The sequence below is a fragment of the Phyllobates terribilis genome, unplaced genomic scaffold (assembly GCF_046119375.1).
Source record: "Phyllobates terribilis strain yellow unplaced genomic scaffold, ASM4611937v1 Scaffold_2__4_contigs__length_985480577, whole genome shotgun sequence".
Taxonomy (NCBI): Eukaryota; Metazoa; Chordata; class Amphibia; order Anura; family Dendrobatidae; genus Phyllobates; species Phyllobates terribilis.
In genome coordinates, this window is record NW_027362762.1 from 928,678,899 (window position 1) to 928,823,077 (window position 144,179).

Sequence of the window (144,179 nt, forward strand, 5' to 3'; positions counted from 1 at the left end):
CAAGAGCCATGTGTGGCACCCCAGGGGTCTGGTCACCACAGTAATAGAGATATTACGTCGGAGAGCAAGTGGGAGGTTTCCTGGTCAGGATCCCTTAAACATGCAACATCCTCCTGCCCCAGTCCTGGGAGGGGAGAATTCTGCCCTTATAAACTGGATCTGGGGTGGGGTTGAGTGAGTCAGAGAACAGAGAACAGTCAGAGTGAGAGCAAGGGAAAGTAACAGCAAGGAGCTCTGTAGGAGCTAGGAGCTAAAGACCAGGGGCTGGAAGCTGAGCAGAGCTCGCCCTGGCAGAAGACAATAGGAACCGGACACAGGAGTCCAAAGCTGTGAGGACTTATATATCCAGCAGCAGAAACCAGCCGGCAGGGGATTTCAGGGCCTCTGGCCATAGAAGCCCGGAGGCTCAGTCACAAGCAAGGGACCAGCACCGCCATCGTGGAGCGGAGGCTAACAGAAGGCCCCAAGTCACCAGCCATACGGGTGAGCACTACACGGTACACTCAGGGACGTGGGCTACTTCTACCCGCTTACAGCAAGGTAGCCAGGAAGAGTGCAGACAGACGGGGAGGCCAACAACTCCACCTGGCCAGGGGAACTCCTGCTTGCTCACAGACTGACCAGGCCTCTTATGCTAGTCAGTACTCCCGGGAGGGTCTACCTTATAATCATCAGTCAAGACCCTGAACTGCACTGCAAAGACTCTGAGTCGTTCCTGCTGCGCTCGTGCACCATCACCCCCATCATCCACACTCACTGCCCTGAGGCTATACTCCTCCCGTGGGGAGTTATCCCATTCTCTGTTGCGCACACAACACCAGCCTCAGCGGTCTGCTTCGCAGCGGTGGTACTCCCTGACCGCAATCCACGGGTGGCGCAGTCGGACAATTAACCTCAAAACCTAAGAAAGACTGCCACTGGTTTGACCAGCCTGAGCCACGGGACCGGGTCACCGCCACGGAGACTACAGACCCCAGAGACCCGGCACCGGGTATCCCACACACGTGTACACACGGCCCAGGGGGCGCGTCACATGCAGTACAGCATATTACAAACATAAGTCCCATTATTGGGGAGTGGGTCTCCCATAGTATTTGCTTATGCTTTCCCAGCAAAAGCTGCCAAAAATTAGGACGGAGGAACTTGCAATGCTGGCACCCTGGTGGTATAGTGGTGGTGGAGGCTGAGGATAAGGAGAAGAAGATAAAACAGCCGAAACGAGGAAGCGTATACCCATGTGTGGGTGTGAAGCGGTGCATGTGAATACACCTCCCGAAATAACACAGTGGATTTGACTTTATGTTGCTCTGCTGTCATTTGGTGGTGATGAGAAGTCTGGCCCAATCCAGCCCTTGTTCATTTTGATAAGGGTCAGCTTGTCAGCATTGTCAGTTGACAGGCGAGTGTGCTTATCAGTTAAAATTCCCCCAGCGGCACTAAAAACACGCTCCAATAACACGCTAGCGGCAGGGCAGGCCAGGACCTCCAAGGCGTACAGAGCGAGTTCATTCAAAGTGTCCAGCTTGGATACCCAATAATTAAAAGGCACAGAGGATTAACGGAGGACGCTGGTACGATCGGCAAGGTACTCCCTCACCATCTTTTGAAACTTTCCACTCCTTGTGAGAGTACCCCGCGCCTCAGGGCCTGTAAGCTGGGCGGGTGTCAGAAAACTGTCCCAGAATGTTGACAGTGTTCCCCTGCCTCTGCTGGATTGGAGTTGCATCTCTCTCGCCTGTACGCCTTGGTTGGGCAACGAACTGTGACCTCGGCCGCTAGTGTGTTCAGATGGGAATTTTTTTTAAGAGTTCTGCAGCAAGGGCCTTCTGGTATTGCCCCATTTTTGTAGACCTCTCCACCTCAGGAATAAGAGAGTGAAAGTTCTCCTTGTAGCGGGGGTCTACAAGTGTCACCAACCAGTAATGACTGTCACCCAACATTTTGACAACGCGAGGGTCACGGTTAAGGCAGCGTAACAAAGTCAGCCATGCGTGCCAGACTGGTAAAGGGCAAGATTTCCGTGTCCTCACCAACATGACGACTGACCATGCTCTCCTCCTCCTCCTCCCCTCCCTCATTGTCCCCCAATGCACGTTGGGATGAGATGAGGCTGGGCTGTGCGTAATCGCCCGCTACGGCTTCTTGATCCATCTCATCATACTCTGGCTCCAATGCCTCCTCTTTAATTCTCTGCAGAGAGCGTTGTAAAAGACAGACAAGTGGGATGCTGACACTAATGATGGCGTCATCGCCACTCACCATCTTGGTGGCCTCCTCAAAGTTTGTCAGGATGGTACATGTCAGACATCCAGGTCCACTCCTGAGGTCTTATGTGTGGAGTCTGACCTGAATATCGAAGGCCTTGTTGCAGCTGGTACTCCACATCTGCTCTCTTCTGCTCACAAATCCTTTGCAACATGTGGAGGGTAGAGTTCCAACGTGTGGGGACATCACACACCAGTCGGTGTGCCGGAAGCTGCAAACGCTGCTGCAACACAGCAAGGGCGGCGGAAGCTGTAGCCGACTTGCGAAAATGAGCTGACAGGCGGCGTACTTTCACGAGCAGATCTGGCAACTCGGGGTACGATTTAAGAAACCGCTGAACCACGAGGTTAAGCACATGAGCCAGGCATGGTACGTGTGTGATCTCACCTCGCCTCAGAGCCGCCACCAGGTTACGGCCATTGTCACACACGACCATGCCGGGATGTAGGTTCAGCGGTCTCAGCCACAGATCTGCCTGCTCTTTCACAGCTGTCCACAACTCACAAGCAGTGTGAGGTTTATCACCTAAGCTTATGAGTTTCAGCACAGCCTGTTGCCGCTTGGCGGAGGCAGTACTGCAATCCTTCCAGCTTGTAACTGATGTGGTGATATCTGAGATGGAGGCTGAACATGAGGAGGAGGAGGAGGATGCGCAGGAGCTGTACACTGTGGGGGCAACTCTGACTGACATAGGGCCCGCAATCCTCGGTGTGGGGAGGATGTGTTCCGTCCCAAGGTCCGACTGGGTCCCGGCTTCCACTATGTTTACCCAGTGTGCCGTCAGGGAGATGTACCGCCCCTGGCCACAAGCACTTGTCCACGTGTCCGTTGTCAGGTGGACTCTCCCAGTAACTGCGTTGTTGAGGGCACGGCAGATGCTTTGGGACACGTGCTTGTGTAGTGCGGGGATGGCACACCGGGCAAAATAGTGTTGGCTGGGGACCGAGTACCGAGGGACGGCCACCGCCATAAGATTGCGGAAGGATTCCGTCTCCACCAGCCTAAAAGGCAGCATTTCCAATGCAAGCAGTCGTGAAATGTGCGAATTTAGGACTGTGGCCTGTGGGGCGTTAGCTGTGAATTTCCGCTTTCGTTCAAAGGTCTGGGATATGGACAATTGAACGCTGCGGTGGGACGTGGACGTTGATGCTGTTTCTTGAGAAACTGCCATAACAAGTGAAGACTGAGAGGAGGGGGCATCTTTACATGCAGTATGGACAGGGGATTGCCTTGCACACACAACAGGGGGTTCTACTGCACGCACAACAGTGGAAGAAGCAGTGGTGACACCCGCTGACACTGGTCGTGGACCCTGGGTTTCGCCCCACAAAGTTGGGTGCTTTGCTGCCATGTGCCTGATCATGCTGGTGGTGGTCAGGCTGGTAGTTTTGTCACCCCTGCTGATGCTGGCATGGCAGGTGGAACATATGGCCTTTTTGGGATTATCAGCAGAGTCTTTAAAAAAATTCCAGACTCTGGAAGACCTACCGCTTGTACTGGCAATGTCCCTCATGTTGGTGTTACGGGGAACGGTTGCCTGCCTTCTGTCTGCGGCCACCACACTGCTTCTTCCTGCCTGTTGGGGTACTCTGCCTCCCTCCCCCTGTGTGCTGCTGGCCTCACTCTGCATGTCCTCCTTCCACGTTGGGTCAGTTACTAGATCATCCACCACCTCCTCCTCTTCCACTTGCGCACCACGATCCTCCTCCTCACTTCCTGGCAATTGTGTCTCGTCATCGTCCACCTCTTGTGACAGATTGCCAACGTCGACTTCCTGTGGCCGTGGCTGTTCAAATATTTGGGCATCGCAACATGGGATCTCCTCTTCCACCACTTCAAGCGTATCAGGCGAGGGGCCCAAATATGGAAATGGACCAGTGAACAGCTCTTCAGAGTGTCCAAGTGTGGGATCACTTGCTGTCTGACAACACTCGGCATGGTGGGAGGAAGGAGCATCAGGGTGAGGAGGAGTATGCGGTCGAGACTCATGGCTACTAAGAGTTGACCGTGTGGAAGACAGACCGGAGGTGGTGGTGCCCAGGTAACTGGAAGTATTGTCTGCTATCCAATTAATAACCTGTTCACACTGATCAGTTCTCAATACTGGTGGTGTTCTGTGCTTCCCTAGTAATTCGGTCAAGAAGTGGGAGCGAGAAGATGTGGCTGTTGGTTGTGGCACATTTTCACCTTGGCCACGGCCCCGTCCTCTGCACGAACCATCACCAGAACGTCCACTTCCACGTCCCTTGCCACTCGCCTTGCCCATTGTAAATGAAGTAAAATAGCTTACACTATCAATGGAAAAAGGGTAATAAAGAGTAGATTAGAACCGTGGAAGAGGAAAACCACAGTTAATGTTTACTGGGATATACCACACTTTTTTAAATAGAGATATTTGCGGCTGAACAGTGAGCGACACACTCAAACTGCTTTTTTTTTTTAGATACCAAAGGCCCAAAACTGGATAGTACAGCGATTTGACCCATGGAACTGCGAAACCACACTGGGATGTCGGGCCTACACAAGACCATTTTCAACAGATATATTTTTGTGTCACAACAGTCAGGAGACACTACTGTTTTTCTTTACGGAAAAAACTACCAGAACCTGAATAATAGAGATTTTTTACCGTGGAACAGCAAAACCACAGTAATAATTTACTGGTGTATACCAGGCTTTTTAAAATATATAAAATATATATATATTTGCGGCTGAACAGTGAGCGACACACTCAAACTGTTTTTTTTAGATACAAATGGCCCATAGAACTGCAAAACCACACTTCTATTTCTCTGGCCTACACCAGACTATTTTCAACAGATATACTTGTGTCTGAAAAATCAGAGGCACACTTTTTTTTTTTTTTTGGGGGGGGGGGGGGGCACCAAAAGGTTAATAAGATGGGTATTTGTACATTGTGAAGGAGGAAAAAAAAAAAAAGAGGATTTAGATAAAAAAAAGGATTTTTCCTGGCCCCCGGGACCTGGAGCTAAGTCCAGCAATTTCAGCAACAGGAGCAGCACACAGGACTGTAATGCAGCGTTTGCTGGTATAACCACTGCGTCTCCTATACAGCCTGCCTGCCTGATATACCTGGGATGGATATTAGTCCTGAGAAGGACTGTTTGTTTGATCTGGCAGCCTTTACAGACCCTACACTAACTATTTTGCAGGATATATCTCTCCCTAAATCAGCAGTGCTGTCCCTACACTGTCTGATCCGGAGCGACTGTGTCCAAGATGGCGGCGCCCTGTTTTAAATACTCGAGGTGACGCTGTGCGGCCAGCCAATCACTGTAATGCCCACAAACAACATGGCTGCGGCATTACAGTGACTGGCTGGCAATCCCAGCATGTTCATTGGCTCTGTAAAGAGCGCCAAACATGCAGGGCGGAGACCCGAGCTCCCGCCCGAGTAACCCGGAAATGCTCGGTGCTCGCCGAACATCCCGAGTAGCGTGATGCTCGGGCGAGTACCGAGCAGTGTCGAGCATGTTCGCTCAACACTAGATTCTTTTAAAGTGATGAAGGAATTTCTATGTAATAACAAAGATTCAAACTTTAAAAGGGGTATTCACATCTCCAAGATCCTATCCCAATATGCAGTAGGTTTAATAATAATATTAACAAATACTTTCAATTAGAAATGTAGCATAGTTTTTCTGATTCGCTATGTCTCTTCCCTCATGTGCAGGCATTGCAGGACCCTAGGTGTCCATGGTTATGACGACCGATATAGTGACAGTTAGTTAGCTAGTTACTAGTGGTCGTAACCATGTATACCTAAGGTCCTGCAATGCCTGCACGAGGAAAGAGACATAGAAAATCAGAAAAACTATACATTTATAATTGAAAGTATTTGTTAATATTATTATTACACCTACTATACATTGAGATAGGATCTTGGAGGTGAGAATACCCCTTTAAGTCCATTGTGGAGAACATGCTGAAACATTTCAAAGCCTTGGGTTGTCTGATGAATATGAAGTTATATTTTTTATATTCCCATTTGGACTACTTTCCTTAGTGCTGTTAGAGAAGTGCAAGGAGAAAAATTTCAAGGTGACGGAAAGACGATACCAAGATAGATGGAAAATGAACATGATGGGGGACTACTGCTGGATGCTTCACAGAGAAGATCTGCAGGCCTTCTATAACAGAAAAGGTATCACGAGAAGCTTTGAAGAGAAAAGGAAAAGGCACAAGAATTAATTTCCAATAAAGTTGCAGAATGAATGTTCAATAATTTTTTATACATAATATTGTGTACATTGCTGGCTACAATAAAGATTTTTTTTGTTCATCTCACTTGTATGTAATTTCACACGCGGTTTGTGCAAAATCCATATGTGATGGTTAAAAATATAAGCGTGTTTTGAAATCAAGGCATAAGAAAACATAATAATTAGTCATTAGATTTGAAAAAAAAAATAAAAAATTCATAAACCCAAAGTTTGCATACCTATGTTATTAGTGTACAGGCTGCTTGTTAGGTTTGGTTTACAAGTAGTAAAATTTCTAAAATCAATTGGAGAATCATTGCTTCCAGCTATCTTCATTAGTCCTGTACCCTCTGGATGGAGGGCTTTTAACCTCTTGTGCTTCCTGTCCCTACAGAGGATATGGGATTACTCCTCCTATGGTGCTGTCATGGGGACGTACTGGAAACTTGCTTTTACAATAAAAAAAAGCGTCTTTTAGTGTGTGACAGCTGCCAAACATAAAAACCCGATATAAATCTGGTATCGCTGTAATCACACCGACCCGAAGAATAAAGTCGTCTAACCACTTATACCACAAGAATAACGGTGTAAAAAATAAAAACCAATTCTTCACATGCTGTTGATTTGTTCTTTGTGCCTCCCAAAGATCGCAGTAAGGCTCGGCTCACATCTATAAGGCACTCTGCGCTGAGCGCTTACACCGGGGTTTCTGTGTAAATCTCTGAATTATGTGATCCAGGCGGAAGATTCCCTGTAATGAGGCAGATGGAGGCACTGTGGACGCCGTCTAGCCTATGATCCGGCGGTATCCGTCTTTTTACTAGGCGCGCATAAAAGTGCCGTTGGCCACAGTTTTGTGCACTTCTGAAAAGAAGGACAACGCTGAACAGAGGCCAGACGGAGTCCAGAGTAACTCTGCTGCCTCATTATAGTGAATGGATCCCTTTGGGATTTCATCTAAATCATATCACTCGGAGATTTAGATGGAAACCCCGATATAAGTGCTCAGCGTAGAGCGCAGGAAAAACTTGATCCAAAATGTTGTTTAAAATGTTCCCAAAAAAAGCAAGTCCCCACTCAGGTCCGTCATCTGTTAATAATATAGGGGGTTCCATATTACTGGTAGCACAAAGGCTCTGGAAAAACGAATTCTGCGCTCCCAAATCCAAATGTCCCCGTCCCTTCTGAGCTCTAGTGTGTGTCTAAACCGCAGTTATAGGGGTTGTCCACTACTTTATATGATCCCCCCAATGTATTCCTCCAGGGCCCATAAGTATTTCTCTAAATACCTTTTCTGCCTGTGAGCGGCGCTATCACTGGCTGCTCACAGGCATCACGTGACCCCCGGCCGACTGACATCCGCTGACGTCACGACAAGTCCAGGCTGCAGCCGAGGGTCCCTCTTCCGCGTTCCACCGGTGGCTGCTGGGTTGTGGTCAGGGTTACCCCGCGCGCCTCACAGGGCATCCACCGTGCGCTCGGTGGATGCTGAGTGTGACGCATGGGGTAACCCCACCCACAGCTCAGCATCCACAGAAGGGAGCGCGTCACTGATGTCATGCCTCACTTGACGTGACATCAGTGACGGGTCACGTTACGCCCCTGAGCGGCCAGCGATAGCGCCGCTCAGAGGCAGAAAAGGTACCGCAAGGTATTTACAAAAACACTTCTGGGCCCCGGGGGAATACATTGGGGGGTTGATATAAAGTAGCGGACAACTTCTTTAACGTCCACATGTTTGGCATTCCTGTAGAAATGATAGCCTGCCTAATTTATGGGTGCATGTCTCCAGAAGAACGAGCTGGGCATAATGTAATGTACTTGTCACTACAAAGGCAGTTTGCAATCTTCACTTAGCAACATCCGCTGCTGCTTTTTTCTGGAAAACACATATGGGGTCAAAATAGTCACTGCACCTGTAGATAAATTCACAAAGGGGTATAATTTCCAAAATGGGGTCACTTGAGGGGGATTCTGCTATTCTAGCACATAGGGGCTCTGTATATTGAGTCCGCAAACAATTGTAGGAAAATCTGCGCTCCATGAGGCAAAAAGCGCTCCATCTCTCCAGAGTCTTGCTGCGTGGCTAAGCAGTACTGTAGAGCCACATATGGGGTATTTCTACATTCAGCAGAAATTGTGGGACAAATTTTGGTGCCATTTTTAATCAATTTCCCAGTGTGAAAATGTAAAATCTGGGGCTAAAACAAAATTTTCATGGTAAAAATGTAATTATTTTTTCTTCACTGCCCAATGGTATAACATTATGTGACACACCTGTGGTGTCAATATGATCACTGCACCCCTAGATGAATTCATTGAGAGGTGTAGCTTGTAAAATGGGGTCACTTATGGGGGGGGTTTTAGCTGATCTGGCGCATCAGGGGCTGTACCAATGTGACATGGCACCCTCAAACCAGTCCAACAAAATCTGAACTCCAATATGGTGCTTCTTCCCTTCTGAGCTTTGCACTATGCCTCAAAAGTAGTTTTTGACCTCATACAGGGTATCTGCATACTCAAGAGAAATTGCACAACAAATTTTGGGGTCGATTTTCTCCTGTTACCCTTGTGAAAAATGCAAAATTTTGTGCTAAAAAAAAAAATTCTTGCAGGAATTTTTTTTATTTTTACAGCTCAATTTTATAAACTTCTGTGAAGCACCTGGGGGTTCAAGGTGCTCACCACACATCTAGATAAGTTCCCTGAGGGGGTCTAGTTTCCAAAATGGTGTCACTTGCGGGGGGGGGGGGGGGGGGTTCCACTGTTTAGGCACATCAGCAGCCCTCCAAATGCGACACGGCATCCGTTAATTATGCCAGCAAATTTTACATTCAAAAAGTCAAATGGCGCTCCTTCCATTTCAAGCCCTGCCGTATGCCCAAACAATGGTTTTCACCCACATATTGGGTATCTGTGTGCTCAGGAATAGTTGCACTACACATTTTGGGGTCCATTGTCTCCTGTTACTCTTGTGAAAGTAACCATGGATAACTAAGGTCCTGCAATGCCTGCATATGAGGAAACAGACATTGCGAATAAAAAACAAACTATACTTCATATCTAATTCGAGGTATTTGCTAATATTATTACTACACCTACTACATATTGGGACAGGATCTTGGAGATGGGAATACCCATTAAGTAAAATAAATCGTTTAGATATTTTCCGACATTTCATGGCTGGACTAATATATATATATATATATATACACACACAATGCCTCTTCGGTAAGGAAGACGACTTGAACTCTAGCGCCACCTATTGGAGATAGAAATCCTACAAGTCATTAGCGACCCTTTCACGAGCCTTGAAATATGACTTAGGATAAAAGACAAATCACAATCTCAATTTGTAGACACGGTGTTTCGAGGTATTGCCCCTCATCAGCACAAAGTATGAGATCTAATTTGGCTAGGTGAGAGGCTAAGACTGGGATATAAGGTTTCTCCTTGTGGAGAGGGACATGCCAGGTCTGGCATGCCAGTATGAGGAGACTTAAATCAAGCATACAAGGCATTTAAGTCTCCTCATACTGGCGTGCCAGACCTGGCATGTCACTCTCCACAAGGAGAGACCTTACAATTTTGATCCCATGGCTAAACTATAAAACCCCATTTCTGACATCCTCGTTCCTGTATGGTGAAGGGAGGAGAATTAATGTTTTTTAACGCATCAAAATGGATGTCTCAAAAAAATTGGCATTAGAGCACGAAAAAAAAAACAAACGTATGATTTGCTTCCATCTTCCTCTCACACAACTACTTGTATGGCGACAAAATGTCGTGCGACTGAAAAACAAATATTTGTCAGGATGGTATTTTGCTACTAATCAGAAGTAAATTACCTGGTTGGCAATCAGCAGATGCCACCTCACTAAGCTTCACCAGCCATGCCCTGGGCACAACCGCCCTCACCTCACACCTGACTGATTCTCTCTGCCGCCTCAGCAGCACTGACACATCTCCTCAAAAGAGGCGGGAACCCTCAGCTCACAGGTCACGTGTTATCTTCCTCGCGGACACTGGAAGGCGGGAAGCCAGTCAGTGACGTCACGGGGCGTGCGGTCTGACTGTGTGGAGTTGTTTTTTTTTTTTTTTTCTCTTCTTCCCATGTTGCTTTGCGCGGCTGGTGGTCGGCCATCTTGTTCCGGTGGCGAGGCTGCGAATCCGTCTCCTTCCATCTCCCCTATCGCTGCCTTGTTTTTGTTTTTTTTGGCCTCCGCCATATCGCCACCTTCGTCGTCCGTCTCCCTCTATCCGCGGGACATGTCGGCGGTGACGCAGCAGCAGCGGCCATAGCGGTTTCTCTGACGGAACAGGATACTGAGTCGAAGAAGAAAGCGTCTGCGAGACGTCGCCTGACCCCTCCTTTCCAGCGGCCTCTCCCCTCACACGGGCAGCATGGACGCCGTGAACGCATTCAACCAGGAGGTGAGGGTGTGCGACAATGGAGGGGACGTGTCCGCGAGGATCGGGCCTATCGTGTGCTGGGGAGGGGGGCATAGTTCACTGCCGTAAAGTAATGCTGTCATTTACCTGCAAACCGCCCTTTTCTTCCTGTGGTAATGGCATGCTCCGTGGCTGCCCTGATCAGGCCCCTTATGTGGGCATTCTAGTTAGATCCTGTTATTGTAGCCTCACTTTAAGGCTGGGTGCCCACGTAGCGTTTTTCAAGTGTTTATGCTGCGGAATTTCTGCAGCATAAACGCTTGTTAAACGCTAGGTAATCCGCACCCCATGGTCCCCAAGGGGATTCCGCATGTTCTATGCACATGCTGTGGATTTTTCCGCAGCGTTTATGCTGCGTACAAAAATCCGCAGCATGTCATTTAATTTTGCGGAAGCGCAGCGGAACTCCCGCCATTGACTTGCATTGAGACACACAGAAACCGCGACTGTACATTTGTACAAGCGGCTTCTATGTGCGGATGGTACCCAGTTCTGGAGGAGAGGAGACTCTCATCTAGACACCTGGGTACCATTTTACCTGTAAAAAAAGAATAAAATAACAAATAAAGTTTATATTCACCTGTCCGGCGGCTTCTCTCTGAATGCCGGCATCGCTTGAGGACCTGCGGTGACGCTGCAGCCACGCCGGGGCCTCGGGGGTGAGTATAGCTTTATTTGTTTTAATTTTTACGGTTCACACTGTATAAATCCATGCTGTTTGCATGGATTTATACAGTGTGACCTAGTTGTCAAGCACTTTCCAAGTGATGCTATCGCCTGGAAAGCGCTTGTCAATCTGCATGCGGAAACGCATGTGGATCCGCATGTATTCTGCAGGAAAAACGCATGCACAATCTGCATGCGTTTTTTCTGCCAGGGAGATGCAGAAATGCTGCAGAAATTTTCTGCTTCATTTCTGCATCGTGGGCACATAGCCTTAGGCTATGCGCCCACGATGCAGAAATGCTCCAGATTTTTCCTGAGCGTTTCTGCATCTCCCTGGCAGAAAAAAAACGCATGCGGATTGTACATGTGTTTTTTTTTTTTTCAGACAGGGACAAGCATTTTTCACGCATTTTGCACATGCGATTTCGCATGCGGGTTGACAAGCGCTTTCCAAGCGATTTTAGCATCACTTGGAAAGTGCTTGACGACTTGGTCACACTATATAAATCCATGCAACCGGCATGGATTTATATAGTGTGACCGAGAGAATGTCAAAAAATACATACTTACCCTCCGATGGCCCGCACTGTCTTGCTTCACCGTCCCGGTAGCGGTGGATTGAAGGACCTGCCGACGTCAGCGTCGCGTGATCAGTCACATGACTCTTGACGTCACCGCAGGTCCTTCATTCCATCGCGAAGTGCCGGGAAGCAAGGAGGAGCGGGCCGCCAGAAGGTAAGTATACATTTTATTTTTTATTTTATTCTCTTTTTACAGCTTTTTTTAATGGTACCTGGGTGTGGATGAGACTCTCCTCTCCTCCACACCCGGGTACCATCCGCACATTAGAACGCGCCAATTACGCAAGTACAGATGCAGTCTTGCAGAATTGGCGCATTCTAATGCAAGTCAATGGCGGCGAAAACGCAGCACTTCTGCAAAATAATTGGTAGTGCTGCGTTTTTTTCCGCAATGATAATCCGCAGCGGAAATTTCCGCAGCATGTGCACAGCACATGCTGATTATCATTGGGGAACATGGCTGCCCTTCTACCATGCTTTTTTTAAGCGTTTCTGCAGCGTTTTTGCCGCTGCGGAAACGCTTAAAAACCGCATCATGGGCACACAGCCTTAAAGGTAAAAAAAAAAACACATATACTCACCTTCCGATGGCCCCGGTCTCCTTCTGCAATGCGTCCGGTCTTCCCGGTGTCTCGCAGTGGTCTAAAAGGACCTTCCATGATGCAATTTAGTCATGTGACAGGTCACGCGACCGCCGACATGATGTCATGGAAGGTCCTTTTACGGCTTCGGGGTGCCAAGATGTATCGGAAAGAAGACCATGGGCCATCAGAAGGTGAGTATAATGTGTTTTTTTTTTTTTTTTTTTTTATACAGGTACTATGCATAGTACCTGGGTCTGGAGGAGAGTATCCTCTTCTCCAGACCCGGGTACCCGTCCACACATTGAATCACATAATATCCGCTTGTGCAGATGTAGTCATGCGGATATTAAGCGATTCAATGCAAGTCAATGGTGGTGAAAACACTACGATTACGCAAAATAATTGGCAGTGCTGTGGATTTTTCCGCAATGATAATCCGCAGCGGAAATTTCCGCCGCATGTACACAGCACATGCGGATTATCATTGGGTAACATAGCAGACCTTCTACCAAGCGGTTTTAACCATTTCTACTGCGGAATTGCCGCTGCGGAAGCGCTTAAAAAACGCATCGTGGGCACACAGCCTTATTGACATTATTGGCCCAGGACCCCAGAGGTAGGCCACTTAAAGGGAACCTGTCACCAGGTTATCACTGTACAAACCACATCCACCACACTTATGCTGTCATTAAAGGGAACCTGTCACCACCTTTCAGCCCTGATATACGGCATTCTAATAAGCTGTATAAAAGCCCCCAATCTGACCTGCAAGACAAGAAAAACACCTTTTATAATACTCGCCTATGCCGCTGTCCGATCCAATGGGCGTCGCTGGCCTTGGTCTGGCGCTTCTCCTCTTGCGATGCCGTCCTCCTCTTCTTCGTGTGAATGACGCGTCCTACGTAATCCAGTGTCCAGCATCACGCTCCTGCACAGGCGCACTTCTCTGCCCTGACGTGGCACAGTAAAGAATTGCAGTGTTCATGCACACTACAGTACTTTGCTGTGCCTCGTCAGGGCACAGAAGTGCGCCTGTGCAGGAGCGTGATGCTGGACACTGGATTACGTAGGACTCTTCATCCACATGTAGCAGAGGACGGTGGCATGCGGCCAAGAAACCGACGCCCATCGGACCGCCCCTTAGGTTATATTATAAAAGGTTTATTTCTTGTCTTGCAGGCCTGATTGGAGGCATATACACAGTATATTAGAATGCTGTATATGAGGGCTTACAGGTACTGGCCTTACCTCATGAGACAAACCTGGTGACAGGTTCACTTTTCTCGAGTACCTGCAAACCTTCTATAACTTCACAGCTGTCCCTTACACTATATACTTATCCGGAACCCAATCTGACAGATCCGGATAAGCATATAGCGCCGGACAACTATCGTGCTCAACGCTCTCTCTCCTGCCATGATTGACATGGCTGATGTCTTCTACGTCACTCATCGTATGTTTACCTGCACAGTAGGGAACGAGAGCTGCGTAGGCGCAACAGGCTGTGCGGATGACTGTAGCCACGTCCATAAAATCCAGGCTACTTCAGGTACAAGAGGCCACGAGCACAGTCTGATGCCCATCAGACCACCATTTGGACAATTTTATGAAGGGCATGCAGCTAGGATCTTATGAAGGGGTTGCATGAATGCTTCAAAAGGAACCTATTGCCTTGGAAAATGCTATTTACCAGGATATATAGGGTTCGGCTGCGTGCCAACTATGCGTTTTTCAAGCGTTTTTGCCGCGGAACTTCCGCAGCGAAAACGCTTGGTAATACGTGCCCCATGGTCCCCAATGATAATCCGCATGTGCTGTGCACATGCTGCGGAAATTTCCGCTGCAGATTATCATTGCGGAAAAATACTTAGCATGTCCATTAATTTTGCGGACACGCTGCGTAATTGCCACCATTGACTTGCATTGAATTGCTTAATGTCCGCATGACTACATGTGCACATGCGGATATTAAGCAATTCAATGTGCGGATGGTACCCGGGTCTGGAGAAGAGGACTCTCCTCCAGACTCGGGTACCATAGAACCTGTTAAAAAAATAATTGAAAATATAAAATAAACATATACTCGCCTTCCAATGTCCCCCGGTCTCCTGTATGATGCGTCCTGGCTCCCCGACGGCTCTTTGTGGTGTGAAAGGACCTTTCATGACGTCATTTAGTAATGTGACAGGTCATGCGACCGCCGACGTCAGCAGTCGCGTGACCTGTCACATGACTAAATGACGTCATGAAAGGTCCTTTCACATGTGACAGGTCACGCGACTGCTGACGTCGGCGGTCGCATGACCTGTCACATTACTAAATGACGTCATGAAAGGTCCTTTCACACCACCGCGAGCCGTACAAGAGACCGGACGCAGCGGAGAAAAGACCGGGGGCCATCGCAAGGTAAGTATAATGTTAAATAATAATAAAAAAACATTTTTTAAATTTTTTTTTTCAACTATTAACTTGGTCACACTATATAAATCCATGCCGGTTGCATGGATTTATATATTGTGACCAAGTTGTCATGCATTTTTCCAAGTGATGCTAAAATCACTTGGAAAAGCGCTTGATAACCTGCATGCAAAAACGCTTGACAAACACTTCTACCAGGCAGGAAAAACGCATGTAAAATCCCCATGCGTTTTTCCTGCCAGGGAGATGCGGAACAAATATGCTGCATTTCTGCATCGTGGGCACTTAGACTTAATGTTCAGGTAAATAGCATTACAATGTTGTCCAGTCAAAAGTGATAAGTATGCTATAGGCTATAGTACTGAATTTCAAATGTAAATTTTCAGTTTTGAAAATATGTATCCCACAATATGGCCGCTGCAGCCTGCGCAGTAGCATCTTTTGGCGGCCGAGACATGCTACTGGGCACCATTTTGCTTCAGGAAAAAGAATTTTGGTGCAGCAATATCGCGCATGTGCAGTATCATCTCTCGGCGATTGAGAAATGCTACTGCGCACTCGGGGGCCATATTGCTGCAGACAAATTTCTTTTTCCTCCAGTAAAGTGGCGTCTACGCGTGCGCAGTATCATCTTTCGGCAACAAAAAGATGTTACTGCGCATGTGTGGGCCGCGGCGGACATATTGTGGGATGTAAATTTTCAGTTTTGAACAGAAATTACACAGCCAATATTTAAAACAGTAGGCAGGTCATTGAAAGCACAGTGACCTGTCACAAGGCACAGATAGGAATACATAATGAGAGCACATGCATATCATTATGGCAGAACTGAAAATAAAGATTACAGAAGAACCACTGGATGGATTTCCTCAAAGGTACCATTTTACTCAGTGTGATGGCGCGCACCTGACTGTGTATGTAGTTTACTAAGCACAATCCTGCTGACAGGTGCTCTTTAATAGTATATTTTTATCAACTGACAAAAGGCAAAGTGAATGAACAAGAGTAATCTGTGTGCGCATCGCACATAGTGACTGCAGCCTTTTCTTCTGACATCGGGCCACCCTGTTAACAACTCGTTTGCTTGTATATACACCATTATAGAAACTTCATTGACGCTTTGTTTTTAAAAGGAAACTGTCAGTGCTCTGACATTTCCAACTGCTACAATAGCAGTAAACATCATGATACCTATATTATATATGCATTACTAATGTTGCTTTATAAAAAAGAAAGTGTACTTTAAGGCTAAAAACGCTGCAGAAACGCTTAAAAAGACAATGGTAGAAGGCCTGCCATGTTCCTCAATGATAATCCGCATGTGCTGTGCACATGCTGCGGAAATTTCTGCTGCGGATTATCATTGCGGAAAAAAACGCAGCACTAACAATTATTTTGCGGAAGCGCTGCTTTTTTGCCGCCATTGACTTGCATTGGAACGCATGGATTCCGCATCACTGTATATGTAGATGCGCATTCCAATGTGCGGATGGTACCCAGGTCTAGATGAGAGGAGACTCTCCTGGACCCGTGTACCATAGAAACTGTAAAAAAAAAAAAAAAAAAAAAAAAAAAGAAGAATAAAAAATATATTTACCTTCTGGCGGCCCCCGGTGATCTCGTCCTCCCGTGCCGGCAGATCGCGATGGACTGAAGGACCTGCGCTGACGTCATAGTCATGTGACGGGTCACGCGATGCTGACATCAGCAGGTCCTTCAGTGTACCGCGATCTGCCGGCAGCCAGGACGGTGAAGCAAGAATCCGGGGGCCATCGGAAGGTAAGTATATATTTTTTTTATTTTTTACCATTCTTTCGGTCACACTATATAAATCCTTGCCGGTTGCATGGATTTATATAGTGTGACCAAGTTGACAAGCACTTTCCAAGTGATGCTAAAATCGCTTGGAAAGCGCTTGTCAACCTGCATGCGGAAATGCATGTGAAGAACGCTTCACATCCGCATGTCCCTGGCAGGAAAAATGCATGTACAATCCGCATGCGTTTTTTCTGCCAGGGGAGATGCAGAAACGCTCAGGAAAAATCTGGAGCATTTCTGCATCGTGGGCGCATAGCCTTACTCTGCTGCTTACTACTTGCTACTTAGGACTAGTCATTGGCATACCGTGAACAACAGGTTGCTTTTAAATCTCCACTCTCTTGTGATGCGATGCAATTTGTCTTCACATTTACTCTGGAGGCTAGGGCCTTTTTCAGACCATCGTTATTGACTGGAAAGAGTACGGCGCAATGTTTATTTTTTTGCCCATCAAATCAACTGCCCTTTGGCAGAAACAAATGGACTTTGTATCAAGAAAGTCAGGTCCATCAGGAGATGGTAGTGTTTTTCGTACAACAAGTCTGTCATAGTGTTGTGGCTTTCATTTTAAATTGCAACCTTAGCACATATGTGTACAGAGCCGGAGTACAAATATCAGCATGATAAAGTGATCGTGGCAGCCCGTCGGTACAATTTAAAGAATGAATGATCTGAGTGTTTTTTTTGTGGGCAACACTCTTGTTGCCCATTGAGTCTCTTGCAAAAAAAAAAGTTGAAAAAACAGTTGACTGTATCATTTGGTGAGAACACGTATAATTTCTGCCCTGAAGCATTGAAATCTGGACTGGTAACAGGGATAGATTCTATGCGGATATCCATTTTCATTTCCCTAATAATTGACACCATATAAAATGTGATTTACCCTGAAGCCAATGGGTATTTTGATAGGTAGAAGTATTAGGCAGCACAGTGGCTCCATGTTGTCTTTTGTGTCTGTATTTTCCATCTCTACATAAGAAAAGAAAAACACTGTACAGATCTGTGTTTTTCTTCCCACGCGGACTATTGGTTGTTGTGAAAAAATTGTCATCTGAAGAGCCTCATGGAATTATGTTGGTCAGTGTACTGTCCGACAGTGCAAGTCCGTATAATATGCTCGTCTAAATTGTTGTGGGTTTTTTTTTCTTCCTCATCTTAAACCTGACTTAAGTGAATAGTGTCATTCAGGTTGAAGATCTTTACTGATATCCATAGTGTATTTCATTGAGAATAAAATGGCATATCAATGGTGAATCCAAAATTGTCAATCAATTGCGGGTTGGATTCCAAAAGAAAAATTTAACTCATAGGTGGAATCTATTTGCCTGAATTTCAATTCATAATGTGACTTTGCTCTCAGACCTGGATAAGAACATCAGTGGCTCCTGGATAGTTTGTGACACTGCACTTATACATAATGTTCATGAAGTTTTGGTTTGATTCAAGTCTGTAGAAGTTGAGGGACAGTCATTGATATCAATCAGGAACTGTCTACAGAAGCTAGCCACATAAGGCCAGACCTTGTTCTGCTCTAGAGAAAGCATAGAGTCCACTGCACCAGCCTAAAGTGTTGTCCACTTTAGGAGTAACTTTTTTTTTTCTTAAAACTTATGCAATTGGGGCTAACAATCATTTTTGCAAGTGGATTTCATTAAAAAATTGCTTTCAATAGCCTCTGTATTAAACTGTCTATTGTCAGCTACAGAATGAATTAATAGTGTTGGTCACGTTATCTTCATTTTATCTGATGTGTTGGGGACATGATTTTGTGGCACTTACTATTATTGGTATAACAAGTTCTCCTCCTGCTCTTGATACTGTAGCTCTGCAGTCCATAAAATGGCAGCGGCTGGTGGAGGAGCATGTGACCAGACCTGTCAATCAGTCTCACCCCCAACTGAAAACCTCACATGAGTACGGCTTTTCTATTGGAGGAGACTGAAGGACATGTCTGGTCACATGTTCCTCCACCAGCAGCCATTGTATGGACCTGGAGAGTTGTGAAATCTGAGGAAAGCTGCACTAACGAGCAGGAAGAGAACCTGTCATACCTGTATAATAGTGCCTCAAAATCATGTCCTCCAACACATCTGATAAACTAAAGATAATGTGGCCCACCCCGGTAACCTCATTCTGCAGCCAGCAATAGACAGCTTGAGGGCTTGCTCACACGAACAATGAATCTCTCTTCCGAGTGAATGGGATCGATTATGGTTATGACACTCAGCTCAAACTCTGATCCGATGCCGTGAGAAAAAAAAACGCAGATCTGCACTGCTCCATTGGTCCGAGTGCTATCCAATAAAACATCAATGGTGTTTGTCACAGTCGGTACTTGGCTCACGTTTAGCATGCCTCCAAGGTGAGACTGCTGAGAATCTGCTTCCTCAATGTCGCAGGATATTTCTATTGTACTATTAAAATATTGATTGCAGATGGCTGAATTATTGTTAAGGACCATGTTCATGTGGTCTCTGCAAAACATGCTGCTTACAGCTCTGATTTTTATGTGGAATAAACGATCCGGTCACGCCATAAATTCATGTTTAATATAAATGGTCATCAGTTATCGGCTATATAAGGTTCCCTTGGAGTGAAATAGAGCTGTAACCTGGAATTAACAACATGTGTTATGCATACACACTTTACTTACCAGGAAACATGGATGGATACAAGAGAGGCAGTGTTTGTAAAGACCTGAACAGCCACCAGCAGCTCAGGCTCACCTTGCCTGCTACAGGCATTTCACATACTCAGACTTCATTACCTCTCAATAGTTAATCTAATGGCCAATATTCCTGTATCCCTTTTTTTTTTTGTTTTGAAAATTGTAGCCAACAGTTCCTAATTAACCTTATTCTTCCTTCCTATTATGTAAATGAGCTTGTTCATGTGGCTAGTCCCGCCTCCATAACGAAGATATACCTTTCATCCTTCTTTCTCCTGGATCTTGTTTGAAATCCTGCTTACTGATTACTGCCCTAAATAATCATCAGCTTCCCTACATCACCACACATGAAGTAGGCAGGAAACAGTAAAAAATCAGCCTGCAACATGTGTAATGACTATGAAATGAGACCAGAGAGGGTTGAGGGTCAGTAATCAGTGCGCAGGTGCGAGATTTTAATCACTGAGGTGACTGGGTTATCCTATAAATCATTAATCCACAGTGGATTCAAGTCGTTGGCATACCGTGTGATAATTGTTTCGGGACCTGAAGAGGAGGAATGGGGACTGCTGTGTAACAAGCTATTAATAGGTTTACAAAAAGTTTATAGACTCGTTTTATAATATATAGTTAACTTTACTGTTCCTTAATACTAAAGCCTGTAAGGGTATGTGCATACCGTCCGGAGCTGCCTATGGCCACGACACAGTGGAATAGACTGCGGCGGCTTCCGCTCATTTTATGCAAATGAACGGCGCTATTTTTTCTTTTTTTTTAACCTGCAAACTTTCCTCATAGAGGTTAGATCTATGGGGAAAGCCGGCATGCGGACCCCCTGGAAAAATTTACATGCTGCGCTCTGGAAAGTAGCGCCGCATGTCAGTTTCTGCGATTGAGCCGCAGATGTATAGTGGACATGGGATTTCTAGAAATCCCATCCACTATGCTGTAACATCTGGCTGCTGAGGGTTTGACGCTGCATAAACATGCAGCGTTAAACCCGAAGCGGCTCTTGACTTTGTGCACATACTCTTACCAATAACTCTTGTTTTCCTACTGTGTGTAAGAGCATTAGGTCAAATGTGGTGGCAGATTTTCTATATCTAAACTATTGATATGGGCATACAGGTTTTATATAAACTGCTGAAAAAAGTGCTACCAGTATGCCTCATATCAGATGCCTTATTGTTGAGAAATCATCTATCACTTTATGAATGACCTCTTCCAGGCTATGGGGAGGACGCTGCCCTGAAGATAACGCAGCCTCCGAGCTTATTATACATGAAGGGGGAGTTACCAGTGTGTGTATTGGCCGCTCTCTGCTCTCCTGATCTCACTGCAGAGCTGGGTGGGACTTATAACTGACACATCTGCAGACTCACAGGCAGACAGGACTGCAATATTGTTGCAATACAGCAGATCTTCAACAAATGTGTTTGCAAGAAGACAAATTACATTTCTCCTGTTCTGTGTTAGTTAGTTGTCTCCCACTGGTAACTCCCCCTAAATGTAATATATTCCAGGCAGTGTCTGCCCCATAGTCTGGTAGAGGTCATTTATATAAAGTGTTAAAAGATGATTTCTCAACAACAAAGCATCTGATGAGGCATATAGGGATGACTTTTTTCAGCATTCTATAACCTGTATGCACATGTTAATAGTTTAGATGGGCTAAATGTGGTGATAAATTCCCTTTAACATTTTTCTTTCCTCCTGCATTTAGCTAATTTTTTTTTGTTGTTGTCTGTGCTCCTTCTGTATTTGATCCCCTGTTGCTTCTCACCTCTGCTCCATGCCCTCCATAAACTGAAATAAAGATGTTTCTGTGCCATTCCACTGTCTTCCTGTCTGACCAGTCCTATAAACCCTCAGCAAAGAAAAAAAAAATAGTATATGACCTCAGCATGGTCAGAAATCTACTCCAGCTATAAATTGTAGAAGATTTCTGCTGTAGTTTACTCCTTTCTGGCAGTTCTGTGAATTCTTAGTCTGTGTCCATTTTGGCGGAGTCGGTATAAAATGGACTGACTCCTAAAATATATAATAAAGTGGTACAGTAGTTCAGTGCAATATGTGCTGAATATTTTTTTTTCTTAAGAATTTGGTAAAGTTATAAAACATCCTATAAATGTCTGTTCTGTTCCTGATCTAAGGATCTAGGCTTTTAGTTGAGATGAATCTGCTGTACTTTATGTACACGCTCAGAAGTGAAGCTCTTCTTCTACAGAGCAGAGGAAAAAGGCACTGGGAAGGAAAGCCTGCACTCATCTCAGAACTGCTGGTGAACAGGAAATAGCTTGATTATTGTATCATCATAGAGATGAAAAGTCTGTTAACATTTTACTGCAGTAAATTTATCACTTATGACTCATATTTTTCTCTTTATGCCTTTTACCGATCGAATTAATTATTTTTTTATATTGATTGGGCGATTCTGAACGCGGCGATACCAAATGTGTGTTGCTTTTTTACGGTTTTATTTTGAATGGGGTTAAAGGGAGGTAATTTAAACGTTTATATATATATATATATATATATATATATATATATATATATATATATATATATATATATATATATATATATATATATATATATATATATATTTTTACACTTTTTGCTTGCTTCAATAGTCTCCATAGGAGACTTGAAGCTGCAGTTGTCTGATCCCCTCTGCTACATAAGCGATGATCAGATCGCCTGTGTAGCAGATTTGCTCACTTTCATAGTAGTTTGGCAATGACAACCACAGGGGTCTCCTGCAGACCCTAGATTGTCATGCCAACCCATCAGTGACCCATTATCATGTGACTTTATTTTTTTTTTTACCAGATATCCTTATAGCATTCATTTTTCTTCATCAATGTAAATGATGCAAAGCCAAATATAGTTTACTATGTTAATAATTTAAATTAATCTGTTAAAACTGGATACGGAATACAATTTTAACAGATTCATGGTGTCTATATGGATGGTGTCTGTATTGCATCCTTTTAATGCACCCATTGCATTTAAAGGGAACCTGACAGATGGAGTATGGCGCTCGATTCACAGGCAGCATGTATCAGTCACTGGCTGTATGACTTCAGCCAGGTATGTTCGACTCTGAAATGCTGCAGTGTGTAAGAGAAAAATGCACCACAAAAGCCGCCTGGGACCACCCCGCGTGGAAGACTAGCTGTAAGGCGTGTTCCTGGTGGCTTCTTCCTGCCTGCTGCCAGTGACTGACAGGTCTCACTATACACGCAAGGAGAGACCTGTTAGTCATTGGCAGCAGGTGGGGAGGATCTAGCTTTTTGACTAGTCTCCCATGCGGCTTGGTTCCCAGCAGCCTTTAAAATCTTTTCGCTGCAGAATTTCAGAGTTAAACACACACTGCTCAAATCATACTTCCAGTGTCTGATGCATGCTGTCAGGTAAGGCTATCCCTTTAATAGGTCAGTCTGATCTGAAAAACAGAACAGAATAGTGCATGCTGATAGAAAAAAACAATAATATCGATCTATTTTTTTCAGTATATACACATGGACCATCAGTCCGTATGTAAAAACATTCATGTAAACCACTCTAGTTGGCTTGCATTGGTCAGTGTGCTGTACTAATGCTAGACGTTTTGCATACACCCAGCACGCGACTACTTATTACGCTAGTCTGAGCCCTAAAAGTGTCAGTAAAATGTAACGTTGTAAGAATTAGTAAGGGCTTAACTTGCTGATCGCTGGTGCCCCCAGCTATCCTAAGATCAGGGCTTAAAAATTAATGGGGCTCTGCAGCCTTGAATGAAGCGGAGGTGCGCACATTTGGCGTCTGCTTCATTCACAGTCTCTGCTCTGTACTGACAATGTGCACCATCACTCCATTAAGGACTGTGCTGCCGAGCCCTATTCTCGGGGTTCTAAAGCCCCGATCTCAGGAACGCTGAGGGTCCTAGCGGTCGGACCCTCAGTGATTAGCAAGTTATGCCATTTCCCATGTATAGAAAACAAAGTAACTTTTTTTCAGTGGGAAATGACTTTAAGGCTATGTGCCCACGATGTGGATTTAATGCGTTTCCGCCGCGAAAACGCATTAAAAACGCTTAAGTTGTCGGCCATGTTTCCAAATGATGATCTGCATGTGCTGTGCACATGCTGCGGAAATTTCCGCTGCGGATTATCATTGCGGAAAAATCCGCAGCACAACTATTTCTTGTGCTTAATGTTATGTCACACGATCCCTGCACCCAGTCAGCCAGGCTTCACTGTTCCCGCCTTGCGAAGAGTCATCAAGAAGAAGTCAGATCTGCGGCTGCTCTCACTTTCTCTTAATGTCTGATTTGTCCGAAGGTGGTGAGAGTATAGGTGATGTCGTTTTACTGCTGATAGAGAAAGTGGTTGTTCAAGTAGTGGACAACCCTATTTAATAGGATGGGGATAAAAACCTCCGTCACATGCAGTCTGCATAAGTGATATTAAATTATCCTTGTGAGCTAACCCATTAATATAGATTCCATAAGGTACATCTCCGTGTAGTTTAAATTCATCATTCTTTTCTTTGTATCACCAATAATAATGTAGGTTAAATGTATTGGTGATACCAAATATGTAATGGGAGCGGTGGGGCTCTGGCTTCTGTCACAGGTTTTCATTTTGATATGTTGCCAGATTACCTGAATTGCTTAAGGCCTTATCTGTGTGTAATCCAGCAAAAAAACCTTCACAATAATGTAAGTGAAAGTAATAACAAAACTTTAATTGACAAATTCCAATAAACACAAACCATCTGGAAATGTATTGATGCAAAGAACAAGAAGTGGAAAAACCTGCCGGTAGTATACCATTGATTGTAGCATACTGGAAACTGTTAACAAAAATTACAGAAGCAATAATGTTTTAGTCACTGCACTTATTCAAATAGTCCAATAATGGGTAGTATAAGGCCGTCCTCTTTCCCTCTCCAACTTTGTGTTTAATATGTTGGTGCCATCGAGTGACATATTTTATAAGAAATTCAATTGAAAGGGAACATTATTTGTAACATTTCATTACATTTGTTTTAACATTAGAGGGTTACAGGCAATACTTACTATTTGCTTTTAAAGGGGTTGTCCTGTCCAAATCGATAAGTCTGCCGTCACTGTGGAACAGCCAACCATCCAGTATGAATGGAGGCCTACAAACTGTCCCTCAACAGAGGTCAGGGGAGACTAGGATTGAGAATATTTAATTACATTACCCAAGCTTCTTCTTTTGAGGTGTCTGGCAGTGGCTTATTCCCATCTCTACATTAAAAACGCTTGCACCTCAATAAAGTTACCACCGTAATTCCCAGAGGTGCATTGCATGGCCTGTAAGTCTCCTTACACCGTCTTGGTGATCTCCACAAAGCGAAACTTTTCCCTTTAGATCCCCTACTTAAGTTTTGTCACTGAGCTTTTCTAGGGAACATAGTTCACCACCTATCAATTTACCCCTTTACAACCCCCCGAAGACTGTTTACACTGTAATGGCCAGGCTAATTTTTACAATTCTGGCCACTGTCACTTTGAGGTAATAGCTCTGGAACGTTTAAACCAATCCCACTGATTCTGAGACATTTTTTTGTGACCTATTGTACGTCACGATAGTGGTAACATTTATTTGATATGACTGGCATTACTTTGTGAAAAAATCGGAAATTTGGCAAAAATTTTGCAATTTTAAAGCTTTGAATTTTCATCCCCTTAAGTCAGAGATATATCACACAAAATAGTTAATAAATAACATTTCTTACATGTCTAATTTACATCAGCACAATTTTGGAACCAAATTTTTTTTTTTTTGTTAGGAATTTATAAGGGTTAAAAGTTGACCAGCGATTTCTCACTTTTCCAACAAAATTTACAAAACCATTTTTTAGGGACCACATCACATTTTAAGTGACTTTGAGGGGTCTTTATGACAGAATACTCAAAAGTGACGCCATAAAAACGGGACCAAGGCGCTCAAAAACCACATTCAAGAAGTTTATTAACCCTTCAGGTGGTTCACAAAAATTTTGGAATGTGGAAGAAAACAATGAATATTTAAAAATTTTTCTCAAATTTTACTTTAGACCCAATTTTTTTTTTTTTTTTGTAAGGGTAACAGGAAAAATGGACCCCAAAAGTTTGTTGTGAAATTTCTCCTGAGCACGCCGATACTCCATATGTGGGGGAAAACTACTGTTTAGGTATGGCATGGTTTGGAAGGGAAGGAGCGCTATTTGACTTTTTGAGTGTAAAATTTGCTTGAATAATTAGCGGACACCATGTCTCATTTGGAGCAGGGATGTGGAGTCTGAGTCGGAGCCCATTTTGGTGGAGTCGATATAAAATGGACAGACTCCTAAAATATATTATAAATTGGGTATTGCAGTTTGTGGGGAATATTTTTTTCATAAGAATTTGGGAAAGTTATGAAATGTCCTATTCCTGATCTGCGGGTCTAGACTTTTAGATGAGATGAATCTGTGCTGCAGTAAATTTATCACTTAAGCATGAACTGAAGAGCCCCTGATGTGCTAAACAGTGGAAACCCCCCACAAGTGACACCATTTTGGAAACTAGACCCCTCAGGGAACTTATCTAGATGTGTGGTGAGCACCTTGAACCCCCAGGTGCTTCACAGAATTTTACAACATGAATCTGTAAAAATGAAAAAAATATATATTTTAGCCCCAAATATTTTCATTTTCATAAGGCTGGCAGGAGAAAATGGACTCCAAAATGTTTTGTTCAATTTCTCCTGAGTACGCCGATACCCTATATGTTGATGTTATTAATTTTTATTATTATAGCGCCATTAATTCCATGGCTCTTTACATGTGAGAAAGGGGTATACATAGCGAAAACAATTACAATAATTTTGAACAAAACGTGATCGCGACTGATACAGGAAGAGCGAGGACCTTGCCTGCGAGGGCTCACAGTCTGAGGGATGGGTGAGGATACAGTAGATGAGGGTAGGGCTGGTCGTGCAGCTGTATGGTGGAGCGGTGGTTACTGCAGATTGTTGGAAGAGGTGGGTCTTCAGGTTCCTTTTGAAGGTTATCACGGTAGGAGAGAGTCTGATATGTTGGGGTAGAGAGTTCCTGAGTAGGGGGGATGCACGGGAGAAATCTTGTATGTGATTGTGGGAAGAGGAGATAAGAGGGGAGTAGAGAAGGAGATCTTGTGAGGATCGGAGGCTGCGTGCAGGTAAATACCGGGAGACTAGCTCAGAGACATATGGAGGAGACTGGTTGTGAATTGCTTTGTATGCCATGGTTAGGGTTTTGAACCGGAGTCTCTGGGTATGGGGAGCCAGTGAAGAGATTGACAGAGAGGAGAGGCTGGGGAATAGCGGGGGGACAGATGGATTAGTCAGGCTGCAGAGTTTAAGATAGATTGGAGGAGTGCGAGAGTGTTGGAAGGGAGGCCACAGAGCAGAAAGTTGCAGTAGTTGAGGTTGGAGATGATTAGGGCATGCACTAGTGTTTTTGCAGATTCATGGTTGAGGAATGTGCGGATGCGGGAGATAATTTTAAGTTGGAGTCAGCAGGAAGTGGAAAGGGCTTGGATATGTGGTTTGAAGGAGAGTTTAGAGTCCAGGGTTACCCCAAGGCAGCGAGCTTGCGGGACTGGGGAGAGTGGACAGACATTGACGTTGATAGATGGGTCAGTTGGGGGGGAGGGGTTGAGTGAGATGGCGGAAAGATGATGAATTCATTTTCATCCATGTTAAGTTTTAGAAATCTAGCCGAGAAGGATGAGATAGCGGACAGACATTGTGGGATTTTGGTTAGTAGGGAGGAGTTGTCGAGTCCAGAGAGGTAGAGCTGTGTGTCATCGGCATAGAGGTGAAAGCCATGAGACTCTGAGCTGTCCCAGGCCTAAGGTGTAGATTGAGAAGAGCAGGGGTCCTAGAACTGAACCTTGGGGAACACCGACAAATAGGGGGCAAGATGAAGAGGTGGTGTGGGAGTCGCTGAATGTCCGGTCTGTTAGGTATGAGGAGATTCAAGATATGGCCAAGTCTGTGATGCCGAGAGATGAGAGAATCTGTAGTAAGAGGGAATGGTCCACTGTGTCAAAGTCAGATGACAGGTCCAGGAGTAGGAGGACGGAGTAGTGTCTCTTGGATTTGGCAGTTAGTAGGTCGTTGGTGACTTTAGTCAGATTGTAGGCGGTCGAAGAGGGAGCAGGAGGAGAGGTGGGAGGACAATTCAGAATGGACGTGTTGTTCCAGTAGTTTTGAGACATAGGGGAGAAGTGATATGGGGCGATAGCTAGTCAGAGAGGATGGGTCAAGGGAGGGCTTTTTGAGGATAGGTGTGATTGAGGCATGTTTGAAGCATGAGGGGAAGACGCCAGTTCTTAGTGACAGGTTGAAAAGGTGGGTTAGGGTTGGGATGAAGATGGTGGTAATGTGTGGGATGGGATTGGGTCAAGTTTACAGGTTGTGAGAGTAAAGAGGAAAGTTGATCTTCCGTAATGGTGGAGAAGGTGGTGTCGGATATGTGGTCAAAAGCTACTTTTGAGGCACAAAGCAAAGCTCAAAAGGGAAGAAGCGCTATATTGGAGTACATATTTTGCTGGGCTGGTGTGACTGTCATGTCACATTGGCAGAGCCCCTAAGGTGCTAGAACAGCAGCCCCCTTCCCCCATTAGAGACCCCATTTTACCGGCTACACCTCACTGAATTCATCTAGGGGTGCAGTGAGCATGTTGACACCACATGTACAGAATTTTACACCATTGGGAGGTGAATAATGAATAATTACATTTTTACCACAAAAGTTTTGTTTTAGCCCCAGATTTTACATTTTCACACTGGGAAATGGGTAAAAATCGCACCATAATTTGTCTCGCAAATTTTGGCTGAATGTAGAAATACCCCATATGTGGCTGTACAGTGCTGCTTTATTCTTTGGGTCGGGGTGATTACTGCTATACCAGATTTATAGCAGATTTTTATGTTTGGCAGCTGTCACACATTAAAAAGGCTTTTTTTGTTGCAAAAAATAGTTTTTACATTGCCATATTTTGAGAGCTATAATTTTTCCATATTTTGTCCGACAGTCATGTAAAGGCTTGTTTTTTGCAGGACAAGTTGACATTTTTATTGGTACCATTTTCGGGCACGTGACATTTTTTAGTTCGCTTTCTATTCCGTTTTTTGAGAGGCAGAATAAACATAACTGTTTTGGGGTTGTTTTTTTATGCCGTTCCGCATGTGGTAAAATTGATAAGGCAGCTTTATTCTTTGGGCCAGTACTTTTACAGCGATATTACATTTATATAGGTTTTTTTTTTTTGTTTTTTTTTGTTTTTTTTGAATGTTTTGGTGCTTTTACGCAAAAACGAAAACAATAAAGGGAGCACTCAAATAACACATCCTAGATCTGAATGAATGAAATATTCTCATTGAATACTTTGTTCTGTACAAAGTTGTGTGCCGACAACAAAATAACACAAAAATCATCAATGGAAATCAAATTTATTAACCAATGGAGGCGAGGATTTGGAGTCACTCCCAAAATTAAAGTGGAAAAACACACTACAGGCTGATCCAACTTTGATGTAATGTCCTTAAAACAAGTCAAAATGAGGCTCAGTATTGTGTGTGGCCTCCACGTGCCTGTATGACCTCCCTACAACGCCTGGGCATGCTCCTGATGAGGTTGCGGATAGTCTCCTGTGGGATCTCCTCCCAGACCTGGACTAAAGCATCCACCAACTCCTGGACAGTCTGTGGTGCAACGTGACTTTGATGGATGGAGCGAGACATGATGTCCCAGATGTGCTCCATCGGATTCAGGTCTGGGGAACGGGTGGGCCAGTCCATAGCTTCAATGCCTTCATCTTGCAGGAACTGCTGACACTCCAGCCACATGAGGTCTGGCATTGTCCTGCATTAGAAGGAACCCAGGGCCAACAGCACCAGCATATGGTCTCACAAGGGGTCTGAGGATCTCATCTTGGTACCTAATGGCAGTCAGGCTACCTCTGGCGAGCACATGGAGGGCTGTGCGGCCCTCCAAAGAAATGTCACAGAACACCATTACTGACCCACTGCCAAACCGGTCATGCTGAAGGATGTTGCAGGCAGCAGATCGCTCTCCACGGCGTCTCCAGACTCTGTCACGTCTGTCACATGTGCTCAGTGTGAACCTGCTTTCATCTGTGAAGAGCACAGGGCGCCAGTGTAGACTGTGCCAATCCTGGTATTCTGTGGCAAATGCCAAGCATCCTGCACGGTGTTGGGCTGTGAGCACAACCCCCATCTGTGGACGTCGGGCCCTGATATCACCCTCGTGGAGTCGGTTTCTAATAGTTTGTGCAGACACATGCACATTTGTGGCCTGCTGGAGGTCATTTTGCAGGGCTCGGGCAGTGCTCCTCCTTTTCCTCCTTGCACAAAGGCGGAGGTAGCGGTCCTGCTGCTGGGTTGTTGCCCTCCTACGGCCCCCTCCACGTCTCCTGGTGTACTGGCCTGTCTCCTGGTAGCACCTCCAGCCTCTGGACACTACGCTGACAGACACAGCAAACCTTCTTGCCACAGCTCGCATTGATGTGCCATCCTGGATGAGCTGCACTACCTGAGCAACTTCTGTGGGTTGTAGAGTCCGTCTTTTGCTACCACGAGTGTGAAAGCACAACCAACATTCAAAAGTGACCAAAACATCAGCCAGAAAGCATTGGTACTGAGATGTGGTCTGTGGTCCCCACTTGCAGAACCACTCCTTTATTGAGGGTGTCTTATAATTGCCAATAATTTCCATCTATTGTCTATTCCATTTGCACAACAGCATGTGAAATTGATTGTCAATCAGTGTTGCTTCCTAAGTGGACAGTTTGATTTCACAGAAGTTTGATTTACTTGGAGTTGTATTCTGTTGTTGAAGTGTTCCCTTTATTTTTTTGAGCAGTGTATTCTAGAGAATTTCTTTGCATCGCTTTATTCTGAGAGCTATAACTTATTTTTCGGCTGATTGAGCTCTATGGCAGCTTGTTGTTTTTGGCGGGACAAGATGACGTTTTCAGCGGTACCATTTTTATTTACATTCGGTTTTTTGATCACGTTTTATTCCACTTTTTGTTCGTCGGTATGATAAAGCTTCGTGGGTTTTTTTGTTTTTATACAGTGTTCACTAAAGGGGTAAACTAGTGGGACCGTTTTATAAGTCAGGTCGTTCCTAATGCGGCGATACCGGATATAAAAACAAACAAAAGTACACATTTTCTTCATAATATTTATTTATTATATATTTTAGGGTATTTTTTTTTACCATTTTTGCAACTTTTTTTTTTCCACTATGGGACCTCCAGTCTGCAGTCTGATCACTGCTTTAAGGCATAGCTGTGCAGGAGCACTGCTATATCTTATAGTGGTCAGCCCTGCAGACACAAGATGGTTAGATCATGCACTGCGCATGTGCTAATGTCTGGTGCCATGACGACATCTGGTCACCATGGCAACGATCGGGACATCGGATGACGCCGTGGGGTCTCTGATTCAAGAGCAGAGGGGCTTTTGTCCCTCTGCTCGCTGGATGCTGCAATCGCAGCATTTAGGGGGTTAAAGTCCCGGGAGCGGTGCGGACTCCTGGCATTGAGTGTCAGAATCAGCTGACACCCAACGACGTTCGCGCGCTCACAACCTCTCTGCGGGCACGTTCGCCGACACGTATCTATAAATACCTGGTCATTAAGGCCCAGGCCACATGGACGTATAGATACGTCTCGCGTCAGAAAGGGGTTAAAATGAGACCCTGTTCATATGGTCAGTGACACCCCCAGCAGTCAAACATTTATTTCATATCCTGTGGATTAAAAAGGGTCTTTCTGTTCTCCTTAAGTATCTTAGTGCATTTCTAAATTGTCAATTAAAATAATTCAAAGGATGTTTTCTTATATCCATCTCAGGCTGTCCCTCTTCTCGCTCCTGGAAATGTACAAATAAATTGACAGCACGGTGTTACTATTCTGCTTGTTACAAGGGTTGTCCAGGTCTGAACAACCATAGATTAATGCATAGGGCCGAGGTGCACAACCTGCAGCCGGTGATGCCATTCTGTGCAGCCCCCAGCCATATGGACAAGAAAATGCTTGTCTAACGGGTGAACTATATGTGGGCAGCTACACACCGTTGTGTGAGAGTTGTGGCAACAACTGAGCGGGGACAGGCAAGTACTAATGGTGCCCCGTGTAGACATCTCTGGATGCCTCATACAGGAGAATGGGGTCACTTCACCCGTTCGACACTCAAGGAAGGAGTGTGTGAATTGGACAGGTGGCTTCATTCTGTGGCTAGCTCCACTGTAGTTTATTGGAGTTCTGAAAGATTAGGCAGTAAGCAAAAAAAACCTTTCTATTGTAGAGGGCCATGTCTTTAGGGCCTATTAAGTCTTTTACAAAGATTTTGAAAATTATTTTACTGCAAATCTGCATTAAAAATGCTTGAAACACTCCTTTGAATAAGTTTACTATTAGTTTTACTGTGAAATATTTAAAATAATGCGAAAAAATACTACTGTGTGCACTAAAGGATCTTTTCCCATTAAAATCAGATTCAGAGTACTTGACATGGTTTTTGACGTGGATTTAAAAGCAGAATATATTTCTAAATCCTCGTCAAAAATCTTTGTGAACGTACTATGAGTGCTGATTTTTGCAGGTGAGTCCTGTTCTTTGTGTAGAAAAAGTAGAGCTCCATCGATGCTGCCTGATCCTGATGGCTGTGAGGGTTTGTGCAGCTTGATGCGGGGGCGGTGTAGTGGGCAGGCGTTCGGCTTTGACAGGAAGGGAGAACGTGAGAGCGAAAGGAATTATGGGAACTGTAGTTTTAGCGTAGAATTGTAGAGAAAGATTAAAAAAAGTCAATGGTCTGATTTTATATAAAAAAAAAAAAGTCACACTATTTTCATTTTGTGCTAATGTAAATGTTTTCTTTCTAGCTCTTCGCTCTCATGGATATGAAGCCTCCAATTTCTCGAGCAAAAATGATTCTAATAACAAAAGCAGCAATTAAAGCCATTAAGGTAAGTTTATACTACTCATCTATCCTACATTTTTGTATTAATAGTTGACATATTGGAGAATGTATCAAACAATGTATCACACTCCAATTAATAAAATATTTATTAGAAAAATTAAACCTTATTACATCATATTAAAGTATGTGTACCAAGGAAATGCATAATCCATAAGCAGACATATAGGGGTAAGACCATAATAAGTTTCTCATCACAAACTGGATATAGAGATCTGTAAAATATGCTCCTGTATAATATGATCTTAGTAGTTTAATTTACATAGTCAAGGTAGGAGAGTTTCTGAATATGTAGTTGTGTATATCCTGCATGAATGTAGTCAGCAGGGTAAATGTACCATACATATAAGCAATACCCGAACCACTCAAATTACTGCACTTCTTGTGTTTCGCACTCTGCTTTCTCAAAGGGATTCTTAGAGAAGGGGATTAGTTAAAGAATATGTAGCTTTTTTTTTTTTGCTTGCTTATTACTTCAACATCCATAAATTTTGATGAATTTATATGGCAAAATTTTGTTTTTTGAAAAACTTCTTCATTGATATGAGTGGACCTCTTTTCCAGTGGCAGTTTAGTAGTCTGTGGCCACCGGACAAAAGTCCTGCAACCCTTTTACTAACTGCTTGGATCACCAGCCCCTCTTCTGATTATTAATCAGAGTATCAACCCAGACTAAATGAATGTGGCCCCATATTTTGCACACACACACTCTCACTCACTCACTCACTCTCAACACTCACTATGGGGCCACATTCATTTAGTCTGGGTTGATACTCTGATTAATAATCAATGAGGGACTGGTGATCCAAGCAGTTCGCATATATATATTATTTTAAGCACATATACAAAAAAATTTAGATTGACAAGGTAGCTCTAGAAATGGGACACATAGCAGCAAGCGGCAGTCACAGTAGTATATTAAAGGTAATCTGTCCGAAGGATTAACCCTCCTAAGCTGTCTATATGGGCATGCAGGTCATAGAAAGTTGAATAAAATATGTGCAAGCCGATGTCCTTTTCCAGAGTAATCCAAATTAAATTTGTATCTTGATTAATATGGGATTTTGGTTTAGGCCTGGCACAATGTCATTGTGTATTATGTTTCAAAGACATCGCACTGGACCTGCTAATCAGTAGTGTACCCAGGGTCTTACAAATCAACTCACTCATCTATACTTCTGCAATCAAGTGAATAGTTGTGAAATTTAGCTGACTGTCCAGTACCTGTTAAAGAAGTTGTCAACTACTTGGACAACTCCTTCTCATCCCCCACGCTTGGCTCCGATAAAATAGAAAAGCCTATACTCCCCTCCCATGCTGGTGCCTTTCCAGTGGTGTAGGCACTCGCTCTCCCTTGGGCTCCCATGCTGTTGTTGGGACACGTGACCCTGGCGCCCAATCAGTGCTGGCGTCACTGTCTCGCATCCTGTTGGACTGAACATGAAGAGGAAGTCAGATCAGCTGCAGCCAGGACTTCCTCTTCATGTTCAGTTCGTACGAAGGTGGGGACAGGGACGCCAGTGCTGATTGGTGCCTGGGTCACGTGTCACAACAACCGCACGGCAGCCCTGGGACCACAAGTGCTGACACCATGGGAACGGCGCCAGAATGGGAAGCGAGTATTATCTTTAATTTATCGGGGCCAAACATTTAGTTCAAGAAGGTGTTGTCCAACTAGTGGACTGCCTCTTAAGATGGCCTGCCTTGGCCAACCTCGATGATTGCAGTCGGACTATAGCCAATCTTATTTTGTATGGTTGTATCTTGAATCTCCCCAATAGCAAATGCTGGGGGAATGTTGTATTTCAATGTGCCTTATCCCCCTTTAAAGAGCACCTGTCAGCAAGATTTAGCACTAAAGCCATGGCCATAATGGCACTGTGATGCTGATTAATCTGATACCTGCTGTGAAGGAATCCGATCTGTGGTGGTTGAATAATCATCCTCTAAATTTTTCATTCTGTGCATCGTGGCTGGCCTAGGAGGTAGTTTCTTCTTTTGCTTCTCCTTCCTCTCTACCAACTCCTCTGTTTCCTTTACTGGTCACTAGTTATTCAGTAACCTGCCTCCTTTTTAAAATTCTGTGCCATCGTTGGGGTAGGCGGCGCATGTGCAGAGCGATTCTATGGCTGGTCTGCAGGACTTCAATAAAATGGCGCTGTAGGATGTGCAGATCGAGATTGAAGAAGTCACTGAGCTGAAATCTTGATCTGCGCATGTGCCTCCTCCAATATCATTTTATTGAGGACACCGGCCGTAGAATCACACTGCAAGTGCTGCCCACTCCTGTGATGTTGGTGGCAGCGTGGAATGTTGAAAAGCAGGCAGAATTGTTCCCTGTAAAAGAAAGAGGAGGCTAGTATAGGGACAGAGAAGCGGAAGACACTAGACCCACTCCGATGCACAGGAGACGTCATTAGATGATTTAGAGGATGATTATTCAACAACCACTTATCGGATCCCTTCACAGCAAGTATCAGTTTAATCAGCATCACTGCTCCATGGCTTTACTCTGTAGTGCTAAATCCTGCTGACAGGTGCTCTGTAAACTGTCACCAGAGGTCTGGGAGCAGCTTTACTTTTAAGGCTACGTTCCCATAATGAGTATTGGGTGCGCAAAATCAAAAACTCACCATTTGGCTAAATTGTTCCGTGCGTTTTTCATTGCGTTTTCTTACACTCACTTTTTTGACACACTGGTTTCTTTTTGAGGTGTCATGTTTTAAAGTAGGTTGCTTTGTTTGATACCTTCTGGTATTTGGCTCTGACAAAACTTTGTCATGTATGGATTACATGCGTTTTCGTGCTGTTTCTGCTGCATATACATTTTTTTCCTGCGGATTTGCCACACACACAATTCTGAGGACCTGCAAGAGAAATTTTCAGGGTTTGGATTTCAAATATGCACCACATGTCATTTTATGCATCGTAAAATAGCACACTGGACATGAGATTTTTAGAAATCTCATCTACTTTGCTGGCGCTAGAAGACCCTGCTTTTTTTATGCCCAGTGGCAGAGTCAAAAACTCATCATGGGAACTTAGCATAAAAGTAAAAACTGCTTCAATAAGTGTTTTTTTTTTTGTTAGACTTAAAAACCTGACAGCTTCCCCAGGGCCCCCAAACTTCCGACATGTATTTATTACGATTTTACAACTGCTGAGGTGATATGTTAGCTAGTAAATGACTACTTGTAGGGGTATTTTTTTTTTTTTTTTATAACCTACTTCTGTTTTGACGATATTCCATTTAAGAATCCCCAGTGCATGCTGGGATACTCAATCTGGATATCAGGGGGATGAAGCAGAGGTCACGGAGACAGCTGTCCCCGCCCCGAAACAAAGCGTCATCAACGATCTGTTTCAGAGGCTGGGCTAGTCCTTGATCTACTGAGCATGTGTTGGTTGCCAATTCTGATGATCCCTTGTCACTGTGCAATATACTTTTCTATGCAAAGTAATAGTGCGTTCCTTTGGCGGCTCGTATGAGGAGTGATGAGTCAACAAGAGAGCGCACGGTCAGTGCACAATCTAAGGTGAGAGCTCTGCGAACGGGAAAAGCAGAGACCAGCACCGCCCCCGAAACAGACATCGCTTGTAAAGGCCGGGCCGGCCTCTGCTTTTCCTTCTCTCAAGGTTCATTCCTTAAAATGCGCACTGACAGTGTGCTCTCACCCGGTCGTCACTTCTCAACAAATCTGCCAAGGGAGCGCACTGTCACTGTGCATTGAAAGTAGTATCGCAGAGTGACAAGGGAGCTAGTACTGAGCATTTCGTTGAATGGACAAGACGCATGCTCAGTACAGCTGGGACTAGCCCTGCCACTGTAATGGATGTCACTGACACTGTTTCAGGGTGGGCACAGAGAGTAGAGAATGGCACAGTCCTGCCAAGAACATGATAATCTAAGGACACAAACCTAACATAAGCTGAGTGTACATCTTTTACGGAGTTGTAGAACTCAACTTCATGTAAAGTTTTAATGCCTGCTGCCAGGTACTGCAGAGCGACTCCTACTATGTAAATAAAAGCCAGTTTGAATAAATAGGATCTGCAGTACCTGGCGGCAGCAGCACTGACAGGGCAGTTTTCCGATCCATATTCAGCAAAGAGATGGGTGGGGATTTCTTGACATCCCCCGGACACCAAGCCTAATTAAAGCTCTCTTTTCTGCAATCAGGCCTCTGCTATGGGCCATATAGATATGTATAGATTTACTTTTCTATACCCTGTATGCCCATGGTAGAGGTCTGATAACTCCAAAGTGGTGACAGATTCCTTTTAAGCCCTTCTTGCATGGATGTACAAATATGTCCTAATTGCAGTAGGATGTGATGGTACATCCGGTTTGTGTGGGCATAGTTGCTGACCCCAGCTGTAATTGAATTCTCAATCCCTTTCTGCTGCCGGTTTCCAGTTTGCATTGTTGCGCATCTGCAAGAGGATTAGCCCTATTGGCATTCAGTGGGACGGAGCCCCTATTCACACTGCGTTTCTGCAGTGCGCTGGGCGAGTTCCTTCTTAATCCCTATGAAGACTAGATTCTGATGAATACCTGACAGGGCCATATAATGCAATGACACAAACTGAGTGCAGATCAACTTCCGTTTGTATGTTTCTTTTTTTTCTAGAATTGTCAATCTGCTTGAACTCCATTATTTGTCATTACATTCTATGGCCCATTTTGAGGTTCATCTAAATCCAGTTTTTAAGGGTATTCAGGCGGAGCTTCCCAACACATGGTTTTTTTTTGTGTTTTATTTTTTTAATATTTCTCGCATTGTTGATTGGGTACTATGGAAGCCAGGTGCCTTTGTGGCCATAGCTGTATATCCCTTATTTATAGCTTATTGTCTGACTGAACAGTATTAGCGTGCATAGATGTGAGCAGTACATCACAGCTTCAAGTGCAATAATGGTAACTAAAAATGACATCGCCCTACGCTGGATTTCTCTCACCAATCTATCATGAATGCAGCAACCTGGATGATATTTCTGTCCCAGCTGCTATACTAATGCCACCATTAAGCGCCAGCCTTTAAACTGGTTGCCCATCCGCTACAGAATGCAATATGAACTTATCACTCTGACACACAAAGCTCTCTACAGTTCTGCACCTCCCTACATCTCTTCCCTCATCGGTCTACCACCTTACTTCTCCTCTTTGTGCCACTAATGACCTTTGACTAACATTCTGTATAATTCGAACCTCCCATCTCCAGGACTTCTCTCGTGCTGCACCAGTTTTGTGGAATGCACTACCCCAGACAATTCAGTTAATTCCCAGTATCCATAGTTTTAAGCTTGACCTAGAAACATTTCTTTAGAGTAGCCTATCCTTTTCACCTCACTAATATAACTATCTTCCATGCTTAAAATAGCACTCTGTATCTGTACTTGTACAGATCCTGGTTGATGACTGGTTTGTCTAAATGCCTTATTTATTGTACTGATTGCTGGACCTTACACAATGAGAAATTTATTTTTACCTTTCAGTGTAAGCTTGCGAGCAGGGCCCTCCTTCCTCTTAGTACACGTTGAACTTTGTGTTACTCTTATTTGTACGTGTCCCATCTAAACTGATAAGTGCTGTGGAATATGTTGGTGCTATAGAAATAAAAATTGATTTTCTTTCACTTGTGCTCTATGCTATAGTAATGCCTGCTCTAAAATGCAATTCTCATGAACTTGTTTTTATTTTTTACTTTCTCAACAGCTTTATAAACACGTGGTCCAGATTGTAGAAAAGTTCATCAAAAAGGTGAAAAACCTCGGTTACTTTTTATTGATTGTATGCGGTTTCCATCAACTCTTTATCCTGAAAAATGTATTATGTAGATCATATAACACAGAAAACAAGGGGTAGCCTCTCTATATGACCCATTCAATAACTAAGTGTATAGGTGCATAATTGGGTGAAAATTGTCCAAATGTCATGATCGAAACTTGGTAAGCAGTTCTGTGTTTTGCCAGTGTCTAAGTGAAATGGCTGGAAAGGCTAACTCGAATGTGTAAAACTGTTAGGCTATGTGGACACGTTAAGTATTTGCAGAAATTTCTGAAGCATTTCTGCATCTATTGCCATGAAATAGGTGTGGTTTTGCCCATTTTTTTAATGTGTCTTTTTCCCACTGTTTTTACATGCGTTTTTTGTGCAGCTTTTCCCCCCCCCCTCTCATTAGTATGAGTGAAATCTGCAGCAAAAATGCTGGAAGAATTTGTCTGCATCAAATCTGCTAGTCAAAAATAAGCAACGTGTGCATGAGACTTAAGGATTCCTATTCACTTTGCTGTCATCGGGAAACTCCTCAGGTTTTGTGACAAATCTGCACTGGAAGAAAAAAAAGCAACAAATCTGCAGCATGTGCACCGGCCCTAAGTGTTTGTCTAGTACAGACCCGAGTGGGCGCTGCATGACCAGGGTTCTATGTTGCTCTTTCTATCTGTCGTGCACAATTTGCCTTTCTTTTGATTTATATATTATTTCCCACCTGTGACACTTGGCATATCCACAGGATAAGTAGTGATGAACGAAGGTGCTCTCTACATGCGGGGATTGCCTGTGTAGTCCACTTTTGGTCAGGGCTACTAAGTAAAGTTCCTTCTAAGACACCCTTGCATATTGTAGATTAGGGGATCTTTAAACACTAGTGATGAGTGAGCATGCTCTGATATTGAGTTATCCAAGCGTGCTCGGGTTTGGATACAGTAGGGGGGCGTGCTCGAGTCAAATGCTCGTGTACCTGCGGCTACACAGGCGTTCTCCACATCGCCGCTGTATTATCAGCCACAAAACATGCTGCCGCAGGTACACGAGCATTTGACTTGAGCATGCCCGCTACTGTATCCGAACCAGAGTATGCTCTTATAACTCAATATCTGAGCATGCTCGCTCATCGCCATTAAACACCTGCGTGGCACTCCAGATGGAGTGGAGAGGTTGCTGTCCATGTCTGCAGTTTACGGAAATTGTAAAATATTCTGGTATTTCGTAACTCCCATAAAATACAATGAGCTGCACTCCATCTTCTCCCCTATGGGAGAACTGATCAGGTGACCCAGACCCCTGTTATTCTAATCCTTAAGTGTTCAGAAAGTGAAAGTCCCATCTCTGTCCTTTTGACATGTTTTATGGATATGCTGTGAAGACCTCAGACGGAAATGCCCTTTTAAGTCTTGTCTCATGTATGTCATATCATAGACGTGCTGTCATATATCTGAAAAGAAAAAAGGGAAATAAAGACTTCAAATGAATACAGGTCAGAGATTTGTCCAGTTTGCAGATGAAAATTGCCATTTCTAAAGATGGCGTCCTCTTTTCATTCTGAAAATATATGGATGGTATCTCTTTAGCATCTGTATGTGGTCCATTTAAATAAAGTCTAAGGGTCCGTTTAATGCGTCGCAGCATTAACTGGTGTGAGGATCTGAGGTTATGGGTTGTATTAATCACGTAGGCTGGTTAATGATGCAGTTAGCCTAAGACAGTGGACGGAAGAAATAAAACTATGTGCCCACGATGCAAAAATGGTCAAGATTTTTTCCTGATCGTTTCTGCATCTCCCTGGTAGAAAAAACGCATGCGGATTGTACATGCGTTTTTCCTGCCAGGGACATGCGAATGGGAAGTGTTCTTCACATACATTTCCACATGCAGTTTGACAAGCGCTTGCCAAGCGATTTTAGCATCACTTGGAAAGTGCTTTTCAACTTGGTCACACTATATAAATCCATGCAAACGGCAAATGCAATCTATACTTACCTTCTGATGGCCCCCAGAGTCTTTATTCGCTCCATCCTGGCTGCCGGCAGCTCGCGGTACACTCAATGATCTGCCGTCACATGACTATGACGTCAGCGCAGGTCCTTCAGTCCACCTCTTTCTGCCGGCAAGCGAAGACCAGGAGACCGGGAGCCATCAGAAGGTAAATATAATATTTTTATTTTATTTATTTATTTTTTTACAGGTTCTATGGTACTTGGGTCCGGAGGAGAGTCTCCTCTCCTCTCCTCCAGACCCGGGTACCATCCGCACATTGAAACGCTTGGATTCCGCATGTACAGATGCAGTGATGTGGAATCCATGCGTTCCAATGAAAGTCGCTGGCGGCGCAAACGCAGTGCTTCCGCAAAATAACTGGTAGTGCTGCGTTTTTTTCCGCAATGATAACCCGCAGCGGAAATTTCCGCAGCATGTGCACAGCACATGTGGATTATCAATGGGGAACATGGCAGGCCTTCTACCATGCGTTTTTGCTGCTACGGAAAGTCTTAAAAAACGCATCGTGGTCACACAGCCTTACAGCAACTTTGAGTAGATGGCCAAAATGAGATGCCCCCAGTCCACAAGATCCTAACCCGGAACCAATCGTTCCACTGCATCTATACCAGGCAGTACTCACTGTCTCACAACTTTTGGTTGGCCCACAGCTTTTGTATCTCCCGCTGGTATAGTCTTCAGTCACAGCCTATGCTCCACCAGACAGCTGATATCATGACCGTAGCATGTGTATCCACCTCCAGCCAGCAATAGCATATAGTACAGTCCCAGCAAGTACATAAGATGGTGAAAATTAGAGTTCCACCCTTCCACTGGCTCGCCTGGGATTAGAACCTCTGCGACTTTGGGGCATCCAGGGCCAACTACCCCAGCCAGTAGAACCCTTTTTTTGGAAGGTGGCCACCCACAAAGAGGTAGCAGAAAGCTTAGGAAGCTGACTGAGCACACTGAGGTATGTGGCCAGGTGACCTGATTGTCCCAACCTGAGTTCTACAAACTTGTTCATGGGTTCAGGGGCACAGATCTGGAGCCATCCTTCCTTGGGCTGATGGCCTGTAGAGTCTCTCTGGAGAGGGATAAAATACGTAATCAGCATGCATTCCACAAATTAACATACAGCAATGGTAAATGAATAGACACACATGAACAATGGCTCTTGTCCCTTGACCTGCTGAACAAAGGAACAATATGTCCTGGCATAATTAAGAATAATTAGCCCCCATCCCAGTGGCCAGCGTGATGCTGTCGTCACAATCGGTTACAGAGGCAGACTGCGGTAAACAGTGATGGATCGCTGACCGCACATAGCTGTGCATTGTCCTGTGTAATCAGGACTGGTGAAAACAAATGGCAGCCTGATAACGATAATCATTTTCTGCGCTGCACAAAAAGATCATTTCACCCAATGGACAAACGTTTTGTTCATGCATTGTGTGTTTGGTAGCCTGTTTATACTAGAAGATGGTCATGAATAAGCGTTTTTTAGTGCTACAATCTGACTAATTTGCCAATGCTGCTTTCATACGTGACAAAATGCTTTCTCTTGATCTACTGGAACATTATTGCCTTGCTTGTTCTGACTTTGCTTTTCCTCCTAGTATGATTTGTGTTTGCTTTTCAGTGTAAACCGGAATATAAAGTACCAGGGTTATATGTCATTGACTCAATTGTTCGGCAATCTCGTCATCAGTTTGGAATTGACAAAGATGTATTTGGTCCAAGATTCACCAAGAACTTGACAGCGACTTTCCAGTGTTTGTATCTCTGTCCAACAGAAGATAAGGTAGTGCACGAACATCGTAATCTCTCTGAAAGAAGCCGCGCTGGTCTGATATATTGTTGCTCCTGTAGACTTTCGTGTCAGTGTATTAATTGTTAAAGGGCCTCTTGATTGTTTTCCTTTCTTTCCTTGTTTTGTAATGTGGAAAACTTGCAGTGTCCGCTTGATAATTGACCCTGGTAAACTAACTTGGACATGATTTCACTTTTTTTTGTTTTTCTTTTAATCTGATAATAGACTGACAAGTTTGCAATTTGCCTTTTCTATGGTTTATTTTAAGTGTCATGTCATTAAGTGGACAATTGTTAATGAAATGTTTGCAGCTAACTCTCTTCCACTTTTTCTAGAGTAAAATTGTCCGTGTATTAAACTTGTGGCAAAAAAATGGAGTCTTTAAAATAGAGATAATTCAGCCATTACTGGATATGGCCGCAGGGGCCGCACCTGCTGATCTGTTGGCTGATAGTTCTGCTAATGAAGAAGGTAGGTCCTTTGTGAGCTATATTGAATGGTAAATAATAGTAGTTTGTACACAAAACCAAGATATTGGTACTGGCTCATAAGACTATCTGCAGCCTGTTTTTTTTTCTGCAAACCTTTTTGTTTAGTCAATATCTCTTCATTCTGTTTTAATTTTTTTTTTCTGTAGGAGCTTCTCCTCTTCCTCCAACATTACATTCAGATGCTCTTGACGAGGCCCTAAACGCTGTCCCTGCTGTGTCTGTATCTCAGTTACCTAACTCGGATGCTTTTGCTGCTGTAGCTCAGTTGTTTCAAAGCAGTCAAGGGCAACAGGTACGTCACCCGCATCCATTATACTTGTATGTTACTTTTCCTTGCCTTCGTTTCTCAGCACGTTCATACTGGTGTAACAAAAATATATACAAATTTATCTGATCTTTATTAAATCATTAAACAAAATCAGAAATATTACACAAAGGAAATCTTTAAAGGGTTGTATAGGATTAATAATGCTTGTACAGAAGATTTAGTGTAAAGTGCTCCTTACCACCCAGGTTATATATTATGTGCATACATCAGCATTACAGAAAGTGGGATAAAACTTAAATGCAAACAGCCGGCCTAATGCCGCCGTTTGTCAGATACTATACTGTATACACAAGTAACTGAACACTGAAGATAGAATAACCCTCTCAAAACTAGCAAAAAATTGAGCTGCTGGTTCTAGCTTTTATCCTAAGTCATGTGATAAGGCTGTTAAAGGGTCACTATTGACTTTTAGGATTGCTGCTTCCTGTAGGTGGCACTAGAGTGCCAGTCCTCATCCTCTCTGAAGAGACTATGCATCTAGCAAAACAGAAATACCAATTAGTAATCCGATTATCCATACAGATCCGGTGGTTGTGAATTATCTGACTTGCGTTTCGCCTAGCTTGGTCACAGGGTAAAATGTAGCCAAACCTGTATTCTGCCGATTCCTATAGTGGCAGTGGTCCTCAAATAGCGTGATTATATTACATAAATTCCTCCTATGTACCTAGCTGACTGCAATATCTGTCTTGCAATATCTAGTATAAAAAATTGATGATGCCCCTCACAATATATGATTTGTGCCTTTGTCAGAACCATTCTCATCTAGAACAATATCAATAAATTAACTCCTGTCTATTCAGTCAAATATCAGTAGGTTTAAGACTTTCATAGTTTGGCCTCTCATCTCCCATATCAAGTCATTTTTTCAGGCACTTGTAAACGCTGTGAATTTCGTGCAGCAAAATGTGTGTTCTTAAGCCCTACTGTATCGCAAGGCAATGTGCATTTACATGTAAGCATTGTCATCTGACGTCTGGGACGAATTTAAAAAATGGATTTGAGATCTAAAGTGGAAATAAATGTGGTGTGAACAGGTGCCTGGAGACCATGTAATCAATAGAAAATGGCACAGATAAGGTCACCCAGTAGGGTCAGTAGGTAAATGTGCTTCTGCCGTCCTAGATTTACTGAAAATGTTGGTGCACAGTTCAATGGTCTTGCGTAGACTATAGCTGCTCTTTGAGGAAAAAGTTTTATTACATAAGCTGTGAAAAATTGTTGACAACCTTTTAGTAAAAATTTGTTTCTAACTTATATTGATACTTTTTACTATAAACTAGGGTCTACTTTAAAGGAATTGTGCAGGGCTAACTTAATGTTTACCTATCCTTGGATAGGTAATCAATATCAGATTATTTTTAGAGCACCATTGATTCAATGGTTCTGGACATGTGGCAAGGGATTACATACAAAATACCCATTACAGTGAGCAGAAGAACACAGGGGAGAGGACCCTGACCTTGCGGGCTAATAGTCAACAGGGTAATGGGCAAGGAAACAGTAGGTCATGGGGTTGTAGCATCTCCTGTGGTGAGGTGGCAGCGGGGTATTTGCAGGCTTCTTGAAGAGATGGGTTTCCAAGTTCCATCTGAAAGTTCCAAATGTGGGAGACAATCGGACATGTTACTGCACAGAATTCTAGAGGATGGGAGACGCTCGGGAGAAGTCTTTGAGGTGAATGAGTGAGGAACATTTGAGTGTGAATGAGAAGGAGATCTTGGGAGGACGGGAAGAGTACATGTGAGAAGATATCGAGAGGTTAGTTCAGAGATTTAATATGGACGGACTAGTAGGTCAATGTTAGTTTGAACTGGATTCATTGGTGAATTGGAAGCCAATGAAGAGATTTGAAGAACGTAGAGGCGGAGAGTAGTGAGGTGGATTAGCAGAGTTAAGGTTTTGGGGCCATAAGGGTTACCGTGACGTGGTAGGATGGCTTTTACATTATTTTGATCAAAATTATGTTAACTAAATACCCTTTATTATTTATCATTATTTTTGCACTGTGCGACTTATCCATTTACTTCCAGTTATTTGGGTATTTTGCTTGTCTTGGGTTTTTATAATGGAGCTGTGCTGTCCAGCTCCGCACATTCCGTTCAATGGCTTCTCCTGGGCACAACCTCTTTAAAGGGGTTGTCCACTACTATTTAAAATATGCCAAAGCGTTTTTATGATGAAAAGCAGCTTCTTTGTAATTACCTCCCTCTGCCTTTTTCTGTCTGTGAGCGGCGCCATCACTGGCCGCTTACAGGCATCACGTGACTCTCTTCTGGCTGCTGGGTTGTGGGCGGGGTTACCCCGCGCGTCATACTCTGCATCCACCGCGTGCTCTCCCTCTCCACATTCATTGGGAAAGCGCGCGGTGGATACTGGGTGGGATGCGGTGGGGTAACCCCGCCCACAACCCAGCAGCCATCGTGGGGACCCCAGCACTGAGTCACGCCTGAATAGACGGGACGTCAGCGGGGGGTTCACATGCTGCCTTTGAGCGGCCACTGATAGCGCTGCTTACAGGCAGAAAAGGCAGAGGAAGGCAATTAAAAAGAAGTTGCTTTTCATCATAAAAACTCTTTGGCTTATTTTAAATGGTAGTGTACAACCCCTTTAACTTCAGATAGTTGGTTTTGCCATTTCTTCAATTTTTTTTAAATTTTTTTTATTGATGTGTATGTCTTCTAAAAGCTTCAGCAGATTCTACAGACTTTCCAGCAGCCTTCAAAACCACAGTCTCCAGTTGTTGATGAAAATGTTTATGCTCAAGTACAAGCAATGGCTTCTCAGATGCATCCATCGTCACATCAGACTGAGCGGAAAACTGCTTTCGACAAGGTGACACTTCTCGAGAGTATCTGTACATCAGAGCCGGCATCTGCACTTGAAAATCAATGTGTTAACAAATTTTTTTTCTTCCGTAGTTACTCGAAAGATTTGATTACGATGATGAGCCGGAAGCAGCCGATGACACAAAAAAAGAGGCGGCTAGCCCCTCTGCTTCACCCCCCCAGCCACCTTTGTAAGTAGAGAGCTGACCCTTCTATGTTAGAGGGGATAAACTTGTATGTCAGTGTAAATGGCTTGAACGGGTGAAATGTGTTCCCTGTGTGACATGAGTTGGGTATGGGATTGCAGCGTCTCCATGACACATAAGCTCCTGAATGTTCTGATCACGTGACTTCATCTATTTTAGGGGCTTATCTACTACATTCACGTGCTCGGGTAGCACCGAGACCCACAATGTTTGTACATGCACATAGTAGAGCTTTAAATCAAGATTTTTGACGTTGCTGATGTATCTTTTATTCTGTCATTGCATTTCAGCCAGTTCCCTGGAGAGGCCATGCAGCACCCTGGGTCATTTGCACAAATTCCAGGGCAAATGCCAAACATTGATCAGTTTCAAGCAGTTCAATCACGGATGATGGGAATGCCACAGGAACCTCTACTTAGTCAGGTATGCTCCATAACCCAGCAAGGTTATGTTCACACGTGACAATTACACTGCAAATTTTTCATCTACATTTTCTGGCTGAAGACTATGCATCATATTATAGTAACAGAATTGTTAAGGGATTTTAGCAAAGCGTGTGATTGCTGTGTTTCAGAAATTAAAGGCTTTGGCCGGTCCAAATCGACAAGTCTGCAGTCACTCTGTGTGACTGCAGACATATGAATCCCACCCCTGCGTGCGCGCTGTGTGCTGCGGGAATTCGCCGGTTTCTGACCCGCGACCGGAAAGTATATGCGTTATACATACACTTCTAGTAAGCGTCCCCTTGCTTCATACGCGGGCGGCCAGTGGGTGTGGTCGACCAGAGGACGTGGCCTCACTCCATACAGATGTATGAAAGTTAGGCTATGCTTCCATACACTGGTATGGAGCGAGGCTGCGCCCACTGACCGGGAGTATGTATAACTCATACATACCCTCCGGTCCCTGGTCAGAAACTGCGAATCCCTGCAGAGCACAGTGTGAGCTCTGGAGGGATTCATAAGTCTGCTGTCACACAGAGTGACTGCAGACTTATCGATTAGGACCGGACAACCTTTTTTTAAAAAGGTATTCTCAAGTGGTCTTTTCAGCAGTTAAAGGCAATGCAATCTCCTTCGTTACCTTACTTCTTGGTTTCTGATAGGGCGGGCTTTCCTCTAGTGACAGTTTTGGTGAATACAAATGTATTAGTAGAACTATAAAGCCCAGCACAATTTCTGTATAACACATTCAGCTATCAGTGGTGTGTTCAGCGCCTACACCATTACCCCTGAATTTACACAAAGATAACTGAGCATTTGAACAAGCACACAGCTAAACAGCCAGAGCTGAGATTAGGAGACTGGTCAGGAAGCTGCTAGGCTGGTGATTTATAACTGCATCTCCTAAGAAGCTAAGAAGGAGAAGAGGAAGATAAGCAGATAACTGCTCTATAGAAATCAATGGACTGGAGATAAATGGCCGGGATGTTAAAAGTTAACCCCTTTCCTGGAATGTAACTATTCTAGAGGCTGGTCTCCATAGAAACAATCTGTGCACCATAAAAGATAAAAGCCTCATTCTCTTGCAATGAGAGATATGTGCCCACATGCAGAAATGCTACGGATTTTTCCTGAGCGTTTCTGCATCTCCCTGTCAGAAAAAACGCATGCGGATTTTACATGCGTTTTTTATGCCCGGGACAAGCGTATGTCACGCGTTTTGCACATGCGATTTCTCATGCGCGTTTTCAAGCGCTTTCTGAGCGATTTTAGCATCACTTGGAAAAGTGCTTGACAACTTGGTTACACTATATAAATCCATGCAACCGGCACGGATTTATATAGTATGACCAAGTTACGATGCTGCAAATGCAGCATCAATAGTTAAAAAAAAGAATAAAATTGGTGGAAAAAAAACATTATACTCGCCTTCCGATGGCCCCCGGTCTCCTTCTCCGGTGCGTCCGGTGTCTTGGGCGGCTCGCAGTGGTGTAAAAAGACCTTCTGTGACGTCATTTAGTCATGTGACAGGTCACGCGACCGCCGACGTCAGCGGCACGTGACATTGCCGCTGCAGAAACGCTTAAAAAGCGCATAGTGGGCACACAGCCTGACAGAAAGAGCAAGTCAATTGCAAACTTATTTTCATGCTGTCTAACTATAAAACAATTTTAGAACTTGAGAACACCCCTTTAAGTTGCAGATATCCTATTGATTTCAGCCTATAACATGTGGGGTGAAGTCTGCAGCAAATCCTCTTAAAATAAGGATTTTGATGTGAAGCCGAATCAATACCTGCAGTGTAAAGTATGTCCCTCAACTTAACTGTCCTTTTTAAGTGTGAATTTTATTTTCTTGCTGCTTACCTTGGTTTATTTTATAATTTTTTTCCTTTTATTCAGACACAAATTCCACCAGCTGGGCAAATGCTTGGCTTTGGAATGATGCCAGCTCAGACTTACCCTACCATGGTTCCACCTGTAGTTTCCCAGCAGTCTCCACAAACATTTATGCCAGCTTTTTCAGCTCAGAATGATGTACAGATGACAGATTCTCTGCCGGTAAATCAAATCACTTTTTCCAGTACTGTTCATTGTAACTAATAAGTGGTGTTCACTACATAACTGCCTAAGTGAAAAAACTTAGGAGTCTGAACGGAAACGTAAATTGATGTGCATTCAAAAAGTAAATGCTTGTTCACACAAAGCCACTAGACAGAGAGAAACCAAGGACAAGCAAAATACCCAAATAACTGGAAGTAAATGGATAAATCGCCAGTGCATAAAAATAATGATAAATAATAAAGGGTATTTAGTTAACATAATTTTGATCAAAATAATGTAAAAGTCCTAACTCTAATATTAAAACCTTACCATTTGTCAAGTGACATACATATGGATAAACACTTAGGCTGTGTGCTCACGATGCGTTTTTTAAGTGTTTCCGCAGCGGCAAAAACGCTGCAGAAACGCTTAAAAAACGCATGATAGAAGGCCTGCCATGTTCCCCAATGATAATCCGCATGTGCTGTGCACATGCTGCGGAAATTTCCGCTGCGGATTATCATTGTGGAAAAAAACACAGCACTACCAATTATTTTGCGGAAGTGCTGCGTTTTCGCCGCCATTGACTTGCATTAGAACGCATGAATTAGGCATCACTGTATATGTAGATGCGCATTCCATGCTTTCTAATGTGCGGATGGTACCCGGGTCTAGAGTACAGGAGACTCTCCTCTGGACCTGGGTACCATAGAAAACTGTAAAAAAAATAAAATAAAATTAAAAATAAATATATACTTACCTTCTGACGGCCCCCGCTCTCCTTCTCTTCACTTGCCAGCAGTTCGCGATGGACTGAAGGACCTGCGCAGACGGCAGTCATGTGATGGGTCACGCGACGCTGACGTCAGCAGGTCCTTCAGTGTACGCGATCTGCTGGCAGCCGGGACGGTGAAGCAAGAATCCGGGGGTCATCGGAAGGTAAGTATAGATTTATTTTTTTAGATTCTCTCGGGTCACACTATATAAATCCATGTTGTTTGCATGGATTTATATAGTGTGACCAAGTTGACAAGCACTTTCCAAGTGATGCTAAAATCGCTTGTCAACCCACATGCGGAATTGCAAGTGAAGAACGCTTCACATCCGCATGTCCCTGGCAGGAAAACGCATGTACAATCCGCATGTACAATCCGCATGCGTTTTTTTCTGCCAGGGAGATGCAGAAACGCTCAGGAAAAAATCCTGAGCATTTCTGCATCGTGGGCACATAGCCTTATGCCAGCTTTTTCAGCTCAGAATGATGTACAGATGACAGATTCTCTGCCGGTAAATCAATCACTTTTTCCAGTACTGTCCATTGTAACTAATAAGTGGTGTTCACTACATAAATGCCTAAGTGCCTAGAATAAAATAAAACATGTATACATCCCGACCAGCGCGACACTACGACAATGCTGATGTTTCCACCCGCTTGTCACTTGACATTGGCTACAGTGGTCTCCCAGCCAATCAGCAGCTGCTGATCATAGCTCATATGGGGCATAACCATGTCAAGGGACTCGCCAAAAGGCTTTCAGTCATAAGGGGCACGGCTTCAATCACTGCTTAGTGCATAGTGAGCAGCAGCTGTAACCACGCCCCGGCAGTGACTGACAGCCAACTTTCAGTGCGACAGCCGCACTGCTTGATTAACCTCGTATTTTCAGCTTAATAGCATTTTTGATGTGACAGGTTCCCTTGAAGCATGTGATTGAAGGAGTTGTCCAGTAATTGACAACCCCTTTTAAGTTAGTGTTTTCCAATTAGTCAGTTATAGTATATTGGCGCCCTATTACTTGTCAGATCCCTAACCTCTGGTTGTCCACTGCAGATGCTTGTGGCTTTGAGGTTGATACAGATAGATTTTTGTTCGCCATCAGGTGCACTATATTTGTTCACTCCACTGCACTGTAATTTAGCACAGGGAACATTTATCAAAACCTCTTCATGCCACATGCTCCTATTTTAGAGCTCAAAGGGGTTATCCAGTCCTTGGGTTCATATCTGCAGTCATTCTGCTTGACTGCAGAATTGTGACGCTGTGCACTGTCAGGTTTCGTTATGTGTATGCAATTTGCATTCTTCCGGTCAGATTAAGACTAGAAGTCTTTGGCCTCACTCAATTCAGTTGTATGGAGTGAGAAGCACACATCTTGTCGGCACGTGACAGTATGTATGCAAATCTCATATTTGTCATGGGCCCGGACCCTCTGGCACCAGAGAATCTTGACAGCGTGATGTGAGGATAGAGTGACTGCAGACTTTATCCACAACCCAGGACAGCCACGTTAAAAGTAAACCAGACAGCTGTTTTGGGCAGCATAAATCAGACACTGGTTCTCATTTCAGGCAGGTGTCGTTTACTATGAGGCTATGTGCGCACGTCCAAGATTTGATTGCAGAAATTTTCTGCAGCGTTTCTGCATCTCTTTGGCAGGAAAAAACGTGCATTTTTGGGTGCATCAATGAATGCTTTTTGGAGCTAAATAAAGATATTTGAAAAACGTGTGACATTGCTTTATCCCTTGGGTTACCGTCAGACCTGGGATGAGTATATTGGTTAATTTAAATGATTAAAGAATGTGTTGTATTTCAAATAAAGTGTTTGATGCTGTGTGTGTTTATTTAACTCTTTACTTTAATTAGGTTTAGTAATGAAACAGTATGACACCTTGTCACCACTAAACAAAAGGGCTAGGTGTCAGCTAAACCAATCTCATTAGCATTTCCATTCATGTAATTTCTGGGGCAGCTGAGAGCTGCTATTTTTAGCATAGGAAGGTTCCATTAGGCAAACATGTTCCCTGGCTGTTAATAAAAGCTCCCAACTGTTTGTTTAGCCCCTACGTCCCAATGATCAGCAACCAGCAGCGCTTTGGACGCAGTGTGTTATTAAACTGCATCCCAAACGCTATGTTCTAATGCCACACTTTTGTTGTCAATGCATGCGGATCCACCGCATGTAATGACACGTCAAAACCTTCAGCGGAGACTGGCGTCTCTGCTACAAAAATTGACATGCTGCGGGTGAGTTTGGGTACGTGGCCGCGATCAGGAGTCCCTGCAGGTTGAAGCTGCGTGTTTATACAGCGTTGAACCCGCAGTGGGATGGGATTTCTAGAAATCACATGTCCACTATGTGCATCTGAGGTTGTCTATCACCCTTGGACACTGGCAAGCGGTGCGTCTTTCAGGACCGCAACATGTCAATTTTCTCTTGGGGAGTCGCTAGTCTCCGCAACAGAAATTTGACCACTAGAATGTATTGAATGCGGTAAATCCGCATGGTTCAGTGAACACATACGGATCTGCCTACGTTCAGTAGAACGCAGCATTTTGGACGCAGCAAAAATATGCATCCAACGCGCTGCTACGTCCTGATCGTGGGCACATAGCCTAAAAAATTTTTTAAAAAATGGTGTGGGCTTCCGTGTTATTTTCATAACCAGCAGAGGGAAAGCCGACCGCTGGGAGCTGATATTAGTAGTTGGGGAAGGGGCCATTAGCCAAAAATTTCCCTGGCTATTAATAGCCCACAGCTGTTGGCTTAGCCTTTACTGGCTAGATTACACGGGAACCCCAGAAAAAAAATTGACGTAGGTCCCCCCCATAAAATCTAACCAGCAAAGGCTAAACAGACAACTGCTGGCTAATATTAATAGCCAGAGAAGGGGCCATCCTGGGCCCCTCCGCGGCTAATATCAGCTCTCAGCAGTCCCAGAAATGGCACATCCATCAGATGCGCCAAATCTGGCGTTTAGCCTCGCTCTTTCCACTGCTGTGTAGCGGTGGTGAGTGGGGTAATAAGGTTGGGGTTCACGTCAGCCTTGTATTGGCGGCTGACATGAAGACCAGGTTAGTAATGGAGAGGCGTCTATAAGAGCCCCCCATTACTAAACCCGTAGTAATGTCTACAGTGCTTTTTCAGTAAAGACCCGGCCAGAATAAAGTCTTTTATTGAAATAAAATTACACATGGTTTTAATTTATTATTCTCATAATCCCTCATTTCCTATAAAAAAAAAAAAAAACAAAAAGCATATCCCTCACCTGTCCGCCGTCATGATGTAATCCAGAGTATCCCCCGGTGATCCTGGTCGCTTCTACAGCAGCCACATCAATCACTGATGTGACTGCTGTAGAACACAGCATTATACACTGAAAGGCGTGTAATCACTCCGGTCAGTGTACATCGCTGTGCTGCAGGCTGAGGTCACCAGAGTTCACCAGCTGATCAGCTCTGACCTAATTACTGCATCAGTGAAGGGTGGGAACATTCCCACACAGCATCAGTGCCGTAAAGTGAGATCCTGGAGCTCGTAAGCTAATCTCCAGCTGGCAAACTCCGGTGAACTCAGCCTGTAGCGCAGCGATGTCCACTGACGTCAGTGTGCTAGGGGACATCGGGAGGACGCCGTACAGGTGAGAATAAGGTGTTTTTTTATCACCTTTTAAATGTACGTCTTACCCTGAAACGGTGCAGCGTTTTATAATATTTACCTGCCTGAAATGGCACTTCCAGTGTTTGACTCGTGCTGTCCATAGTTCAGGCAGCATAAATTAGCTGCCAGGAGCACTTTAACAAAACTATATATTTAGCTTGGTTGTTATGTGTAGGTATCTGCATTGCATGACCCTCGTAGCATGTTTTATTACTTACAATCACAGACTATGTTAAATCACCATTTTTATCCTGTCAAGGCAACTCTCAAGATGTTTTTTTTTCCTCTTAGAACATTCCTATGGAAGTAGAAGAGCCGAGTGTCCAAGAATCCAAACGTCATATGACAGATCGTCAGAAGTCTGCATCTAGGTACGCAACTGCACAGAGGGCTGAAGTGGAAGCTATAACTTTTTTACTTTTTAATTTGATCAAATTTTTAGTACATGTATTAAATTTAGTTTGTCTCAAAGCGAAGGATTGTTGCAAATTTCTGGCTGCATTACTGCAGGGATGGTAATTTGTTAGCTTCAGTTCTGAATTGTAAAGCGTCAAATCAGTCCCAATTGTATTTGGCGGCTTTACAAACCTCTTATCTGTTAAATGGAGGGAAAAATCCAGCCTACTCCCTTTTAGTAGGTGATGCCCATCTTGTAAATGTATTGCATGTCTACTGGATATGCTTTAACTGTGCAAGATGGGAATACCCTTTAACTATTCTATTTAGTCTTGTATTACAATTACAAACATTAGACAGATCACTATCTCCCTTTTACATGCAATGCTGTGCAACAGTATTAGGTGAGAAAAATACTGCTGCAGGGTAAGAAAGCTTTCAAAAATGGCTGTATGTTTAGGGGTCATTGTCCTGCTGCTGAACAAATTTAAAATAACTTTAAAGCCAATCCGACGCCTCCCTGATGGTTTTGCATAATGGATAGATATCTGCTTGCAATTCTCAGCATTGATGACTGATTTAATCAGCTATCATGTGCCTTAAATAGCTGCTCTTGAATTAGACCTCCAGCCTCGGCTAGTTAAATCCCGCTGTCATTCTCTGACATCAGGATTTAACCCCTGTACAGCCTGATTCTTACAGCTGACATGTGCCCGCAATAGCCGTGGGTGGAATCGCGATCCATCCGTGGCCGTTAACATGTTAAATGCCGCTGTCAATCTGACAGCGGCACTTACCCCGCCCATCGGTGACCCCGTCATTTGATCAAGGGTAACCGATGCGTGGGCATGACAACCCTGGGTCTGCAGCAGACTCCAGTGGTTGTCATGAGCTGATCGCTATGAGTGCCACCTAGTGGTCGGCGCTCATAGCACAGGACGATTTCTGCTACATAGAGGTGACATTTAAAAATTTATTTAATTTATGGTTTAATTACTCTTTGATAAAAATTGGTTGCTCTATTTTTTTTTCCCCCAAAAGCCAAATATATACATCAAGAGCGAAGCATTAATGTTTGAAAAACTTATTCAATGGTGTACGATATGAAACCATTTCAGAAGTGAAAAGGACTTGTGTATTTTGCCTCCAGATCACCCAAAAGGCGGAGATCCCGATCTGGTTCCCGCACTCGTCGTTCTAGACACAGACGATCGCGTTCTCGATCCCGTGACAGACGACGTCACTCCCCAAAATCTCGCTCTCAAGAAAAACGTGACCGTGAAAAGGAACGAGAGCGCAGAGTGAAAGGTCTTCCCCCTATTAAATCACAAGCTGTCAGTGGTGAGTGGCCCGTGGACTGGTGTATAAGTGGCTCTGGAGGGAGATTTTCTATTCTCTAGCTCTTCCGATAGTCTCTTTACTGATTTATTTACAGCTTTTTACGAAAAACATTTTGTTTCAGCAGGGTGGTTTCTGTTTTCAGTGCTTTTTCTTTTCTCACATTCTCTTCTCTTCAGTTTGCAGTACTACACTATGGGTTGGACAACTGGACAAACGGACGTCTCAGCAAGACGTTGGCAGCCTCCTGGAAGAGTTTGGCCCTATTGACTCAATTAATGTAAGTGTGAATGCACAATTTAATTTTCCATGAAGGTAATTTGCTTTACCTCAGATACGGAAAGTGAGAATTCAGTTTTTGGACTGGTTTTTGAAGAATATATCATTTGCAACATTTTTTTTTCCTTTGCAGATGATCCCCCCACGAGGCTGTGCTTACATAGTTATGGTGCAAAGGTTGGATGCATATCGTGCTTTACAAAAACTGAGCAGAGGAAATTACAAGGTTAACCAGAAGGCAATAAAGGTACGCAGCTCCTTATAGTCCAATGAAGACTAAATTTTTTATGCACATTTAAATATTTATCAATAATACAATCGTATTCTTTTCAGTGTTTTTTTAATGTTAACCATGTTTTTTTTACACATGATACTCCTGTCCTGTTTCTGGCTAACAAATTCTTGCAAAACAGTGTAAGCCTGCATTGTTTTTGTATGCATTCTTTTTTTTATTAAAGGGATTTGTCACTTAAAGTAAATTTTAATGCAGGTTATCCTAAAGAAAGAACTCGTGCTATATTCACTGTCCCCAGGTCCACTGGCGAGTCTCGTTTCTGCTCCCGGTGTCTGGATATGACTGTGGTGCTGATGTCACGTAGACGGCATAGCAGCCAGCCTTTAAGCTCAGTGGTTCTCACCTGGGCACTCTGTCAGGGGTTCCCATAAAATGACATGGACAGGAGCTGCGCCCACACTATCGCCTCCGGGTCATCGGCTTAAGTGAAAGCAGAGCCTCGACTGTCAATGCTAGGAGCAGTGCCAGCATCGCCTTGGGCCATTTAAATCCCTGAAAGGAGGATGCCCTCCCCTGTGATATCGTCACGAGGGATAGAGGTTCTCATGACTACCTACGGGTCAGCCAGGTACAGCAAGCCTGTTAGACCATGCACAGAGCACGGTCTAAGAGACTTCTGTCAGCGGAGCACTGACCTGTATAATGCATTGCAGTGCATTATACCAGCGATCAGAGTAATAAAAGTTAAAGTCCCATAGGAGATAGAGATATATATATATATATATATATCTATATATATATATATATATCTATATATCTATATATATCTCACACCAATAAATAGGTATATTTATGCAAAAAAAATACACATTTGTTATGACCGCAATGTCCCGACCTATAAAACTGTCCCACCAGTTAACCTCTTAGTGAGCATTGTAAATAAACTTGGCAAAGATCTATGCTTTTTCATCATACCGCCAAAAAAGTGGAATAAAACACTATCAAAACGTTGAATGTAAATAAAAATGGTACCGCTGAAAATGTCATTTTGTCCCGCAAAAATGCCATACAGCTCCATCAGCGGAGAAATAAAAAAGCTATAGCTCTTACAATAAAGCAACGCAAATATAATTTTCTATACAATTTTGTGCAAAAGCTGCAAAACTTTAAAAAAAAATGTATATAAATGTGGTATCGCTGTAATTGTACCAACCTGAAGAAAAAAAGCTGCCTCATTGCTTACTATATGGTGAATGGCATAAAAAAAAATTCCTGAATCGCTGGTTTTTGTTCATTCTGCCTCCAAAAAATCAGAATAGAAAGTGATCAAAAATGTTGTGCCCGAAAATAGTACCAATAAAAACGTCAACTCGGCCCTCATATGACTGTCGGCAGAAAAATTGTAGCTCTCAAAATATGATGTTATATGATGCAAAAATGTATTTTGAAAATAAAGCATCTTTTCGTGTGACAGCAGCCAAACAGAGAAAATAGATTTAAATCTGGCATCGCTGTAATCGCACTGACCCGAAGAATAAAGTGGTCTAATCACTTATACCGCATTAGGAACGGCGTAAAAAATAAATAAAACCAATTCTTCACCTGCTGCTGTTTTGTTTCCCAAAGATTGCAGTAAGGCTCGGTGCACATGTATCCTGTGCTCTATGCTGAGCGCTTACAACAGGGTTTCCGTGTAAATCTCTGAACTACGTGATAAAGATGGAAACCCCGGTGGAAGATTCTCTGTAATGAGGCAGATGGAGGCACTGTGGACTCTGTCTGGCCAGTGATGTGGCAGTGTCTTTCTTCTTAGGAGCGCATAAAAGCGCGGTCGACCACAGTTTTGTGCACTTCTAAAAAGGAGACTGCTGAACACAGGCCAGACGAAGTCCAGAGTAATTCTGCTGCCTCATTCTAGTGAATGGATCCCTCTGGTTTCATCTGAATCCCGTCATTCAGATTTGTATGGAAACCCCGGCGTAGAGTGCCATATAAATGTGATTCAAAATGTTCCTAACTAGTGTTGAACGAGTATGTTTTGTTAACCCTTTCGTCGAGTATGCTCGGGCGAGCACAGAGTAGTTACAGCTGCTCGGTGTTATGTTTGAATCACTCCCGTGTGCATGATTTGCGACTGTTTGACAGCTTTATTACATGTGAGGCATGCAAAAGAAACAATCATTCCTCACATGTATTAAAGCTGTCAAACAGTCTCAAATCATGCACACGGGAGTGATTCAAACACATCACCGAGCAGCTGTAAATACTTGGAGCTCGGCCCGAGCATACTCGACGAAAGGGTTAACAGAACATACTCGCTCAACACTATTCCTAACAAAAGCTTCAAATCAATCCACAAAAAAGCAAGTCCCAACTCAGGTCCGCCATCTGTTAACGGAAATATAAGGGGCTTCTACGTTACTGGTAACACACAGGCTCTGGAAAAGATCTATGGCTCCTCGCCCCCCAAAATAAATTCTGCAGTCCCAAATCCAAATGCCCCTCTGCCTTCTGAGCCCAACAGTGTGCCTTAACCACATTTTAGCGTCCACATGTTTGGCATTTCTGTAGTGATGAGAGCCTGCTTAATTTACGGGTGCGTGTCTCCAAAAGCATAAGCTGGGCATTACAACGTACTAGACGATACAACAGCAGATTTGCAATTTTCATTTGGCAACATCCACTGCTGCTTGTTTCTAGTAAACTCCCATGGAGTCAAAATCATCACAACACCTGTAGATAAATTCCTATAAGGGTGTAATCTCCAAAATGGGGTCACTTGAGGGGGAAATTCTGCTCTTCTAGCACTTGAGGTCTCTGTATATGGAGTCCACAAACGATTCTAGGAAAATCTGCACTCCAGGAGGCAAATAGTTCTCCCTCCCTCCCAAGTCTCGTGTGGCTAAGCCGTACTGTAGAGTCACATATGGGGTATTTCTACATTCAGCAGATATTGTTGGACAAATTCTGGGGTTATTTTTACCTATTTCCCCATTTGTGGTAAAAATGTAATTCTTTTTTCGTCACTGCCAAATGGTATAAAATTCTGTGGTGTCAATATGATCACTGGACCCCTAGATGAATTAATTGAGAGGTGTAGTTTGTAAAATGGGGTCTCTTATGGGAGGGGCTCTGCTGTTCTGGCACCTCCGGGGCTCTACCAATGTGACATGGCACCCTTAAACCATTCCAGCAAAATGTGCACTATAATATGGTGCTCCTTCCCTTTTAAGCTTTGCACTGTGCCTCAAAAGTAGTTTTTGACCTCATATGGGGTATCGTCATACTTGGGAGAAATTGCACAGCAAATTGTGCTGCTCATTTTCTTCTATCATCCCTTTTGAAAATTGAAAACTTGGGACCAAAGTAACATTTTAGTGGAAAAATGGTAATTTTCCAATTAGCCTAATGTTATAGAATTCTGTGAATCCCCTGAAGGTTAAAAATTGCTCACTACACCCTTATATAAATTCGAGAGGTATAGTTTCCAAAATGGGGTCACTTGTGACGGTTTTCTGCTGTTTTGGCATGTCAGGGGCTCTTGAAATGTGACATGGTGAACGCTCTCTCTATTCCAGACAAAATTGAGCTCCAGAATTCAGTTGGCGCTCCTTCCCTTCCAAGCCGAGTCATGCTAACCAACAGTAGTTTTCCCCCCACATATGGGGTATCGGCGTACTTGGGACAATTGCATCACAAATTTTACAGTCCATTTTGTCCTGCTAACTTTGTGAAAATGAAAAATTTAAGCTAAACCAAAAGTTTTGCCGGAAAAATGTATTCCATTTTCACAGCTCAACGTTATAAAATTATGTGAAGGAACCTGTGGAGTAAAAGTTCTCACCACACCTCTAGATAAGTTCCTTGAGTGGGTGTAGTTTCCAAAATGGAGTCACTTGTGGGGGGTTTCCACTGTTTTGGCAAATCAGGGGCTCTCCAAATCAATTTTGCGCTCCAAAAGTCAAATAGCGCTCCTTCCGTTCTTTGCTGTGCTCCCAAACATTAGATTTCACCACATATGGGGTATTTACATTCTCGGGAGAAATTTCGCAACATATTTTGAAGTCCATTTTCTCCTATTACCCTTGTGAAAATGCAAAATTAAAGGCTAAATCAACAATTTTGTGGGATCAACTAAACTTTTCAGTTTTTTTTCCTTCCGCGCTGCTTTAATTCCTGTGAAGCACCTAAAGAGGTTAATAAACTTCTTGAATGTGGTTTTGAGGGGTCCAGTTTTTAGAATGGTGTCACTTTTGGATATTTCAAAGTTCATTGAAATGTGGTCTTTAACAAAAAACTTTTTTTTTTTTTTTTATTTGTTGGAAAATTGAAACCACTGGTCAACTTTTAACCCTTCTAACTTCCTAACCCCAAAAAATATTGTTTAAAAAAATTATGCTGATGTAACGTAGACATGTGGAAAATGTTATTTATTAACTATTTTGTGTGGAATAACTATCTGGTTTAAGTGCTTAAAAGTTTGATAACTGCAAAATTGTTGATATCTTAACAAATAAACGCAAAAAAAAAAATAGCCTAAATTTAGGGCCATCAGGAAGTACAATGTGTCACGAAAAAACAGTCTCCTAATCAGTGGGATCCGCTGAAGCGTTCCAGAGTGATTCCCACATAGTGACACTGGTCAGAATTTGGCCTTGTCGGGAAGGTGAAAACCTGCTCGGGGGTTGAAGGGGCTAAGTGTTTATCCCATAATTGGAAAATAAATATCATTTGGAGTAACGCACTTCATATTTTTTAATGTATCAGAGCACAAAATGCCAGTCTCCAGTGTGATTTTTTTTTTTCACCCCTTTTAGCCTCTTTACTTATTCCTCTCTATCTGTGGACTGTTCACTTCCTGCTGGCAGACAGCATCTTCTACCGTGTGAACAGTCCATTCCTCTTCTCCGGTCTTCCTCCCCTGACCTGCAGAGAAGCGAGTCCCTCACACAGTCGTAGTGATCCCACTAATAAAACGCTCGCATCTCATCTATGAAGGGGTATGGACAAATCTTGCCTTAAACTGTGCCTATATATGGCACCCCCGCCGTGCTGGTTTAGGCCCTCAGATGCCCATATTTTCTGTAGACTTTGAATGTAGCGATCTCTGCATCCATATGTTGAAGATGGCAGTTGTCACGTTATACTAAAACTTACGCAAGCACAGGTTGTATTAAAAGCTTACACTGAGGCGCGGGACAGCCAGAAGTTGAATAAACGTCTTGAAATGGTGTGTCGTTTCATAAAATGTCTGACATATCAAAGAAACGTTTGGGAAATGTTAATGGTGGTGGTCTGGGTGCTGAGGCTCTTACTGGTCACTGTACACAAATAGCTGCAGGATTTTGTGCCCCTTTGCCCTTTCTTCCTTTGGATTTGTGTACAAATTAGTTAAATATTAAAGGGTTTGTTTCACGTACAAAGGGCATTTTAATCAATAGACCTTGGAATAAGTCCCACAATTGGATTTATTTAAAAAAAAAAGTGTTCCTGTGCTGAGAATCTTATAAATGTGTCTGACCATGCTGAGCCTCTCCAGTTCATGGCCTGCATATACCACAGCTCATGGCCCAGGGGGGAGAAGGGGGAAGCATAAATTGATTATGATAAGTGAGGATATAGATAAAACGATAAAGGCTCGACTCTGCTGCTTTCTTTGGTAACACATTTCCGTGTTTTATCACAGGAGCAAGTGTTTGTGCAGCGTCTTCAGCCCACTGACCTCATCCTAAAAATGAAGTCAGTGATATAAGCTCAGTGGCCGCAGCAGCTCCTACGTCACTGGCTTGATTTATGATGAGCTCACAGGACTGCTGACATGGCAGAAACACTTGCTCCTGTGATAAACCAGGCAGGGAAATGTTGCCTCATAAAGTAGCAGCTGCGAGCCTCTGCTGTGACGTTAGTATTGTTTGTGAATTAAGTGACATGAACTGCTGACAGGAGCCGCTCCGCATCGGGCACAGCCATTACACAGTACATAGCAGAGGCACATTTATAAGATTATCTCAGCACAGGAACATTATTTTTTAACACCTCATTCAATTATGGAACTTATTCCAAGATCTAATAATTAAAATGTACTTTTGTTAGTGGTAAAACCATTTTAAATACATACACGAGCCTGGAAGAGACAGATCAGAACGACAGATTTAACCTCTTAAATTTATCGATCGGTATGGGCACATGGATCCCCCCACCAATCAAAACTTCTTACATGACAGTTTTATGAAGGTAATAATAATTTTAATGGACTTAGAAATTATAAAACTCATTCATAACTTATTATGGATTAATTACACTTGGTTTAATATGTTGTAAAAATTGGTGTTTGATTGTGTCATGCAAATGAGTCAGAAAACAAATATTTTCTGGGATGTGGACGTGTTTAGTACCTTTTTGCCACAATTTGATTGAGAATGTATGCACACAAGGAATTATCACTGCTCAATATGTATTTTAGATCGCATGGGCTTTAAACAAAGGCATTAAAGCGGAGTATAAGCAATACTGGGATGTGGAAATAGGGGTCACCTACATACCATGGAGTAAAGTGAAACCTGACGACTTGGAGGCACTGTGCGAAGGAGGCATGTTGGACAGCGACACCCTCTCTGCAGGTACATAACATTTGTTACTGAATGTTTCTACTTGGTTACTCATTGACTTTTAAACTAATTTGTGTTTTTGTTTTTTTCCTTGAAGATTGGAAACCTTTTACTAAAAAAACGGAGAGTACCGATGTGCCTCACAATGGGGCTACGGAAAGCGGACAGACTGAAAACATTTCATCTATACCTCAACCTGTACAACCTTTACCTGTGATATCTCTCCCGATTCGTCATCCAATGCCAGCCATGGTAAGTGTTAATGCCAGCGTCTAGTTTGTAAAGCGTTTGCTGCCATATTACTTGTAACTTCCGCTCAGAAGTTTTGGCTTTGTGTTCTAGGAAAATGGCTTAAGAGTTTGTGTTTACTCCCAGCATCGTGACCATTATATTTGTAAAACGTGTATAATATTGTGTCACAGTAATGTTTTGTATATACCAGTGTTTTTATTTTTGTACTTAATGCAGTTTTCTTCTTCTCTTGCATTACCAGCCAGGTCCTCAGCCAGTGCCATCTGTCCCACCTCTTTCCACAATCCCATCCATACCAACTCTGCAGCCTAGTACTACTTTACCGTCTATCCAAGGTTTACCTATTCCTCAAGGGTTGCCTCCACCCCCACAAGGGATGCCTATTCATCCATCAATGCCACCATTACAAGGAATGCCTATGCCTCAAGGAATGCCTATGCCAGGTTTCCCAGGGCCTATAAACATACCGCCCCCAGGTTTTGCTCCTGGTCTACCCCCACCTCCATTTATGAGGCCAGGATTTAATCCAATGCAGTTGCCGCCAGGTATGAACTTGTGTGTTTTTGGTCTGGCTAATTCTTCATGTGAATGTTATTAATCATCATTTGACTATTCTTATACCTGATAAAAATGGTTAATTTACAGCACAAAATGTGTTTTTACGAACAAGTAAAAAATAGACTTGAACATAAATGCTTCTTAAAAGAACTTGGTGCAACAGAAAAGTCTTTTGAAGGGGTTGTTCCCTTTCAGAAAGCTTTTGCTGATATGTACAGTGCGCAAGAAAGGAAATGAAAAAAACCTGTGCTTTACTTACTCCACTGGACTGCTCCAGGCTCCGTTGTTTTCCTGCAGCTGTGGCATCACGTCGACATTGCTGCAACCAGTCACTGAGCTGAGCAGCTTCTGCCGTCTACATGGGCAGAGTCAACTAGGCTGAGTGGCTGCAGCGCTGTCGGCATGTCACCGCTACAGTCAATCAACGGAGACATTTGAGCAACAAAGATTTGGTGCTAACCCCAGGAGGGCAAGTGAAAAACAGTGAACTATACATATCAGGAAAAGTTTTCTGAAAGGGGACAAAGGCAGAAATGTAATATTGAATCAGACCCGAAGTCATTGTCTAACTTGTAAAAAATAACAATAAGCTACAGACCTCATTCATTAAGCGCATGTGGTCTGTGCCAGACACAACTTTTATATGAGCTTTAATACCACGCGTGAGAAGGATGGAGTCCAGGCTGTGAGTGTTTAGTCTTAAGGTACGGTCACACTTAGCGACGCTACAGCGATCCCGACAACGATACGACCTGGCAGGGATCGTTGCTGTGTCGCTATGTGGTCGCTGGTGAGATGTCAAACAGTCAGATCTTCCCAACGACGCAGCAACGATACGGAGACCCGTAGCGACCTGTATAACTATGTCGGCGGTCGTTGGGATCCTGTCACATAGCAGCTACTCTGACGATTCAGACCTCAATGAGGGACGACTTCTCAGTTCTGAGTCGCCAATGAGGTCGTTGGTAAGGTGTCACACCGATGCATGCTACCCAGCGGGACCTCAACGATCAAAAAATGGTCCAGGCCATTTCGACACGACCAGTGATCTCACAGCAGGGGCCTGGTCGCTGCTATGTGTCAAACCTAGCGAGATCGCTGCTGAGGTCACTGTTGCGTCACAAAACTTGTGACTCAGCAGCGATCTCGCGTAGTGTGATGGGGGCTTTATGGGCACCTTTGGTGACGCAAGATTATTTTAGTTGTCACTTGTAGCCTTATAGGAGCTGTATCTTTGTGAGTTGTCATCTGTAGCTTTAAGAGAACCTTAGTAAATGGTGATGCAATTCGTAATAGTAACTATCGTAGAAATGCAAAAGATGTTTTATCAGAAGCTCATGCCAAAATAGATCTGCTCAGTCCTACAATAATCTGCATCAATTATTCCATGCATTGCTAGCACCATGCATGGGTCTGCGCTGCTGCAGGTCACCACCATGCATGGGTCTGCGCTGCTGCAGGTCACCACCATGCATGGGTCTGCGCAGCTGCAGAGGAGCCCCAAAACAGTGGTAAGACAACTACACTGCTGGATGTGCCCAGGCTTTAAAGGGAATCTGTCACCCTCTTGAGCACTTTTAGTTAATATGGGCATACAGGTTGTATACAGCTGAAATTAGTCATACGTGTATGCCTTCTGAACGATGCCTTGTTCAGTAAAAATCGTCTTTTGTTATACAAGATTCCTCCTCCCCTTCTCTTCAGTGTCCCTTTGACGTCATGTGTGCGACCGGAAATCCCGCGACTCCACATTCTACCTGCTGTCTCCTCTGCACTGTGGGGAATTCACCTTTACTGTGTGCTGGCGATCAGTGGGACCGGAAGTTAGTGAGCCTCTGGCACCTGCGCGCATCAAAATTGAAGATGGTGCCCACAGATGGGCGGAACAGAGCAGAGGAGAGACGGCAGGCAGAATGAGCAGGCGCGAGATTTTATGCCGCGCACATGACGTCAAAGGGGAGAAGAAATGTTGTATAACGAAGACGGGAGGCAGTCTTATCTTTTGGGCAGACTACTTCCCATTGCCTGGAAGATCGAAGCTAAAATAATGTTTTTTACTGAACAAGGCCACATCCAAAAGTGACCGATTCCCTTTAATAAAAACTTTTCAGGATTTTTTAAAAAAAAAATTAAATTGTTTGTGTGAAGGGGGCATAAAAATGTATGTGTTTTGTTTTGTTTTTTGTTCTCCAAAACATGGAGCTATGGGCTTCTGAAGTTGATATGCAAATTTCCCCTTGAACCAAAGGGTGCGTTAGACTCATCTCTGGGAGGGCAGTTACTTTTCTCACTGTATGGCTTTGTTAATTTTCCCCTGTAGAGCACTGCCACCTTATAATTGGGCAAACTCCTCCAGAGAAGGTCAGAATGGCTTTTTCACCGTGATTTGGTGAGGCGTCATGAATGTAAACCTGATCACGCTGTGACCTCCTTACTCCCTTCTCTTACGGACATTAGAAGCATCCGGAGAGGAGGGGGAGCTGCGCTGCAATGTCACAGGCGCTCACAGCTTCAGCGAGGAGCAGTGCTGAAGTGCGGTCTGGATCTATCCAATGTCTGGGGTAGAAGCCAAGCATTGTATGTAATGACATTACAGCACACCTCTTCTACTTTCAGGAATCAACTGTTAGTAAGCAAAGGCGTGAAGGGGATCTCGGTGTGATCATGTTTAGATGCATGAAGTCTCACCAGATTACATTGAAAAGGCCGGCTCTGACCTTCTCCAGAGAAGTTTTTTAATTCTCTGTATCAAGGTGATATAATAAATATATCTATATCACCTGTATGAGTCTGACTTATTAGGATTGGTCAACATCATACAAAAGTAAAATTCAACGTTCCCAGAGAAGAATCTGTAAACACCCCTTTGGTTAAGGGGAGATTTGCATATCAAGTTCAAAAGCCTGTATCTCCACAATGCTGTGGAAGAAAATACGATGTTTTAATCAGCTACTCTGACCAATTTTTTTGTCCATTCACATTTACTATTCTCAGCAGCACATGTCCTATTAAATACCGTCTGAATTTTGTCAATTATTTCCTTTTTTTTACTTGCATTGATATATCCTGTAAAGTATAATGTCTGTTTGGTCGTTAAGGTTAAAAATAGTCCTGCATCGATTCGCATACAGTACAGACCAAAAGTTTGGACACACCTTTTCATTTAAAGATTTTTCTGTATTTTCATGACTATGAAAATTATACATTCACACTGAAGGCATCAAAACTATGAATTAGCACATGTGGAATTATATACTTAACAAAAAAGTGTGAAACAACTGAAAATATGTCTTATATTCTAGGTTCTTCAAAGTAGCCACCTTTTGCTTTGATGACTGCTTTGCACACTCTTGGCATTATCTTGATGAGCTTCAAGAGGTAGTCACCGGAAATGGTCTTCCAACAATCTTGAAGGAGTTCCCAGAGATGCTTAGCACTTGTTGGCCCTTTTGCCTTCACTCTGCGGTCCAGCTCACCCCAAACCATCTCGATTGGGTTCAGGTCTGGTGACTGTGGAGGCCAGGTCATCTGGCATAGCTCCCCATCACTCTCCCTCTTGGTCAAATAGCCCTTACACAGCCTGGAGGTGTGTTTGGGTTCATTGTCCTGTTAAAAAATAAATGATGGTCCAACTAAACGCAAACCGGATGGAATAGCATGCCGCTGCAAGATGCTGTGGTAGCCATGCTGGTTCAGTATGCCTTCAATTTTGAATAAATCCCCAACAGTGTCACCAGCAAAGCACCCCCACACCATCACACCTCCTCCTCCATGCTTCACGGTGGGAACCAGGCATGTAGAGTTCATCCGTTCACCTTTTCTGCGTCGCACAAAGACACGGTGGTTGGAAACAAAGATCTCAAATTTGGACTCATCAGACCAAAGCACAGATTTCCACTGGTCTAATGTCCATTCCTTGTGTTCTTTAGCCCAAACAAGTCTCTTCTGCTTGTTGCCTGTCCTTAGCAGTGGTTTCCTAGCAGCTATTTTACCATGAAGGCCTGCTGCACAAAGTGTCCTCTTAAGTCTTTGAAGGGATGTGTCTGCTACTAGAACTCTGTGTGGCATTGACCTGGTCTCTATTCTGAGCTGCTGTTAACCTGCAATTTCTGAGGCTGGTGACTCGGATAAACTTATCCTCAGAAGCAGAGGTGACTCTTGGTCTTCCTTTTCTGGGGCGGTCCTCATGTGAGCCAGTTTCTTTGTAGCGCTTGATGATTTTTTCAACTGCACTTGAGGACACATTCAAAGTTTTCCCGATTTTTCAGACTAACTGACCTTCATGTCTTAAAGTAATGATGGCCACTTATTTTTCTTTACTTAGCTGCTTTTTTCTTGCCATAATACAAATTCTAACAGTCTATTCAGTAGGACTATCAGCTGTGTATCCACCTGACTTCTGCACAACACAACTGATGGTCCCAGCCCCATTTATAAGGCAAGAAATCCCACTTATTAAACCTGACAGGGCACACCTGTGAAGTGAAAACCATTTCCGGTGACTACCTCTTGAAGCTCATCAAGGGAATGCCAAGAGTGTGCAAAGCAGTCATCAAAGCAAAAGGTGGCTACTTTGAAGAACCTAGAATATAAGACGGATTTTCAGTTGTTTCACACTTTTTTGTTAAGTATATAATTCCACATGTGGTAATTCATAGTTTTGATGCCTTCAGTGTGAATGTACAATTTTCATAGTCATGAAAATACAGAAAAAAAATCTTTAAATGATTAGGTGTGTCCAAACTTCTGGTCTGTATTGTACATCCTGAGTAAAGAAGTGCATCCTGGCTAAGTATACGTCATTACATTAGCTGGTCTAAATAAGGGTTTGTTTACATGGCTATATTGTATGTACATTGGGGAAAATAAGTATTTGACACACTGTCGATTTAGCAAGTTTACCTCATTTTAATAAGGGTATAAGGCTAAGTATACAGCTGGGGGCTGATATTAGTAGCCTGGGAAGCTCCATGGGTATTACTCCCTTCCCAGGCTACAAACATCTGCCCACAACTGTCCGCTTACCCCCTGCTAGTGAATAAAATTACGGGCGACCCCATGCCATTTTTTTCTTTTTAAAAGAATTAATTACATGTACAGTAAGCAACACAGTCACTGCACTAATTATATGTCACTGACATCTTTCTATTTAACTATTCTATGTATGTATAGCTATTCTCTCTATTCTATATTGTTGGGTAGCGCTGTGATTTTACAGTATGCTTCTCAGGTTTCAAGGAGATGGGTGCGTGAAAATCGGACGGCACTCCCATGGCCCAAGTGCCATGATTTTTATTTATTTTTTTTTCCACACACCCATTGACTTGCATTGCAGAGTCTCGTCCGAAATACACAGCATGCTGCAATTTTTTTCTCAGGCCGATTTCAGCTGAGAAAATAATCGCAAATGAGATGTCACTCATAGAATAACATTGGTCAAAGTGCAATCTGATTTTTTTTTTTTTTATCGGATTGCACTCGTCCGTTTTTCTCGCAGATGAGTATGACCCCTAAAAATAAAAACCAGAAAATCAGTGTATGAGTTACAATAACATACTTAAATTGGATTTTATTGCATGAATAATGCCTAATATTAGACACTTTCTATTCTGTACAAATAACTTTTTCAGCAGTTTCATTAGCAGATTTTTTGCCCTTTTTGAATTTCAATGGCTATTCCTTTTTGTCCTCCCTGGGGGTAAGCTGCTGACAGGAGTCTGGCAGCGGCTCGCTCATAAACCACACAGGAGCATTTCTGTGTATGGGGGAGAGGGCTATGGCCAAATAATCTTTTGTCCTACAACAGTCTATGCGATTCCTAACAATGACTTAAACCACCTCCTATACACAGTAGGTAACACAGGATCCACCATTCACAATAGGTGATGTCACAGCTCACCTCCTCCTCCTGTACAATGACTGATAACACCTCTATATACAGTAGATAACACAGGATCCACCATTCACAATAGGTGATGTCACAGCTCACCTCCTCCTCCTGTACAATGACTGATAACACCTCTATATACAGTAGATAACACAGGATCCACCATTCACAATAGGTGATGTCACAGCTCACCTCCTCCTCCTGTACAATGACTGATAACACCTCTATATACAGTAGACAACACAGGATCCAACATTCACAATAGGTTATGTCACAGCTCACCTCCTCCCCTTCATAATACCTTGTGCCCAGATTTTAGCATGAGCCTAAAATACTTTAAGTCAATGTGTTAGTCCATTGTTACCCATGTTGATGTGGCTGCTAAAAAGAACAGGAAGTATGAGTCTAATATCAGGTCTAGTAGCCAATGTGAAAATTGCAAGTTATTTTTTTCTTATGAAACTCAAATCTTTTTAAACCTTATTTCCATGTCATTATACAAAAATAAAGCTGAAATATTGCATTTTCCACTCTAGAACACTGAGCCTCACTATAGGCGGACATATACAGAAGACTTTTCAACAGTCTCAGTATCATCACAGGCTGGATTACATTGACAGCACTTCTATATACACTAGATAACACATGATCAATCATTCATAATAGGTTGTTACCCCCTCCCTGCGCAGTGATCTCTGCACAGGTCAGCGTATGCCCACTTAGATGAGTGTAATAGGGAGAACCACATCCAACGTGTAACCGATTCCCTTTAAAATGCCATACAGGTTATATTCCTGTAGTGTAGAGCATTCACTCAGAGGTAAGATGAATGCCAGGAAATGAGATAAATCTGAAACATTTTGATATAATCAGTACATATTTGTTTTTCTTTGCAATTTTTCTCTTCAGAAGCGGTATCCTTAATTCTTCAAAATCCTTAAGTTCCTTTCATGTAAAATGTCTTCTTGCTGTGTAGCCACGTGTATTATCCATTTGGCGGAAAAAGAAATCTGTAACCTAACAGGCCTATGTGCCAGCAGGGCAGACTTGTCATAGGACTGCAGCCACACTTGCATCATGTCCAGCTCTACAGGAAAGATGTGCTGACAGGTCTTTGCTGCTGCTTTCTGGGGAGTTTGTCAGTAGCCTTCATTTCTCCTTACTGATCTATTTTACTAAAACTTTACCTGAAATAACAAGTCTGTAACCACTCTTCTTGAAGCGCAGCATTTTGCTGTTCCGCCATTATTCATTAATATTTATGTATAAATTGACAACTGAGTGTCATCAGCTGGGACCTGTCACAATACTGTTGCGGTATAGTCAATGCTGTTTGTACCTTTTTTACAAGAGTGAATGACAATGCCCAATTGTCAATTTGTTCATAAATATTTAAATGGAATAATAAATATTGTACAGCACAGTTCTACAAAGATGCTGTAAGTATTTACTAAAACACAAGTCAGTAAAGATTGGTCCTTTAAAGCGGGGTTCTCTGATAAATGTAATTAAATACACATTGAAATATTGAACACCTCTATTTAGCAAAAATGAATGCTTTGACTGTTGCACTCAGGATTTTAAAGATGGCAGCTGCCATCGATCACAACCAGGACTCGCAGTAGGTCGGGCTGCACAGTGAGATAGATAGATGGCCGTCCCCATCGTATGAAATCCTGACGGTGCACTAGGTAAAACATATCTATTTGCTAAATAAAGTCATTTAGAAAAATTTTTATTCAAATGTGTATAATTGTATTTATTATTACCTACCTTTTAAATGGTTATTCCCTTAAAAAAAAAGTATCCATAAGATGGAGAACTTGCTGATTTCTGAAGTTCGTCCGCTTGCACCCCCACTGACCCCTAGATTGAGGCTTTTGAACCTTGAGAACAGAGCCCTGAATGGACTACATATGCATTATCTACTCCATTTATTGTTTAGGGATTGGAAAGTAAAACTCTTGGTTATTTGCATCAGTCCCATAAACAATCATTGGGTTGGAGGCCGCTTATGTGCACCTCAGCTCCTTTCAAGATGGGGCTGCAGAGCCTTGTTCTCAAGGTTGTAAAGCCCTGAGGACAGGGAAACCTGCAATCTAGTTGTTAGCAAGTTATGCCCTTTCCTATTCCTGATATCTGTTACAGGACTATTCTTGCATGGGGATTGTATGATGGGAAGCCAACTTAAGGCAAAAATGCATGCATAGGCGATGAATGAATGAGCCTACAGTACCAGACTCTTTAAAATTATTTAACATTTATGAATTAGGACTGATGAAAGACATTGCAACGTCTTAATAGGTGTCAAAGTAGGAACTTTCCAGCCCACTACATGGTTAAATGATTGTGAAGATTTATGGCTTTTCTTCAATCCGCAAGGACTATAAGATGTGGAGCTTAACCCTAGAACGCATACCTGGGGCCTCGCAGGCCCGCCCTGTTAATGGTTTTCTATTTTCTGAAAGATTACTTTAGTTAGAATTTTGAAACTCTAGGTATTCCTCAGGTATATAGTTGTTTGTCATTTTTGTTTGAGTTATTCCATGTTATTTGCACACGGGCCTAAAAGGCCACAGGTATGTGAAAGTGTAGATTTTTATGGTCATGCGTTCTAGGGTTAAATTAACACACAAAATTAGACCTAAAGAAATTGTCCACTACTTGGACAACTCTCTCATACCTCACGCTTGGCCTCGATTAAAATAAAAAAAGCAAAGCCTATACTCCCCTCCCGTGTCTGTGACATTCCTGCTGGTTCGGCACTTGCTCTCCCCAGTCCTCCAATATTGTTGTTGTGATACATGACCCCGGCGCCCAGTCAGCGCTGGCATCAGTGTCTCCTTCTGTCGAATTGAACATGAAGAGGAAGTCAGATCAGCTTCAGCCCGGACTTCCTCTTCATGTTCAATTTGTCTGAATGCGGGACAGTGATGCCAGTGCTGATTGGGCGCCGGCGTCACTTGTCACAACAACCACACGAGAGTCCTGGGACCGTGAGTGCCGACAGCGCTGGGAGGAGAGTATAGGATTTTTTATTTTTATCGGCCCCAAACATTTAAATCAAGAAGGGGTTGTCCTAATGGTGGACAACCCCTTTAAGTAATATGAACAAGGTGGCTCTGCAAACGAGCAAAGATAAAACAAATCAAAATTTCAATACCAGGATAAGACTATGTTCACATGTCCGTTTGGCATCAAGTCGAAAGAAAAAAAAATGATGCAAATGGACAACAAACTTACACCAAAGTTTTACCGTATTCAGTTTTTAAGGGGTTTTTTTTCGTTCCATTTCGAACCAAACTTTTTTTTTCTTTTTTAATTTTCCCACCCCATATAGGTCTTGCTAGTTGTTGGGCATTCACTGTGCTTCAAGGGGTTGTCCAGGACTTTTATATTGATGGTGCTATCCTTAGGATAGGTCATCAGTAGCTGATCGATGAAGGGGCAACACCCAGCACCTCCGCTGATTAGCTGGTGCCAACGGCGGCCGGATGTTCTCGATTGACGGAGCTGATCACATCCAGACGCTGCCAGAAACAGCTCGTCGGCGGGGGTGTTGGGTGACACATCCCCACCTATCTGTTATCGATACACATACAACAGATTGTTAGTAGACCATAATTTGTAAGTGTACAAGGGTTGTGGTTTTGTGATGAAGCATTTCAATCACTGATTTTCTAACGATGTGTCTGCCCTCCAGGCTTTCTACCTCCTCCGGGGATGCCCCCTCCCATGGCTCCGGTATCTCTCCCTCCACCTATATCTGGATTAGGCATGCCCCCAACCTGTAAGTCACTTCCTTTCTGGTACCTCGTGATTTATATTTGTTCGAATGTTTATACAATTCGCTAAATAGCAGCTCATAGATGATAAATTAATTCTAAGTTCAGTGCCTATGCAATGTTTTATAAATTGGGGAAGACGAGCTCTCCAAAGTGGGACCCCAATGTGGTCCGCAGGATCCACTTAAATTAATTTGTGTATATCTCTAATCTTATATCTTTAGGACACCCATGCAGTTAGTTTTCAGGCATTTTACATAGTTATTAAAACAAATCAAACTCCTAAGCTAGCTCAGGAGCGGTGTATATTGTGTTGGTTTTTTGGGGGATTTTGCATAAATTACTATGAGGATCTCACTTATTCTGGGAGCTTTGTGAATAACACTTGGTTTCTTAGCTGCAGCAGGTCCTTCATCAAATGATTCAGACGTATCACAAGGACATCCTATGTCTCTTGGATCTGGACGAGAAAATATTGAGTCTGATGATAATGGAAATGGATTTGGGCCTGCTCCGCAAGGAGGGCCAAATAATGCTCCTGGGCCAATGAACCCACATCACGGTAAGGCTTTCTTTAATATATTCTTTAATATATTTTTTAGAAGTCTGTTCCTGTTCTTGGCGGTTGTTTTATATTATTGTTCTATATTATTGTTCAGTTCAGGGTCTTGGTGTGAGGATGATTTTAGAGGCTTTAAGTGTCCTTTCATATCGCGATAACTATGTCCTCTTTGTTCTTTACAAGGACTCATTGGCTGTTCATGCAGTTTATGAAAGGAAAATAGTTAACTGCTGCTTGAGGGTTTCTCTGCTAAATATTTGATTTCAGAAACTTGTGCACAATAGTTTTTCATAAAATATCAGTGCTGTATAAATGCTGTCTGGACAGACTATTAGTAGTTAGGTTCTTTCTGGAAAAATATGGCTACAGGAAATTTGTGAAGGAATATATTTCCTGGGTGAAAGGTTTAGGAATACACTATGGAGTCAATTCATAAAAACTGACGTTGCTCACACTCACTCTGCGCCAGTCTTGCTGCAGCACACAACGACAAATTCATTAAGAGGTGTATAACACTTAAGGAATTCTGCGACTATTCTGTTGTGCGCCTCTGTACACCATGCCAGAAATCTTACTCCAGTCGAGAACTAGAGTAGCATTTCTGAAATGCAAAATGCCAGCATTTTCAATTAAATTGACAGTGTTGCCACGCCCCAGCTTTTGCCCCTTTCAGCAAGACAAATTCAAACTAGTGTGAAAACGCCAAAATTACAACTTACTGTATTTTTCGGACCATAAGACTCAATCCCCCCCCCTCAAATTTGGGGGGGAAAGGGGGGTGCGTCTTATGGTCCGAATGTAGTCCAAATATAGTTTTTATAGAGCTTACTGTGTGGTGTGGGGTGGAGGCGGCAGCGTGGTTGCACTGAAGGGAGCATGGTCGCAAGGCAGGAAGATCGCAAGGGTCGCAAGAAGGCTCGCATAGCAAAATCAGCGCCGCCGCCATTAATTCACTATTGCCGTGTTAGACTGGAGAAAGTGGGCGGTCTCCGGTCCAGAACATGTGCTGCAGTGACATTACAAAAGAGGCAGAGCCGGGGCAACACAGAACAGCACAGCGCGCAGTCCCCCCAGCCCTGCCTCTTTGTAACGTCACTGCAGCACGCGTTCTGGACCGGAGACCGCCCACTTTCTCCAGTCTAACACTGCAATAGTGAATTTATAACAGTGCCGTTGATCCCTGTTCATGCCGTGCAACCCCACTACCTGCAGTGCGACCACGCTCCATCGGGCTAAGCAAGGAGCGCAGTCGCACTGCAGGGAGATGGATCTCGCAACAAGGATCAATAGCGCTGTTATGAATTCACTATGGTCGTGTTAGACTGGAGAAAGTGGGCAGTCTCCGGTCCAGAACACATGCTGCAGTGATGTTACAAAGAGGCACGTGATCTGGACCGGAGACCTCCCACTAACTCCTGTCTAACACGGCCATAATGAATTCATAAGAGCGCTGTTGATTCCTGTTCCGTGATCCATCTCCCTGCAGAGTGACACCACCGCTCCCTGCAGAGTGACACCACCGCTCCCTGCCTAGCGCAGTCCAGACAAGAAACAGTGAGGCAAGCATTATACTGTAGATTAGGTTTAAGCACACACAGCAAAACACAACCACTGTGGTGAACTATAACTCCCAGCATGCCATAGGAGCTGAAGAACATGCCGGGAGTTACAGTTCTAATTTTTTGCTTCAAAAGTCCCCCCCTATTTTCCACCTCTAAAACCTGGGTGCGTCTTATAGTCCGAAAAATACGGTATCTTGATGGGTGCATACGGATATATGCACTTAAGGCAAATAAAGTGAACTAAAAATCTTTAAAGTTTATTAAAAAATAACACGCAAAATATAAAAACACATGTGCCTCACAACAAATGGACACGTAAATAGACCGGATCAAAGGAGTGTTATCTAGCATAAAATATAGAAGTGATGGCACACAGATGCATAGATGTAGAGGTTATCATGCAGTGTATTATATAAATTGAACACACGTGTGTAGGATATAGTATTAAAAAATTACGCAATAGTGGCTAAAAACTAATCGCCTAGGTCACAAACTGAAGAGTTAGGTCCTGTGTCCTTCCACCTGAAGTGCGTTTCGTCCTGCTTCTTCAGGGGGTCATGCATTTTAGCCGTCATGAATTGGTTATAGGGGTTAGTCCTGCTCCACTCATTCCTGCTTCAAGAGGTGAGCGGGACAGGTGACTGCAAGTCCACCGGTACCTGCCTGAATGCAATTTAACTTGCACCGATCGTATCCTAACGATACCATTGTCCCACTCACCTCTCCACACAGAAGTGAGCAGAGGGCTAATCCTTTAAAGAATGAGCCATTCTAAAGGTTATCGACTTCTATGAAGAACATATCACAAGCTTACAAACAATGGAAAAGTTTAGCAACTATATGTTAAGCTTCTGAAAGCAATTGATTTGGCAGGATGGATATCTGCTTAGTATGAAGCTCTTCTGCCTTTGATTCACTATGATTACAATGACACCCACTTTCTCTAGTATTTACACACCATCTTAAGTGCCTTAATGATTTTTTTTTTTATGATTTTTATCATTACTTGATATACAGTATGTGGCTCTAATGATAATTTTTGAACTTAAACTGTTTTTACATGCAGTAAATGATCCCATCAAGAGTTCTGATATTTATTTACATAGTGTGACAGCACTTGGTGGCCAGAGAGCATAGCAATGTGCACATCCACCCAGTGGCCGGAGTGCTAGTGGTCACGCTGGCTCAGCAACTCAGCCAGGTCTCTGCATATTGATCACTTCACTGCCGAGCAGTCAATAGCGGTCTGCCTGCTTGTCAAGAAAGGAGTGGAGTCTGTACAATGGCATGGCAGTAGAGCTGAGGACTCTTGCTGGAGTGCTAAGAAAAGGGCTATTTTAGCTGCCAGAGGAGGGAGGAGACACTGTCTGGAGCCTATTAACAGCAGTAGTAGTGGAGGCACATGGAGGGTATTTTTCCTTTTCTTAAGTCCTTCAGGACCTCAGTATGATGATAACTCATTAAAAAACATTTTATGGAATCTGCGAAACACATTCTTCATAAAGCTTGAAAGCACCAACTGCAGTTTGTGATTACTTTGACAACCAATTTCAGTAGTAGTTACTTAAAACAAGCCACATTGTCTTTACATCTAGTTGAGCTTGTTTTTAGCAGACCTAATCTACACACTTGCTTTACCCATGAGCAGTGACCAGAATACTTTTACATCCTCTATAGCGAATTGTAGGCGTTAAATAAAGATTTCAATTAAGGGTCCATCCTTGTGGGTAATACAGGCATATTTCTTGTCTGCTTTTAATTTTTTTAACCTATTTTTTTTTTTTTTTTTACTTCTGATTTGATATACACATTAACATGGCGATTGGTTTTACATCAAGAAGTATTTATTTGAAATTTTGTTTTTTTAGAGTTTTTTTTATTTTTGTCATTTAAACCAATTTTTGAAAATCTATACACACTTGATACAGTGGAAATGAAGTTTCTTCATACACATGAAGACAGTTAACAGAAAATGCTCTTTAAAAGCCTTTCAGTTATCAAGTATTACCAGAGTTTTAACATTCAGGTTTTACACAGATGTAATAACTAACATATTGCCTATACAACTTTTCCATAATTTACTTTTATAATCAGTCTTTCACTTTGACCCAGAGTAAGCCACAAACCCATTGAAGATTCATTGTATCCCATAAGCATTGATTTTTATAGCAACCTGCACCATAATCACAATACAGATCAGGGAATCTCAGTATGATTTCACCCCCCTAACTATTTACATGCACATGTAGCTCTTACAAAGACAAGTCCAGCAATACCTTTACATGGCCAGTCAGTTCCTCTGTTACCGAGAAACCAGCGTTTGCATTGGTGTGCAAGTGAGGCTTTAGGACTACTTGTAGATCTGAAGCCTGTCACTCCAGCTCTATTCCCCACCCAGCACCGTCGCCTCCTGCTTGACAGATGGCTCTAGTTGCACAGCATAGATGCTGTCAGTCAAGCAGGAGGTGGCGGCGCTGGGTGGGGAATAGAGCTGGAGTGACAGAGGCTCAGATATGCAAATGAGGCTGACGAGCTATAGTACATATGTAGCTTCTGTCACTCCAGCTCTATTCCACGCCTAGCGCCCAATCAGGAGTAGGTGGCGCTGGGCGGGGAATAGAACTGGAGTGAGAGAAGCTTCAGATCTAACATAGCTCTGCAAATGCAAAATCTGTTTTAGTAATGGAGGAATGAACTGGTTATGTGAAGATATTGCTGGAATTGTCTTTTAAGAGCTACATGCACGCATATATATAATTTGGGGTGTTCTGACAATTTTTTTGAAAAATAAAAATTTTATTTAAATGTATCAGGTTTTCAGGCAGTGATGATAACTTTATATTGTGGATCAGAACGAAGTTCACATGTTTAAGTGGGTTGAGATAATCCGAATACAGGATTATGTATATGATGACTTGCTTTCCAATAAAAAATCCAGGGGGCTTGTCTACATGTAAAATAAATGAACCATGTTAACATGATTTGCCACTTGAACTGCTTCTACTGTAGAGGTAGACGTTGACACTTCTCGCCCGCGTAGCATCTTACATCTAACCTCCTCCACAGCCAGGTTTTCTATTTAGTGAATTTGTAAAGCTGCAAGGGGATGCTCTGTCCTGAAGGACTGTGCCTTGACAGAATGGTAATTTCCACATTGTTTCTACACTTTACACTGCAGTCACAGAGGGGATGTACGTAGGGGTGGGGAATATTTTACATCTGTTTGCTATTGCTGGACACAGTTGTTGTTCTCATTGGTTCAGAACTGTAGATTTAACAGTCTATTCACATTTTTCCAGTATTGTGATTGATTTTTTTTTCATCCATACCTCCTATTTTATTTTTGACATTTACAAAAAAAAAAAGTGCAAGCTTATAATACCTGTTGGGACAAATTGTTCATTGTATGGAGAACAGTCATAGGCACCACATACACATTCAGTATTTGTGACATACCTCAAAATGAACATCTGTGCAGTGGACATCATCCTTCTAGCGCCAACTGTGTGTACAGCGTTCGTATCTGACTGAAGAGGATGCACGGCGGCTCTCCACTGCTGTGGGTCGGCTCCCACGGAGTCACGCTGGCCCAGGGTTACTTGAGGGCCAGCAGAATCTTCAATATATGAACTTTTGAGACCTTGGTCTCGTCTGGTGTCAACTGCTCAGTGTTATACGTTCATGAGAACATAGGCTGTACGCTTCTGAAAGGAAAGGAAAGGAAAGGTAAGATTATCCTTACAGAGTTCATTGCATGTTTCAGACCCCCAAATAATGGCTAACCATTTTAGTTTGCATCACATAACACTTAGAAATAATCTTTACAAACAGGGTACACATTGCATATTCCATTGGGAATTTCATTATATTGCAGGGAAACCTCAACGGGGATGACTCTCAATTATATAGATCAGGATAATTTTGCCATTTAAATGCTGTTGAAGAGAGGGGGTGGGGGGGGGGGGGGGGGAGTTCAGTGAAGAGTTCTGACATTACTTATAGTATGGTGCCCCCTGGTGGTCAGAGTGCATATTCGCCTAATGGCCTGAGAACCTGGTGGTCACACATGCTCAGTGATACTGTTCACTGAAAAGCAGCCAATAGAAATGGCTTTCTGCCGCCTTATAAGAAGCAGATCTTGTTGCATAGCAAAACTGAGAAGACTCGTGCACTAGAATAAAGAAAGGACTATTTTGTCCGCTGCCGGAGGGGGTAGGAGACCTTTATCTGTATCAAGGAAAACATAAGAGTATTTTTTATTCTAGAAACACTAATTGCTTTATAATGGGTGTTAACAGTATTTAAAGAATTAAAAACATGGAAGCTGTTCAGTAATATATGTTGCATTCTCTGTATATTTCATTGCATTATACAAGTGGGAATCAGGATTTAAAGTAGAACCCAACTTATTGTAGTAAATACACCGATACAGATAGTACTTCCCTCCGTACAGCGCCGGCTCCCCGCCACTGCTCCAGGGTCTGTGCTTTTTTTTTTCTCTACATTTATATTTTTGACATGCAGTTTTTCTACATTTATATTTTCCATAGATTGGGACAATAGGATTTTAATACTGCTGAGGATGTAATTTTATACCATGTAATGTGATGTTTTTCTAAATAAAAGTTGGTTCTAAATTTGTGCGTTGTGTAATGATTCTCAGTTATGACCGGTTTGGAGCAATATGTGATTTTCTAACACATGAGACGAACAGATCGAAGTGAGGACAGTGTCAGACACAGTATACGCTGCTTTTTGTGTTTTAATCGAAAGTGGCTTGGCATAAATTTGGAAATGACATGCACTAGATCAGTGTTACCCAACTCCAGACCTCACAGGCCCCAACAGGTCATGTTTTAAGGATTTCTATAGTATTGCACAGGTGAGAGAAGTCCTGATGCCTTGATGGTACTTCCTTCACCTAAGGAAATCCTGAAAATGTTACCTGTTGGGGGCATGGAACTGGAGTTTGGGAAACAGTGCATTAGAATAAAGCGGGGGTGGTGAACCTCACTCCCACGGGCCATTTATGGGACCGCTGTGTTTTGCCGGCCCTTTAGTTCCTTTTTGTTGCAGGATTCACTACCCTGCACATGCAATGAAAGATTACGTCCTGACACCAGTGCCAGCGGCAGGACGTACCTAGTGGACACAGCATGCGATTTGTACGGCCCCCGCAGAATGGTATAAATATCCAAAAGGCCTTTCACAGAAAAAAAAGATTCCCCACCCCTGAATTAAACCGTTACTGTCATATTCATAGATGGTTGTCGAATAGTGCTCGTAAGTCCTAGCACTTTGGCAATCAATGGTTTATTAAAATTTGTGGCCGTTTTTTAGATGTTAATCTTTTTTGTTGACAGCTCCTTGCGTTTGATACCGATCACTGCCGCCATCTAATGTATTAGTACTGCACTGAAGCTGGCCGGGATTAGAACAGCGAGCTCCAGAGATCCCACCAGCTGCAAAGTACAAGCGCAGTAGAAAAGTGCTTGTAAGCACTGTGTACATGGTTGGCTAGACAGCAGTGGTGGTCCGGTGCCTAGGCAAGGAGTTGGTATGCAAAAAAAAAAGTGTATTAAAAATCTCGGGGGGGGGGGGGGGGGGTTACAATTTTTAAGAAGGTAAATTGCAGAAGTGCTGTTTTTTCCAAACCCCATCCGGCATTCCCCATCTATGAAGATGGGTGTATAACCCTTTCTGTTAAAACACAAAACACCTCCTCCCCTCGAATTTTCACAGTTTGCCTGTTTTCTGTTCATAGTACATGTTAAGGTTGGTAAGTACAATGTTAGTATATTGTAAATCATAAACTTTCTGACTCATGGAATATTCTCAGATAAAAGTGTAATCTGCAAAGCTGCAGCTTTATATGTCATTCAGGTCATGTGGAAAGCCGAATGACTATCGCTCATGTCCACCAGTGCATCACCCACAGGAGTTGTCACCTTTTAGAAGTAAAACACAAAATATATTAAGCATAATAATTCATATGTGCATATTGTAAACATATTGGGTTTAATCTGTGAGCACTAACTGTTAAAACCATGTAACCCCTAAAAAGAAAGTTCATCAAATTCCAACCATTCTATCAGGAGAAAGTCGCAATCATATTTGGTGGATTTGACTGCCCCAAATCCTTCAGCACTACATAGAGGATTTAATTTTTGACGCAATGACTTCAATTCGTTCTTTGAATGGTGTCAAAGCTCCATTCAGAAAGGGGTTTTCCAGGACTGCAAAATTGATGGATTGTTATTAGGATAGGTGTTTCGCTGTCGCTCCTTTTAAAGGGGTTGTCCACTTCTTACATATTGATGAGCTATCCTAAGGACAGAAAAAATATATTTCTTTTTTTTAAAAAAAGGATCCAATTTGTTGCCAGTACACAAATTTTAACGTTTCAGCCGTTTATTGACCTCCCTCAGAACAAGATGTTGAAATATTGAGTATGGTTGAAGGCAAATCAGTGCATGCTATTAGGGTATGCCCACAGGATCCTATACTGCGCACGGTACAACGCACGACAGTGCTTCAGGAATGGCGCTCAGGTCATAAATATTAATCATTGGTGTCTGACCCCCACCAATCTTTCATATTGATGACTTGTCCATAGGACGGGCACCTGATCAACGTGCTGGGAGATGGACTCTGACTCATCTGATATTAATGGCCTTGTCCTTACTATTAGCTGTCAATTTAGTAGTTCTGGAAAGGAAAAGGGTGATCCACTTTTTTTAAATGTGTATAAAATATCAAGATAATACAATTAGGAAAGTGTTCTGATATTCACACTGGTCATGGCAGATCCATTTCTGTCTTGGTGCAAACACAGGATAGTGTTGACAATGTATAAAGGGGTTGGCTGACTGTATTTTTGTAATGGCTCAGAGCAGAGTTAGAGCTGTTCAGATATTTTGTGATCAGGATGCTTTTGTTAAATGAATTATATTAAAGGGGTATTCCCATCTCGAAGATCCTGTCCCAGTATGTAGTAGATGTAATAATATTGGCAAATACCTCTAATTAGACATGTAGTATAGTTCTCATAACTTGTCACTTACCCCATGTGCAGGGCAATGCAGTAGCTTAGATATCCATGATTACTACCACTAAGAACGGTCACTGGGTTGTTGTAACAATGGCTACCTAAGCCACTGCAATGCCTTGCATGTGGCGTTAGTGACTGCTTATCAGAAGAACTACACTACATTTCTAATTGGAGGTGTTTGCTAATATTATTCCTACTACATACTGGGATAGGATCTTGGAGTTGGGAATACCCCCTAAAGTTCTTATTTTGCACCCACCCCCACCCCTTTCAAACTGAACAACCCCTTTTTGATTTGGTCACCATCTTTCAACTTTTGCATATTAAATTGCCTTTGTAGCCACTATCAAAAGTGTAGTATACTTTCATTACAAAATAAAAGTGATGTGAAACCGGGACCAAAAACTTCCTACAAGTCTGATGCTGCTCCGGCTCTGTTACAGGTCGTCCTAACTCTGCAGAACCTCTAAACCGCACACATGATAAATGTCCAGCAACTTTCTTACGGTTTTGGTTTTATTAGTCATTCATTTAAAGTGGTTGTCCGGGACTGTTACTTTCTCTAAGGGTCGAAGACCTAAGATACAGGTAGTTAACTACCTGCCTGTCCGCAGACCGCTCCTGTTGGCGATTCTGTGGCTTCTCCTCTGTTCTTTTGCTGATGTCATGCTGATCAATTGTGGGGCGCCAGCTGTCGGACAGGAGTACGTCGGCAGTCATGCCCCATCAATAGAGCATCTCTTCCAGGCTGCTCTGATGTGAAGAAGCAGAATCACCGGCAGGAGCAGTACGTGACCGCTCAGAGCTGCCGCTGGGTACAACAGGCACTACCTGCCTGTTTCTTGTTTTTTTTTTTTTTTTGTTTGTTTTTTTACTATGGACCTAAAAACTTATACTCCCAGATAACAATGTAATTAGCTGGGTTTTTTTTCCCATAATTAACTTTGCAAATAGAATTTTCCTCTCCTACCTCATGGGCAAGTTTCCAAAGTCTTAGGTTTCCCTACTTAGATTTTATGCAACTTGTCTCCTTGTTTTATATGAAAGTTCAGCAATTCAATTCTCCCCTTGTCTCCTCCGCTTTTCTGTGTTAAAGCTGGATTACATTTAGTGAGAACAATTGAGGAAAACCTGGGTTACAACTCTGCTCCCTTTGGAACATCAACTGGTTTGTGTTATCAGGTTAGTCATAAGACACCTGTTTATAGCTGTGCTCCGGTCACTGTAACCCACTTTTCACAATACTTTGCTTTACATTAATGCAATTTACTGTGGGTACAAAAAAGCAAGCGTCAGGTAGGCATACAGCAGGCAGCTGTTCAGCAAAACAAAGTGTTTTCAGCGGGTCAGGCAGCTGTAGGATGGGGAGAATCTAAAACAACTGGGACTATTGAAATGTGGAAAAATAGAGCAAGGATATGCAATGTAAGGGTATGCATTTATATCAAATTGTCATAGAAAGGTCAGGTACCTTTAGATTAGATTACACAGTCAGTAAAGGTCTTGGTGGCTGGATTTTTCTTTTTAATTTTACAATGGCCTAGTGTGGTTCCCCACCTACATTTTGTAATTCTGTAACACCGTTTTAAACATTTGTTATTGTCTTCGTGCGTTTTCTAAAACTTAACCATTACAGCATTGAATGTCATGTTGTCTTATTACTCTGTATACACGTCTTATATTTGGTAAATCCACTGTGGCCATGTATTTATATTACATTTTGGAAGAATGTGCCCATTTATTGATCTACCAGGAACATAACATATCTAAATGTGTTTTTTTTTTTTTTTTTTTTTTTCCCCTTTTTTTTTTTTTTACGTTATTACTGCACTAATGTGCAAATTGTGTTGTGCTGTCTCGCTGGTATCGAAGAAAAAAACAAGTATTTAAAAGGCACATATGTAGGGAATATTTTTTTTTTTTTTTTTTTTTTTTTTTTTAACTTCTAAAGGCCCAAGAAATCTTTTTAAAGTGACCTGTTCAACTTTGCTTTCTCCCATCCAGCTTTACTAGCTCCGATGCACCCATGGTCTTCTCAATCAACTGATAGATGAGGGAGGAGACGGTGGTGCCAGGAGTTGCACTTCCAGAGTCTAATATTGGTTACCTATCCAGAGGATATGTCATCAATATCAAAGTCCCAGAAAACATACATTACTCCCTGGTATATTGCTTAGTAGGACTATTTATTGCACAGATCATTTGTTTCATGTTTTCATATATTTGCTCCTGTAAGTAAATTTTCATTGTGGCTACTGGAAAAAAAAAATAATAATTGAAACCACAGAAGACTTTGCATCTTGTGCTCCTTTGTACATTGGTTGTCCCGACAGAAGAAGGCCTCTCTGTCTTAACAGAAAATCTTAGTTTCTTAAATACTTTGAATGGTTTCTTTCACTAATACAGTTAACACAAATTTTTGTGCAGGCATACACTAGATTATTTGCTGAGGAAGTAAACCGATAACAGTAGTGGACAAAAATTGCCATTTTTAAGCATACTTTGATGGTTCATAACTTTTTTTTTTTTTTTATAAATACCATAAATGTATGTATGATTGGAAAGATAATTTTATAGACAATAATGAAATGAAATTTGAGGTAGCACAGCAGTTAAGGGGAATTTATAAGCTGTAAGAGGTAGGAACAGAGGCCCCGATTCCTGCAATGCGTCACTTAGTTTACTGGGTGCAGTAGTCATGATAGAATCAGTTTTTTCTGCCGATGATGCTTGGCTCGGGATGCTGGGCTCTGTATGACCCCGCCCACACCACGGATTGGCAGCGTTCTGTGTATAACCCCACCCACATCACTGATTGGCAGCTTTCTGTGTACATTGTTTAGTGTCAGAAAGCTGCTAATCAGTGCTAAGGGTGTGGTTGGACTACCAGGCCTAAGGCACTTGTCCTGTATTGATAATCTCCTGCTGATAAAATACTGATTATACTGAAATAGCAAAACAACCTAGTAAGTGACATATCCCTGTAATCAGGGTCTCTGCCCCTACATTATGCCGCCCTCAGATTACACAGCAAATAAAACTGCTGACATTCACTTTAATCTGAAACCTGTCTGGGTTTGCAGTGACTGAGTCAGCTTGCACCTTTTCAAAATGTGCAACATTTGTTCAGCTATACCATTGGGTATAATTTTGATAATTGAACATTTTGTTGCAAATATCTTTCCAATAATATATCATTTTCTATTACAACTACCTGGTGTTATAAGCGGTCAAAATATATTTTCATAGTTTTTCCACAATTTTGACTACCAGCGTACCTGGTAAAGACTTGCTGAAGGTGTCATCATTTTAAACATTAAATATACCTGCCAAGGGGGCACCAAATGTAGCAAAAGAAAAACGAATAAAATGGGGGAGAAAGTGCTCAGTGGATTGTGAAGTTTACATGGATAAACGCCACAAATGCTTCATTGAAATTCACTTCTGGATTCAACCAATGGGAGCTTGTTATCAAGTGACGCTCTCTGCTTACCATCCCTGGTAAGTAGGAAAAATCATGTACGACAGAGTGATCAATGGAATCTGAATTTCCAATTGCTGGAGTAAAAGGAAATCTTGTTTATTTTTTTTTTGTTTTTTTTCCCCCTCAATCAGTTTTTGAATGGTGAGCTTACAAAATCTCTATAAATGCAGTATATATGATATAGAACTTTATCCAATGGTGTTACATTGAGGTTTGTACACAACCATTATAAAGGGGTGTCCTATCACCATGAAATAGCTGCCAATGGGAAGAGCATAAATACTGACAGATTTTATAATTCTGGGCGGGACTGTTTTGCAGATGCTTGTCATTGACACAAATCAAAAGGGCTCAAGAGAAAAAATACACTTGGATCTATTGGACAAACAAAATGTATATGGCCAGTTTAATGGGAGTAATGAGAGCTTTGTGTGAATATACAGTGGCTTGTGAAAGTATTCACCCCTTTGGCATTTCCCACTTTTTGCTACCTCACAGCCTGGGATTTCATTTTTTTTTTCTTTTTGAGAGTTTGCATTAGTTGTAAAAAAAAAAAAAAAACCATGCCTACAACTGTGAACATTTGCTTTTCTTATTGTAAAGCAAATAGGACAAAATAACTGAAAACTTCAGTGAACCTAACTATTCACCTTCCTAAAGTCAATACTTTGTAGAGTCTCCTTTTGCGGCAATTACAGCTGCAAGTCGCTTTGGATAAGTCTTTGAGCTTTCCAGATCCACTGGGATTTCAGCGCTTTCCTCAAGGCAAAACTGCTCCAGCTCCTTCAAGTTTGCTGTTGATGGTTTCCTTTGGTGAACGGCAATCTTCACGTCTGACCAGAGATTCTCAATTGGATTAAGGTCTGGGCTTTGACTAGGCCACTCCTAAACATTTACACATTTCGTCTTAAACTACTCAAGTGTTGCTTTAGCAGTATGCTTTGGGTCATTGTCTTGTTGGAAGGTGAACCTCTGTCCCAGTCTCAGATCAATGACAAACTGAAACAGGTTTTGCTCAAGAATATCCCGGTATTTCGCACCATCCATCTTCCCCTAGACTCGGACCATTTTCCCTGCTGCCGAAAAACATCCCCACAGCATGATGCTGCTACCACCACGGTGTTCTTGGGGTGATGAGCTGTTGTTTTGGCGCCATAGTTTACCTTGGTGGCTAAAACGTTCAATTTTGGTCTCAACTGAACACAGCACCTTCCTACATACATTTTGGCAAACTCAGAATGAGCCTTACAATTTTTGTATGTAAGTAAAGTTTTTTTTTCTGCCCACTCTTCCATAAAGACCACCTCTATGGAGTGTACGGCTTATTGTGGTCGTATGGACAGATGCTCCAGTCTCTGCTTGGGAACTCTGCAGCTCCTTCAGGGTTGCCTTTTGGTCTCAGTGCTTCCTGTCTGTTCAGGTCCTCTTTGCCTGGGCTGAGAGTTTTGGTGGGTGTCCCTCTCTTGGCAGGTGTGTTGTGGTACCATGTTCTTTCTATTTGATTATAATGAATTTGATGGTGTCCGGGGGATCATCAGAGATTGAAATTATTTTTTTTTTTTATAACCCAACCCTGACTTGTACTTCTCAACAACTTTGTCCCGGACTTGTTTGGAGATCTCCTTGGTCTTCATGGTGTTGTTTTGGAGGTCTCCTTGGTCTTCATGGTGTTGTTTGGAGGTCTCCTTGGTCTTCATGGTGGTGTTTGGAGGTCTCCTTGGTCTTAATGTTGTTGTTTGGAGGTCTCCTTGGTCTTCATGGTGTTGTTTGGTTAGTGGTGCCTTTTGCTTAATGGTGTTGCAGCCTCTGTGGCCTTTCAGAAGAGGTAAAGTGTATATACTGACAGACATGCGACACTTAGGACGTCCACCTGTGTGGAATCTGTCACTAAGTATGTGACTTATGAAGGTAATTGCTTGCACCAGAATTTTTTAGGGGCTTCATAGCAAAAGGGGTGAATACATATGCACATGCCATTTTTGATCCCATACATTTAATTGTCTATATTTTTCTCACTGCACTAATTTAGACTATTTAGTGCTGATGCATCACACACAAATCTGATTACAAAAATATTTAAACACAGGTTGTAATGTAACAAAATGGGTAAAAAGCCAAGGGGGTGAATACTTTCATAAGCCACTGTTATCAGATTTCTTTAACATGCTTTGTATTTGTCCAGCCAAACAGGTTTGAGTGCAATTACATCTGTGTGGAGCCATGCATTTGTCCTTTTTTACTTTTATGATGTTGCAAGCCTTCTCCATTACATAAATTAGGGTATTGGTAATACATTTTCTTTAATAGTATTAATATTTAATAACTCAAATGCATTCAAGAGAGATGTTTCTTTCCCATCTCAAATATAAACTGAACCCAGCACAAAATGTTAATTAAATGTTGTCATATTCATTAGATGGCTGTTACCTGAGCACTCGGCTAATCACTGTTCCTTCCAACTTCCCTGTACACATGCATTCTCTGCTGAGAGTCGCAGAAGGTGATGAGCCCTGACAGCGTCATATATTAAAGCAGTTATCCAGTAGACGTTGCTTGGACAGCCACTTAACTCATCCACTTGACTAGTCTAAATAATAGGACAAGACCTGCACGATCAGGAAAAATAACTTGCCAGTAGCTGTGTTTAAAGGGGTATTCCCATCTCCAAGATCTATCCCAATATGTAGTTGGTATAATAATATTAGCAAATACCTCAAATTAGAAATGTAGTGTAGTTCTTCTGATTCGCTATTTCGCTTACCCCATGTGCGGGGCATTGAAGTAGCTTAGGTATCCATGGTTGTGACCACTCGTATAGTGACCGTTGTTAATTGTTGTAACAATGGATACCTAAGCTACTGCAATGCCCTGCACATGGGGTAAGTGACATAAAAATGTATAGTTCTTCTGATTTGCTAATTGTAGACATTTGCTAAGATTATTACTACACCTGCTACATATTGGGATAGGTTCTTGGAGACTGGAATATCCCTTTAAGTATGTCTACCTTTAAAGTGGACCTGTCTCCAAGTCTATTGTCCAGTTTTTAGACTTATTTTATTCTTGCTCCTTCCCTGAGCATTCAGGAGTTGTTGTTTTTCTTGCTTTTAAATCTGTCATACTGTTCCATAGCTACAGGCCTTTTTTAATTAGTGCTGTTTTTTATAGTCATTATTGAGGGGCCTTTGCTCACAGAAAACCTAAAGAACATAAAATTAGCACTTGATAAAAAGGCTCATATCTCTAGATTCATATGCGGATTGAAAACTGCAATTCTCGGGCACAGCAGTGACAGGTCCGCTTTATGTGCCACCTGTCAGAATTGCAGGGAAGGTCCTGATGCTGTGACAGGTAAATCAGGAAATGAAGACTTTTCACCAGTTTTTTAGCATCAAAAACTCAATTATGTTGCACACCATTTTCGTGAAGAATATTTGCGGTTTACACATTTATTGCTACTTTTAAAGTGCGTGATGGGAAGGCGGTGAAATTAACTATGCAAATAAACTCTAAGCCAGATTCTCTCTCAAGTAGAGAGCAGCTTAAATAATGGCAAAATGGCTCCAGGTAGAAATATTACATTTGCAGATGCATAAAATTTGACAAACATCATGCAGCACTTTGATAAACTGTAACACAACCACAAGCGACTCCAAAAATTAATCTCATGACTGCTTCCCCATGATTTCTTAGTGACTGTGTCACACAAGCAAGAAGGAAACCTCAGCATTTATCCTTGAATTGTAGTCTTGTAAACCTAAATTTTTAATATATTCCTTCTAATATAATGTATAGCAATGTTTTACTTTTTTTTAATGTACATTACACAACTTTTCTGTCTGGTAGGTGAGGTTGTACATACTCGAGAGACAGCATGTTTTTGGTTGAGAGGTCAGTGCTGATGGGTCCCATCATTTTTTTTTTAAGGAAGAGACCTTTAAGGATTAGAAGGAATCGGTCAGTGGGATCAATCCTCCTGAGCCGTCTTATTTGGACATGTAGGTCCTAGGAAGCTGAATAAAATATCTTGATATCCTCGAGCCGATGTATTCCAGAGAAATCCACATTTTTTCATATATGTAAATGAGCAGTTCCAGGCTATGGGCCGGATGCTGATTTGCATGAGACTTTGCCTACAGAGCTTATTTTAAATAAAAGGGGGCGTTACCAGTGTGAGACATGTAACTAACAGAACAGTAGAACTGTCTCATGAACACATTAGCAGCTGCAGCTCTCACAGCTCTGCTGTTCTGTGGTAGTCACATAGGTTGACTCCGATTGATATCCGATGTCTTATGCCAGAGAAATCCATGTTTTTTTATATGTAAATGAGATTGTCCAGGCTATGGGTAAGACACATGTGACTACCACAGAACAGCAGAGCTGTGAGAGCTGCAGCTGCTAATGTGTTTATAAGACAAAGGTCAGTTCTACGGTTCTCTTACATGTCTCACACTGGTAACGCCCCCTTTTATTTAAAATAAACCCTGAAGGCGGAGTCTCATGCAAATCAGTGTCCGACCCCAGTTATTTATTAAAGGGAACCTATCGTGTTATCTATAGGCAGGATGTTCTGGAGCAGGAGGAGCTGATCAGATTGATATATATTTTTGTGGGAAAAAGTTTTTTCTTCATTAAAGCCTGTATTTTATTAATCAAAATCCCTGGTGTTTGTATGCATAAGAGTCCGGTGGTTGGTCCTTCTGACAGTCTTTCTTCTGATTGTGCATGCAGAGAACTGTCAATCACTGATAGGACCGCCCACTGGACTCCTATTCTTACAAACACCAGAGATTTCAAATAATAAATTACAAGTTATACTGAATCTTTTCCAACAACACTACATATCCTTCTGCACTGCTTATTTTCTCTATGGTGCTGTTCACGGACCGGACTGCACATACAATGTGACCTTTTAAAGCGTTGTGAGGTGACCATCTCTAAAGAGGTATTCCCATCTCTAATATACCATCCCAATATGTAGTAGGTGTAATAATAGCAAATACCTCAAATTAGAAATGTAGTATAGTTCTTCTGATTCACTGTCACTTACCCCTTGTGCAGGGCATTGCAGTAGCTTAGGTATCCACAGTTAAGACCAGTAACAGCTGTCACTATTTGAGTGGTTGTAACCGTGGATACCTAAGCTACTTCAATGCCCTGCACAAGGGGTACGTGACAGTGAATCAGAAGAACTATACTACATTTCTAATTTGAGGTATTTGCTATTATTGGAGATATTTGATATTATTACACCTACTACTTATTGGGATAGGATCTTGGAGATGGGAATCCCCCTTTTAAAGGAATTTTCTAGTTTATTGTGAATGCAATGTTTATTGCATCATGCTGGAGGTAAACACAATTGCATTCTAGATGTATTTCAACACCTCCTGCCCCATACACTTAATGTGACCAACAAGCTGCACATACTTGCTTAGTAATTGCATATAGTATCACAACTTGGTACAATCAGTCAAGTAAAACTGGAGAACAGAAAAGTGAAAATGTGCGGAAGATGAAGTGGAACAGAGAAGTGCTCAATATGAATGGGTAATTTTTAAAATTTTTGCATAATCATGATCACTGGTCATATACATGGGATTTCTGTGGGTTACTGGTTGTTATACGGAGTTTTGCTTTCAGAGGTTCTAGGACTAAAACAACTTTTCATCCCAGTGCCCCCGTCTGATTGTCTAGCAAATGTTTATGAATAGTTAACTCTCCAGGAATACAACAGATTCATTTATTTTTTTCTCTCTCCCAATTTCTTCTGCTAATCTTCCAATCCTATAATTCCTTAGCAGAAGATCATATAAGTGGAGATTACACCGTATCAGTTACTTGCCTCTGCTTCATGTCTCATACACGCGTCTATATTTTTGATCAGTATTTCATCAATAATTGGAAGCTAAAACAATGCGTGACTCCAGAGTTGTTTGGTCAGCGTTTCATCTGTATTTGCAGGGCAAGTCAGGAGTGGAACTTGCTAAGAAAAAAAAATAAGGCCATAAGTTTATTGGTTTTTCCATTTTCCACATTATCTTAAAAACAAATTCCAGTTTTTACATGAACTGAGATTAGGCTAATACTTATTAAAGAGGTTATCCTCTACTTTTTCATTGACTTATCCTTGGGATAGGTCGTCAATGTCTGATCGGCCAGGGACCGGCACCCCGCCGGATAGGGTCATCAATGAAAAATGAGTGGACAACCTCTTTACAGCAGCCAAATGGACATAAGAGATGCTGACTTCTACAGGAGAACTTTTCTACAGGCATACTCTAATCTGAACAAAGGTCATTGTGAACGGAGGAGTGTTTTGCCATGAACTATTCTAAATGGTGCATCCCTTGTTATATACTGTACATAGAGCTGTTCAGTCATTGCATAGGAAGGGGAGGAGGTGAGCTGTGACATCTGCTGTGAATGGTGGGTCCTGTGTCATAACACTTATCTGTATTGTAATGTCATTGTAATTTTGTGATAAGACTGCTGAAAAGTCATCTATACAGAGCTAGGATTAGTTTCCAGTGAGAAAATTGCTACATTTTTGGTTTAAATTACATTACATTTTACATGTTTGATATCACGATCAGGTTTGTTCTGTGACACACCCCCTTTTAAGTTAAAGGGGTATTCCCATTTCCATGATCCAATCCCAATATGTAGTAGGTTTATTAATAATAATAATGGCAAATATCTCCAATTAGAAACGTAGTATAGTTTCTCTGATTTGCTGTCTTTCCTCATGTGCAAGCATTGCATGACCTTAGGTATCTATGGTTATGACCACTACAAACTAGCTGTCACTAGATCAGTGGTCGTAACCATGGATACCTAAGCTACTGCAATGCCTGCACATGAGGGAAGCGACATAGCTAATCAGACAAACTATACTACATTTCTAATTATTACTCCTACTACATATTGGGATAGGATCTTTGAGATGGGAATACCCCTTTTAATGCTTGAACAACCTGAATTTGGTTGGGGATCAATCAACAAACTTATTTCTATAGAGGTGTTCTGAATTTGCCTAGCTGTCGGGTGGGATGAAGAATGGTCAAGCACGTTGGCTTTTTATATTTTGTCACAGAAGATGATCTACTGCTAGAGCTGTTTGACAGATGGTTATTCCATTCTCAACTTTAAAAACAATTGCATGTTGTAGAGAGGTCTTTTTGCTGTGGAAATCATGTGTGGGACATCCGAAAGTTAGTTCTGCCTCCTAGTTATGTGATACAGACATGGATAGAAAGTGTCGCCAAAACCCGAATAGTGTTGCTGTGCAATGGTAAATCTCTTATCTAGTCATAGATGCAGGAAGATCATTAACAGGTATGAAACTTATTAGAATCAACAGACATAAAATGTAAAAATCTGCATGGCAGGTCAAGTTATATGCAGAAGCCATCTACATTAGTATAGCTGTCTGTATAGTTTTACATCATTTTTAGCTGGTTTTTAGCAAGCGGAAATCTACATTCCTCCACAACGGATCTTGTAATAACTGGACAGTGCTGAGCTGTTTTTGTTGCAGGCTGCTGACATCAGTGATGTAAAACTTGCTGTACTGCCCTGTTGATGCATATGGCAGAAGATAATCCTTTGCAACATGCTTCAATAGAGTGGCATTTGCAGTTTCAGCAGGCAGCTAACAGATCAGCATTGCCTAGATTTTTACAATCTTCATTGTAGAGAAGTGCAGGAGAGTTGAGCTCTGCTAGAAAATGGTTAACAATGTCGTAAAACTGATGTCTATTGCTTAAGCGAAGGTACTGTACAGGAGCAGAAAGCATAGAAATAATGTGAATTCTACACTCTGATAAATCATTAAGATTATTGTAGTGGGGCAAGTCAGGAGCACATAGTAGAGGGCTGTGCAGCACTGAGAAGAAATAAGGTGCTGCTGAGAAATTGAGTCTTAGCAGTGTAAGATCAGAACCCGACCATTCATCTTTACGAAACTGGGTGCCCAGAAGATATAGAGATGAAAAAACACAAAGGTACAAGAAATAAATGTCATGTTGGGCTTGGTTTCTATATTAACAATAAATATTAATTTACTGAGCTTTGTGAAAAATAATGCAGTTCTAAGAATAACCTTTTTAATATAGAGGTTATTGATGCGATGCTACCTTGTAAAAAAACAATTAGTTTTTTTTACTTTTTTAAATATCAATAGCCTTAGAAGATCACTGCTTACATGTTAAGATTACTAAACGTTGGAAAGATTGTTCCCTAATGTGGAATATCAACTTGAAAAAGGAACTCTTTTGAAAAGTTAATAGGAATATATTGTATTTGTTTCATTTTCTAGATTTAAGTTTGTGATATTTTGCTTTTTTAAAAATCTAGCTTTTTACTGCATAAAACCATCCCATTGGTGGCCATATTGAAATTTTGATGGACAAGAAAAGCTGTTATGGTTTAGGATTGAAGGAATATGGCATAAAAAGGTGGATTCCAAAGATGGGGAATGTGCAAAATTTTAGCTCATAGACCATTTGGCAGCGGTCATATTAAGATTTGGGTGGGGTTGGACATATATTAAAAAAAACAATGTTTTAATCCACATACTATTAGGCATCAAATCATGCCAAGTATTTTCTCTTTGAGTAGGTTTCAGCTGTAGTATTGTGGGTGGGGGTGATCAAATTACAGGTTTTTAGGCAGCGGTGTGTTTTTTTTTTTTATGTCAGGCCAAATAAGAACTCCCATAAATGTTAATTCAATAGAAAACCTCAAAGTGATGTACTGACAGAGTACTTGACTGCCTTGGTTCTGGCACTTATGATTTATGACATATTGGAGAGGTGCAGTCTGTTAAAGACGTTTATATGAGATAAATGTCAAAATGGCTGTACATTACCGTGAATTTGTGAGCATAGTCGGCTGTCACCAGTAGGTAAAGAGTTGAACGTGATGGTTACTAGCCAAAATGGTAACAATGGCCGATGACAGAGCAGAAGGAATGAAAACCTGGACAACGACTTGCTGATTTTGAAGAAGCAAGAAGACATGAAGCGGGATATGACTTTCAAATGTATTGAGCTATAAAGCATAAATATTCCATTTACATTGAAATGAAGCCTTGAATTAGTCATCGCCATAGATGGAAATGGGTTTTTATTCAACGTCGAGGTCTTGTGATATACTCGTAGTCAATGTCTGCACACACAAATATTTGCAGTTAGTGTGCTTGACCTGCCGTAAAACGGATATTTCTTAACATCGGGTTGTATAAGAACAGTGATCCATTTATTTTTTTGATAGTGTAGCCTCACTAAACTTATTTCACTCAGTTTTGACAACCAAATGTAAATCACACTGACCGGATAAGGGGGGCGGATGTGGAAACAAAGCCCTGCGACTCAAGTCCCTGACACTAAAAGGTTACTATATAATAATCTTTTTATTTATATAGCCCCAATATATTCCGCAGCACTTTACAATTCAGACATTATCGGCCCTGTCCCCATTGGGGCTCACAATCTACATTCCCTATCAGTATGTCTTTGGAGTGTGGGAGGAAACCAGAGAACCCGGAAGAAACCCACGCAAACACGATGTGTTTTTACGTTACCGTATCTGCTGCTTTCTTGCCTCCCATTGCGTCGCCACTGGGTAGTTGGCAGAGCATTGGCACGTCTAAACCTTGCCCTTCCTATGCTGTGAAGATGTGGTTGTGACTTGCAGCTGCTCCCTATGCCACTAAAGCAGACATCATGGTTGACGGACAACTGGATCTCGAGCTCCCATAGAGTAAACGGCAAAGGGCATCAAGTAGAGTGACTACATAACTGTGTAGTGGTGCTAGAATGGAGGGTCACTTTAAGGACTAAACAGCACCTCCGTCAAGATCTGTAACCTGAAAAAATACTTCTAATGTCTAAATTAATTGGTAGGAAAATTGTGCACTGCATACGACTTGACATTCGAAAATAAATGGCAAACAGTTAAATCACATGGTGATTCGGTGGCGCTTGGAAGTCCTTAAATTTGGCTGAAAGTATGTTCGAAATAAGGTAAAATAACTGATAGGTTGTATTTTAAAGCGTAAAGAAAATGGGGGAAAAAATAGCTTAATATTAGTAAACTGGTTCTATTGGTTTTCTGAAAGGCAAAACCTACCAGTCAGGAGAACAAATGTGAAGCCCCTAGCGATCACACAATGTATGAACATGAGACATGTTACTAGATAATCCCTTTATGTAGTTGACATCCAAAATGAGTAATCAAATCATTGTAGAAATGGCACAAAACTGCAATCTAACGACACATTTTTTTCCAAAGATGTATTGTGGTCGAGATCTGTTTTATCTGGTTTGAAATAACGGGTCAACTTAGCATTTCATTTGGTACATTTTACTCGTACCCTTTTTCTTTCTTGGAAAACTATTTGCTATGACATCAGTGACATCAACCTTGGATTCCTAAAGAGCACAAGGCCTTCAAAAATGGACAATAAACAAATAAATGTAGAAAGGAAAGGGAAATTATTCCCATTGTCAGTTGCATTAGGACTGCAATAAAATCAATGTAAACATAATTTGGCAATAAGGCATGAAAATCTACAATGATACCCAAGTTCTGGCATCTGAAATCATATAGGTTTGGGACTCCAGTACAGAAAACACTAGCAGTCATACACCCATTATAGCTCTGCCCTAATGGAGCAAAACTAAAGAGAAGAAAGCCCGAAGAAAGTGAAAAGCAGGTAAGCACTTCTAGTAGTAAGGACTTTCTGGAAGTAGATCTTACAGGAGTTCTCCAAGACTGTGATAAAAAGCCCTTCGTCTTAGTCACATGTGAGGACAGGCTGTAGTCTGAATTAAAAATTCTCAAAAGACTTGTCTCAGCTGACAGAGGAGCTGTAGAAGAAATAAATCTCAGCTGACTGAGCACAAAAGTTTTTTTTTTTTTCTCCAGCTTCAGTCTCCCATGCTCAGTGAGCTGAGGAGATGATTTATTTCTTCTCCTATCTCAGCTCTTTTCAGTCAGCTCACCAGTATGTGTACTTACCATACAGTTCCTCTGGCAGTTGAGACAGTGCTCTGAAGTGGTATTTCTTCAGGCTTAATCCTAACTAGGACTGGCTGCTGTTTGAATTAAGTGATGGAGGCCATATTACTTTTTTGGAGACTCCTTTTATGAAGAACCAATCACCCTGAACTTAAGAGAATCTGTCACTACTCCTGAAATGTCTGTTTATAGTAAATAATTGTATTCATAATATATCAATTCTGGAGTATTTTTTTTTTTAATAATTGTTTTCCAATTCTGTTCTTCCAATTAATTTATAAATAAGTGAGAGTGCAGTGTTGCCAGATGAATGTGCTTGCATGCACAGTCTGACACTGTACAAACAGTGCTAAAAAATGTAGGCTGTGTAGGTGCGCACCCCTTTGACAAGAAGTAAAGGAACACACATTATAGGTTGAGTTGTGTAAATGACAACACTAGATTTATGCATGTTTTTTTTTTTTTTTTTTACATATATGGCACTACACATGCACTGCTAATACTGAAATACAACTTTTCATTGTAACTTATGTTTTTAGCATGTGATTTATTTGAGGATTTTCATTTAGCTGGTTTGGGTATTGGAAGCCCTGAATAATAAGCATACGAGCTGCTGAAGAATTATTCTCCTAGAACCATATGGTGATCTAAAATTGTCTCAGTAAAATTACAGGGATGCCACATTGTCAGACTGAACTGTACCCATGGTATGTAGTAAGACTATTTTCATTTTACTTTTGACCCCACATTCAAGACGGTCAGCGCTTCCAGCTGAAGCCCCGAAAAATAATGTTCAGTTGGTTCCGCCGACGAGACATTTTCTATAATGAGGCAGACTTATAAGTCTCCGGGTACTCCATCTGGCTTCTATTGTGGCGGCAGCCTTTTATAAGGTACACACGAAAAGCGTCGTAGACCATGGTTTAGTGTCTCCGCTTATAAAGACTGAATGCAAAGTCACTCGGCTTCATTAGTTAAAGGCTCAGTCGTGAATTGTTAGAATACCATTTTTGCGGCTTTAGACAGATTTTCCAAAGTGGTGTCAAATGTAAGATCAATATAGCCATAGCTGTATTACTTAGGGACTATAGAAAGTATATGTCTAATAGGTGTAGCTTCCACTAAATCCCACATATCAGGAAAATGGAGGAGGAGATCCTGCATGTACTTGAATTGCTTTCTCCGGAATAGAATATGTGAGTTTCAAAAGTGGCCTGGCAATTCACAGCTCCCATAGACTACAATAGAGAGAGCTACAATGGGTAAAATAAGTATTTGATACTCTGCCAATTTTACAAGTTTTCCCAACTACAAAGAATGGAGAGCTCTGTAATTTTTTGTTTGATTAGTTTTTATTGGGGAGATTATTACTAAACTGGGGAGGGGGAAGTTGTTCAATTATATTGCCATAATCTGACTTTAATAGCAAACTGAAATGAATACCACATATAATAGAAAATACATTGTATAATGATGATTTTTAATCTGAACCGGGAAGGTAGGGAAGCAACTTGGTAACGGGTGAGGGAAAAGGGGGAAGGTCAGGGAGGAAAAGGGGGAGGGGAAGACCTAAATGGGAGAAGGGGTGAACAGGGAAAGGAATTTGCCTTGAATAAGGTAAAATAACAAGTAAGTATTAAGTGTTTAAAATAACACGTAGAAACAAAGTGTAAATTAATCCAGCTATATGGTTGGTGGGTTTATAGTAAGGGCATAATGGTGGAGGTCTGTAATTTTTATCGTAGGTACACTAACTGTGAGACAGAATCTAAAAGTAAAATCCAGAAAATCATATTGTATGATTTTGACATGATTAATTTGCATTTTATTGCATAAAATAAGAATTTGATACAATAGAAAACCAGAGCTTAATATTTGGTACAGAAACCTTTGTTTGCAATTAGAGAGATCAGACGTTCTTGACCAGGTTTGCTCACACTGCAGCAGGGATTTTGGCCCCCTCCTCCATACAGATCTTCTCCAGATCTTTAAGGTTTCAGGGCTGTCGCTTGGCAATATTGATTTCAGCTTCCTCCAAAGATTTTCTATTGGGTTCAGGTCTTGGGGACTGGCTAGGCAACTCCAGGACCTTGAAATGCTTTTTACGGAGCCACTCCTTAGTTGCCCTGGCTGTGTGTTTCGGGTCATTGTCATGCTGGAAGACCCAGCCACGACCCATCTTCAATGCTCTTACTGAGGGAAGGAGGTTGTGGGCCAAAATCTTGCGATACATGACCCCAATCATCCTCCTTTCATTACAGTGCAGTCTGGATCATCCAGATGGTCATTGGTGAACTTCAAATGGGCCTGGACATGTGCTGGTGTGAGCAGGGGCACCTTGCATGCCCTGCAGGATTTTAATCCATTACGGCTTAGTGCAGGGGTCTCAAACACGTGGCCCTCGGTCCTCATGCGGCCCCTGAGGCTGCTTCATGCGGCCTGCAAGCATCGGAGCTTCTGTGATTATCACGGCAGAATTGGGGAAATTACCACTAGAGGGTTGGTCAGAATCATTATATGGTGCTAATTTTAAGACAAAATTACTGTCTGTGGCCAATTAGAGGACACAGAAAATAAAAAATGTAAAAAAAAAATTCAAAAGTGTGAAACTTTTTTTTACACTGGAGACCCCTGGTGTAGTGTGTTACTAATGGTAATGTTTGAGACTGTGGTCTCAGCTCTCTTCAGGTCATTGACCAGGCCCTCCCGTGTAGTTCTGGACTGATTGCTAACCTTCCTCAGAATCATCCTTACCCCATTAGGCAAGCTCTTGCATGGAGCCCCAGACCGAGAAAGATTGAGTCATCTTGTGTCTCTTCCATTTTCTAATAATTGTGCCAACAGTTGTTGCCTTCTCACCAAGCTGCTTGTCTATTGTCCTGTAGCCCATCCCAGCCTTGTGCAGGTCTACAATTTTGTCCCTGGTGTCCTTAGCTCTTTGGTCTTGGCCATGGCGGAGAGGTTGGAGTGTGATTGTGTGGACAGATGTCTTTTATACAGGTAACGAGTTCAAACTGGTGCAATTAATACAGGTAATGAGCGCAGAGTAGGAGGGCTGTGAGAGCCACAATTCTTGCTGGTTGGTAGGTGATCAAATACTTATTTCATGAGATAAAATACAATTTAATCATTAAAAATCATATAATGTGATTTTCTGGTTTTTAATTTTAGATTCTTCACAGGTGAAGTGTACCTACGATAAAAATTACAGACCTCTCCGTTATTTGTAGGTGGGAAAACGTGCAAAATCAACAGGGTCTCAAATACTTATTTTCTCCACTGTACAAGGATATATGTATACCTTTCCATATAGTCTAGTTATTTCTAGAGTACTAAACAAGGCTCCAGGGCTAGAGATTATCTTGATATGGCGACACACTGGACCATTTGTATTTGCCTGTGCCACTCCGCTTTCACAAGGAATCTACATGTGAGCAAATTATTGGGTGCTACACAGAATAGCGTCACAGGTTGTGCGCCCTGATCTAGTAGAATGACAGCGTACAGGAGTTGGAACTTACTAGGGCCATATTATGGCTGTTGTATGTGGAAGAGCTTATCGGGGATGGTTAATCCTGTGTAGGATATCATGCTTATTTATTTATTTATTTTAATCTGTCACCAGGTTTTTGCTACCTCATCCCAGTTTAACATGATGTAGGGGCAGAGACCCTGATTCCAGCAATGTGTCACTTACTGGGCTGCTTGCTGTCATTTTGATAAAAATCCGTTTTATCTGCTGCAGTTCCAGCAGTTCTCTGAATGCTGGGCTCTGTTTAACCCGGCCCACACCACTGATTGGTAGCTTTCTGCCTATGCACAGTGTACTCAGAAAGCTTCCAATCAGTGATGGTGATGGGGTTAGACAGAGCTCATGAATATGCAGGACTACACGGAAGCAGCTTTACTAGTCCTTTACGGATAATCTCCTGCTGATAAAACTGATTTTTATCAAAACTTTAGCAAGCTGCCCAGTAAGTGGCAAATCTTTAATCTGGGTCTCTCTACATTATTACATTACATTATGCTGCTCTTATGAGGAAAAAACCCAGGGACACATTGCCTTTATTTATAACATTTGGGAAAAAAAACTGCTTTTTATGTGTCCTCATACCACTGAATTACATGAACAATAAAAAAAAAAAAAAAATAGTTCAATCTCTGAAGAGGAGGCTTCTTTACCATGAGAACTATTAATCTGTGGAATAGTCTTTCAGGGTGGTCGCATCGGGAAATGTTGATAGCTTCAAAACAGACTTAGATGCTTATTTAGAAGAAAATAGGTCAATTAGAAAAATTGTATCTACTGGATTTCAAGAAATATATCACATAGCAAAATCATCCCCTAATTAAAAAATATATACTATATTAATAGCTAGAACAAATGATAATACCCCAAAACACAAACTCGAAAGGGTAGGAGAGAGACTCGTTATACCTGACACAATAGCCACAATCAAATCACCATTGGTATGGTGTAGGGTGACCAGAGCAGAAGGTGGGGGTGGGGGAGATATAAGCTTTACCTCAAATACAACCCTAAATAAATCCCCTACCTAACTGCAGAGATTGGCACCCTTGATCAATAATGCAATGTGGCGGCCCCTCTCCACGTCATCTCACCCTACGAGACTGAAAAAGCCCTATCCTATCATATCCTTCCTAATAAAAGATCCCCCAATATGAGGATACAAAATTCATATCCATATGGGAATAGCAAGTAAGTCACACATAATACACACTATAGTCAATTAGTGACTGTCACTAATTAAATCCCTGATGAAGGACCCATTGAAACGCGCGTCAGGGTGAGCGCCACACTTGCTGCAGGACCTTAGCTAACCCAGGGCATGTACAATACTCTATATACTAAGGATCCAGGTATGAACTATACCCCCAATCTTTGCACACGTATGCATTATATATTTGAATTGGTGATGGACTATGCAATTCACATTTTGGGAATATGCAATACACTATGCTTAAAGATTTACTATAGACCTAAGGATATGTGCAATTATTTACTGACTTAATATACATCTAACCTCACTTCCTCTACATACTGTATGTATACACGTCCTTGTTTTTTTTACCCCTGATATTACCTATATCTACTATCAGATATATAGATTGGGGTGACAATTGATACATTTATACTGTAATGTCACCTTCCCTGGTATTTATCCTGTAGTTGTACCTATTTTATTGAGTCCCTGTTGGGTCTTATATCTTGAAATTTTTATTGTGTGTGTGCTCTTTTTCTTTGCCACCACGTACCCATCAGTATAACTAATAAAGGTGTTTTATTACAAATTTTCTTGTTTAGACCATTTAATCGTGTGTCACTATGGGGGTGATTCCTATTAACAATATTGTACACAAACTTAAGTGTATAGCATCTCCTCGTTCTTTGCATCATTTGTTTAATTATTATCACTAATGTACGGGTGTTTCCTGCAACATTAGAAATTGGGTGTCAAAAAAAAAAAAAGCCCCAGTGTACAGTGTGAAAATTGAAAGGTTTCTATTTTTTTGTTAATACATATTTTATGTATGTTATGTATTAACAAAAAAATAGAAACCTTTCAATTTTCACACTGTACACTGGGGCTTTTTTAGACACTAAATTCCTAATGTTGCAGGAAACAACACCTGTACATTAGTGACAATAGTTAAACAAATGATGCAAAGAACGAGCAGATGCTCGTAACAGAGCATATAACAGAACAACCTGATTTAAGCAATAGGTAATTTTCTAATGGCTTCCCGTTAATGAGAAACTTTACCCCTAAAACGTTCGGCAAAGGGAACATGCTTGAAGCTAATATGGTCTGTTGATGGTTATTTAACCTTCCTTCAACTTTCTATTAAGTGGACATATTTGAGATGCACTCAACTATGTGAAGAGAACAATTTGAGCCAGTTGTAGAACAGGAAAACAAAGATTTTCTTTTATCTGTTAATTGTTCTGTAGGTAATGTGTAACAAATCAAAATGTATTGCTTGTTTGGTTCCATACATGGTCCAGGGAGGAAGGCATGGTTCCTGCTCCGACTGTAGGGAGAGATGCAGCATGCTGAGTTTTGCTGTAAATGTTACAAAAGGACTCGCATGACTAGTTACAAAGGCTTACATACACTTTCCAAAATTTGGTCTATAATGTAATGCTCATCTGGCCCTGGTATCGATGTCCTGTTCCTAATAGGATCTTCAGAAGTGTTGTCAGTATCTATCTACGTGTAAGAATTACACCAACCTCCCATCTGTGTGCCATTACCATAACATGGAGCAGTAATAGCTGGAGCGGAGCGCATCCTCCCCCTTCCGAAACACCACCCCATACCTCTTGGATCCTTTTTGAGTGATGTATATCCCTTTTGAAGCCCTACATTCAGACATGGCAGTGGTAAGAAGTGCAGGCACTCGCTTAGCCGAGTCTCTTGAGTTATTGGTAACGTGTGGATGGTTTTAATTCCCAAAGGTATTGGATTAAAAATAAAAAAAAAAAGTCACAAACAAAACTTTACTGTTATGGGCTAGACAAAAAAAAAAGGCACAAATGGAAAAATAGATTGCACAACACTAGAGCAACATTTTATACATTTCATATGTACGTATTCAACTACCAATGTGTAGGGGATGATTTGACAATCGGTTTGTGAGTTCTGGCAATTTGCTATATTTTACTGATTATTTTTAGGTGACAACACTGGCTTAAAACAAACTTCAATGTATTTGTATTCTTACTACGCGCTGCCACAAATCTCTATACTTTTGCGTTCATTCCTTGAAAGTCATATTCAGGTGAGTTGATTGTAATAACGGATGGAGCGGAAATTCCCACTCACTGTGCCCTGAGCAAACAACAAATGATAATCGTTTGCCATTTTTATATTGATCTGAAATTTTCATTTATGGACAGTACATCCGCTCCTGAAAACATGTTTGTAATAATATTCTCAAGAGGATGAAGGCAAAGCACAAAAAAAGTAAACACAATTATTATATATAAATGCAAGGCCGAACGATTCGTATCCACGATCAGCGCTTCTAAGTTGTAAGAATGGACAATGGGATCCATAGATATAGCATATCTGTGCTAATCTAACACTTAAAGGGTAAAAGAAAGTGATGGGAAATGATTGTATTGCAGTCTCACTATGGGCAGCTGGATGTGGATGCACAGAGAAGTTACAACTACAAATGTCATTTATTTTCCGATCACACTCTGCAGATGAAAACCGCAACAGCCTTGTGTTGCTGCTGTCATGTCATTGTTTTCCTGCACAATCGCGTAATCTTGCAGGGAAACTGCTGTTTCACCTGCAAGACAATGTATCTGGTCGAAGTGGCTCCATGATTTTACAGGTAAACAGTGGTTTCCTCGAAAGATTGTGGTTGTGCAGGGAAAGACCGCAGCGGCAGAGAACTAAGCGAAGTGCCGCATGGATTCTAATTTGGTTGTTTTGTGACTTTCAAGTGTAATATAATGACAGGTAGTAAAAGAAGACACAATCTTTCCACATTTGTGTGTGCATATGTATGTGTGTATGTATGTATATATATATATATATATATATATATATATTATACAGAATCTGCTAAGAAACTTACATGCAACATACGTTTTTAATACGAATATGTAAGTGATTTAAACCTACAAGATCCATGCCTGAAAACGGGATTAGAGAAATTCAGTAGCCAGAGACAGAAAAAAAAATAGTAAAAGCACTTCCATGGTACTTTTTTTTAATCATTATTATTGCTATTGATAGGGGAAATACTTATTGCTGGCACTTACATTGGCCCAACCTGTTCTTAAAGGGAATCTGTCATCGGGTTTCTACCATGTAATGTGAGGACAGCATGATGTAGGGGTATAGACCCTGATTCCAGTGATGTGTCACTTACTGGGCTGTGTTTTGCTGTTTCAATACAATCAGTGTTTTATCAACAGGAAATTATCACTACAGGACTAGGTGTCTCATGTCTCCCGGTCCAACCCTTCTCCATCACTAATTGGCAGCTTTCTGTCAATGGCTGCTTTCCGTGTAGACAGTACAATCAGTGGTGTGGGTGGGGTTATACAGGGCTCTGCATTCTGAGCTCTGCTAGATCGGCAGCAGAGAAAACTGTGATTCTATCAAAACTGCTGTACCCAGTAAACTAAGTGACACATTGCTGGAATTAGGGTCTCTGTCCCTACATCATGCTGCTGTCAGAATACGTAGCAAAAACCTGCTGACAGATACCTTTTAAGGAGCATTGTATGCAGTACTGTGATAACGGAACTATTTTAAAAGAAAAAACATTGCAAGAAAACTGGCTATTGTTTATGTCCAGTTTAAAAAATATATATTCGAAAAATATTTAGCATAAAATCTATATAAAAAATATTCCCCTATTAGGCTGACACCTTTTTTTTTTTTTTTTTTTTTTTTTTTTTTGTTCTGTAGAAGTAAGTTGCCAGCAGTATCATTATCATCACAGACGGACAGGATTACAATGAAAAAAATAATATCTCTATACTGATTACACAGGATCCACAAAGATCACCTCCTCCCTCTCCCTGCCCTGGTCACAGCACATTCCTAGAAAACTCTTCTTATAAGTCTTGATTATTGCTGCCTATCAGTCAAGTATTTATTTCTTTTATTCACTTATATAGCGCCATTAACTCCACAGCGCTTTACAGACATTATTGCCACTGTCACCATTGGGGCTCACAATCTACATTCCCTATCAGTATGTCTTTGGAGTGTGGGAGGAAACCCACGCAAACACGAGGAGAACATACAAACTCCTTGTCGTGCTTGGTGGGATTTGAACCCAGGACCCCAGTGCTGCAAGGCTGCCGTGCTAACCACTGAGCCACCGTAGTAGCAGCATTGAGAGATTTGCTTTACGGCAGCTAACATTCTCAGGAAAGATGACACCTTCTTAATCCTATACCAAAAATACAATTTAAATAAAAATTATCATAAAATATTAGAAAAGAAGTTTTACTTGGCTGGATTTAATCAAATAATATATGTGATAATTTACCTTTAAATGGTTGCCATAAATAAAGACTTATTCCCTTGTTTCAGTATAGATAATAAATTCACGATCACTGGGGGTTCTTATGCTGAGACTCCACCAGATTTTGAGAACCTCATCCTAGAGTCCTCAGTATGTAAGACCACCCCTTCAACACACCAGTGGTCGCACATGCTCACTGATGCTACATTTACTCAGGGGACATTGGAACCCCTATTCTTTTGGATTGGTGATGATCCCAAGGTTAATGTTTATGGGACGACCCATTCAAGAGCTAAAACGATTATTTTTTTTGTCAATTACATTTACAATAGATTCAATTACTTATAAATATGACATTTTTGGCTACAAATAACAAAGAATATCTGTATAAGAGCGCAGTCAGACAGCCATATAAATCGGACCGCAGTGCATCGACTGGCCGGTGGGTCTCCGGACCCGAGCGCGGCGGCTGCGTAGAAATACGTCAAGCTGTCCCGTTTGGGTCTGGAGGGCCGCCGGCCAGTCTTTGCACTGTGTTCTGATCTCAGTCCTTTTTATACGGCCGTCTGACAGCACCCTAAGGCTGGCTTCACGGTCCATGTATGGAGCCTCCTAATCCGAGCTAACAATCACTTATGTTTGAGGCTGGTATTTTGCATCAGGAGACTCTCAGCAGGTCCAGAACTTGTGGTTAGGACACAGTGATGTGTGGAGTCGGCATAACATTCACATTTATGTTGTTCTTACCCCTTGTATAACATTAGCATTTCCCAACAGATGATCTAGTGTAAAATTCTCATGACTGTGTGAAATGAAAACTGTTGGTTAATCACGTTGTGTCACATGGATCAGACAGCCCTGGACTGATGAATAAAATATATGTTCCCAGTACAAGTACTGTGCAAACTATACGCCACTCTGCCCCTTAACATATTTAAGGAATAATTATGATAAATCTATTTGTAAAGACAATATATGCACATGTCACGTACACACTAAAGGGGACAAGAACATAAGGAAAATTGCTATTGCCTTTAACCCCTTTCTGATTGGGCGATTTTCAATTGTTGTTTTTTGGGGGGTTTTTTACCCTCCTTCCAAGAGCCATAACTTTCTTTTACCCTTCTTCCTCCAAGAGCCATAACTTTCTTTTACCCTTCTTCCTCCAAGAGCCATAACTTTCTTTTACCCTTCTCCCTCCAAGAGCCATAACTTTCTTTTACCCTTCTCCCTCCAAGAGCCATAACTTTCTTTTACCCTTCTCCCTCCAAGAGCCATAACTTTCTTTTACCCTTCTTCCTCCAAGAGCCATAACTTTCTTTTACCCTTCTTCCTCCAAGAGCCATAACTTTCTTTTACCCTTCTCCCTCCAAGAGCCATAACTTTCTTTTACCCTTCTTCCTCCAAGAGCCATAACTTTCTTTTACCCTTCTCCCTCCAAGAGCCATAACTTTCTTTTACCCTTCTCCCTCCAAGAGCCATAACTTTCTTTTACCCTTCTCCCTCCAAGAGCCATAACTTTCTTTTACCCTTCTTCCTCCAAGAGCCATAACTTTCTTTTACCCTTCTTCCTCCAAGAGCCATAACTTTCTTTTACCCTTCTTCCTCCAAGAGCCATAACTTTCTTTTACCCTTCTTCCTCCAAGAGCCATAACTTTCTTTTACCCTTCTCCCTCCAAGAGCCATAACTTTCTTTTACCCTTCTTCCTCCAAGAGCCATAACTTTCTTTTACCCTTCTTCCTCCAAGAGCCATAACTTTCTTTTACCCTTCTCCCTCCAAGAGCCATAACTTTCTTTTACCCTTCTCCCTCCAAGAGCCATAACTTTCTTTTACCCTTCTTCCTCCAAGAGCCATAACTTTCTTTTACCCTTCTCCCTCCAAGAGCCATAACTTTTTTTTAATTTATTTATTTTTAAATCAACAGTCAAAAAATTAGGAAAAAAACAATGGATAATCCAAAAAATAAAAAGTACTTTTTAGTATCACCATGTCTAACAACCCGAGCTGTAGAATTATCACATTATTTACCATCCACAGTGATGGCCTTATTAAAAATATTTGTGTTCTTACTGTCACCCAAAAATGGAATAAAGATTAGTCAAGAAGTAATATGTGCCCCACAATACTATTGAAATACTAATGCATCATTTTTAAAAAGGAAAAAAAAAGCCTTTCGTGACTTGGGGAAAAAAAACTTACAGCTCCCACAAAATGACTAGACGAATACAAATATTGTACTTTTTATTGTACAAAAGTAGTAAAATATAAACACTTATGAATTGGAAATTGCCTGAATTGTGCTTACCTGTAGTTATGTAACTTGTAACAAAAGTTGGGATAAATGACAATAGTTTATATTTTCAAATAAGTTTATAAGGATATCACTGTAAACGCCCTCAGTCAACCCCGAGGTCAATATCGGAAAAAGTACAACTTGCTTTACTTATGTTCAAGTCTAGTAATGGGTTAAATTCATATAAGGATATTGGGAATGAACCCAGCAGAATCAGATTTCAGGCTTGTTACTTTCCCCAGAAAACTAAAATGTGTAACGGGTTGTTTGGAGCTGGAGAGCTATTCATACACAGATTATTAAGAGCTGCCATTGTTCTAGCATAATTTTAGAGCTTTTTTTTTTTTTTTATTAGTTAGGTTTTCTAGGAAAGCAATAAAATCAGTCAGCTGAATAATGCTGCGTAAATCAAGATTACAACGCACAGACACCTTTTGTTTTACGATGTAGCATTCTAGAGGAAACAATTTAAAAAGCCAATCCTTTCTTATACCCACTCCCCAATCACTTCTATGTGGGACACAAATCTGTTCAACCAAAGGTGCTTTTACGAACTTGCCGGTTGTTTAATAGCCCTTTTACGCAGGTCAAACCGGCTTCAGATTCTCACTGAACGTTCTGTAATAGATCTGTCATTCTCGGCAGTGCTAGTCAGAAAAATACATTGCCGCGAAAGATGACCTCATAAAATATCATCACCCAAGGAATGAGTGTTTCACTCGTTTGTCGGGTGTTCAGCAGCCTGTTTAGACTGCACGGTTATGATGCAAGTGTTCCTCGGGGCGCTCGTTCACGATAGTCTCGCAGTGTAAATGGACCTTAAGGAGTTACGTCATCTACAACCAATGAGATGTGTTTAGAGATCATCTTTAAGATGTAGTTACTAGTTCTCCTTATGCGTTTATGGTTTGGCTTGTATATAATAATAAAGCCTCAAGCTGGCAATATACATGTCAGGTACTCGTTCGCTTGTCCAATATCTATTCTCACTACCCCAAGAACACATGATATTGAATCTGCTTATTTCGTGCATGGAGAAAGGATTGGCCATATGTAATAATAATAATCTTTTTATTTATATAGCGCCAACATATTCCACAGCGCTTTACAATTCAGACAATTTACATACATTATCGTCACTGTCCCCGTTGGGGCTCACAATCTAGATTCCCTATCAGTATGTCTTTGGAGTGTGGGAGGAAACTGGAGAACCCGGAGGAAACCCACGCAAACACAGGGAGAACATACAAACTCCTTGCAGATGTTGTCCTTGGTGGGATTTGAAACCAGGACCCCAGCACTGCAAGGCTGCAGTGCTAACCACTGAGCCACCGTACTGTGCTAAACACGGCCACCGTGCTGCCCTCTAATCTAACATAGACGATCTTGCATTTTCTTATCATCGGGACTTCCTGATGGGCTCCCTATACATTATATTTTGGGCCAATCCTGCCAATATACCCAGGTTTGTGTAAATTTGAACTTGTATATAGCAAGCTTAAAGAGCATGTCCACTACAACACATAATGCCCCCATCAATTTAAATGGTGTAAAGCAGTGTTTTACCTTGAATTGTGATTGCTGCCTGTGAGCGGCGCTATCGCTGACCGCTCACTAGGCATCATGTGATCCGGCTGCAGCCTTCTCTGACATCCGCTGATGTTGCATCAAGTTCCGGCTGCAGCCGGGCGTGACCCAGTGATGTGCACCCCCCTGATTGTTGGGCTATGGGCGGCGTTTCACCGCACGTCACAGCCCAGCATCCACCGCTCGCTTTCCCAATGAATGCAGATAGGGAAAGCGCACAGTGGACGCTGGGCTGTGACGTCACTGGGTCACACCCGGCTGCAGCTAGAACTTGACGTGGCATCAGCGGATGTCAGCCGAGGCTGCAGCCGGGGTCACGTGATGCCTAGCGAGCAGTCAGCGATAGCGCCGCTCACAGGCAGCAATGACAACTCAAGGTAATTACAAAAACACTTCTTGACACCGTTTAAATCGATTGGGGCATTATGTGTTGTAGAGAAAGCAGAAAAATCCAGCTCCCAGATAAAGTCCAAAAAAGTTCATTTTATTTTCCAAGGTACATGAAGCAAAGATTAAAATGGTTTGTTCACAAAAAAGAGAATGCAGGCATCTTTCGACACGTTTCGAGCGGCAAGCGCTCTTTAAGATACCATCCAAGTGAACTTACAAGATTTAAAAACAATTTGAACATGTGCACACACCAATTTCCTGATGGCCAAATAAATCAATTAAATCACAGGTGGGAAACATCTGCAGCCAAACATATATTAGAATTTCCCATGCGTTGCTGCAAAAGATTTAAATGTGACACAGAATAACATTATACACAGGGACATTATGATAGTAGTTTATATTACCTCTATATTTTACTCTACAATGCTAGGAATCAGTATTAAATACATTCCATGAAAAGTACATATTTTTTTAGATAACATGATAAATAACATAATTATTTCTTTCTGACTCTTCTATTTATCTTTATTGGTTTGATGGTTCATTTTCCAGATATATTAGATTACTTTCCTTTCACAAGATATTTATCCCAATTATATATATCAAAGGCAGTGAGATCTCAAAGGGTTTGCCACTAGATTTCATAGAAAGAGAAAAAGAAAGGGTTAACACATGCAGGATTTACACATACAAATCAGCACTTGCAGAATTTTCCCAAGCTTATAGTTCAACACCTTCGATTTAAGTATCACATTGCACCATTGCCTCTTTAGAGAAGGAAAAACGCATGGGAAATGCTAATATATGTTTAGCTGCGGAGGTTTCCCACCTGTGATTTAATTGATTTATTTGGCCATCAGGAAATTGGTGTGTGCACATGTTCAAATTGTTTTTAAATCTTGTAAGTTCACTTGGATGACATCTTAACAAAGAGCGCTTGCCGCTCGAAACGCGTCGAAAGATGCCTGCATTCTTTTTTTGTGAACACACAATTTTAATCTTTGTTTCATGTACCTTGGAAAATAAAATGCTCTTTTTTGGACTTTATCTGTGCGCTGGATTTTTCTGCTTTCTCTAGTGGATGTTGCACCCTGCCCAGGTGCTATCCGTGCTCCAGAAGTGTGGAACTGCAGGTGGTGAGCTGGATTTACTTCTGTGATTATGTGTTGTAGTGGACAACCTCTTTAAAGGGGTTATCCGGTCGTAGGCTAAAGCTCTGCATACACTATGACTGCAGACTTGTGAATCCTCACACGAGCACTGCCACTCTGTGAGGATTCTCCTGGAGCAGGGGATCATGTGACCTCATGTATGCGATTTGCATATTTTCAGCCACATTCTGACTAGACGTGTCCAGCCTCACTCAATACACTTTCATTAAGCGATGCCTCACACATCTAGTTGGCACATGACCGCATATATGCAAATCGCATAATTGCATTCACATGCCCTGCAGTGCGCTGTGAGGATTAAAAATTCTGCAGTCACGTAGGCCACAAGTCTACAGACACTGAGGCCGGACAATTCCTTTAAGCTAGCCAAACACTATGTGGCTGTTATCCAAGAAATACTTCATTATAACTTTCAGCTGTTAGCCATCTCAGCCAACTCTCCTATTCACAGTAGCGCTCTTTCAGCTGAGCGCTCCTGTGTTCTCTATGAGGAAGCCGGCTACTGACCTGATGGTTTGCTGCTTATCTCGGGGAGAACAATGCTATCGTCAGTCCAAAATTGGACATGTGCGATTGACACCTCTGCTGACCATCACTTGTCCGGCGGCCCCATACACACTAGACTGTAGGTTGAACCCATCAATGTAAGTTGGTACAGCCAACTTAATTCTAATGTGTATTGGGGCCTTTAATTTTAACCAAGCTTCCCTGAGGAAGCCATGTAATGTGAAACATGCTTCAGGGTATGTGATCCGTTGAATGATCTACAGCATGGATGAGACCATCTTTCTTTTTTGGTTATATATTTTGTAGATTGTACTTGTTTTCTTTTTGTGAGCCCATAATTGACAGCCCTTTGGTCCCCTTCTCATTCTATGTAATCTGGTCTGTAGTTGACTACAATTACAGTGGGGGAAAAAAGTATTCAGTCAGCCACCAATTGTGCAAGTTCTCCCACTTAAAAAGATGTGAGGCCTGTAATTGACATCATAGGTAGACCTGAACTATGAGAGACAAAATGAGAAAACAAATCCTGAAAATCACATTGTCTGATTTGGAAAGAATTTTTTTTTCAAATTTTGGTGGAAAATAAGTATTTGGTCAATTACCAACAAGCAAGATTTCTGGCTCTCACAGACCTGTAACTTCTTCTTTAAGAGGCTCCTCTGTCCTCCACTCATTACCTGTAGCACTGGCTCCTGTTTGAACTTATCAGTATAAAGGACACTTGTCCGCAACCACAAACAGTCACACTCCAAACTCCACTATGGTGAAGACCAAAGAGCTGTCAAAGGACACCAGAAACAAAATTGTAGCCCTGCACCAGGCTGGGAAGACTGAATCTGTAATAGGCTAGCAACTTGGTGTGAAGAAATCAACTGTGGGAGCAATAATTAGAAAATGGAAGACATACAAGACCACTGATAATCTCCCTCAATCTGGGGCTCCACACAAGATCTCACCCCGTGGGGTCAAAATGATCTCAAGAACGGTGAGCAAAAATCCCAGAACCACACGGGGGGACCTAGTGAATGACCTGCAGAGAGCTGGGACCAACGTTACACAGGCTACCATCAGTAACACACTACGCCGCCAGAGACTCAGATCCTGCAGTGCCAGACGTGACCCCTGCTTAAGCCATTACATGTCCGGGCCCGTCTGAAGTTTGCTAGAGAGAATTTGGATGATCCAGAAGAGTATTGGGAGAATGTCATATGGTCAGATGAAACTAAAGTAGAACTGTTTGGTAGAAACACAACTCGTCGTGTTTGGAGGAGAAAGAATGCTGAGTTGCATCCAAAGAACGCCATACCTACTGTGAAGCATGGCTGTGGCAACATCATGCTTTGGGATTGTTTCTCTGCCAAGGGACTGATCCGTGTACATGAAAGAATGAATGGGGCCATGTATCGTGAGATTTTGAGTACAAACCTTCTTCCATTGCCAAGGGCATTGAAGATGAAACGTGGCTGGGTCTTTCAGCATGACAATGATCCCAAGCACACCGCTAGGGCAATGAAGGAGTGGCTTCGTAAGAAGCATTTCAAGGTCCTGGATTGGCCTAGCCAATCTCCAGATCTAAACCCTATAGAAAACCTTTGGAGGGAGTTGAAAGTCCGTGTTGCCCAACGACAGCCCCAAAACATCACTGCTCTAGAGGAAATCTGCATGGAGGAATGGGCCAACATACCAGCAACAGTGTGTGCCAACCTTGTGAAGACTTACAGAAAACGTTTCACCTGTCATTGCCAACAAAGGATATATAACAAAGTATTGAGATGAACTTTTGTAATTGACCAAATACTTATTTTCCACCAAAACTTGAAAAAAAAATTCTTTCCAAATCAGACAATGTTTTTTTCTGGATTTGTTTTCTCATTTTGTCTCATAGTTGAGGTCTACCTTAAGTGGGAGAACTTGCACAATTGGGGGGCGACTAAATACTTTTTTTCCCCACTGTATATGTGTAACTTTATCTGCTTAGTAGATATTATCCATAAAGTATTCATTTTTATCCTGTATCAATTACTCCAATTTGGCTTCTTGTGTAATGGAGATATTGTTTGAGCCTTGGCCAATAATTTGATAGTGACACGAGAGTCACAATGTAACATTTTTTTTCACAGTCTAGCTACTTTGCCATTGGGTCCGTTCTTGGCTTTAACAATCTTAGTGCCGCGTTTTCATTTACATAATTTAGAGAAATGTAACTTTGTAATTATAGCAGAACTTTGTAATTCTACACCAGAGCAGCATTCACTACTTGGCACTGTTCTCATAATTCAGTAAGTGAGTTCTCCCCCCTAATTAGGTCACTTTATGTTTCCTATTGGAAACACTACACTTCTACTAGCAAGATCTTCCTATATTGAGCCAGTAAGGAATAATGGGAAGATTTCAGCTCTGATGCTTGCCCAATTGTGAATGCAGCTTTCTACTTAAATGTAGGTTGTAAATCAGGATCCGTAGAAGACCGATAATATAATGTATGCGCAAAGTAACCCAATTTGTCATGTAGCTAAGATAGGAAAGTTTTCATTATATCACTTTGTGGTGGTGGTGGTGATACCAGCCTACGCAAAGTGACAGTCTGACCGACAGACTTCTGCTGTTACAAAGATACCTGACAATATGCCATACACACGTTAAGATGGTCTTTCTTGTAAGCTTTGAACAATATATCAAGTTCTGATATTTGCACCACCGTTTCAGAATTGATTTATCAATTGCTGAATTGTTAGGTTAGGATAACGTTCAGATGAAATTTTTGATAAATTTTTTTTAGCATTTGTCTGTGATTTGCAGTGTGTTTTTCAGCTTTATATTGTTCATTTATCTTATGCATTCGCTTATCAGCTGAGACAAAACTATATTGCTATCTGCCAAAGTAATGCATTATACTATTTTCAAAAAATGTATTTTTCTAGAAAACACCTTTTTTGTATGAATCTTCATTTTGCATGGTCTTTTATGTATAGACTTTTCCAATAATGGTCTCTTTTTTTTTTTTTTTTTTTTTATTGCAGGAGCTTCGCAGGGTGGACCTCCACAGGGACCCCAGACAGTTACTGCACCAGGCTCAAACCAGGGTCCTTCTGGCCCATCCCAAGGTCCTTCTGGCCCATCCCAAGGTCCTTCTGGCCCATCCCAAGGTCCTTCTGGCCCACACCTTGGGCCTCCTGGCCCACCCCAAGGGCCTCCTGGCCCACACCACGGGCCTCCTGGCCCACCCCAAGGGCCTCCTGGCCCACACCACGGGCCTCCTGGCCCACCCCAAGGGCCTCCTGGCCCATACCACGGGCCTCCTGGCCCACACCACAGGCCTCCTGGCCCACCCCAAGGGCCTCCAAATGCATCCCAAGGTCCATCACAGGGACCGCCACAAAGTACTTCAGGTTCACAAGGATCATCCCAAGGTCCCCCAATTCAATCTCAGGCACCTCATTCTGGTCCACCCCAGGGGCCTTCGACAGGAACTTCACCAGGGCCTGTAATTGGATTACATAGTCCATCAACAGGTCTTCTGGGTGCTAGACCAGGGCTTATACCACTACAAAGGCCACCTGGAGTACCGACACATCACATGCAAAGATTTCCTGGAATGCCGCATAGACCAATGATGCCTCACATGGCTCACAGAGGTCCTCCTCATGTACCAGGTGGTTTTGGAATGCCACGACCACATGGGATGAGAGGTCCTTTCCCACCCCCAGGACACTTTGGACGGCAGGGAGGACATGGGGGGCCAGAAGAAGGCAGGCCATTTAGAAATGATAGGGGTGGATTTAATCCTGACAGACATGGGTTTAATCCTGAAAGAGGCGAGAGGCATGGATTTAATCCTGATAGAAATGAGAGAATTAGGTTTCAGCCAGAGGCGGAGGATGGATTTGATCCTGAGATGGAGGAGGGCCCTGAGTTTAATCCAGAGATGGATGAGGATCAAGCTTTCAATCCTGAAATGGAAGAAGAGCAAGATTTCCAGCCAGATAGACCAGGTTTTAACCCCGATAGGCAGGGTTTCCATCCTGACAGGCCAGGTTTTCATCCCGAACGACAAGGCTTTAATCCAGAGAGAGCTGGTTTCCATCCAGATAGAAATGACCGTCCAGGATTTCATCCTGACAGAGAAAGAGAGAGGTTTGGTAGAAGGCCATTTGGGAACCGTAATGAGGATGAACGAGAACATTTTAGTAGCCGATTTGATGATCGGGATCATGAGCGACCAGGACGTGGTAGAAGAAACTGGGGCAGAGGAAGTCCTGACCGTGATAGACATAGGGATAGTGAGGAGAGAAATAGGTGGTCAGTAGGACGAGAACGGGGGGAGCCCAGAAAAGTACTACTTGATTTCCCTGACGGCCGAAAGCAAAGTATAAATGAGAACCATGAGCCTGTAAAGACTAAACTTGAAAACCCAGAGAAAAAGAAAGATGAACCTAAAGAGCAGAAACCTACTGAGGAGAAGCCCTCTAATACACCGCCATCCGCTGATCCAGAAAAAAAGGAATCTGGATCGACATAAGACGCTGCACGCTAGGACTTAACTAGGGGTGGGGGTTACATTTTGTTGTGTAGAGCTTCACAGTTGTACAATATGCTGTAAAATATTTGCTTCTGCTGTATTCTATCCTGTTATAGTTTCTCGAGAATTGTAAACTAATTGGCTTTCCTTCTACTTAAATGGTTACGAAAAACTCCAACATATGTTATTAAAAAAAAAAATCAAGCCTCCTAAGTTTTGTTGAAACTTTTTAAATATCATCTTTAAAAAGTTGACAGATTTTTTCTTTTAATGGGAGATGCACCTGCTAGCCCTTGAAAACATTAGGGTTTGTTTTTAATAAACTATATTTTCGTAACAAATTTTGTGTGATTTTTTAGATTTGGATGGAGAGAGAGCTAGCGTTATCCCTTAGGATGAAAACATTAGACCGCCTTTATCAACACTGTAACTGAAGTTTGGTCTGGCTTTCAATCCATAAGTTCAAAGATGTTGTTTTTTTTTGGGGGGGGGGCTAGTTGAGGGTCCCATGTTTAATTTTGAAATGCAAGAATTCATGCCAAAGATTGATTTGACCCGGATAGGTTGGGCTTCATTATGAATGACAAGGCTTTATTCCAGAGAGACCAACTTTCCATCCAGTTAGAAATGATCATCTAGAATTTCTTCCTGACACAGAAGAGAGAAGTTTGGTAGGTCATTCGGGAACCATAATTAGGATGAATGAGAACATTTTGGTTTCACCTTTTTAAGGTCCTTAAAAACTTTAGGGATATGTTTCTAATAAACTGCTTTGATGCCAAATTTTGTGAGATTCTTCGTTTTGGGTTAAGAAAGATAAATAGTAGCTTTTACTTATAATACAAACATTTTAAGTCTTGTAACATAAATCTGGCCTATGATACAAAAACACTAGCACAGATCTGGCCTTGCTTTGACATAGCTATCAATCATCTCAAAAAAAAGGTGCTTTCTGCTTGCCACAATCCCTTGATATTAATGAGAATGTGTCAACGGAAAATAGGTTTCTATGTTAAACATTTTAAGATATTTTTTTTTCTCTAATTTTGCATGTTTTAGTAAATGTAATAATAATAAAAAAAATAATCTTGAAAGTTCTCACTCTGACCACTGAGCCTCAAACTAGGATGGAACTTTTCCAAAACTAAAGAAAATTGTACTAATTTATCCAAAATGAAGTTTTAAGTCCAACACCCCTCTCCTCCTTCCCTAGATACGCCAACCTCCCTTCTATATAACTTGTCTGCTGCCTGTTGTCAAGTATAATCTGCCCCTAAGAGAAGAGACAGCAACACAGAGGTTACAAGAAGTTTGTGTGTCTCTTTATCTCTATTATGGTCCTCTCTTGTCAGACTGAATACATTCATAGCAGAAAGTCAGGCTTCCATTTTATAGGGACGCTCGATGGACCATTGGCGTGGTCAAACGTCTAAGTGCACCTTCCCACCTACTTGTTTTCCTTCTATCTCCTCCCCCAATATTCTTTGACAACGCCTCTGACTTTATAGAGCCAAGTGCAGAAATAGAAGGAAAACAACTAGGTGGGAGGAGGCACTTAAATGTTTGGCCATGCCAAGGAGGCACCGAGAACCTGTACTTTATCAGCACATAATCACTATTCAGAGTCCCTTTAAGGCAGGCAACCATTGCATAATGGCAGGCAGAAGGCATGCAGGGTGTAAGAGAGCATTTATAAAGCTGGCAGAATGCGAATGAAGAGAAACCACCCATGTAAAAAGAATTGCAGGTACACTTTAAAAGATGTCGAAAAATATTTGAAGGACAGCTAGCATCAGAATGTGACATTGTTAAATGTGTGTGTGTGTAAATATATTGTATATCTTTTGAAAAAAATATATTGTAGCACATGTGGTGTTTCCTGAAACAGCAGGAACTTAAGAGTCTAAAAAGACCCCAGTGGTTAGTGTGAGAATTGCAAGATTTCTATTTTTCTCCATGTTTAACATAGAGGGGAAAAAAAATCAATGATATTTATTTTATTTATTTATTTTACTCACTTATATAGCGCCATTCATTTCACAGCACTTTACAGACATTATGGGCACTGTCCCCATTGGGGCTCACAATCTAAATTCCTATCAATATGTCTTTGGAGTGTGGGAGGAAACCCACCAATCACGGGGAGAACATATAAACTCCTTGCAGATGTTGTCCTTGGTGGGATTTGAACCCCATTGGGCTGCAATCTGCAGTGCTAACCACTGATATTACACACATATATACAAGTGCTTCTCACTAAATTAGAATATCATCAAAAAGTTAATTTATTTCAGTTCTTCAATACAAAAAGTGAAACTCATATATTATATAGTCATTACAGACAGAGTGATCTATTTCAAGTGTTTATTTCTGTTAATGTTGATGATTATGGCTTACAGCCAATGAAAGCACAAAAGTCATTATCTCAGTAAATTAGAATAATTTATATCAACAGCTTGAAAAATGATTTTAAAATCCAAAATGTTGTCCTACTGAAATGTATGTTCAGTAAATGCACTCAATACTTGGTCCGGGCTCCTTTTGCATCAATTACTGCATCAATGCGGCGTGGCATGGAGGCGATCAGCCTGTGGCACTGCTGAGGTGTTCTGGAAGCCCAGGTTGCTTTGATAGCAGCCTTCAGCTCATCTGCATTGTTAGGTCTGATGTCTCTCATCTTCCTCTTGAAAATACCCCATAGATTCTCTATAATAGATCCTCTATGGGGTTAAGGTCAGGCGAGTTTGCTGCCAATTAAGCACAGTGATACTGCAGTTTGTAAACCAGGTATCGGTAGTTTTGGCAGTGTGGACGGGGGCCAAGTCCTGCTGGAGAATGAAATTTCCATCTCCAAAAAGCTTGTCGGCAAAGGGAAGCATGAAGTGCTCTAAAATGTCCTGGTAGATGACTGCGCTGACTTTGGTCTTGATAAAACACAGTGGACCTACACCAGCAGATGACATGGCTCCCCAAACCATCACGGATTGTGGAAACGTCACACTAGACCTCAACCAGCTTGGATTGTGGCCTCTCCACTCTTCCTCCAGACTCTGGGACCTTGATTTCCAAATTAAATGCAAAATTTATTTTCATCTGAAAACACCTCTTACCACTGAGAACAGTCCAGGTCTTTTTCTCCTTGGCCCAGGTAAGACGCTTCTGGCGTTGTCTATTGGTCATGAGCGGCTTGACACAAGGAATGAGACACTTGTACCCATGTCCTGGATACGTCTGTGTGGTGGCTCTTGAAGCAATGACTCCAGCAGCAGTCCACTCCTTGTGAATCTCCCCCAAATTTTTGAATGGCCTTTTCTTAATCCTTTCAAGGCTGCGGTTATCCCGGTTGCTTGTGCACCTTTTTCTACCACACTTGTTCCTTCCACTCAACTTTCCATTTATATGCTTGGATACAGTACTCTGAACAGCCAGCTTCTTTAGCAATGACCTTTTTGGCTTACCCTCCTTGTGGAGTGTGTCAATGACTGCCTTCTGGACATCTGTCAAGTCAGCAGTCTTCCCCATGATTGTGGAGCCTACTGAAACAGACAAAGGGACCTTTTTAAACCATTCGGAAGCCTTTGCAGGTGTTTTTTGTTAATAATTCAAATTTACTGAGATTACTTTTGTGTTTTCATTGGCTGTAAGCCATAATCATCAACATTAACAGAAATAAACACTTGAAATAGATCACTGTTTGTAATGATTCTATATAATGAGTTTCACTTTTTGTATTGAAGAACTGAAATAAATTAACTTTTTGATGATATTCTAATTTAGTGAAGTGACGTACAGGTGCATCTAATACATTCTGCGTATCTTCTCTGTGGCGTGTTTCTTACCAAAAATGTAAACTTTTAGCATAACTCCACGTTGTGCAAAGAAAATTATTAGTTTTTTCAACTCTTGATGCCAAATTTTGGTGTACTTAAAAATTCATTGAGGGAGGGTGGATTGGTTTGGAGTTGTACCAAGTTTTGCAATAGATGAATCAGGCTAAAAAAAAAAATCCAGAAATCGCTAAACTCCCAACCACAAAGTGGGAAAAAAAAGCAGGTGATCATATATAAAGTAGACTTCAAAAAAGGCACAAATAGACTGAGTTGGGTGCAAATAGAAAAAGATGAGATTTGTCAGCTCCTTGGCCCTTACTACGACCATTTTACAACACCAAAGTTTGGGTCCCCATTGACTTTTATGGGGTTCTGGTTAAAATTTGGGTAGAGTTCAGGTACCAGAACCGAACTTTGGTCAAACCCGACCTTCCACAGGTTTGCTCATCCCTACAAACAATTGATTGCAGTTATTTACTCCAAAGGGTGTGCAACCAAATATTAAATTGAGGGTGCCAACAATTTTGTCCAGCCCATTTTTGGGGTGTTGTGTGAAATTATGTCCAAATTGCCTTATTTTTTTGTTGTTCCAATACACACAAAGGAAATACATTAGTGTTCAAAATAATAGCAGTCTAATATGACTAACCAGATTAATCACTGTTTTTGGTATAAATTATATTAGCACATGTCAAACAATTTACCAGTCGGTGCAGTAGATTCTAAGAAAACCACCAGACTCCGTATTCATGATCTGCATATTTTTGAGTGTTTATTTGAAAGGGGGTGTGTTCGAAATAATAGAATTATTAACCTCACAAATTCAACTCCACACTGTGAAGAAACAGGTGTGAATCAGGTGGCCCTTTATTTAAGGGTGAAGCCAGCACATGTTGTACATGCATTTCTCCTTGAAAGCCTTATGGGTTCTTCCGAGACATTGTTAAGAAGAACAGCGTACTTTGATTAGAAAGTTGATTGGAGAGGGTAGAACTTATAAAGGAGTGCAGACAATTATAGGCTATTCAGCTAAAATGATGTCCAGTGCTTTAAAGGGAATGTGTCAACCCCCTGGGAGATATCAGACCTCTACTATGGGCATACAGGTGATTATAGATTTACTTTTCTATCACCTGTATGCCCATAGCAGAGGTCTGATTGCAGAGAAATCTGGTTTTATAAAGTCTGTTTTCCAGAGGCTTGGCGTCCCCCGGAGGCCAAGCAAACCCCTCCTATCTGCTTACTATTCCCCTAAATCACCGCCTCTGTGTTAAATCCCCCCCCCCCTCCCCTGCATGTCACAGGGCCCTGTGACGTGCTCTGCTCTGCCTTTCCTCATGCGCAAAGCGCCGCTCCCTTGGAGTGCGCTTTGTTTCCCTCCGGTCCCATTTGGCTGCGTACTGCCAGCGGAGCGGAAGTCTCAGTGACTCACCGTCGCTTGCGCAGTACGCAGCCAAATGGGGCCAGGGGGAAACAAAGCGCGCTCCATGGGAGCGGCGCAGGAGCGGAGGAAGAGCAGGGCCCTGTGACGTGCAGGGTAGGGGGTGAGAATATGGTAATTTAGCACATAGGCGGTGATTTAGGGGAATAGTAAGCAAATAGGAGAGGTTTGCTTGGCGTCCAGAGGACCCGAAGCCTCTAGAAAACAGACTTTATAAAACCAGATTTCTCTGCAATCAGACCTGTGCTATGAGCCATACAGGTAAGTATAGATTTACTTTTCTATCACCTGTATGCCTATAGTAGAGGTCTGATATCTCCAAGGGGGCTGACACATTCCCTTTAAAATGGAAAGCAAAACCAGAGAGACGTGGAAGAAAACAGAAGACTACCATTCAATTGCCAGAATGGCAAAGGCTCAGCCAATGATCAGCTCCAGGGTGATCACAGACAGTCTCAAGTTACCTGTGAGTACTGTGACAGTTAGAAGACGCCTGTGTGAAGCTAATCTCTTAGCAAGAAGTCCCCGCAAAATCCCACTATTAAAAAAAAAAAGACGTACTGAAGCGGATACAATTTGTCAAAGAACACAACAACTGGCCTAAAGAGAAATGGAGAAACATTTTGTGGACTGATGAAGGTAAAAATTGTTCTCTTTGGGTTCAAGGGCCGCATGGTGGTGCAAGCATCATGATATGGGCATGTTTCTCTTACTATGGTGCCGGACCTATTTACCGTATACCAGGGATCATGGACCAGTTTGCATATATAAAAAAACTTGAAGAGGTCATGTTGCCTTACGCTGAAGAGGATATGCCCTTGAAATTGGTGTTTCAACAAGATAAGGACCCTAAACACACCAGTAAACGAGTAAAATCTTTGTTCCAGTACAACAAAATTGAGGTTATGGAGTGGCCAGCCCAATCCCCGGACCCTAATCCGATAGAACACTTGTGGGGTGATATCAAAAATGCCGTTTCTGAGGCAAAACCAACAAACGCCAAGAAATTGTGGGATGTAGTCAAAGCATCCTGGGCTGGAATAACAGTTGAAAGGTGCCAGAAGTTGGTTGACTCTATACAACATAGATGTGAAGCAGTTCTGAAAAACTGGTTATACAACTAAATATTAAGTCAGTGATTCACAGGAAAGCTAAATCCTCCAAAAAAAAATAGTACATATTGTGACTTTGTAAAGACAATCAGACACTGTTTTTTTTTTATATCAGCCCAATGTTCATTTTTTGTTTTTCTGTAAAGTAGTTTAAATTATATACACTGCTCAAAAAAATAAAGGGAACACTTAAACAACAGAATATAACTCCAAGTAAATCAAACTTCTGTGAAATCAAACTGTCCACTTAGGAAGCAACACTGATTGACAATCAATTTCACATGCGGTTGTGCAAATGGAATAGACAATAGATGGAAATTATTGGCAATTATCAAGACCCACTCAATAAAGGAGTGGTTCTGCAGGTGGGGACCACAGACCACATCTCAGTACCAATGCTTTCTGGCTGATGTTTTGGTCACTTTTGAATGTTGGTTGTGCTTTCACACTCATGGTAGCATGAGATGGACCCACAGAAGTTGCTCAGGTAGTGCAGCTCATCCAGGATGGCACATCAATGCGAGCTGTGGCAAGAAGGTTTGCTGTGTCTGTCAGCGTAGTGTCCAGAGGCTGGAGGCGCTACCAGGAGACGTGGAGGGGGCCGTAGGAGGGCAACAACCCAGCAGCAGGACCGCTACCTCCGCCTTTGTGCAAGGAGGAGCACTGCCCGAGCCCTGCAAAATGACCTCCAGCAGGCCACAAATGTGCATGTGTCTGTACAAACGCTTAGAAACCAACTCCATGAGGGTGGTATGAGGGCCCGACGTCCACAGATGAGGGTTGTGCTTACAGCTCAACACCATGCAGGATGCTTGGCATTTGCCACTGAACACCAGGAATGGCAAAGTCACCACTGGTGCCCTGTGCTCTTCACAGATGAAAGCAGGTTCACACTGAGCACATGTGACAGAAGTGACAGAGTCTGGAGACGCCATGGAGAGCGATCTGCTGCCTGCAACATCCTTCAGCATGACCGGTTTGGCAGTGGGTCAGTAATGGTGTGGGGTGGCATTTCTTTGGAGGGCCGCACAGCCCTCCATGTGCTTGCCAGAGGTAGCCTGACTGCCATTAGGTACCGAGAGGAGATCCTCAGACCCCTTGTGAGACCATATGCTGGTGCGGTCGGCCCTGGGTTCCTCCTAATGCAGGACAATGCCAGACCTCATGTGGCTGGAGTGTGTCAGCAGTTCCTGCAAGATGAAGGCATTGAAGCTATGGACTGGCCCGCCCGTTCCCCAGACCTGAATCCGATAGAGCACATCTGGGACATCATGTCTCGCTCCATCCACCAACGTCATGTTGCACCACAGACTGTCCAGGAGTTGACGGATGCTTTAGTCCAGGTCTGGGAGGAGATCCCACAGGAGACCATCCGCAACCTCATCAGGAGCATGCCCAGGCGTTGTAGGGAGGTCATACAGGCACGTGGAGGCCACACACAATACTGAGCCTCATCAGGAGCATGCCCAGGCGTTGTAGGGAGGTCATACAGGCACATGGAGGCCACACACAATACTCAGCCTCATCAGGAGCATGCCCAGGCATTGTAGGGAGGTCATACAGGCACGTGGAGGCCACACACAATACTGAGCCTCATTGTGACTTGTTTTAAGGACATTACATCAAAGTTGGATCAGCCTGTAGTGTGTTTTTCCACTTTAATTTTGGGGGTGACTCCAAATCCAGGCCTCCATTGATTAATAAATGTGATTTCCATTGATGATTTTTGTGTGATTTTGTTGTCAGCACATTCAACTTTGTACAGAACAAAGTATTCAATGAGAATATTTCATTCATTCAGATCTAGGATGTGTTATTTGAGTGTTCCCTTTATTATTTTTTAAGCAGTGTATATAAATTTCTCATCATGTTTTGAATTAGAAAACAGTGTGCAATGTTCCCAATGCATGAAAATAAAAACTAGTATAAAGATTGTGCTTAACTCATGTTTTTGAACACTACTGTAAACATGTATAACAAAACATGTAATTGTGATCATTTTCTGGGAGAAATACTTCATTTTCTGGAACAATTTCAAGGGTGTCATTTTCAGCCATGACTGTCCACAGCTGCACAACAGACTTGATTTTTCTGGCATATTAAGCAAGTGTCCCTGCAACTCCTGTGAATTTTCTTTGTTCCAGTACCTATTATTCTGCAAATTACTACAGCCAGTTTGGTGGGACCTTGCTTCACGGCACACAATGTATTGCAACCGGCCTTGTGTGGGCAGATAAAGTAGCCAGTTGTAGGATGCCCCATAATCAAGTTCATTCCACTCCTTTTTGCTCTGCTGAGAATCTGCTTCCAGACAAGCTAGTATTGACTTGAAAATGAAGCCTGCTCACCTAAACAAGCCCGATCTAGGCCTCAGGATGGAGAAGGAATCCACTCCTGCCCAGCAAGGCAACAGGTAAATCCAAGTAGGAAAGTTCTCGAGCTGTAGGTTTCAATTACAACAGGATTTTATTCCAGCAAAGTTATAAAGGAAACATCTCCTGATATACTTTGACTGTAACTGATGAATTCCAACACATTTCACACTGCAACCCAGTCCATAAGGACCTTCATACTTGGATACCCTGTTCTGTTCACAAGTGCTTACTGGGCTCATTTTTTGCATCCATTTTCCTTTTTTTCACATCAGTCACTGATCTTGCACTGTTGTGTATGCCGCTTTGTGTGGGAAGTAGCCGGCCCAGATATTGGCCAGCAGAACAGCCTTGCATTACTGTGACTGCACTTATGTACACATGGATCACTGAAATGTAAGAATGCAACTCCTTTTTAAACTGCTTTAATTTTTTTTTTTGCATTTACCAATATTGACTACATGACTTTTCTTACGGAAGAGGTACAAGAAGTTTCTTAAGATCTCACGCACTGGAAAATTTTTTGCAAGCATAACCTTTTAAAAGGTGTTGTCCAGCCTTGGGGTACAAGTCTGAAGTCACTGACTGCAGACTCATAAATCCTCACAGTGTACGCAGGATTCTCAGTGCCAGAATTGTGACCGCAAGTATGCGATTTGCATCAATGTGGTCACATGCAGACTAGACATGTTTGGTCTTGATCAATAGAAGTGAATTTAGACCAGACAAGTCTAGTTGGAATGTGGCTGTAAGTATGCAAATTGCATACTGAGATCGCATGATCACCCACTCCCAGAAAATTCTGACTGGAGACTTGTATCCCAAGGCTTGACAACACCTTCAAGGCAAAGAAACAATAGTGGTATGAAATTTGCACAAATCTTAACTATAGCCATAAAAGGTACTTTGGCTAGGGAGGGAATACTCATTCATCTATCAATCTAGCCACACAAAGCTATGAACATAAGACACGCTTTCACTTCCTTCACATAATGGAAACACTTAGACATTTATTTCAATGACTAAACAACTGGAATTATTCCAAAGTTTTATATAAAATGATGCAACGTCACAGCCGCTGACAGCACAGGAGAAATAAAGAGAACTATGCTGCAGATAAACAGGAGCAGTTTCTTGGGCAGTTGATGGCAAATCTTTGACCCTCTCGTCATTACTGACAGATCCCGACGACTCCACAGGCCAGACGACCACCAGCATTGCCAGTCACCAGACTCTCATTGTCACCACCTTTCCCCAAATCATCTTCTTTCTCATGAACCTGAAGTGGTGAAAAAAAAAAAAAGCCGCATTATATCAAATTTTATATTGTGATCTAAGATACTGTCATCTCATTGGTGCCTAAAGTGAAGTTTGCCCAGTGCTGACAATTGGGGGAACCAGCTTCCATTGTGGTCATATTTTGTAATCCACCATCTAGGTCCCATAATACCAGATTATTGGTGTTGTGCTATATTATTACTTCACAGCACAGTAATAAGGAACAACATCAGTTATGGCAGCCGCAAACCACAATGACATTTGGTCAGAGGGATATTTAACCCTTTCCTTGACATTGAACACACCAATACATCCAATGTCAGGTCCTGGTGTGATGCGGGCTCAGAAGTTGAGCTTGCATCATCTACCTCTAATAGCAGTAGTTATAGCTCTGCCCGCTGCAGTAACGCTGTCCATTGCCGACAGCAGCGGTCACAGAGCAACCCAGGTGAAGGAGGGACGAGGGGCACACGTCCCCCCCTGCATGATCACACCAACAGAACTGTGCTTGGAAAATCTGCAGCATCTCGGGATACAAACCCCATGAATCTGCAGGGAGTTAACCCCTTTACCCCCGAGGGTGGTTTGCACGTTAATGACCAGGCTAATTTTTACAATTCTGACCACTGTCACTTTATGAGGTAATTACTCTGGAACGCTTCAACGGATCCCCCTGATTCTGAGATTGTTTTTTCGTGACATATTGTACTTCATGATAGTGGTAAAAGTTTTGATATCACTCACGTTTGTGAGAAAAATCGGAAATTTGGCGAAAATTTTGAAAATTTTGCAATTTTCAAAGTTTTAATTTTTATGCCCTTAAAGCAAAGATATGTCACACAAAATAGTTACTAAATAACATTTCCCACATGTCTACTTTACATCAGCACAATTTTGGAACCAAAATTATTTTTTTTTTGTTAGGGAGCTATGAAGGTTAAAAGTTGACCAGCGATTTTTCATTTTTAAAATTTACAAAACCATTTTTTAAGGGACCACATCACATTTGAAGTCACTTTGAGGGGTCTTTATGACAGAAAATACCCAAAAGTGACACCATTCTAAAAACTGCACCCCTCAAGGTGCTCAAAACCACATTCAAGAACTTTATTAACCCTTCAGGTGCTTCACAGGAATTTTTGGAATGTGGAAGAAAAAAAAAAATTAACATTTAACTTTTTTCACAAAAATGTTACTTTAGACAATTTTTTTTTATTTTTGCAAGGGTAACCGGAAAAAATGGACCCCAAAATTTGTTGTGCAATTTCCCCAGAGCACGCAGATACCCTCCATATGTGGGGAAAAACACAGTTTGGGCGCACGGCAGGGCTCAGAAGGGAAGGAGCGCCATTTAACTTTTTGATTGTAAAATTTGCTTGAATAATTAGCGGACGCCATGTTGCGTTTGGGGAGCCCCTGATGTGGGCAGTTTCCACTGTTTAGGCACAAGTGACACCATTTTGGAAACTAGACCCCCTCAGGGAACTTATCTAGATGTGTGGCGAGTACCCTGAACCCCCAGGTGCTTCACAGAAGTTTATAACATTGAACCGTAAAAATAAAATTTTCACATTTTTTCAACAAAAATGTTTTTTCAGCCCCCAATTTTGCATTTTCATAAGGGTAATAGGAGAAATTGCACCATGCAATTTGTTGTGCAATTTCTCCTGAGTAAGCAGATACCCCATATGTGGGGGGAAACAACTGTTTGGGCGCACGGCAGGGTTTGGAAGGGAAGGAGCGCTATTTGACTTTTTAAATGTAAAATTTGCTTGAATAATTAGCGGACGCCATGTTGCGTTTGGAGAGCCCCTGATGTGCCTAAATGATGGAAAGCACACCCCCTCCTTCCCCCCAGTGACTCCATTTTGGAACTAAACCCCTCAAGGATTTTATCGAGGAGTATAGTGAACATTTTGAACCCAGAGGTACAACAGAAATTGATAACATTAGGTCATCATATTGAATAAGTTGTCATTAGTCTTGAGCCCAAGTGCTCGCTACTTGAGTTTGCATCGGGTGCTCGGGTATGCACCAAGTATCCCAGATGCTCAAGTGACATGCTCGAGTCCCTGCCCCGCATGTTTCACGGTTATTAGACACCCAAAAGAAAACATGCAGTGATCACTCGTGCATGGCAGGCAATCCCCGCAAGGTTTTTTGGCTGTATAACAGCTGCAAAACATTTGGGGCGGAGACTCAAGCATATAACTCGAGCACCCGCTATACTCGGTGCATACCCGAGCACTTGCGGTCAACATAAGTCGCCATATCTATGTAATTTTTTTTTTCTTTACTTCTGAAAAAGTCCCAGGCCCAACCCCGGCTTAACCCCAGCCCAACGTTTATTTTTTACACCGTTCCTCGTGCGGTATAAGTGATTAGACGTTTATTATTCGGGTTGGTGCAATTACAGCGATACCAAATTCATATTGGGTTTTTATGATTGACAGCTGTCACACTAACAGATGAATTTTTTCGCAAAGACTAGTTTTTACATTGCCATATTTTGAGAGCTATAATTTTTCCATATTACGGCCGACAGTCATGTGACGGCTTCTTTTTTGCGAGACAAGTTGACGTTTACTGGTACCATTTTCAGGCACGTGACATTTTTCGATCGCTTTCTATTCTGATTTTTAGAAGGCAGAATAAACAAATAATTCAGGAATTGTTTTTTTATGCTGTTCTGTGTGTGGTAAAATTGATAAGGCAGCTTTATTCTTCGGGTCAGTGCGTTTACAGCGGTACTATATATATATATTTTTTTGGGCGCTTTTACACAAACTATTTTATAGAAAAAAATAGTTTTTGCATCGCTTTATTCTGCGAGCTATACTTTATTTTTTGGCCGTTGGGGCTGTATGTCAGCTTGTTTTTTGTGGGACAAGATGACGTTTTCAGCGGTACCATTTTTATTTACATTAGTCTTTTTGATTGCGTTTTATTCCATTTTTTGTTTGGCGGTATGATAAAACAGTTATGTTTTGTTTTTTATTTATTTTTTTACCGTGTTCACTAAAGGGGTTAACTAGTGGGACAGTTTTATAGATCAGGTTGTTCAGGATTGCGGCGATACCAAATGTGTACTTTTAGTGGTTTATTTTTTTTCATAAGATTATTTATTTATGGGTAAAATATATATATTTTTTTATTAATTCATTTTTTTATATATATTTTTACAAAAAAAATTTTTTTTTCACTCTGACATTACTCTTTCACATTGTCCCACTATGGGACTTTCACTTTTTGCAGCCTGATCGGCTGTATAGCATGGAGGGCAGCAGCTCCCTATGCCAGGCAGCCTGTCAGCACTGCACAGGGAGAAGTAACTTTGGTCGTACACTGCGCATGACCGAAGCAACTTCCTGCTTCCTGGTGTCCCGGATGTTGTCATGATGACGTCGGGTCACCATGGCAACATCCGGGACCGGATTCAGACGCCGCGAGACGCCAACAGAGAAGGTAAATATCGCGCTTACCTCCTCTTGCCACCGGAATGCTGCGATCGATTTAGATCGCAGCATTTTGGGGGTTAATGTGCCAGGAGCAGTGCGGGACCACTCCCTGCACATAGCACCTGGTGTCAGCTGTAACAATCAGCCGACACCCAGCGGCAATCTCACCCGTGCTGCTTGTGTGCAGGCGAAATCGCCAGGGCGTATTAATACGTATAAGGCCCAGGGCACAGATACGTATTAATACGCCCTGGGCCAGAAAGGGGTTAAAAAGGGACCTATATTTTTAGTGTTAGATTTAAATAGGTCAGTATCCAATGACAATACCTTCTGTTACCACTCACCACAGCTGTGCGACCTACGATGTTGTTTGGTCCTTCCAGTGAAATCATCTTATCTTTGATCTCAAAATCTGCCTTGCCGTCTTTGGAGGTTATGTTCCCGAGATCCCCAACATGCCTGAGGGAAACAGTAGATGAAAGGGTATGCAAGGACAAGGCAATCTCAATTACCATATTTTTCAGACTATAGACACTTTTCTCCTCCAAAATTTTGGAGAAAAGTGGGGGGGTGCATCTTATAGTCTGATATACATAAATACTGTGGCTGTGGGGGAGCGAAAGCAGCAGAGTAGCAGGGCATAGGAGGTAGCAGCCGCCTGCTGCAGCCTACACTGTGCCCGAAGAAAATGAATATTCACTGCTCCCCACACCCATGAGGAGCAGTGAATATTCAGTTTCTTTAATAGCCAGCACACTGGCTGCAGCGCAGCTCCTGGTACGTATGGCACTCTTCATCCCTGTATGTTTGGCCCCCTTCATCCTGGTATGCTTGCACCCCCTGATCCCTGTCATGCTGCTCAAAAAAAAACAAACCTCACCTCTCTCCTCCAGCACTGCGTCCTGCTCTGCTGCCGACAGGGTTCTCACTGTGTGAGCCGCGCATGGCGTCCCTGACATGCGCCCTCAGTGATCTGCTGTGCCGGAATAGTCACTGCTCCCCACGCTGGGACTGTATGCGTGGGGAGCAGTGACCATTCATTCTCCCTAATAGCACGCACACTGTAGCCGCAGCGTGGCTCCTGCTGCTGTTCTGTGGTCAAGTGTGCCCGCTATTTAAGTCCATGCATATTCCTGTCGGCAGCAGAGCGGGACGCAGCGCTGGAGTAGAGAGGAGGAGCGTATGATTGTTTATTTTTTTGTGTGCAGCTTGATAGGAATCAGGGGGGGCCCCAAGCATACCAGGATGAGGGGGGGGTTCATACATACAGGGATGAAGGGTGCCAAGCATACCAGGATGAGGGGGGGGGGCATATATACAGGGATGAATGGTGCTATACATACAAGGAAGAGGGATGAGGGGGCCATACATACCAGGATGGGGGGGGGGGGATGAGGGCTGCCATGCATTACAAGGAGGGGGCCATATATACTAGGATGGAGGATATTCACATAATTGGGGGACATTACCCATAACAGTGTCAGCAGCAGACCCCCTTCCCCTTAACAGGGCATCATGACCACATTTTTTGCTTAAATTCTTTCTATTTTCCTCCTCTAAAACAGAGGTGCATCTTATAGTCGGAAAAATACAGTACTCCTCTGCTGTAATTTACACAATGTCCTACATGCTACCTTAAAGGGGTTGTCTGGAACTTTCACATTGATTGGCAGCAAGTTGTGCAGAGTTGGATGACACAGCTGGGTATAACAGATCAGTATCAGTTCTGTCCTCCACACTGTCCGCCTACTGTTTTTTTTTTGTCTTTTTTGGAGGAGGCTGTAGCATATTGAGAATCAATGATCAGGTAGAACATTGCAGATTCCATTACCATCTGTCTTGGCCCATATAGGAGTTTTAAAGTAGCAGTCAACCCTTTTGTCTTGTGCACAATGTGGGAAGGCCAGAATCTCAAGTTCATGTACTAAGTGGCATGAGATATTTTGGACTTTGTCTTCAGAATTATTTTATCTGAGGGAACAATTCCCATGTAAAAAAATAAATAAAATTTAAGCTCAGGCCAGACCTGCCTGGTAACATGAAAGCTCTGCACCTCCACACTGGTTCAGCTCCTAGAGAAAAGGAATAGCAGATCTGCCTTCACGTCAATGATTAAAGCAGTAACACGTGAACCAAGGCTGGTATAGCAAAGCCATAACTTGATTAAATAAATAAAGTTCTGTGCAACTAAACCATCAGAGTAAAAGTCCAGTAAAGCAGTGTATAGGTCCCAGCAATCAGCAGTTACCTCACGTCATCTTCTGGCGCTCCGTGCGTCTTGCCATATGGGTTGAAGTGTGGGCCGGCACTGACACAACCTGCAGAGACAGGACATGTTCTAGGTTACATTAAAGTGCTGAGATCCATGTTGGATGGTAGAAGTTAGAGGTTCCAATTAATATTGCAGATTGAATGGCTCCATACATTAAAATTTAAAGAGCTGTGTGCATTATCTAGTCTGTAGGAAAGCGCTGCTCCCCAGAGCTGACAGTTCAGACCTGTGGTGCAGCCATGCAGCTGGTCTAACCAGGGAGCACGCAGAGCCTGCAAGTGGCATGCGCTCCTTACCCAGGTAACCAGTCACTGACTGTAGGCCAGCCGGGGACCCAGCTTTAAGGTACAGAATTAAAAAGGAGTTTCTCAAAAACAGAAATGACTTGAGGTAAATTGCAAAATGGTACTTTTTTCAAGCCTTTAAAACAGCCACAGTCATCTGAAACAAAGCAAAATCTAGCCAAGAGTTGTCTCTGGTATTACAGAAGTTTGAATGTAGCCCTTTTTTTTTTTTTTTTTTACATTAAAGCAACCATGTCTTTTCCTTTTCAAATCCTGGACAACCTTCCACACTTCCAGTTTACCAAGAATTGGGCACAGATCTCATTGCTAACATGGGAGTCCTTTCCATTTGGTCAAACATACATAACATCTGCTGGGGAAGCAGCACAGGAGCCCCCCTGTAGTACATGACCCATAGGCTGCCTTCAAACGTCTGTTTCCAGTACATGTGGTTTCCCTTTTTCCACAGACAAAGCACGTACCCATTATAACTTCAGCTGCTATGCACATATTTTTACACAGACATGTCTTTCCGGCAGAATGGACGACAAGGGCCAATACAAGCCTATGGGTCCGTGAAAAACACGTACAAGCACACAGATGGCATCCATGTGCAGTTTGTGTTTAACATTGCAAGCATAGGAGAAGATTTGTCATTTCTTTTCATACGCACCTACCGGTTTTTCACATATGCATTTAATACAGACGTGTAAAGGAGGCCCTAATGTCATCCTCCACCTACTACTAGTAGTGATGAGCGCAAGTGCTTGTTACTAGGTTTGCACCAAGTATTGCAGGTGCATTTAGCTGGTCAGATACGATATTTGAAGTGTTGGATAAGCAGTGATAAACTCACTAATGCAGAAGCGCATCTTATACATTTTTTAAATGGGAATACACCATGGGCTATATTAGAAGGCTCCCACAGGCCACCACAGGGCTTATTATTTGCACATAGCCTAGCGATACAGGTGTGGTGTGAGTGTAGGTGTATCGCGAGATTTACTGATCAAATGGGAGAAACCCAAATGTTGGGACAACCCTGAATTTCCGCAGCTTAAAAACCTACAGGACACAATCTTCTGGAAGCAACAAGGAACAACACTTAATCAGATTTTTGAAAACAAAATTTTATTGGCATTTGATCAAATTCATATAAAGTTTGGAATCCCTCATAGGGACTTCTACAGATATCTACAAATGAGGCATGCCATAACAAACCAATTCCCACATCCTAGGAGGCGAATATCTAAATACCCATTAATAGGAGTACTAAAAACTCAAGGACCCACAGGCGTGGCATCTTCTCTATATACCTTTCTACTGAACTCTAAAATCACTTCTACCCAACTTGTTGTTGAGAGTAAATGGCAGCAATTAATCCCTTCTATAACTGATAATCAGTGGAATGATGCGGTGGAGGCGCATATGGTGGTGTCACCAGCCGCCAATAATAAATGAATTCAATTATATATACTACATCAATCTTACCTGACCCCAGTGAGAATGTATAGATTTGGTAGAATGGCATCTGAAGAGTGCCACAGATGTGGGGAATCAGGAGCGGATTTCTGGCATCTTATTTGGAATTGTGGGATAATACGAAGATATTGGGGTGAAGCGATAACTACACTAGAACAGATAATTGGGATACCAATTGAATGTAGTCCAGCGTTGTGTCTTGGGTATTGTGGACGAGGAAATGTGGACACACTATGATCGGATATTCCTTTGGGAGGTTATATTTATGGCCAGGAAAGCGATAGCACTAAGATGGATGGGAGGGAAATCTACTATTAACCAATGGAAAAATATAGTGAATGACAGAATACTGTATGAAAATATAGTATATAGGAATAGGGGCTGTCCCAAGAAATTCCAAAGGATATGGGAAAGATAGTGTGATTCGCCCTTAACACACTTGTCCCCTGGTGCCATGACTTCACTAATCTCACGTTACGAGTCCTGATATATGCCCTTTTGAGTGCATGGGAAAGGACATACATGGGCTGTAAGAGTGTACCTCTATTGCAACTGTAATTGATAGATATATATATATATATATACACACACACACTGAATTCTGATAATGAATGGGCCGGTTTAGTAAAGAGTTCAGTGCTCCACAATGAAGCTTATGTTTCAAACTATTTGTTTTCTTCTAATTGTTTACTCTGATTATTGAGAATGTGATGTAAATTGTATTAAACTGAGGAATGGTTAATGTTTGGAATACCCTGACCTTATATTATGACAGTATCTGTTTATAACCATTATCCTGAGGAATTTTTCAATGTCACAGGTGCTCGAGTGACATGTTTGAGTGCTCATGGCAGCATGTTTCACAGCTGTTACAGCTACAAGACATGCAGGGATTGCCTAACAAACAGGCAATCCCAGCATGTTTTGCGCCAGTCTATCAGCAGCTAAATATGCAGCAGCGGAGACCAGAGCATCTCACTCGACCACCCACGATACTCTGAATACCCCCAAGCACCCCAGGCAAACTTCTAGGAACAAGCACTTGCGCTCATCACTACTAAGGCTGAACACAACTACAGACCGTAAGGGTGATTTAACATTGTGTTCAGGCACCTGTTCCTTGGCCCCACCAGTGCTTGCATCTGAACCCCTCACAAAACAGCATTTGGAAGTATGTGCACACAGTGCAATAGAGTATAATGGTGCCAACATCGTGAATGTGCACTCTGACATGCATCATTTTTGGAAGTGTACACCTACTGGAGACGAATGCTAAAAAGCAGTCTACTACATCTGGGTGTTCTCCTCCAGTAGGCGTACACGCCCAAAACGATGCATGTCAGGGCACACGTTCGGTCTGCCGGTACCATTAAAGTCAATGGCCCCATCGGCGCATACGTTTCCAGTTTTGTGGGTGGTTTGGACGTAAATCCTGACAGGAACACCTAACAGATGCCTTAACGCAATGTGAAAGCACTCTAAGTTTTGTTAAAGAAAAGTGACTTCTAGGACAGAAGAGCTTCTACTTCTACATTGCCTACATTGTTCTGTAAATAGAAAATCTTATTCAGATATAAAGTGAATATTCCCACCTGATTAGTGGTCATTTTAGAGGCCAGACCCTCAGTAATTGTGAAAAAAAAAACAATGCAGTGCTGGTTTAGCACTGTATCCCTTAAGCAGAACCTGGATCTATTTGACTGGGGTTACACTGCAGCTCGTAGCCAGTGGCCAAAACACAACACTAGCCCGGCGTCTACCTCAGCTCTGGATCGGTGCAGGTTTTACACCATCTGATCATAAATTGAATTCTATGATTTGCATTTAGAGCGCACTTATAAGAAAAGTGCAGTAAATGAAGGGGACGGCAGGAGTGAAGGCAGATTAAAGAGTGGTTTATCTCACTCACCATTAGTGTTATCTCCATAAGCATGGATATGGAAGCCGTGAAGCCCATCTGTCAGACCAGTAATAGTGCCCTTTACAGTCACTTGACCGCCATCCTGTAGAAAAAAAAACATATATCACAATATCTTCTAAGCAAAGTGTCTTGCCACTTAATCCTCGAGCTACAGCCTAGAATATGAGAAGCTGCCTGGAGCCACAGATTCAACTCCTACAGCAAACTGGTCCACATGGCAGCATACAGTGCGAGCCGGCAGCAGTCACGTTGCGGCCAACTCATTGCAGATGCACTTGACAATAGGGCAGATCTTCCCTGGGATCAGTGAAGCTGTGAAAATCCCAGTTTCTAATAAATATTCTTCCTGATAAAATACTGTAGAAACATTGCAGCTCAAAATCTTACAGAGCAAGTGCACCTACCCTAATCCTGTGTTCTTCCCCTTCACCGCCCCTGTACACTTATCGCTCAAATGCAAACACTGAGCTGGCAAGAAACATTACCTGACCAAACCAATCTCCAAACCACTAAGCTCCTTTATTAATGGGGTTATCCAGGACTTTTTGAATATTGGGCCAAGAACTAGCAGGAAGGTAGTTGCCAACTACCTGCCTACTCTGCATGGGGACGATCTCAGACGGCAACTCTGATGCTCAATTTCACCTCATCAAAAGAGCAGCTCTTCTTCCACTCGGTTGATTGGGTGTCACTGCCGATGTAATGCTGATTAACAGCCAGCTCCCCATAATTACATAGAGGGCAGTGGGCTGTTTATCAGCATGACATCAGCAGTACACCCAGTCAACAGCACAGGAGAGAAGCCTTTATACACTGACAAACAAAAAAATACATTTTTGGCTTACCCTTTTTGTATATGTGTGTATAATATATATCTACCCCGCCCCACATCTCCCAAATCCTGGTGCGCATGGTACCCCGCCCCTCACCGCCCAAATCCTGGTACGCATGGTACCCCGCCCCTCACCTCCCAAATCCCAGTACGCATGATACCCCGCCCCTCACCCCCCTCAATCCCGGTACGCGTGGCCCCTCCCCTCACCCCCCCCAACCTGGTATACATGGTACCCCTCATCCCTTTCATGCTGCACATACAAATAACCTGATGAATGAATTCTGTAGGTCAAGTAAGGGATCAAGCTCTTTGGTAGTCTGTAGCATTCACATTTATTTCCATAAACTTCTAGATAAAGTCCAAACGATAGAGATAGATATATATCTCTTTATTTATTCACTGCATGTGATTTGGCATTAACTATTTTACTCTTTCATTCATTGACTGGCCACCTACCCCTCTCCCATCATTCATTTTCATATTATACAAATGCCAAATCAGTTCTCATACTTTGCACTGACTTGGGCCAACAGCCCGAAACACCGTGTATTCAAATTGATATTCTGATTTGGCTTTTATCCTAAGTCCTATTGCACGACTCGTTAAAGGGTTGATTGTGACTTGTAGGATTGCGGCTTTCAATAGGTGGCACTATAGCATTCAAGTCCTCTTTCTCTGAAGAGGCAATTTGCATACTAAATTTCCCAGAGGAGCATTGCACGGCAAATAAGCCTCCTTACTTTGGCATGCCAGAGCCGGTGTGTCACTCTCCACAAGGAGAAACGTTACCCCTTAGACCTAATATTGTACATACATTTTTACATTTATCATTCACTTTCTTCCTCCTGCTGTGTTTTTTTTCACCCTCTTGTGTTCCCTTATTTTAATACACTCGTCTTTTATTAATTGTATGGTATTAGTCCAATAAACATTTGTATTTATATGTAAACATTTTGGCTGCACCATTCTTAGGTTTTTCTACACCTTTATAGAAACGGTAGTCATTTTCGGCAACCCCCTTTAACCTATTGTGTCTGACTGTAAAGTGCAACTTCAGTGCAGAGTTGCTTTAAGTTGGGGAAGAGCGAGTGGGTAGAAATCCCATGTGTGCATTACACACAAAGGTTACACAAGGAGATCATGTACCAGCAAAACCAGTAATGTGTTGGAGAGGTTGAGATCTAATGCCCTGCAGCCTCGGATGCACTTTTTTTGTACCTTTGACCTCATTTTGTCAAGACTACAAGTCCAAAGAGCAGCATGTGAGATGTGCAGAGAGCCCAGAGGCCTGACCAGGGTGCAATCCTCTTATAACAAGATGAATGGATTCCCACCTGTCTGCAGTTCACTTATGGCCCCCCAGAGCTGACAGAAAGCCACATGCATTTGAAACGCATTGCTGCTATGCTACTCTTGTAAATAGCATGTTTACATAATTTTTCAATAACTCTGCAAGTTTAAGAAGCTGGGTCACAATTTTTTTTTTCTTCATTGCAAAAAAAAAAAAGTGAACAGAAAAATAGCGAGTCACAAAATGTGTGTGTGGCTACATACTATTCAAAAAGCTTTGCTACTTTTCCCCTTGATAAATGGCTCACAGCAGGTGAGATGCTCTGCAGGTCATTATGCAATTCATAGGGTTATACCTGTTGCAAACTCAGTTAAAAAGCAAAAGTTGGGGATTTGGGGGGGGGGGGGGGGGGTTAAGCTACATCTTGTCCTTAATAAATAAGTGCATCAAAACTTTACTCCTGCCCCTTCATTCACAGCAATAATGTCAGACCCCCCCCCCCCCAGATCATTAGTTTCACATGTGAATACCCAGTCTGTTAATGATGTGACCAGCTCACATTGGGTCTCTGGCAGTAGCTTCTATCACATGACAGCAGATATCACAAAGTGTGGAACTTTGCTACAGTATATTAAAGAGTTCCTTTTTTCCCCAAAAAAACACAATAAAAGTTGCTGCTAATCAATGATGGGTGCAGTAGTACTTGCTCTAGCAGCTGTACACACTGGCATCCAGCCTGGCTGTATATTGTGCCCATTGTGTGCCAAGGGAGGACTTGCTCATGTTGAGGCACTAGCCTGGATGTTATGCAAGCAGCCATGGATGAGGTTATGTAACTGCCACAAGAGGCCAATGATCAGCCCTGGAGATCTATACCGGTACTACAACTCCCAGCAGGGTGCCAAGGTATGCTGCGAGTTGTAGTTTAACATCAGCAGAAGCAACAGGCTGCAGACTACTGGTGCAGATCTAGGCCGCACCCTGCTGAACTCGCAGCCTGGGACTTGTAGTGCTACACCAGCTGCACCCCTACAACTACTGTATAACTGCACACAGCCCAGCAGCGCCCTCATTACTGAGCATGCGCCACTCCAGGTCCCGTGAATCAGCAAAACGGCCGGATCCTGGGGATCAGCACATACACTGCACGGGGGTCTGCAGAGAAGAGGAAGGACAAAAGAACAAAACGGCTTGCCTGGTTGAAGTGCACGACTCCGGTCACATTCCCGGTGCCTTTCAGGACGCACACTGCTTTCACCATGTCTGCAAACTGCACGCTCACACTGACTGACTGACTAGGCCGGGCGCAACACTGTGCACGGACTTATATAAGCTGCAGCGGTGCCCTTTGACCAATAGTAGAGGCGTTCCCGGGTCGCGCCTCCTTACTGCTGACCAATCAGAGGCTGATTTAGGCGCACGTGACAGCTTAGAGCCGTTCCTGTCATAGAGCGGGCGGGAAAATTCACCAGAGAAGTCTCGTCCTGTCAGATGTCACACACAGCGCCGTGCACTGACACACTGGGGGGCACTGACACAGGGGGACTCTGATGACAACTGGTATTTTCTGCATGTGAAGCAGTTGATGTAGTTTCTTGAGTAAAAAAAAAAAAAGTTTCAAGTGGAAAGTGCTTCATGAGGAAAAAGCTCATTTTTGGGGGGGGAAATTTCTGACCGAGTTTTGGAACTTTGTTTTAAGTTTTTTTTGAAGCAGGGTTGAAAAGCAATGTCTGACTTTCATTTGTTCATTTCCGTGGATTTTTAATTTATTATTACTTTTGTCAGATTCAAGTTATTTCTGTGACCATTGTGGGTTTTTCTTTCAGTAAATGAGGGGTACCAACAATTTTGACCACATATGTATTTGCTAATATTATTATTATTACACCTACTACATATTGGGATAGGGTCTATGAGATGGGAATACCCCTTTAAGGTTTCTGCATCTCTTGGCAGGAAAAATGCTGCAGAAAAAACATGCTTTTTGACACGTTTTTTTATGTGTTTTTGTATAGCAGTGGCTGAGGGGAGAAGTAGTCTCCTCAGCCGGCGTCTACCATCTGTGCCTTCTCCATTGCTACATGCACAGCACTAAAGAAGCACCATGTGCACAGTAATGAGGCGCGCTGGCGACTCCTCTTCTTCCATACACAGTCGTCATGTGATCGCTACCTACAGGAAAGGAGCTGCTGTGTCAGAGGAGACCTGGACAACTCTGCTATGCAGCCTTGAGATTGCATTTACCCTGTAACTGAGGCTAACCCAGGTTACAGGGGAAACAAGATAAATATATTTCAATATTTAAAGGCGTCCATAAAGGTCTTTTATGACCTAATGTGGTGTGCACAATATGTAAAAAAAAATTCCTCTATCAATCCAAATTGCTGTTACTAGCCCCTCCCCCGTAAAAAAAAAGTGTCCGATATACCACGTTTTTCGGATTCTAAGACACACCTTCCCCCCCCCAAAATTTAGGGGAAAAATGGGAATGCGTCTTATAATCCGAATTGTAGCTGTGGTGAAGCTTTTCGGCTATGGTGGAGCGAGTCCCAGGGTCACTACTGCCGGGCAATAGCTGCAGGCCCCAGGCCGGTAGGACAAGGTGCTCCGCGGTGCAGGGGCTCATCCGACATATTGTGAAAGCCCGGAGCCCCGCACTTCCCATACTTTCTTATGCTGTGGACCCGGGAAAATGGCCACCGGAGGTGGCGCGTGCGCAGATCGAGATCTCAGCTGTGGTCATAAAAACAAAATGGCAAAAACAGACAATTATTTGCGTTATTTTTCCACCAATATAAACGATAAAATGGAGCCCCGTGTATCATGAAAAAAAGAATATGGCAAAAAGTACTTGAATATCCAAATGAGTAAAACATTTTACAGCTCTTTAAATTGCATGTACGAAAAAGAACAGAAATTGTGCCTGGTCAGTAAAGGGAGTAAGGCTTAGTTCACACAAATTGGATTACTTGCGTACCTATACGTCCAAGGCCGTAAAGGGGTGTTAACAAGCCTTGCCATATGACGTAAGATAAAAGTCAAACCAGAATCTCAATTTGCAGGGGTATTGCACTTCAAGTGAGTGCAAAGTATTTGATCTGATTTGTCTGGGTGAGAGGCTTAAGACGGGGTGAGAGGCTTAAGACGGGGATCTAAGGTGTAACATTTCTCCTTGTGCAGTGTGACAAGCCAGTCCTGGCATGTCAGAGTGAGGAGACTTATACACCATGCATGCTCTTCTGGGAAATTAAATATGCAAATTGTCTCTTCAGCGAGGAAGAGGACTAGATCTCTAGTGCCACCTATTGGAAATGGCAATCCTAAAAGCCAATATTGACCCTTTAACCAGCTTTGCCATATGATTTAGTATAGTTTATTTTACATACGCCATATTTTCTGTGCTTGGTTCTGTTTACATCCTGTGCAACACTGACAACATGCTAGTGTTTAACGGCCACACCGCTTATAAGACTATTCATCTACTGACTGTAAACTAAGACTGTATTTCCTGATTCGCATTTTCCAGCTGTTAGTATATTGCTGAAGCTGGTCTCTACTTTTATCATATAAAAATGAAAAAGTTCATCCAGCTCACCATATGAAGTGGAATTCCTCAGGACGTGCAGGGATTGAGAGCCTGTGTTAGCAGCAGGGTATATCAAAGGCAGGAAAGAGAGATTTATGCAGCACAAAATCCAGGGAATTAATTAAAAACTTTAAATTTATTTAAACATGATTAAAAGGAGTACATGTTAAAAAAATGCTCTAAACAACATGCTGTTTAGAGTATTTTTTAACATGCACTCTTTTTAATAATGTTTAAATAAATTTAAAGTTTTTAATTAATTCCCTGGATTTTGTGCTGGATAAATCTCTTTCTACTTTTATCAGTTGAATCTGGGAGACAGCTGACATTACTATGGCTAGTACAAAGAAGAAAACTAAGGTGAAGTCCTCTCAATCTGACCAGCAGTGTTCATCAGATGTTGATTTTAATGCTAGGGATGCCTCTGAACAAGTGACTATTGCTGCAAATTAATCCTCCACTTCAACTAGTGCACTGTTGCATATTAGAGCTGCTGCAGCTAATAAATTGCATAAATACTCCAATTGTCAAAGATTGCAGCCAGGGGGGTCATCACTTAACTCTCCCGCTGTTATCTTTGGAGCAAACAGCCCTCTGCTGCCTCTATCGTCCGGACAATTACACGATTGGCCGACGATTAACGAAGGAGGCTGCAGCTGTTTCCACTAATTATTGGGAAATTAACAGCGTATGGTATATACGTATATACACCTCCGATTCCAACGCATGGTATATACCCCGATGCGGTCACTGATAACTCCACAATAACCCACCCCCTTTTTTATACAGGCTGACTGGAGGCCTGGTTCCGGTAGCGTAAGATTTCGGGGTGCGGTTTACAGAATAAAAGGAACAGAACTATTACATTTTATATTTAATCCAGTACGAAAGGCAGTGTTTATAAAAAATATACAAAACATTTTACAAAGAGGACAAAACAATACAGCATATACAATTACAAAACAAATGAAAGTTACTAAAGCTGTCATCACAGCAATGGCTTCAGAATTATGGAGGGAGGCACTCCAGGAAAATGGACAGCACCCACAGTGAACTGTACCTCCAAGTACTGGCAACGCCGAAAAATTGGCATGTGCCTTGTATTAGCTCCTAAGTTACACCCACACACTTCCCCTTGATGACTCCTACCAGGGTTGGACATGGGATGTTGATTCAGTTTCAGAAAATTATGAGATTCCCTACATTGACTATATCTTTGCTCTGGAGAGTCGCAGGTGCTCAATATTGATGCTATATTTTTGTCATGATTTTATCTTTACATAGACACAAAATATGACAGGTGTAGCCTCGTCTATCAGGTCCATATTCAATTGAATGGATTCTGGTCTTTGCTCAGGGACTTGAAACCATGCTTTGCATTCGCCACTTCGTCACATTTCCAAAAATATGATTTTCCCATTTATTGGATCGACACAGTTCATGCAAACCTCCCTTCTTAATTTCTAGTAAGCAGACAAAGGAATCCCAGAGCTTTACGTTTTTTTCAAACTCTTATATCGGTCGTAAATCTGCTCCACATTCCTGAAACAGGATCTCACATCTGTTAGCCATTGGGAGTTTCCTTGGTTACATAATTCCAAAGGAGGGGGTCAGCTGCATAGAATGAAATTTGAAGACAGCCTGCCAAGTCCAAGCTCTTTTTCTCATCTTTTATCATAGATTATAATTTTCTCCATGACATTCCAGGATCCTGGAGGCATTACAAGTCTCCACACCAGACCTCTCTCTGCCTGAGGAAGATGAATCCTTAACTTCTTCCCAACTGCATTTTCTTCAAAGATCCTGTTGCTCGTCTGAAAACATAGACCAGAAATTTGCCCAGATTCTGTCAGCTATCAATAACTGTCAAGCCATGTTGGTAACTCAAGTTGACAAACTTCGGTAGGACTTTGTGATTTTGATACACGACTTGCAGAAAATTAGAGAGAGCACCTCAGAGTGCATAATTTCAGATGTGGAGGATACTCAGAGGCCTAAGCCAGTTCAAATTGAAGAACTGAACAAATAAATCAATGCTTCTAGTGAAAGAGCAGATGATTTTTGAATATCGGCTCAGGAGGAATATTATAAGGATAGTGGGTCTGACAGAGAAAGCCAAAGGGACTGATGCCATATCCTTTATTTGAAAAGTGGTTGAAAGATCTGTTGAGTGCAGGAGTCTTCTTGCAGGTTTTTACCATTGAGTGAGCACATAGAGTTCTCACACAACCAGGCCCTCCTGGTAGCCCTACTAGGCCATTACTGGCCTGACTATTGCATTATGTAGCGCCGGCGTCCCTGCCCTCTGCTAGGCAGGGACGCTGTTCCCCTCACCCCTCTGCTCCGAGCCCGGCGTCCTCCTCCCGCTCTGCTGGCAGCGCGCGCTCCTTCCCGGCCACTGTGCTTAGGGCGCGCGCGCTCCCTCCCTCTTAAAGGGGCCGCGCGCGCCGTCCTAAGGAGTCCCCGGCCGGAGGACTTCACCATATATAAGGCACCTCATCCAAAATGGAGGTGCCCGAGCAATGTTGTTGCACTGTTCACTACTCTGCTTCAGCCCTCAGGTCCCGTTGCCAGTTACCTGCCAGTTACCTGCCAGAAACCTGCCAGTTTGCTGTCTGTTTCCTGCCTGACATTCCTCCTACCTGCTTGCTAGCCTGAGGTCCGATGGTCTGCCTTCCTACTCCTGTCAGTCTGTCTATGGACCAGCTTGCCCGCTCACCTGGGAGCGCACATCTGCTACCTGCCTGCTAGCCTACCTGGAGGCTCCGCCGTCACGTGCTGTGACCACCTGCCATTCCAGAGACTCCTGCCCGCTCACCTGGGAGCGCACATCTGCTACCTGCCTGCTAGCCTACCTGGAGGCTCCGCCATCACGTGCTGTGACCACCTGCCATTCCAGAGACTCCTGCCCGCTCACCTGGGAGCGCTCATCTGCTGCCTGTCTGTTGGCCTACCTGGAGGCTCCGCCGTCACATGCTGTGACCACCCGTTTATCCAGAGACTCTCGCTTGCTCACCTGGGAGCACACATCTACCATCTGCCTGCTAGCCTACCTGGAGGCTCAGCCATCACAGGTCGTACCTACCCTTTACCCAGAGACTGCCCCGGTCACTTGCCGTGACCTCCTGCCCCTTTACCCAGAGACTGCCCCGGTCACTTGCCGTGACCTCCTGCCCGTTCATCCAGAGACTGCCCCGGTCACTTGCCGTGACCTCCTGCCCGTTCATCCAGAGACTACCCCGGTCACTTGCCGTGACCTCCAGCCCGTTCACCCAGAGACTGTCCCGGTCACCTGCTGTGACTGCCTGCCCGTCTTCCCTGGTCGCCACCCGCTCCCTTACAAGGACCGCCCCCTTGTATAGTAGCTCAGAGGTTCCGCCTCCCAGACCCGTTACACATTATCGTACTAGAAATGCCATACTCAGGGCCAGGGCAGGCTCT

The 144,179-nt window shown here is 42.4% G+C and overlaps 2 protein-coding genes across 3 annotated transcripts; one reads left to right on the forward strand and one right to left on the reverse strand.

Moving 5' to 3' along the window:
* Positions 1-10,594: 10,594 nt before the first annotated feature.
* On the forward strand, positions 10,595-115,917 carry SCAF4 (SR-related CTD associated factor 4). 2 transcript variants are annotated; one of them, XM_073668314.1, is made up of 20 exons: positions 10,595-10,922; positions 32,612-32,695; positions 38,423-38,467; positions 42,108-42,269; positions 42,614-42,749; positions 42,916-43,061; positions 45,786-45,932; positions 46,019-46,116; positions 46,422-46,554; positions 48,476-48,634; positions 53,349-53,428; positions 54,604-54,794; positions 54,971-55,071; positions 55,204-55,317; positions 61,769-61,925; positions 62,011-62,165; positions 62,407-62,710; positions 72,314-72,400; positions 72,793-72,957; positions 114,078-115,917. In XM_073668314.1, the coding sequence occupies exons 1-20, from the start codon at positions 10,893-10,895 to the stop codon at positions 115,574-115,576; spliced, it is 3,993 nt and encodes a 1,330-aa protein (XP_073524415.1). In that variant the 5' UTR covers positions 10,595-10,892; the 3' UTR covers positions 115,577-115,917. The 2 variants fall into 2 exon arrangements, with proteins under 2 accessions (XP_073524415.1, XP_073524416.1); XM_073668315.1 differs by lacking the exon at positions 48,476-48,634.
* A 9,404-nt stretch (positions 115,918-125,321) lies between these two features.
* SOD1 (superoxide dismutase 1) lies at positions 125,322-138,513 on the reverse strand. Its single transcript, XM_073668316.1, has 5 exons — positions 138,348-138,513; positions 135,015-135,108; positions 131,316-131,385; positions 129,412-129,526; positions 125,322-125,610 (listed from the first exon to the last, which is right to left on the reverse strand). Exons 1-5 carry the CDS (start codon positions 138,411-138,413, stop codon positions 125,503-125,505), a joined length of 453 nt encoding a protein of 150 aa, XP_073524417.1. The 5' UTR covers positions 138,414-138,513; the 3' UTR covers positions 125,322-125,502.
* Between the last annotated feature and the right edge of the window lie 5,666 nt (positions 138,514-144,179).

What these genes read in the sequence shown, in the direction of transcription:
- SOD1 (XM_073668316.1), bottom strand. Translation starts at nt 138,413, where the DNA reads ATGGTGAAAGCAGTGTGCGTCCTGAAAGGCACCGGGAATGTGACCGGA. An exon ending in GCGCCAGAAGATGACGTGAG is followed by an intron (nt 129,527 to 131,315) that starts GTAACTGCTGAT and finishes TGTTTCCCTCAG; the next exon opens with GCATGTTGGGGATCTCGGGA. An exon ending in TCGTAGGTCGCACAGCTGTG is followed by an intron (nt 125,611 to 129,411) that starts GTGAGTGGTAAC and finishes TCACCACTTCAG; the next exon opens with GTTCATGAGAAAGAAGATGA.
- SCAF4 (XM_073668314.1), top strand. Translation starts at nt 10,893, where the DNA reads ATGGACGCCGTGAACGCATTCAACCAGGAG. An exon ending in TCACCCCCCCAGCCACCTTT is followed by an intron (nt 46,117 to 46,421) that starts GTAAGTAGAGAG and finishes ATTGCATTTCAG; the next exon opens with CCAGTTCCCTGGAGAGGCCA. An exon ending in AGATGACAGATTCTCTGCCG is followed by an intron (nt 48,635 to 53,348) that starts GTAAATCAAATC and finishes TTTTCCTCTTAG; the next exon opens with AACATTCCTATGGAAGTAGA.